General features: G+C 37.2%; 5 protein-coding genes, 3 non-coding genes and 1 pseudogene across 9 annotated transcripts; 4 read left to right on the top strand and 5 right to left on the bottom strand.

Moving 5' to 3' along the window:
- Positions 1 to 24,802: 24,802 nt before the first annotated feature.
- LOC148574806 (small nucleolar RNA R71) lies at positions 24,803 to 24,910 on the bottom strand. The gene has a single exon (XR_015906486.1). It is a non-coding gene; the product is annotated as a small nucleolar RNA R71 (small nucleolar RNA).
- Positions 24,911 to 43,208: 18,298 nt separating this feature from the next.
- SVR3 (elongation factor family protein) lies at positions 43,209 to 51,507 on the top strand. Of its 2 annotated transcripts, XM_088503467.1 has the most exons (15): positions 43,209 to 43,779; positions 44,951 to 45,063; positions 45,383 to 45,586; positions 45,849 to 46,025; positions 46,266 to 46,418; positions 46,764 to 46,853; positions 47,182 to 47,316; positions 47,402 to 47,518; positions 47,701 to 47,852; positions 47,921 to 48,005; positions 48,585 to 48,679; positions 49,541 to 49,706; positions 49,902 to 50,097; positions 50,955 to 51,084; positions 51,177 to 51,507. In XM_088503467.1, the coding sequence occupies exons 1-15, from the start codon at positions 43,545 to 43,547 to the stop codon at positions 51,178 to 51,180; spliced, it is 2,052 nt and encodes a 683-aa protein (XP_088359593.1). In that variant the 5' UTR covers positions 43,209 to 43,544; the 3' UTR covers positions 51,181 to 51,507. The 2 variants fall into 2 exon arrangements, with proteins under 2 accessions (XP_088359593.1, XP_016183574.1); XM_016328088.3 differs by having other exon boundaries at positions 43,253 to 43,779; positions 50,955 to 51,321.
- A 724-nt stretch (positions 51,508 to 52,231) lies between these two features.
- Positions 52,232 to 55,437, bottom strand: LOC110269244 (uncharacterized). The gene is made up of 5 exons (XM_088504729.1): positions 55,317 to 55,437; positions 55,011 to 55,239; positions 54,127 to 54,515; positions 53,105 to 53,171; positions 52,232 to 52,243 (listed from the first exon to the last, which is right to left on the bottom strand). Exons 1-5 carry the CDS (start codon positions 55,412 to 55,414, stop codon positions 52,232 to 52,234), a joined length of 795 nt encoding a protein of 264 aa, XP_088360855.1. The 5' UTR covers positions 55,415 to 55,437.
- A 22,431-nt stretch (positions 55,438 to 77,868) lies between these two features.
- LOC148574805 (small nucleolar RNA R71) lies at positions 77,869 to 77,976 on the bottom strand. Its single transcript, XR_015905971.1, has one exon. It is a non-coding gene; the product is annotated as a small nucleolar RNA R71 (small nucleolar RNA).
- Positions 77,977 to 84,921: 6,945 nt separating this feature from the next.
- Positions 84,922 to 85,027, bottom strand: LOC148574804 (small nucleolar RNA R71). Its single transcript, XR_015906667.1, has one exon. It is a non-coding gene; the product is annotated as a small nucleolar RNA R71 (small nucleolar RNA).
- A 10,479-nt stretch (positions 85,028 to 95,506) lies between these two features.
- Positions 95,507 to 99,895, top strand: LOC107625453 (putative glycosyltransferase STELLO1). Its single transcript, XM_016328087.3, has 3 exons — positions 95,507 to 97,626; positions 98,493 to 98,619; positions 99,105 to 99,895. Exons 1-3 carry the CDS (start codon positions 95,927 to 95,929, stop codon positions 99,573 to 99,575), a joined length of 2,298 nt encoding a protein of 765 aa, XP_016183573.1. The 5' UTR covers positions 95,507 to 95,926; the 3' UTR covers positions 99,576 to 99,895.
- A 760-nt stretch (positions 99,896 to 100,655) lies between these two features.
- LOC148574803 (uncharacterized) lies at positions 100,656 to 101,546 on the top strand. Its single transcript, XM_088504727.1, has one exon. The coding sequence runs from the start codon at positions 100,662 to 100,664 to the stop codon at positions 101,544 to 101,546; it is 885 nt and encodes a 294-aa protein (XP_088360853.1). The 5' UTR covers positions 100,656 to 100,661.
- Positions 101,547 to 107,773: 6,227 nt separating this feature from the next.
- LOC148574802 (uncharacterized) lies at positions 107,774 to 110,362 on the top strand (annotated as a pseudogene).
- Positions 110,363 to 127,664: 17,302 nt separating this feature from the next.
- Positions 127,665 to 134,294, bottom strand: GUN5 (magnesium-chelatase subunit chlH, chloroplast, putative / Mg-protoporphyrin IX chelatase, putative (CHLH)). Its single transcript, XM_016328085.2, has 6 exons — positions 133,534 to 134,294; positions 132,237 to 133,188; positions 131,978 to 132,060; positions 129,534 to 131,336; positions 128,975 to 129,451; positions 127,665 to 128,344 (listed from the first exon to the last, which is right to left on the bottom strand). The coding sequence occupies exons 1-6, from the start codon at positions 134,002 to 134,004 to the stop codon at positions 127,967 to 127,969; spliced, it is 4,164 nt and encodes a 1,387-aa protein (XP_016183571.1). The 5' UTR covers positions 134,005 to 134,294; the 3' UTR covers positions 127,665 to 127,966.
- Between the last annotated feature and the right edge of the window lie 451 nt (positions 134,295 to 134,745).

Genomic DNA, 134,745 nt, shown 5'->3' with positions numbered 1-134,745 from the left:
CAAAAGGGTGAATTAACCTTGAGGGTCAATGAAGAACAGGTGGTCCTAAATGTTTTTGAAGCCCTCAAGCACCCCAATGATTCTGAGGAGTGTATGAAAATAGATGTTATTGAACCACTTGTTCAAGAAGTACTGGAAACTGAGATACTTGATGATGTCCTGGATCCTATTTCTAAGTGTGAATTAGTTGAAGCTGACAATTCACCACCCCAAAAGGAGCTGATGAACACGCCAATCAAGGAGGAGGAAGCCCCCAAGCTTGAGCTCAAACCCTTACCCCATTCTCTGAAATATGTGTTCTTGGGTGGAAATGATTCATATCCAGTAATTATTAGTTCTTCCCTGAAGCCTGAAGAGGAAGAGGCACTTGTTTCAGTGCTCAAGAGCCATAAAACAGCTCTTGGGTGGACCATTAGTGACTTGAAAGGGATTAGTCCAACCAAGTGTATGCACAAAATCCTCCTTGAAGATGATGCCAAACCAGTTGTGCAACCATAAAGAAGACTCAATCCAACTATGAAAGAGGTGGTCCAAAAAGATGTAATGAAGTTATGGGAAGCAGGTTTTATTTACCCTATTTCTGACAGTCCTTGGGTAAGTCCTGTGCAGGTAGTTCCCAAGAAAGGAGGGATGACAGTGATCAAGAATGAAAAGAATGAGCTTATTCCTACAATAACAATCACAGGATAGAGAATGTGCATAGATTACAGGAGGCTCAACACTGCTTTAAGGAAGGATCATTTTCCCCTCCCTTTCATTGATCAGATGCTTGAGAGGTTAGCTGGTCATGCTTTTTATTGTTTTCTAGATGGATATTCTGGATATAATCAAATTGCAGTGGACCCTCAAGATCAAGAGAAGACAGCATTCACATGCCCCTTTGGAGTATTTGCCTACAGGAGAATGCCATTTGGACTATGCAATGCTCCAACAACTTTTCAGAGGTGTATGCTTTTAATTTTTTCTGATATGGTTGAAAAGTTTATTGAGATATTTATGGATGACTTTTCTGTTTTTGGTAATTCTTTTGAATCCTACCTTAAACATTTATCTCTTGTCTTGAAACGGTGTCAAGAATCAAACCTTGTTTTAAATTGGAAAAAATGCCATTTTATGGTTACAGAAGGCATTGTTCTTGGACACCAGATTTCAAGTAAGGGAATTGAGGTTGACAGAGCAAAGGTGGAGGTAATTAAAAAATTACCACCACCAACTAATGTTAAGGCAATTAGGAGTTTCTTGGGTCATGCAGGATTTTATAGAAGATTTATAAAAGATTTTTCTAAAATTGCTAAACCATTGAGCAACCTTTTGGTTCTTGATGTTCCTTTTGTCTTTGATTCTGATTGTCTGCATGCTTTTGAAACTCTGAAGGCAAACCTTACCTCTGCTCCCATTATAGCTCCCCCTGATTGGGATTTACCATTTGAATTAATGTGTGATGCTAGTGATTTTGCTATAGGAGCTGTTTTAGGACAGAGGCATGGTAAGCTTGTACATGTCATTTACTATGCCAGTCGTGTGTTAAATGATGCTCAAAAGAATTACACAACTACAGAAAAGGAATTATTAGCTGTTGCATATGCTATTGATAAGTTTAGGTCCTATTTACTCGGTTCTAAGGTTATTGTTTATACTAACCATGCTGCTTTGAAATACCTTCTAACCAAACAGGATGCTAAACCAAGATTAATCAGATAGGTGTTGCTCCTTCAGGAGTTTGATATTGAGATAAAAGATAGGAAAGGGTTAGAAAATCAAGTAGCTGACCATCTCTCCAGAATTGAGCCTGAAGCAGGAGTACAACCACCCACAGCTGTGACTGAGACATTTCCAGATGAGCAATTGTTCCTCATTCAGCAGTCTCCATGGTTTGCAGATATTGCAAATTATAAGGCCATGAATTTTATTCCAAGGGAGTACAGTAGGCAACAAGTAAAGAAGCTATTAACTGATGCAAAGTACTACATTTGGGAGGAACCATACCTTTTTAAAAGGTGTTCAGATGGTATAATCAGGAGATGTGTTCCAGATGAAGAAACACAGCAGATTCTTTGGCACTATCATAGTTCTGAATATGGAGGCCACTTTGGTGGTGAAAGGACAGCTACAAAGGTCCTTCAGAGCGGGTTCTACTGGCCTACTCTCTTCAGAGATTCAAGAGAATTTGTGAAGCACTGTGACAGATGTACAAAAGCCACAAATCTCCCTGCCAATCACGAAATGCCACAGCAGGGGATTCTTGAGGTTGAGTTGTTTGATATGTGGGGTATTGATTTCATGGGACCTTTTCCACCCTCACATTCAAACAACTATATTCTAGTGGCGGTTGATTATGTGTCCAAGTGGGTGGAAGCTGTAGCTCTACCCACCAATGATGCCAAGGTGGTAATGAGCTTTCTTCAGAGATATATCTTTAGCCGGTTTGGTGTCCCAAGGACACTCATTAGTGATGGTGGAAGCCACTTCTGTAACAGACAGCTGGACTCTCTTCTGCATAGATATGAAGTCCGTCATAAAGTGGCAACCCCCTATCACCCTCAGACAAGTGGACAGGTTGAAGTTTCCAACAGAGAACTCAAAAGGATTCTAGAGAAGACCGTCAGTGTTTCAAGAAAGGACTGGTCTAGGAAGCTTGATGATGCTCTCTGGGCATACCGGACAGCATACAAGACTCCCATTGGCATGTCCCCATATTAGTTGGTCTATGGCAAAGCCTGTCACTTGCCAGTTGAGCTGGAGCACAAGGCTTTCTGGGCAATCAGGTACCTGAATCTTAATTCAGAAGCTGCAGGAATAAAGCGGATGCTTCAGTTGAACGAGCTTGATGAATTAGATATTCAGCTTACGAGAATGCCAAGCTCTATAAGGAGAGAACCAAGCTACTGCATGACAAGAAGATTGCCATCAGAATATTTGAGCTAGGACAGAGAGTGCTTCTATATAATTCAAGGCTCAAATTCTTTCCCGGGAAGCTGAAATCCCGGTGGTCAGGACCATTTGTGGTTACCAGAGCTTCACCATATGGTCATGTGGAGATACAGGAAGAGAATTCTGACAGAAAACTCACAGTGAATGGCCAGAGGTTGAAGCACTATCTTGGGGATGAGATTGATCGCCAGAGGTCCACTCATCTGCTGAACTAGCAGAACTGACCGTCAAGCCAGTGACATTAAAGAAGCGCTTGTCGGGAGGCAACTCGATAATTTCGTATCCTTAAGTTATTTTTCGTAGTAGTAGTTTCCTTACTTAGTTGATTTTTATTGAGTTCTTACTAATTTTCTGATCATGCAGCTATTTTAGAACAAAAACCAGACACTCAAATAAAAAAAGAGAGCGCACACGACGCGCCCGCGTCAGATGGGTGTGTGTGAAAAAAATAAATTTGACAGAGAGTTGTGAGGGAGTGGCGCTGGAATAGTGCCTTTGGCACAAATTGTTCCATGCGACCGCGTCGATGACGCGCCCGCATCATGTGGAAAAACGACCTCCCACGCGTCCGCGTCATCCACGCGGACGCGTGACCCAAAAAATTGACGTAAAAGGTGTCGGGACAGAGAGTTATGCTGCCTTGGGGCTGGAAGTATGCTAAAAGCACAAAATTGCTCACGCGAACGCGTGACCGACGCGTCCGCGTCATTTGCATAAATGGCCATCCACGCGAGCGCGTGCACGACGCGAACGCGTCGTATGAAAATTTGGCTCCCAAGCCAAGCGAACAGAAAGTCACGCGGGCACGCGGCTGGCTTCGCGCGAATCGCACAAAATCCAGGGCACGTGGATGCGTGCCTGACGCTAACGCGTCATTATGAAGAATGCGCGACCTACGCGAACGCGTCGGTTGCGCCACCCAGTTTTCTTTCTCTCTCTCTCCCAATCCCTTTTCTCGCTTATTCTTTTATCCTCTTCTTTTTCTTTCTTCATAATAATTTATCTCTTTCTATTTTCAGTTCTTCTTTGCTTGAGGACAAGCAAACTTTTAAGTTTGGTGTTGACGCTTCGCTTAGAAGTTTTCTGTTTATTCCTATGGCACCAAAAGGGAGGTAAATCATCTTCACTGAGGAGCACAACCTGAAGAATAAACGACTGCTAGGATAACTAAGGTGGTTCATTCCTTTCATTTTTTATTCCTCCCCTCTTTGTCTATGTTATGTTCTGGTTTTCTGCTATTTTTCTTTGTTTGTTGCATGATCCTTTATTAGTTAGAATCCTAGGACTAGTTTAGTTCTCCCTATTGCTTTAATTCTGAAAAGATGTCTCATGTATTACTCACTAAGCTTAAATTCAAATAAAAAATACAGGAGTGATATATTGCATGAGAAAGTGGGTTTATATTGAAGAATAGTCTTATTTACTTAAATGTGGTGGTATTTTCTGTGATTCTGAATGCATGACATGAATAGTGCATATTTTTTATAGTGAAGTTTATGAATGTTAAAATTGTTGGTTCTTGAAAGAATGATGAAAAAAGAGAAATGTTATTGATAATCTGAAAAAATCATAAAATTGATTCTTGAAGCAAGAAAAAGCAGTGAAAACTACGAAGCTTGCGAAAAAAATTCAAAAAGAGAAAAAGAAAAAGCAAGCAGAAAAAGCCAATAACCCTTTAAATTAAAAGGCAAAGGATAAAAAGGATCCAAGGCTTTGAGCATTAATGGATAGGAAGGCCCAAAGGAATAAAATCCTGGCCTAAGCAGCTAAATCAAGCTATCCCTAACCATGTGCTTGTGGCGTGAAGGTGTCAAGTAAAGAGCTTGAGACTGAGCGGTTAAAGTCGATCCAAAGCAAAAAGAGTGTGCTTAAGAACTCTGGGCACCTCTAACTGGGGACTCTAGCAAAGCTGAGTCACAATCTGAAAAGGTTCACCCAGTTATGTGTCTGTGGCATTTATGTATCCGGTGGTAATACTGGAAAACAAAATGCTTAGGGTCACGGCTAAGACTCATAAAGTAGCTATGTTCAAGAATCAACATACTGAACTAGGAGAATCAATAACACTATCTGAATTCTGAGTTCTTATGGATGCCAATCATTCTGAACTTCAAAGGATAAAGTGAGATGCCAAAACTGTTCAGGATTGCAGTTGTAAACCCCACTATAAGAAGAGACATGGGCTTAATCGAACTCTCATTCTCATGCAAATTCACATCCTAAGCTTATATTAGTTTTGGTTTCTTGAGGACAAGCAACAGTTTAAGTTTGGTGTTGTGATGCGTGAGCATCTTTTCTATCTTTTCCTAGTGAATTTGTATCTAATTTGTTGAGTTTAATTAAGAATTAATTATATTTTAGCCACTATGGATGCTATTTTGAGTTTTGTGCAATTTTATTTATTTTAGGTAGCATTCGGATGGATTTGATGAAGTTTCTGCAGAGAAAGAGAAGAACCCAAGGAGATGACCAGCGAATACCGACGCGGACGCATGGCTCACGCGACCGCGCGGAATGAAGGAGATCGCAATGATGCGATCGCGTGCCTGACGCGAACGCGTGGACGACGCGGACGCGTCACATGCACCACGTGCAGAAAATGTAGAAAAATGCGGAGGGCGATTTCTGGGCTGTTTTGACCCAGTTCTTAGCCCAGAAATCACAGATTAGAAGCTGCAGAATGGACAAATCAAGTGGTCCCACCCATTAGCTGAAGACTTGTTAATTAATTCGAATTCAAATTCAAATCTTATTTTAGGAAAAGATATTATTTTAATTTTACTTTTAGCAATTTGATTTTTAAAATTATTAGGATTAAAAGGGATCCCAATAAGGTGGTTCCAGAACAACATTCCACAACATTATTCCATAAAAATTTATATTCCGTATTCCATTAGCAACTAATCCTCCACTGTTAAGGTTAGGAGCTCTGTCTATTGTATGGATTGATAATATTATTTTTCTATTTTAATTCATGTTTTGATTTATATTCAATAATTGTTTTCGTTCTTTATTTTATGACTTTGGGTGGAACGGAAGTATGACCCATGTTCTATTTGAGTTCTTATGAAACTTGGAAAATCTCTTTACTTGAACAATAGCTTGAAAACATATTATCCTAAATTTCTAATTGTTTGTATTTAACGGGATACGTGACATATAATCCCTTTATTTTTGGATAATTAGGATTCTTGTGGCATATAAACTAGAATTTGATCATCACCCTCTAATTGGAATTAATTGACCAAGGAATTGGTAGTTGATGAATTTTAGAGGAGACTAGGAAGGTCTAAGGAATTAGGGTCTAGTCACAAATAGTTTGCCATGAATTAAATCTTGCATGATTAAAATAGTTAATAAGAAAAGTCAATCCAGAAAATAGATAACTCTGAAACCTTAACTGTCTTCTCCATATATTATTCCCAACTTAATTACTTGTCCTTCTTTAATATTTTTGCTATTATTTAATGTCTTTGAACTCCCAACACTATTTTCTGTCTGTCTAACTAATCCTATCAAACGCTATTGTTGCTTAATCCATCAATCCTTGTGGGATCGACCCTTACTCACGTAAGGTATTACTTGGTACGACCCGGTGCACTTGCCGGTTAGTAAGTGTGGTTGTAAATTACCGCACCAAATAGTCACGTGGGGGGCACATGCCCCCACTTAAACCCCTTCCTCTTCTTATTCTCTCGAGCTTTCCCTGATCCCTCACTCTCTCTTTTATTTTCATTTCCTTCATACAAATCAACACCAAACCCTCTCTTTTCCTTTATCTCCTCTTCCACTCCATCTTCTTCATTACAAAATCTTCATCCAACCACAACACACTAGATTTCATTTTACTCTTTTATTTTATCTCTATTTTAATATATCATCTATATCCAAAGCAAATTTTTATTTTTCACAACTCCAAATCAAGAAGTTCATACTAATGAGTAAAGGAAGCATTCAACTTTTGAGTTTCTACTATTATTGAGGCTTCAAGGTAACTCTTTCACTCAATAATTAGCTATATCTCAAATTTTTAGCATCCCTATACTTGTGTGTCTAGCAAAATCCGAAATTAGGATTATTAGGATTAGGAAATTTGGGGCTTTTGTCAAAGTGAGTAAGAATGTGTTAATTGACTACCTTAGTAGCTCACAAATATCATTATTGTCATATTTCTAGAGTTGTAGAGTGACTGGACATCATGTGATAGGTCAGTGGTGCGCTCAGAGTTGCTTACGGTTCCTTAAGAATCAAGCTGTGAGTGGATATTATGTCTATAATTATTTTTAAATATATTATTATCAATATTTATATTGAATAATTATTTTTGGAGTTTGAAAAGATTTTATTATTGTGATTTTTGAATTTTTGAAATAAATGTTGATTTGTGAAACTTATAATTTTATAAAAATACACACGAGACGATATTTATATATTTTGTAAAGCATACATGTTTTCTTATTTGACTCTATTGAATTTTAATTAAATTTTAGTATGCATTCTTATATATGTTTGATTTACTATGGAAATTTAATAATATGTTATAATTATTAGAGATTTGTTATAAATGATTTGGTTTGGATTGGTTTGGGAGACTCTAACTAGAAAATCATAGTTAATGGCGGTTATGACGTTAACTTAGATGCATCTAACTCAGACCTCAGCTAGCAGGGGCATTGCTAGCCCAATGTGTAGGCCACACGTTGGATCTGTTATATCGTACGGGCACACTAGAGGAAAGGACTACCCTTAGAGGTGGAGCCGCCCTAGGTGTGTAGTATTTGATTTGATTTGACTTCTGGAATGAGAACTCCCATTTCAGTTCATCTGCTTAACTACTCATTTATTTGTTTGCATAATTAATTAATATGAATTTCTCATCTCTGAAAAGAAATATAATTTTCAAGGTAAACTTTGTATTGTCTCGTGTGGGTTATAGATATAATGTTTGCTCACTAAGTTGCAAAACTCACCCTATTATATTCTCATATTTTTCAGATACATGAGACATTTCAGGTTCCATTCCACCTGTCCCTCAGTAGATCTTAGTCATTTTGGTGAGCGCTTCTTCTTTCCAAGGGCTAAGTAATTATGTAATGAAACATTTGCTCAAAATTTAGATTATGTCAATGCTCCATATGTCACATGCAGGATCTTCGTGTGGGTTATGATATTTTGAATCTTGAATTGTTTAGATAGTAATTATAATTTGGTTATGTAAGACTTATGGATTTGACTATATACTCTAGTTATAAACTTGATATATTGATGAGCGGATAATTTATACGCTTTTTGGCATTGTTTTTAGTATGTTTTTAGTAGGATCTAGTTACTTTTAAGGATGTTTTCATTAGTTTTTATGTTAAATTCACATTTCTGGACTTTACTATGAGTTTTTGTGTTTTTTCTGTGATTTCAGGTATTTTCTGGCTGAAATTGAGGGACTTGAGCAAAAATCAGATTCAGAGGTTGAAGAAGGACTGCTGATGCTGTTGGATTCTGACCTCCCTGCACTCAAAGTGGATTTTCTGGAGCTATAGAACTCGAAATGGCGCGCTTCCAATTGCGTTAAAAAGTAGACTTCCAGGGCTTTCCAGCAATATATAATAGTTCATACTTTGGCCAATAATAGATGATGTAAACTGGTGTTCAACGCCAACTTTCTGCCCAAATCTGGCGTCCAGCGCCAGAAAAGGAGCCAAAACCAAAGTTGAACGCCCAAACTGGCACAAAAGCTGGCGTTCAACTCTAAAAAGGACCTCTACACGTGCAACACTCAAGCTCAGCCCAAGCACACACCTAGTGGGCCCCGGAAGTGGATTTATGCATCAATTACTTACTTCTGTAAACCCTAGTAGCTAGATTATTATAAATAGGACCTTTTACTATTGTATTAGGCATCTTTGATCAGTTGTATGCTATCTTAGATCACGTTTAAGGGCTGGCCTCTCGGCCATGCCTGGACTTTCACTTATATATTTTTAACGGTAGAGTTTCTACACTCCATAGATTAAGGTGTGGAGCTCTGCTGTTCCTCAAAGATTAATGCAAAGTACTATTGTTTTTTATTCAATTCATCTTGTTTCGCTTCTAAGATATTCATTCGTACTTCAATCTGAATGTGATGAACGTGACAATCATCATCATTCCCTATGAACGCGTGCCTGACAACCACTTCTGTTCTACCTTCGACTGAATGAGTATCTCTTAGATCTCTTAATCAGAATCTTCGTGGCGTAAGCTAAAATGATGGCGGCATTCAAGAGAATCCGGAAAGTCTAAACCTTGTCTGTGGTATTCCGAGTAGGATTCAATGAATGAATGACTGTGACGAGCTCCAAACTCGCGATTGCTGGGCGTTAGTGACAGACGCAAAATGATAGTAAATCCTATTCCAGCATGATCGAGAACCGACAAATGAATAGCCGTGCCGTGACAGGGTGCGTTGACCATTTTCACTGAGAGGATAAGATGAAGCCATTGACAAGGGTGATGCCTCCAGACGATTAGCCGTGCCGTGACAGGGCATTTGGATCATTTTCCCGAGAGAAGACCGAAAGTAGCCATTGACAATGGTGATGTATCACATAAAGCCAGCCATGGAAAGGAGTAAGACTGATTGGATGAAGATAGCAGGAAAGCAGAGGTTCAGAGGAACGAAAGCATCTCTATTCGCTTATCTGAAATTCTCACCAATGAATTACATAAGTATTTCTATCCCTATTCTATTATTTATTTTCGAAAACCCATTACTGTTTTATATCCGCCTGACTGAGATTTACAAGGTGACCATAGCTTGCTTCATACCGACAATCTCCGTGGGATTCGACCCTTACTCACGTAAGGTATTACTTGGACGACCCAGTGCACTTGCTGGTTAGTTATGCGAAGTTGTGAAGATATGTTTAGACCATGGTCCTGTGCATCCGTTTTTGGTGCCATTGCCAGGGAATCAATTTCGAACAACAATTCACAACCTGAGTAGCAATTTCGCATACCAAGTTTTTGGCGCCGTTGCCGGGGATTGTTCGAGTTTGGACAACTGACGGTTCATCCTGTTGCTCAGATTAGGTAATTTTCTTTTTTGTTTTGTTTTCAAAAAGTTTTTTCAAAAAAATCTTTCAAAAATTTTCTCACCTATTTTCGAAAAAAATTTTAGATTCAAAATTTTTAAGAATGAATTCTAGTGTTTCATGAAGCATGTGAAGCCTGGCTGGCTGTAAAGCCATGTCTAAATTCTTTTGGACTGAGGCTTCCAACCATCAGCTGTTATATGACTGTAGGGTATGTCAGGCATGTTGGTAGCACAAATTGCGAATCACACTTTTCACAACTCGTACCACTAACCAGCAAGTGCACTGGGTCGTCCAAGTAATACCTTACGTGAGTAAGGGTCGAATCCCACAGAGATTGTTGGTTTGAAGCAATCTATGGTTATCTTGTAAATCTTAGTCAGGAAGTCAACTATGTTTATCAATTGAATTGTGAGTAACCAGTAGAGCATAAATTAAAAGTTACTTGTTGTGCAGTAATGGAGAATATGTTGGAGTTTTGGAGATGCTTTGTCTTCTGAATCTCTGCTTTCCTCTGTCTTCTGATTCACGCACGCACGTCCTCCTATGGCAAGCTGTGTGTTGGTGGATCACCGTTGTCAATGGCTACCTTCCATCCTTCCAGTGAAAACTACGCTCACGCGCTCTGTCACAGCACGGCTAATCACCGGTTGGTTCTCGATCCGGTTGGAATAGGATTTACTATCCTTTTGCGTCTGTCACTAACGCCCAGCCTTCAGGAGTTTGAAGCTCGTCACAGTCATTCAATCCTTGAATCCTACTCGGAATACCACAGACAAGGTTTAGACTTTCCGGATTCTCATGAATGCCGCCATCAGTTCTAGCTTATACCACGGAGATTCTGATTAAGGAACCTAAGAGATACTCATTCAATCGGATATAGAACGGAGGTGGTTGTCAGGCACACGTTCGTGGTTTGAGGAAGGTGATGAATGTCACAGATCATCACCTTCATCACAGCTAAGCGCGAATGAACATCTTAGATAGGAACAAGCGTGTTTGAATGGAAAACAGAAATACTTGCATTAATTCATCGAGACACAGCAGAGCTCCTCACCCCCAACAATGGGGTTTAGAGACTCATGCCGTCAGAGAATACAAAGTTTTGATCTGAAATGTCATGAGATACAAAATAAGTCTCTAAAAGTTGTTTAAATACTAAACTAGTAGCCTAGGGTTACAAAATATGAGTGGACTATGATGGATGATGCAGATATCCACTTCTGGGGCCCACTTGGTGTGCCGGGGCCCACTTGGTGTGTGCTGGGGCTGAGATTTCGTGCAGAGGCCATTTGTGGAGTTGAACGCCAGTTTTTATGCCAGTTTGGGCGTTCAACTCCAGTTTTTGATCCTTTTCTGGCGCTGAACGCCAGAATTGGGCAGAGAACTGGCGTTGAACGCCAGTTTACGTCATCTATCCTTGTGCAAAGTATGGACTATTATATATTTCTGGAAAGCCCTGGATGTCTACTTTCCAACGCAATTGGAAGCACGCCATTTCGAGTTCTGTAGCTCTAGAAAATCCACTTTGAGTGCAGGGAGGTCAGAATCCAACAGCATCAGCAGTCCTTTTTCAGCCTGAATCAGATTTTTACTCAGCTCCTTCAATTTCAGCCAGAAAAATACCTGAAATTACAGAAAAACACACAACTCATAGTAAAGTCCAGAAATATGAATTTTTCCTAAAAACTACTAGAAATAGACTAAAAACTAACTAAAACATACTCTAAACTATATGAAATTATCCTCAAAAAGCGTATAAAATATCCGCTCATCACAACACCAAACTTAAACTGTTGCTTGTCCTCAAGCAACTAGACAAATAAAATAGAAGACTAATAGGTTGAGAAGCAATAATATCTCAGAGTTTTTGTTTGAAGCTCAGATTCTAATTAGATGAGCGGGACTAGTAGCTTTTTGCTTCTGAACAGTTTTGGCATCTCACTTTATCCATTGAAGCTCAGAGTGATTGGCATCTATAGGAACTCAGAATTCAGATAGTGTTATTGATTCTCTTAGTTCAGTGTGATGATTCTTGAACACAGCTTCTTGATGAGTCTTGGCCGTGGCCCTAAGCACTTTGTTTTCCAGTATTACCACCGGATACATAAATGCCACAGACACATAATTGGGTGAACCTTTTCAGATTGTGACTCAGCTTTGCTAAAGTCCCCAATTAGAGGTGTCCAGAGTTCTTAAGCACACTCTTCTTTTTGCTCTGGACCTTGACTTTAACCGCTCAGTCTCAAGTTTTCACTTGACACCTTCACGCCACAAGCACATGGTTAGGGACAGCTTGGTTTAGCCGCTTAGACCAGGATTTTATTCCTTTAGGCCCTCCTATCCACTGATGCTCAAAGCCTTGGGATCCCTTTTATTTGCCCTTGCCTTTTGGTTTTAAGGGTTACTGGCTTTTTCTGCTTGCTTTTTTTTTTTTTTCTGCAAGCTTTGTTCTTTGCTGCTTTTTCTTGCTTCAAGAATCATTTTTATGATTTTTCAGATTATCAATAACATGTCTCATGTTCATTATTCTTTCGAGAGCCAACATATTTAACAGTCTTAAACAACAAATTCAAAAGACATATGCACTGTTCAAGCATTCATTCAGAAGACAGAAAGCATTGCCACCACATTTAACCAATTAGAATTTGTTTTATTTAAACTCGAGATTTTATTGCTTCTTATTCAAAAGATCTACTATTTTATTCATGTTTAATGATGATGAGAAAAATAAACTATAGCTTAATTGGAGATAAAATCAAAATAGATACTAATTACTACTATATGACTTCTAAGGTACTTTTCTAAGGACACTGTCACGGAGTTAAGGCAGAAATTGGAAATTAACAACCTTTATTCTGGGGGTATGGGGGTTCCTCTGATCCTTGGGAGACTTGGTATCACAGAAGATTTTTGGCGCTTCAGTTCCCTTAAGTCACGTCCCTGCTCCTCTTGTTCTTTGAGCATATGGGTCAGCATTTGACTGTGTTCCTTCTGTTGTTTTATTATTTGCTCCATAGCTTCCTGTATCTTGTTGACAGACGTCTCAAGATGTTCCCAATATTCTGCTTGAGGAATCTCTGGGAGGAATTCCTGTGCTCTTTTCTTTATAGGATCCTCCTGTGCTTGTTGTCTCTCCATTGATGCTTTGGTGATTGACTTTTCAATTAGGATATATTCAGTTATTCCCATCTTGACTCCAGCGTCCTTGCAGAGCAGAGAAATCACGCTTGGATAAGCCAACCTGGCCTCTCTTGAATTTTTGTTAGCAATCTTATAGAGCTCTGTTGAAATCAGCTGATGAACCTCCACTTCCTTTCCCATCATGATGCAATGAATCATCACTGCTCTTTTAACTGTGACTTCAGAACGGTTGCTGGTGGGCAACAGAGAACGCCCAATGAAGTCCAGCCATCCTCTGGCAACTGGTTTGAGATCCTCCCTTTTGAGTTGATTTGGGACGCCCTTTGTGTTGGTGGTCCACCTGGCTCCAGGAATACAGATGTCCTCTCCAATTTTATCCAGGCCAATGTCTGCTCTCATCATCCTCCTGTTGAAAGAGTCTGGATCATCCTTTAGCTGAGGTAGCTTTAGTATCTCTCTGATCTTGTCAGGGGTGGTATGAACAATTTTTTCCCTGACCATGGTCCGAAATTCGTAGCAGGCTGTTCCAGATAGTCTTTGCTTGTCAGTCTGCCACATATTAGCATAGAACTTCTGGACCATGTTCCTTCCTACTTTCGTTTCAGGATTAGCTAGGACTTCCCAGTTCCTGATTCGAATTTGCTCCTGGATCTCCGGATATTCATCTTCTTTCAGATCGAATCTAACTTCCGGGATCACTGATCTCAGACCCATTACTTTAAGATAATGGTCTGAATGTTCTTTAGATAAGAACTTCCCTTGATTCCAAAGTGGTTTTGGAACGCTCTCTTTCTTGTCTCTAGGAGTGTATTGTTTCCCTTTGGGAGCCATGATCTTAGTGATTTCGGAAAAACACACCAAACTTAGAGGTTTGCTTGTCCTCAAGCAAAAGAAAAGAAAGGAGAGGGATAGAAGGAGATTGAGTAGCACTTGTTGATGAAGGAGGGGGAGGCCGAACCCAATTTAAAGGGGGGGGGGAGGGGTGGATTTTCGAAAAATTGGAGGAGATAAGATAAAAAGATTGAGTTGAAAAAGATAAGATAGAAGATATAGTTTAATTTTGAAAAGATAGGATAGATTTTTGAAAAAGATAATTCTGGATTTTGAAAAAAGATAATATGAAAAAGATATTGAAAAAGATATGGATTAGTTGAAAAGATTTTTGAGTGAAAAAGATAGATTTTGAAAAAGATAGATTTTTCAGAAAAGATTTTGAAAAGAGTTGGATTGAATTTGGAAAGATGGATTTTTAGAAATCAAGGTTTTTAGAAATCAGGGTTCTTGATATGTTTATGTAAAAATCATGCATTGAAGCATAAAATTTGAAATTAAAATGGAAATACATGTGGGATTGCTTGGATTTGGCTCCTTCCTGTCCTCCTGGCGTTTGAACGCCCAAACACTGCCTGTTTTGGGCGTTCAGCGCCCAAATGCTGGTCTCCTGGGCGTTCAGCGCCCAGTTGCTGCCATTCCTGGCGTTCAACACCCAGTGGGTGGCCCTTTCTGGCATTGAACGCCCAATTGCTGCCATTACTGGCGTTCAGCGCCCAGTGGGTGGCCATTTTGGGCGCTGAACGCCCAAAATGCCCCTTTACTGGCGTTTTCTTGCCATTGAGCTCTTTTTCTCTGTTTTGTGTGCTGATTCCTTCTGTAACCCTGTAAACTTATACAAATGATTTTGTACCTTAGTGTCAGTGAACTTTATATAAACAAATAAAAATAAAAATAGGGCAAAAATGCTTAGAGGATTGATGCCCCATGGCTGGGTTGCCTCCCAGCAAGCGCTTCTTTATTGTCTTTAGCTGGACCTTGCTGAGCTTTTAATCTAGCTGCAACCTTGAGCATTCCTGCTCAGTGTTGCCTTCAAGATAATGCTTGAGTCTCTGTCCATTGACAATGAACTTCTTATCAGAATCAATATCTTGAAGCTCCACATAACCATATGGTGACACACTTGTAATCACGTATGGTCCCCTCCACCGGGATTTCAGTTTCCCGGGGAATAGCCTGAGTCTAGAGTTAAACAACAGGACCTTCTGTCCTTGTTCAAAGATTCTAGGTGACAGCTTTCTGTCATGCCATTTTTTTTATTTTTCTTTATAAAGTTTGGCATTTTCGAAAGCTGTGAATCTGAATTCCTCTAGCTCATTTAGCTGGAGCAATCGTTTTTCTCCTGCTAATTTGGCATCTAAATTTAGGAATCTGGTTGCCCAATAAGCTTTATGTTCCAGTTCCACGGGCAGGTGACATGCCTTACCATACACAAGTTGGTATGGGGAGGTCCCTATAGGGGTCTTGAATGCTGTTCTGTAAGCCCACAGAGCATCATCCAAGCTCCTTGCCCAATCCTTTCTACGGGTATTTACTGTCCGTTCCAGGATTCTCTTTAATTCTCTGTTAGAGACTTCAGCTTGCCCGTTGGTTTGTGGATGATATGGAGTGGCCACTTTGTGGCGAATTCCATACCGAACCATGGCAGAGTAAAGCTGTTTATTGCAGAAGTGAGTGCCCCCATCACTGATTAACACTCTAGGGACACCAAACCTGCTAAAGATATGTTTCTGGAGGAACTTCAGCACTGTTTTAGTATCATTGGTGGGTGTGGCAATAGCCTCAACCCATTTTGATACATAGTCAACTGCCACCAGAATATAAGTGTTTGAGTATGATGGTGGGAAAGGTCCCATGAAGTCAATTCCCCATACATCAAACAACTCTATTTCCAAGATTCCTTATTGAGGCATGGCGTAACCATGAGGCAGATTACCAGCTCTTTGGCAACTGTCACAATTACGTACAAACTCTCGGGAATCTTTATAGAGTGTGGGCCAATAGAAGCCACATTGGAGGACCTTGGTGGCTGTTCGCTCACCTCCGAAATGGCCTCCATATTGAGATCCGTGGCAATGCCATAGGATTCTCTGTGCTTCCTCTCTGGGGACACACCTACGGATAATTCCGTCTGCACATCTCTTAAAGAGATAGGGTTCATCCCACAAGTAGTACTTTGCATCAGTAACTAATTTCTTCTTTTGTATTCTATTGTACTCCTTGGGTATGAACCTTGCAGCTTTATAGTTTGCAATATCGGCAAACCATGGTGCTTCCTGAATGGCAAATAGATGCTCATCAGGGAACGTCTCAGAGATCTCAAGAAAGGGGAGGGACGTCCCTTTCACTGGCTCTATCCGGGACAGATGATCAGCCACTTGGTTCTCTGTCCCTTTTCTGTCTCTTATTTCTATATCAAACTCTTGCAGAAGCAATACCCATCTGATGAGCCTGGGTTTTGAATCCTGCTTTGTGAGTAGATATTTAAGAGCAGCATGGTCAGTATACACAATCACTTTTGATCCTACTAAGTAGGATCTGAACTTGTCAATGGCGTAAACCACTGCAAGTAATTCCTTTTCTGTGGTTGTGTAATTTTTCTGGGCATCATTTAAAACGCGACTGGCATAATAAATGACATGCAGAAGCTTGTCATGCCTCTGTCCCAATACTGCACCAATGGCATGATCACTGGCATCACACATTAACTCAAATGGCAATGTCCAGTCTGGTGCAGAAATGACTGGTGCTGTGACCAGCTTAGCTTTCAGCGTTTCAAACGCCTGCAGGCATGCTGCGTCAAACACAAATGGCGTGTCAGCAGCTAGCAGATTGCTTAGAGGTTTTGCGATTTTTGAAAAATCCTTTATAAACCTCCTATAGAATCCTGCATGCCCCAGAAAGCTTCTGATTGCCTTAACATTGGCAGGTGGTGGTAATTTTTCAATTACCTCTATTTTTGCTTGATCCACCTCTATTCCCTTGTTTGAGATTTTATGCCCAAGAACAATTCCTTCAGTCACCATGAAGTGACACTTTTCCCAGTTTAAAACTAGGTTGGTTTCTTGGCATTTTTTCAGAACAAGTTTCAGGTGATCAAGACAGGAGCTGAATGAGTCTCCATATACTGAGAAGTCATCCATGAAGACTTCCAGAAATTTTTCCACCATGTCAGAGAAAATAGAGAGCATGCATCTCTGGAAGGTTGCAGGTGCATTGCATAGCCCAAAGGGCATCCTTCTATAAGCAAACACTCCGGATGGACATGTGAATGCTGTTTTCTCTTGATCCTGGGGATCTACTGTAATCTGGTTATAGCCTGAGTAGCCATCCAAAAAGCAGTAGTAATCATGACCTGCTAGTCTCTCTAGCATCTGGTCTATGAATGGTAAAGGAAAATGATCCTTTCTGGTGGCTGTATTGAGTCTTCTGTAGTCAATACACATGCGCCACCCTGTAACTGTTCTTGTAGGAACCAGTTCATTTTTTCATTATGAATTACTGTCATGCCTCCCTTTTTTGGGACGACTTGAACAGGGCTCACCCAGGGGCTATCAGAAATGGGATAAATAATCCCAGCCTCTAGTAATTTGGTGACCTCTTTCTGCACCACTTCCTTCATGGCTGGATTTAGCCGCCTCTGTGGTTGAACCACTGGTTTGGCATTATCTTTCAATAGGATTTTGTGCAAGCATCTAGCTGGGCTTATGCCCTTAAGGTCACCTATGGACCACCCAAGAGCTGTCTTGTGTGTCCTTAGCACTTGAATAAGTGCTTCCTCTTCCTGTGAATTTAAAGCAGAGCTTATGATCACTGGAAAAGTGTCACCTTCTCCTAGAAATGCATATTTCAAGGATGGTGGCAGTGGCTTGAGCTCTGGTTTAGGAGGTTTTTCTTCTTTCAGAAGAAAGTTCAGAGGCTCTTTCATGTCCCCTGAATCCTCCAAATCAGGCTGAACATCTTTAAAGATGTTTTCCAACTCTGATTCGAGACTCTCAGCCATGTTGATCTCTTCTACCAAAGAGTCAATAAGGTCAACTTTCATGCAGTCTGTTGATGTGTCTGGATGCTGCATGGCTTTGACAGCGTTCAACTTGAACTCGTCATCGTTGACTCTCAGGGTTATTTCCCCCTGCTGGACGTCAATGAGGGATCGTCCAGTTGCTAGGAAAGGTCTTCCTAGAATGAGAGTAGCACTCTTGTGCTCCTCCATTTCCAGCACAACAAAGTCAGTGGGAAAGGCGAATGGCCCAACTCTGACAATCATGTCCTCAATCACGCCTGATGGGTATTTAGTGGAACCATCAGCAAGTTGGAGACATATCCGGGTTGGTTTAACTTCTTCAGTTAAGCCAAGCTTCCTGATAGTGGATGCAGGTATTAGGTTGATGCTTGCCCCAAGATCGCATAAAGCTGTCTTGGTGCAATCACCTTCTAATATGCATGGTATCAGAAAACTCCCAGGGTCTTTAAGCTTTTCAGGAAAGCTTTTCAGAATGACTGCACTGCATTCTTCAGTGAGGAGAACTCTTTCTGTTTCTCTCCACTCCTTTTTATGACTCAAGATCTCTTTCATGAACTTGGCATAAGAAGGTATTTGCTCAAGTGCCTCTGCAAATGGAATCTTTATTTCAAGAGTCCTCAGATAATCTGCAAAGCGAGCAAATTGCTTATCCTGCTCCTCTTTCCGGAGTTTTTGAGGATAAGGTATCTTGGCTTTATATTCCTCAACCTTAGTGGTTAAAGAAGCCTTTTTAGAGGGGTTGTTATCAGCACTTGTGTGTGTCTGATCCCTCACTGGCAATTGAATACCAGAGTCAGAAGCTGGAGTGACGTTAGACGCCAACTCACTGTCTGTTCCTGGCGCCTGAACGCCAGAAATGTGCCCCTGTTGGGCGTTCAACGCTGGATTCTGCCCCATTTGTGGCGTTGAACGCCAATCCTGCCTTGTTTCTGGCGCTGAACGCCAGTTTTGGGCATGGTCTGGGCGTTCAGCGCCAGCCTTCCACCCATTTTCTGGCGTTTTAGTGCCAGAATTATTTTTTCCTGGGCTCTTACTGTCCTCATGGGAATCTTTGGTGGGGTGCTCATTTCTTGAATTTTTGATGCCTTGAGGTGGGGTATTTAATGTTTTCCCACTTCTTAATTGAACTGCTTGGCATTCTTCTGCTATTTGCTTTGATAGCTGCTGCTTTGTTTGCTTAAACTGTTCTTCCATATGTATATTAGCTATCCTTGTCTCCTGTAACCTGTCTTTGAATTCAGCTAGCTGTTTTGTTAGAAAATCTAATTGCTGATTGAATTCAGCAGCTTGTTTTACAGTACTGAATTCAGCAGTTACTGTTTTAACCTCTTCATTCATGGAAGGGTTGCTGCTTAGATACAGATGCTGATTCCTGGCAACTGTATCAATGAGCTCTTGAGCTTCTTCAATTGTCTTTCTCATATGGATAGATCCACCAGCTGAGTAATCTAAAGACATCTGAGCTCCTTCTGCAAGCCCATAGTAGAAGATGTCTAACTGAACCCACTCTGAAAACATTTCAGAGGGGCATTTTTGTAGCATCTCTCTGTATCTCTCCCAGGCATCATAAAGAGATTCATTATCTCCTTGTTTAAAGCCTTGGATGTCCAGCCTTAGCTGTGTCATCCTTTTTGGAGGGAAATATTGATTCAGGAATTTTTCTGTCAACTGTTTCCATGTTCTTATGCTGGCCTTAGGTTGGTTATTTAACCACCTCTTAGCTTGATCTTTTACAGCAAATGGAAACAGTAATAGTCTGTAGACATCCTGATCTATTTCCTTATCATGTACTGTGTCAGCAATTTGTAAAAATTGTGCCAGAAACTCTGTAGGTTCTTCCTGTGGAAGACCGGAATACTGGCAACTTTGCTGCACCATGATAATGAGCTGAGGATTCAACTCAAAGCTACAAACTCCAATGGAGGCTATGCAGATGCTACTCCCATATGAAGCAGTAGAGGGGTTAGAATATGACCCCAAAGTCCTCCTGGACTGTCCATCTCCACTTATGTCCATGATGGATATGTGGATATAACTTGGACTGATTTATCTTTTTATTTATTTTATTTTATAAGAAGTAAATACTTAAATAAAATAAAATAACTAAAAAGAATTTGAATTTTGAAAATTTTTTTTTTTCGTAAAAAAAATAAAAATTAATTAGTTAAAAAAAAAAAGAAGAAATTTTTGAAAAAGAAGGAAGCTATTTTCGAAAATTAGGGAGAGAGAGAGTTAGTTAGGTAGTTTTGAAAAAGTTAAGAAACAAACAAAAAGTTAGTTAGTTAGTTGAAACAAATTTTGAAAAGATAAGAAGTTAGGAAGTTAGAAAAGATATTTTAAAAAGATATTTTTGAATTTAGTGAGGAGAGAGAAAAACAATAAGATAGTACTAGATTTAAAATTTTTAGATCTAATGCTCCTTGTTTTTCGAAAATTTTGGAGGGAAAACACCAAGGAACACCAAACTTAAAAATTTTAAGATCAAGACACAAGGAAAACTCAAGAACACTTTGAAGACTCACAAGAACACAAGAACATGAAGGAAGAACACCAAACTTAAAATTTTTTTGAAAACCAAACAAAATTTTCGAAAATCAAAGGGAAATCAACAAGAAAACACCAAACTTAAAGTTTGGCACAAGATTTAATAGAAAAAAATATTTTTGAAAAAGAATGTTTTGAAAAGAGTATAAAAGATTCTAACCCAATCAAATTAATGTTCTAGCCAAATGAGTTATGGGACCTTATTTTAAGAAAGATTATTTTTGAAAACACCAAACTTAAAGTTTGGCACAGGATTTAATAGAAAAATTATTTTTGAAAAAGGTTTTTAAAAAATATGATAGCCAATTATCATGAACATAAACACCACGCTCTAACTAACTGAGTTATAAATTTAAAGTGTTTTAACAAGGGATAAATAATAAAAGACTCTAAACCAAAAAGAAATATTTTTTTCCTAATCTAAGCAACAAAATAATCCGTCAGTTGTCCAAACTCGAACAATCCCCGGCAACGGCGCCAAAAACTTGGTAGCACAAATTGCGAATCACACTTTTCACAACTCGTACCACTAACCAGCAAGTGCACTGGGTCGTCCAAGTAATACCTTACGTGAGTAAGGGTCGAATCCCACGGAGATTGTTGGTTTGAAGCAATCTATGGTTATCTTGTAAATCTTAGTCAGGAAGTCAACTATGTTTATCAATTGAATTGTGAGTAACCAGTAGAGCATAAATTAAAAGTTACTTGTTGTGCAGTAATGGAGAATATGTTGGAGTTTTGGAGATGCTTTGTCTTCTGAATCTCTGCTTTCCTCTGTCTTCTGATTCACGCACGCACGTCCTCCTATGGCAAGCTGTGTGTTGGTGGATCACCGTTGTCAATGGCTACCTTCCATCCTTCCAGTGAAAACTACGCTCACGCGCTCTGTCACAGCACGGCTAATCACCGGTTGGTTCTCGATCCGGTTGGAATAGGATTTACTATCCTTTTGCGTCTGTCACTAACGCCCAGCCTTCAGGAGTTTGAAGCTCGTCACAGTCATTCAATCCTTGAATCCTACTCGGAATACCACAGACAAGGTTTAGACTTTCCGGATTCTCATGAATGCCGCCATCAGTTCTAGCTTATACCACGGAGATTCTGATTAAGGAACCTAAGAGATACTCATTCAATCGGATATAGAACGGAGGTGGTTGTCAGGCACACGTTCGTGGTTTGAGGAAGGTGATGAATGTCACAGATCATCACCTTCATCACAGTTAAGCGCGAATGAACATCTTAGATAGGAACAAGCGTGTTTGAATGGAAAACAGAAATACTTGCATTAATTCATCGAGACACAGCAGAGCTCCTCACCCCCAACAATGGGGTTTAGAGACTCATGCCGTCAGAGAATACAAAGTTTTGATCTGAAATGTCATGAGATACAAAATAAGTCTCTAAAAGTTGTTTAAATACTAAACTAGTAGCCTAGGGTTACAAAATATGAGTGGACTATGATGGATGATGCAGATATCCACTTCTGGGGCCCACTTGGTGTGCCGGGGCCCACTTGGTGTGTGCTGGGGCTGAGATTTCGTGCAGAGGCCATTTGTGGAGTTGAACGCCAGTTTTTATGCCAGTTTGGGCGTTCAACTCCAGTTTTTGATCCTTTTCTGGCGCTGAACGCCAGAATTGGGCAGAGAACTGGCGTTGAACGCCAGTTTACGTCGTCTATCCTTGTGCAAAGTATGGACTATTATATATTGCTGGAAAGCCCTGGATGTCTAATTTCCAACGCAATTGGAAGCACGCCATTTCGAGTTCTGTAGCTCCAGAAAATCCACTTTGAGTGCAGGGAGGTCAGAATCCAACAGCATCAGCAGTCCTTTTTCAGCCTGAATCAGATTTTTACTCAGCTCCTTCAATTTCAGCCAGAAAAATACCTGAAATTACAGAAAAACACACAACTCATAGTAAAGTCCAGAAATATGAATTTTTCCTAAAAACTACTAGAAATAGACTAAAAACTAACTAAAACATACTCTAAACTATATGAAATTATCCTCAAAAAGCGTATAAAATATCCGCTCATCACATGTCATGTCTGAATTACATGCTGAAACTTGGCTGGCCATTGGCCATGTCTAGTGTTTTGGACCGGAGCTTTCATTGAAAGCTTGGCTGGCTAGTGAGCCATGTCTAATTCCTGGACTGAAGCTTTAGACTAACATGGCAAGATTCCTGGAATTCATATTAAAAATTTTGGAATCCTTATTTTTCTTTCTTTATAAATAATTTTCGAAAAATATAAAATAAAAATCCAAAAAAATTAGAAAATCATAAAAATCAAAAAAATATTTTGTGTTTCTTGTTTGAGTCTTGAGTCATGTTATAAGTTTGGTGTCAATTGCATGTGCATCTTACATTTTTCGAAAATTCTCATGCATTCATAATGTTCTTCATGATCTTCAGCATCTTGCATTTTTCGAAAATTCTCATGCATTCATAGTGTTCTTCATGATCTTCAAGTTGTTCTTGGTAAGTCTTCTTGTTTGATCTTTGCATTTGCATGTTTTGTGTCTTTTCTTGTTTTTCATATGCATTCTTGAATTCTTAGTGTCTAAGCATTAAAGAATTATAAGTTTGGTGTCTTGCATGTTTTCCTTGCATTAAAAATTTTTCAAAAAATATGTTCTTGGTGTTCATCTTGACATTCATAGTGTTCTTGGTGTTCATCTTGACATTCATAGCATTCATGCCTGCATTCATTGTTCTGATCTAAAAACTTCATGCATTGCATCTTTTTAGTGTTTTTCTCTCTCATCATAAAAATTCAAAAATAAAAAAAATATCTTTCCCTCTTTCTCTCTCATAAATTCGAAAATTAGATTTGACTTTTTTCAAAAAATTTTAAAATCTAGTTGTTTTTATGAGTCAAATCAAATTTTCAATTTAAAAATCTCATCTTTTTCAAAATCTTTTTCAAAAATCAAATCTTTTTCAAATTTCTTAGTTATTTTCAAAAATTCCAAAAATATTTTTCAAAAATCTTTTTCTTAATTTTACATCAAATTTTCGAAAATAACATCACCAATTAATGTTTTGATTCAAAAATTTCAAGTTTGTTACTTACTTGTGAAGAAAGATTCAAACTTTAAGTTCTAGAATCATATCTTGTGATTTCTTGTGAATCAAGTCATTAATTGTGATTTTAAAAATCAAATCTTTTTCAAAACTAATTTTTATTATTTCTTTTCAAAAATATCTTCTCATCTTATCTTTTTCAAAAATTTGATTTCAAAATATCTTTTCTAACCTCCTAACTTCTTATCTTTTCAAAATATCTTTTCAAAATTTGTTTCAACTAACTAACTAACTTTTTGTTTGTTTCTCATCTTTTTCAAAACTACCTAACTAACTCTCTCTCTCTCTAATTTTCGAAAATATCTCCCCCTTTTTCAAAATTTCTTTAAACTAATCATTTTATTATTTTTTATTTGAATTTTCGAAAACTACTAACCTTTTTCAAAAACTATTTTCAAAAATCACTAACTCTTTTTCAAAAAAAAAAAATTCGAAAATCCTTCTCCCCCTCTCGCATCTTATTCTATTTATTTATTCATCTACTAACATCTCTCCCTCACCCACCAAAAATCCGAACCCTCTCTCTCTCTTTCTGAGTTCAGATTTTTCTCTTCTTCTTTTCTTCTACTAACAATAAGGAACCTCTTTACTGTGACATAGAGGATTCCTCTTCTTTTCTTTTTCTCTCCTCTTTCTTATGAGCAGGGACAGAGAAAAAGGCATTCTTGTTGAAGCTGATCCAGAACCTGAAAGGACTCTGAAGAGGAAATTAAGAGAAGCTAAATTACAACAATCCAGAGACAACTTGATTGAAAATTTCAAACAAGTAAAGGAGATGGCAGCCAAACCCAACAACAATGCAAGGAGAATGCTTGGTGACTTTACTGCACCAAATTCCAATTTACATGGAAGAAGCATCTCCATTCCTGCCATTGGAGCAAACAACTTTGAACTGAAACCTCAATTAGTTTCTCTGATGCAGCAAAACTGCAAGTTTCATGGACTTCCATCTGAAGATCCTTTTCAGTTCTTAACTGAATTCTTGCAGATCTGTGATACTGTTAAGACTAATGGAGTAGATCCTGAAGTCTACAGGCTCATACTTTTCCCTTTTGCTGTTAGAGACAGAGCTAGAATCTGGTTGGACTCTCAACCCAGAGATAGCCTGAACTCTTGGGATAAGCTGGTCACGACTTTCTTAGCCAAGTTCTTTCCTCCTCAAAAGCTGAGCAAGCTTAAAGTGGATGTTCAAACCTTCAAACAAAAAGATGGTGAATCCCTCTATGAAGCTTGGGAAAGATACAAACAGCTAACCAAAAAGTGTCCTTCTGACATGCTTTCAGAATGGACCATCCTGGATATATTTTATGATGGTTTATCTGAGCTATCAAAAATGTCATTGGATACTTCTGCAAGTGGATCCATTCACCTAAAGAAAATGCCTGCAGAAGCTCAAGAACTCATTGACATGGTTGCTAATAACCAGTTCATGTACACTTCTGAGAGGAATCCTGTGAATAATGGGACACCTATGAAGAAGGGAGTTCTTGAAGTTGATACTCTGAATGCCATATTGGTTCAGAATAAAATATTGACTCAGCAAGTCAATATGATCTCTCAGAGTCTGAATGGAATGCAAGCTGCATCCAACAGTATTCAAGAGGCTTCTTATGAAGAAGAAGCTTATGATCCTGAGAACCCTGCAATAGCAGAGGTGAATTACTTAGGTGAACCTTATGGAAACACCTATAACTCATCATGGAGAAATCATCCAAATTTCTCATGGAAGGATCAAAAGCCTCAACAAGGCTTTAATAATGGTGGAAGAAACAAGTTTAACAATAATAAACCTTTTCCATCATCCACTCAGCAACAGACAGAGAACTCTGAACAAAATACTTCTAATTTAGCAAACTTAGTCTCTGATCTATCTAAGGCCACTGTGAGTTTCATGAATGAAACAAGGTCTTCCATTAGAAATTTGGAAGCACAAGTGGGCCAACTGAGTAAAAGGATCACTGAAATCCCTCCCAGTACTCTCCCAAGCAATACAGAAGAGAATCCAAAAGGAGAGTGCAAGGCCATTGACATAAGCAAAATGGCTGAACCCAATGAGGGAGAGGAGGACGTGAATCCCAAGGAGGAAGACCTCTTGGGACGTCCAGTGACCAATAAGGAGCTTCCCTCTGAGGAACCAAAGGACTCTGAGGCTCATCTAGAGACCATAGAGATTCCATTGAACCTCCTTATGCCCTTCATGAGCTATGATGAGTATTCCTCTTCTGAAGAGAATGAGGATGTTACTAAAGAGCAAACTGCCAAGTTTCTTGGTGCAATCATGAAGCTGAATGCCAAATTATTTGGCATTGATACTTGGGAAGTTGAACCTCCCTTGTTCATCAATGAACTAAGTGATCTAGATCAACTGACATTGCCTCAGAAGAGACAGGATCCTGGAAAGTTCATAATACCTTGTACTATAGGCACCATGATCTTTAAGGCTCTGTGTGACCTTGGTTCAGGGATAAACCTCATGCCCCTCTCTGTAATAGAGAAACTGGGAATCTATGGGGTGCAAGCTGCTAAAATCTCATTAGAGATGGAAGACAATTCAAGAAAATAGGCATATGGACAAGTAGAGGACGTATTAGTAAAGGTTGAAGGCCTTTACATCCCTACTGATTTCATAGTCCTAGATACTGGAAAGGAAGAGGATGAATCCATCATCCTAGGAAGACCTTTCTTGGCCACAGCAAGAGCTGTGATTGATGTTGACAGAGGTGAAATAGTCCTTCAATGGAATGAGGACTCCCTTGTGTTTAAAACTCAAGGATCTCCCTCTGCAACCATGGAGAGGAAGCATGAAAAGCTTCTCTCAAAGCAGAGTCAACCCAAGCCCCCACAGTCAAACTCTAAGTTTGGTGTTGGGAGGCCACAACCAAACTCTAAGTTTGGTGTTGAACTCCCATATCTAAACTCTAAGTTTGGTGTTGGAGAGTCTCAACAATGCTCTGAACATCTGTGAGGCTCCATGAGAGCCCACTGTCAAGCTATTGACATTAAAGAAGCGCTTGTTGGGAGGCAACCCAATTTTTATTTATCTAACTATATTTTTCTTAGTTATATGTCTTTATAGGTTCATGATCATGAGGAGTCACAAAATAAATATAAAAATTAAAAACGGAATCAAAAACAACAGAAGAAAAATCACACCCTGGAGGAGCATCTGCCTGGCGTTCAACGCCAGAACAGAGCATGGTTCTGGCGCTGAACGCTTAAAATGGGCAGCATTCTGGCGCTGAACGCCCAGAACAAGCATGGTTCTGGCGTTCAACGCCAGAAATGGCTAGTAAATGGGCGTTGAACGCCCAAAATGGGCACCAACCTGGCACTGAACGCCCAGAGTTGTGTGCAAGGGAATTTTACATGCCTAATTGGTGCAGGGATGCAAATCCTTGACACCCCAGGATCTGTGGACCCCACAGGATCCCCACCTACCTCCACTCTTCCCCATAAACCTACCTCATAAACTCTACCTACCTTCAAAATTCAAAACCAATTTCCCACCCAAACCCACCCATATGGCCGAAACCTTTCCCCCCTCCCTTCCCTATATAAAGCCCTCCATTCTTCATCAAATTCACACAACACACCCCTCTACACCCTTCTTGGCCGAAACACTTCCCACTCTCCCTCTCCTTCATTTCTTCTTCTTCTTCATCTATCCTTTCTTTTATTGCTCGAGGGCGAGCAAAATTCTAAGTTTGGTGTGGTAAAAGCATAAGCTTTTTGTTTTTCTATTACCATTGATGGCACCTAAGACCGGAGAATCCTCTAGAAAGGGGAAAGGGAAGACAAAAGCTTCCACACCGAGTCATGGGAGATGGAAAGGTTCATCTCCAAAGACCATCAAGACCACTTCTATGATGTTGTGGCCAAGAAGAAGATGATCCCTGAGGTCCCTTTCAAACTCAAAAGAAATGAGTATCCGGAGATCCGACATGAAATTCAAAAAAGAGGTTGGGAAGTTCTAACAAATCCCATCCAATAAGTAGGCATCCTAATAGTTCAAGAGTTCTATGCTAATGCATGGATCACTAAGAACCATGATCAAAGTAAGAAACCGGATCCAAAGAACTATGTTACAATGGTTCGGGGGAAATACTTAGATTTTAGTCCGGAGAATGTGAGATTGGCGTTTAACTTGCCCATGATGCAAGGAGATGAACGCCCCTACACTAGAAGGGTCAACTTTAATCAAAGGTTGGACCAAGTCCTTATGGACATATGTGTAGAAGGAGCTCAATGGAAGATTGACTCCAAAGGCAAGCCGGTTCAACTAAGAAGATTGGACCTCAAGCCTGTAGCTAGAGGATGGTTGGAGTTCATTCAATGCTCAATTATTCCCACTAGCAACCGGTTTGAAGTTACTATAGACCGGGCCATCATGATCCATAGCATCATGATTGGAGAAGAGGTGGAAGTTCATGAGATTATACCTCAAGAACTCTACAAGGTGGCTGACAAGTCCTCCACTATGGCAAGGTTAGCCTTTCCTCACCTCATTTTCCACCTATGCAATTCAGCTGGGATTGACATAGAGGAAGATATCCTAATTAAAGAGGACAAGCCCATCACTAAGAAAAAGATGGAGCAAGCAAGAGAGCCCATTCATGGAGCTCAAGAAGCGTATGAAGCTCATCACCATGAGATCCCGGAGATGCCTCAAATGCACTTTCCTCCACAAAACTATTGGGAGCAAATCAACACCTCCCTAGGAGAATTGAGTTCCAATATGGGACAACTAAGGGTGGAACATCAAGAGCACTCTATCATGCTTCATGAAATAAGAGAAGATCAAAAAGCAATAAGGGAGGAGCAACAAAGACAAGGAAGAGACATAGAAGAGCTCAAGGACATCATTGGTTCCTCAAGAAGGAAACGCCACCATCACTAAGGTGGATTCATTCCTTGTTCTTATTTCTTCTGTTTTTCGTTTTCTATGTTATGTGCTTATCTATGTTTGTGTCTTCATTACATGATCATTAGTAGTAGTAACTATGTCTTAAAGTTATGAGTGTCCTATGAATCCATCACCTCTCTTAAATGAAAAATGTTTTAATTCAAAAGAACAAGAAGTACATGAGTTTCGAATTTATCCTTGAACTTAGTTTAATTATATTGATGTGGTGACAATGCTTTTTGTTTTCTAAATGAATGCTTGAACAGTGCATATGTCTTTTGAAGTTGTTGTTTAAGAATGTTAAATATGTTGGCTCTTGAAAGAATGATGACTAGGAGACATGTTATTTGATAATCTGAAAAATCATAAAAATGATTCTTGAAGCAAGAAAAAGCAGCAAAGAACAAAGCTTGCAGAAAAAAAAAAGAGAAAAAGAAAAAGCAAGCAGAAAAAACCAATAACCCTTAAAACCAAAAGGCAAGGGTAATAAAAAAGGATCCCAAGGCTTTGAGCATCAGTGGATAGGAGGGCCTAAAGGAATAAAATCCTGGCCTAAGCGGCTAAACCAAGCTGTCCCTAACCATGTGCTTGTGGCGTGAAGGTGTCAAGTGAAAACTTGAGACTGAGCGGTTAAAGTCAAGGTCCAAAGCAAAAAAAAGAGTGTGCTTAAGAACCCTGGACACCTCTAATTGGGGACTTTAGCAAAGCTGAGTCACAATCTGAAAAGGTTCACCCAATTAAGTGTCTGTGGCATTTATGTATCCGGTGGTAATACTGGAAAACAAAGTGCTTAGGGCCACGGCCAAGACTCATAAAGAAGCTGTGTTCAAGAATCATCATACTGAACTAGGAGAATCAATAACACTATCTGAACTCTGAGTTCCTATAGATACCAATCATTCTGAACCTCAATGGATAGAGTGAGATGCCAAAACTATTCAAGAGACAAAAAGCTATAAGTCCCGCTCATTTGATTGGAGCTATGTTTCATTGATAGTTTGGAATTTATAGTATATTCTCTTCTTTCTATCCTATTTGATTTTCAGTTGCTTGGGGACAAGCAACAATTTAAGTTTGGTGTTGTGATGAGCGGATAATTTAAACGCTTTTTGGCATTGTTTTTAGTATGTTTTTAGTAGGATCTAGTTACTTTTAGGGATGTTTTCATTAGTTTTTATGTTAAATTCATATTTCTGGACTTTACTATGAGTTTGTGTGTTTTTTCTGTGATTTCAGGTATTTTCTGGCTGAAATTGAGGGACTTGAGCAAAAATCAGATTCAGAGGTTGAAGAAGGACTGCTGATGCTGTTGGATTCTGACCTCCCTGCACTCAAAGTGGATTTTCTGGAGCTACAGAACTCGAAATGGTGCGCTTCCAATTGCGTTGGAAAGTAGACTTTCAGGGGTTTCCAGAAATATATAATAGTCCATACTTTGGCCAAGAATAGATGACATAAACTGGCGTTCAACGCCAGCTTTCTGCCCAAATCTGGCGTCCAGCGCCAGAAAAGGAGCCAAAACCAGAGTTGAACGCCCAAACTGGCACAAAAGCTGGCGTTCAACTCCAGAAAGGACCTCTACATGTGCAACACTCAAGCTCAGCCCAAGCACACACCTAGTGGGTCCCGGAAGTGGATTTATGCATCAATTACTTACTTCTGTAAACCCTAGTAGCTAGATTATTATAAATAGGACCTTTTACTATTGTATTAGGCATCTTTGATCAGTTGTATGCTATCTTAGATCACGTTTGAGGGCTGGCCTCTCGGCCATGCCTGGACTTTCACTTATGTATTTTTAACGGTAGAGTTTCTACACTCCATAGATTAAGGTGTGGAGCTCTGCTGTTCCTCAAAGATTAATGCAAAGTACTATTGTTTTCTATTCAATTCATCTTGTTTCGCTTCTAAGATATTCATTCGTACTTCAATCTGAATGTGATGAACGTGACAATCATCATCATTCCCTATGAACGCGTGCCTGACAACCACTTCCGTTCTACCTTCGACTGAATGAGTATCTCTTAGATCTCTTAATCAGAATCTTCATGGCGTAAGCTAGAATGATGGCGGCATTCAAGAAAATCCGGAAAGTCTAAACCTTGTCTGTGGTATTCCGAGTAGGATTCAATGAATGAATGCCTGTGACGAGCTCCAAACTCGCGATTGTTGGGCGTTAGTGACAGACGCAAAAGGATAGTAAATCCTATTCCAGCATGATCGAGAACCGACAGATGAATAGCCGTGCCGTGACAGGGTGCGTTGACCATTTTCACTGAGAGGATAAGATGAAGCCATTGACAAGGGTGATGCCTCCAGACGATTAGCCGTGCCGTGACAGGGCATTTGGATCATTTTCCCGAGAGAAGACCGAAAGTAGCCATTGACAATGGTGATGTATCACATAAAGCCAGCCATGGAAAGGAGTAAGATTGATTGGATGAAGATAGCAGGAAAGCAGAGGTTCAAAGGAACGAAAGCATCTCTATTCGCTTATCTGAAATTCTCACCAATGAATTACATAAGTATTTCTATCCCTATTCTATTATTTATTTTTGAAAACCCATTACTGTTTTATATCCGCCTGACTGAGATTTACAAGGTGACCATAGCTTGCTTCATACCGACAATCTCCGTGGGATTCGACCCTTACTCACGTAAGGTATTACTTGGACGACCCAGTGCACTTGCTGGTTAGTTATGCGAAGTTGTGAAGATATGTTTAGACCATGGTCCTGTGCATCCGTTTTTGGTGCCATTGCCAGGGAATCAATTTCGAACAACAATTCACAACCTGAGTAGCAATTTCGCATACCATATATATATATATATATATATATATATATATCGTATTTTGGATATATTTGGTTGTGGATATTATTGGAATATGTTGTTGTTGTTGTCTTTGGAAATGGATGTTTATTATTGATACAGTTAGTTAATATTTATGTTAGTAAGGTCCTAGAAATAGAGGAGATTCTGTCCATTTTTCTGAAAATTTGGTCGTTTGGCTTGCTGAGGGACTTATCCCTTGAGCGCCAGTCATGGCTTGGTTCGAGCCATGACATTTGAACTATTGCATATTTTTTTTCGATGTTGGGTACATAGATTTTCTCCAAATGTTTTTCTCTAAAGTTTGAAGTGGCATTTAGTATCTGTTATTTTGTTTAGTTAATGCATTTAATTTTGTACAAGGTTGGGATGAACTAAAGGGTTGGCATGAATTTTTTTATTATTCTCTATTATTGCATCACGAAGCTGAACTATTCATGGCTGAATAGAACTTTGATAAATTGTTTTAACTAAAATTATTCTGATAATAAGGTTTTTCACCTAGCTTATTTTTTCTATAATTATTCTTAATGCAGATGGATAATTATATGGTAGTCTCTGTATTTAATTATAAGGGTTTTTTAAGAGGAACATAGAGAAGATACTAAGTTATGTTAATGGAAAGGTGCACAGGTTGATATCATGGATTTAGATTTTATTAACTTCTTTGATTTAGAAACTTTTTTAAGGAGTTGGGATATAGAGATTATAAAGGGAAGTACGGGCTTGACATGACTACCTCTGATATGGGAACTAGGCTGCATCTTTTCAAAGGCAATGCTGAGATAAATCAAATGGGGGATAACAATAGGAGAAATAAAGATACTGGCGAATTCTACTTATACTTGATCGTCCAATTAGTGTTTTTAAGGTTGTTGATGATGGGGTGAGGGTTGATGTTGTTTTGAGTGATTCATCATCCTCATCCTCGAATGATGGATATGAGAGTGTAGAAAATGAGGCTTACAAGTCTCTTCTTCCTAGATTTGCAGATTTTGACAATAGTGAGAATAATAAAGCAGAGAGAAAGAAACTTAAAAAGAGAAAGGTTTTACCTAAGAAAAAGACTGTTCAGGGCCCAAAAAGAGTTGACAGAACTGGACCAATTGGTAAGAATAGCGTTAGACGTAGTAGTACAAATAATAAGGTTAAGACACCTAAGGCTATGACTACAAAGAGAAGGAATTCTAAGAAGTACTTTGGAGTAAGAAGAAAACATGTTCTTGGAATGGGCTGGATAAGGACAAAAATAATGGAGATGTAGGTGGCAGTAAAAAAATTAAAAATGGGATCGATTTGAATGATGATGAGAATCCTAATATTGATCAAATTGGTGAAAAAATACTTTTCTTATGAGAAGACTTATGAATATGAAAGTGAGGCATTTAACAGTCCAATGTCATCTGAAGATGAAGATAGGAATTTAATAAATTTTATATCTGATGTATTTATTGAAGAGAATGAGTATGGGGAAGTTGAATTTAAAGTTGGTCAGACATTCATTACCATGAAGGCTTTCAAAAGCGCCTTGAAGGACTGCTTTATATATGAAGGTAATGATATGATGTACTTAAAGAATAAAAAATAGAGAGTAATAACAACATGGTTAATCTTACCTTCATGGAATAGTCATGATGGACGTTTTCAAATAAAAACACCCTATGGTAAGCATAACTATGGGAAGAATTTTGGTAATAACCTTATTGATAGATCATGAGTTACCTTAAAGTCAGTTAAAAAGTTGATCACTCAGCCAGATTTAAAACTTAAGTAAGCCATAGAGTACATGTTTAAGGACCATAATGTCCAATTGAGTGGAAAAATGATTAATAAGGCCTTAAAAGTAGCAACAGAGGAAGTAATTGGTAATGAGCAAGTATATTATGAAAAATTTTGTGATTATTGTAACATCCTAATATTCAAATCTTTATACTCGAATCATAAGTCAATGATAATAAGGTGGTACGACTCTTAAGGTGGATTTATATTACATATATATAGTTGAAAGGAAGTATTAAACGAGAAGCTTGAAAATGAGCAAAATAAAATTGCGAATCAAAAACACTCACGTATCGATGAAAAGAAAGATAAAGCGTGTTTGAAAGTGGTATAAAGTAAAGCATTAAGAAAAGGAAGAACAGAATACAGATATGATATATATATATATATATATATATATATATATATATATATATATATATATATATATATATATATATATATATAAGCATAAGTAAATAGCCACTAGTCATGACCTACGAAGTTTAGGCCGGCTAGGGTTACCGTAATAAAATCAGTTTGACAATAGCATTTTTCTACCTCTCCCAAATATACATCATGACCTCTATAGGCAAGTTCCAAAAGAAATAAATACATACATATAAGTTTTTCAAAATAAATACGGAGAGATTCTAAACAAAAGTAAATCAGAGTCACAAAAATCTTCGCCATCTCTTAGATGAATCACAGCTCACTATTGAATACCTGGACCTGCATTTGAAAAACAAGAGATATATACGGAATGAGAACCTCCGACCCATGGGTTCCTACTTCCTAGTACGATAAAAGTGCCAAATAGATACTGCATAAGGCAACACGAACTCACTAAGCAATCTTAAACTCCATATCCATCTTAAATTATCTCTAATCCATAAATTGGCAACTATCATAAGCAGATTCTAATTCAAACTCAACATTCCTCATACTTTTATCACTCTCCAATAAAATAGAAACTAGCCCTCAACGTCAATCGACATCAGCATGAGGGGCCTCTCAGATAAGCAAACACAATCAATGCAGACAAGGAAATACACAAGTAGGTTCAAATAGAGCAAGTAGCATTTATTTATGTAACATATTCAATTAGGCAAACTAATACAATTAGTAAATTTCAAACAAATCAAATATATGCAAATGATGTATGCCTGCCCTATGGCCGATGACTCTCATCTGTCGCTTATCAAGCCAACCCGACATGTCCGGTAGCAAATCCTGAACAGTCCCTAAGCGCGCATCCCCAAGAGTCTATGCATATATATAATCATTTATCATTCAATCAATCCATCTCATTAAGGGAATTCAGAGAGTTTAAGTACCCGGTCACAACTTGCGTCGAAGGGTCAATAGAATCTTAGATCTCAACTTGGAACAAGTGGAGCCGACCCACTGCATCTACCCAGGAAAATCTGAAACTCAGATAATTTCTCAAATCTCATATCATTTTCGACCGGGAGCAAGTGGGAGCGAGCCACTGTATCTATCCCAGGAGACATAAACTAAACCTGGAGCAAGTGGATCAATGCCACTGCATCTACCCTGACAGGTATATCACAATCAGAATCATGTTCAACATCAATTTCATTATCATTTCATTATCAATCTCATTAACAATATCGTCTACAATCTCTTTTTAATTCATATTTAATCTTGCTTAATCTCATTCATCATCATCATCATCATTCATCATCATAATCAATTATCACATTCATTCTCTTCATACATCACTTCACACTTTGTTCCTCTCTTTCAATTTCATCAACTCATCTCTTTAGTTCTCATTTCTAACTCTTCTATCCTTAATTACACTGGCTCTAGACTCTTATTTTGGTTTTTAAAGGTTTAAAAGGCTCGAAGAATGGTTGAGAGCTTAAAAATTTACTTTTCAAGAAAACAGGTCAAGGATGAATTTCTCGCAGATCTGAACTCTATTTAAGAGTCTACCGCTAGCTAGCCAATGGGTTACTGCATGTATAAGGCGTGATTCGAGCCTCCGATACTTGCTTATGCAGACGAGTGAACTGATCATTCGACCAAATTAAATTTGTTGAATGTGCTATAATTTTGTATGACCTTATGTTAATTTATTTTGTTATGGTTGATTATCTGAATGGTTGGATTATAGACTTAAATTTAATAATTATGTATTGTCGATTTGCATTTTTTTAACAATTATAATTATAATTATTATATATGTATGAATACAGAAATTTTAAAAATAAAAAATTAAAAGGTACACTTGAAAATTCATATTCAGGGGGTGGTTGTTAATCAGAGCATGAAACCAGAAGTAATATTTAAGAAAGAATCCATTTATCTGCAAACAATTGTGAAGCTAAACATTCTCTAACAATCCCGAACAATGATCTCTCCTTTGTAACCAGCACACAGAAAATATAGCTGCAATGCTCTTCCAAGATAAAGGCTTTACCGCTTCAACCCTTTGAATCACCTGTAGCTGACCTCACCATGGGCAACTGAGGGAACGAACTCCCGAGTGCCTCAAAAAAAGGCCCTTTTATGTGTTGCATTTGCATGTTCCTCTTATTCAATTGAAGAAAGCCATATCCTTTTAATTACTAGCATAGTAACATAAATTCAATGACAAAATATTGAGGTAAGTCTCAAAGTAGTCCCTGAAGTTACCCTCGAGCCTCATAGTGATCCCTGAACTTAAAAATTTGTCGTAATCGTCCCTGAAGTTGCACTCCAGTAGTCAGAATCATCCTTCCGGCCAATTTCTTCCAGCTGGCGCAACTGGAAAGCTGACCTGGAGTCGTTGGTGACATGCTGGCAGCACAACGGCTAGCTGACGTGGCGTCGTAAACTGTTTTGACTCAATTTGGTCCCTAATTTTAGGTTAAAAACACTAACCCCCAATTGACTCTCTTCTCCATCGCACACTCTGTTCTCCTCTATTCTCCGTCGCACCAGGGGTGAGTCTTCAGTGTCTTCTCCATCTTCAAAAACCACATGTTATGGCTAGCGTGAGCAACGCAGTTGGGAGCTCCAACAACCCACGATCATTTAGAAGCATCATGAGGAGAACGAATAGAAACAAAGATGCGCGTATGCCAGAATGGTGTGCGTGCGGGTCGAGACCAGTGTTGCGATGGTCAGTGATGGATTCTAATCCAGGGAGACCGTTCGTGGGTTGCCCAAACTACAATGTAAGTGTTTGATGCTGTTGTTTGTTGTAAATCTGGATGTAAACTTGGTTGATTGACTTTCCTGGGTTTAGACTGCAGGTAGGAGGTGGTGTGGGTTGTTTCTGTAGGTGGACAAAATTCTGGAAGAAGATGCGGTAACATGTGATGGTAGAACAAGCTTTTCAAATGACAACGAAGAATGGAAGATGAAGATTGCTTGGAAGCTTGGAAGATTAGAGTCTGAAGTTAGAGTTCTCAAAATGGGGGGGGGGGGGATTTTCGTGTTTGCATGTATGCTGCTGCTGCTGCTGATTACAGTTGTGCTTGTCTTAAGGTTGGATAGGCAAAAGAGTTAATTGTATTTATCCAAAAAATAAGTGACATGGGATATGCATATGTTGTTCTGTTTATGTACTTGTACCTGTCCTTTTGGTTGAAAGAAATGCAGATTAAATTGTTTCATATGATTGGGCAAGAATGATTTGGAATTTGAATAAAGAAGAAGTTATATGTAAATAAATTTTCCTACACTACTAATGGAATCATCTAATGGAATTAATCTTAATTTCAGAGAACAACAAAAAAAAAATTGGCACAGCTCAAGTTCAATGAAGTCATAATCCATATTCATATATTCATAATGCAGAAAATATATTCAAAATAAGCATTACAAAGCCAGGGCAATATTCAACAAGTATATCAAAAGTTCTCAACATATTGAGAACACAAGTTTTAAACACTAAAATTTTCAACAGTTGGGTTCAAAATTCAGAAAGCACACTGCTTTATCAAAATAGTTAAACAAAATAATCTTCTCCTAAACATAATAATCCTAGTCTTCATTTTTTGTTTCTAGGTGTCTGAATCCAGGATTGGGAACAAACTTCTTGAAGTTAGCAAGCCTTGTAACGGTCCCTGTGATACACCTTGCATAGGATGAGATGGATGATTTGTTGTGGGTTGACTAGTTGCTGGTGGGGTAGTAGCAGGTGGGGTTGTTGCTGCTTGATTGCTGCTTCTTGGGGTTGCCTTTTCTTGTTTAGAGGACTTCCTTTTGGGAGGGAGTTTTGGTGGCCTCACAGGAGAAGGCAAAACCTATTAGTGAAGACATGTAGAATAGTTAGTAAAAGTGAATAAGAACATGCACATAATAAGCCTGAATTTCATTTAATTTTATGAACCTATTGAGAGTCATCGGTTTGTGACAATGGTGGTTGACTGAGTTCAAGCTGAATTTTGGTGGGGGGTTGTGGGACAAGGGTGGCTTCACCACCATTAGCAGCAGGGGGTTGGATAGCAGCAGCCTCAGCAGCAACAACAACATCCTCATTAGCAGCTCTCTTTGCACAGTTTCTCTTGGTGTGTCCTGATTCACCGCAATAACGACAGTGACCTTTTTGATAAATTCTTTTCATCTTGGTCCTCTGCTTTTTGCTCCCACTTGGCTTCTCATCTACATCCTTTCTTCTTTTTTTTGTAAGTGGACCTGGCTTCTTTCTAAACTTTGGTGCTTGTGGTCTGTTATGAGGTGACTTTTCCCATAGGGCTTGACCTGGAATTGGATTGATATGGAAGACATATATGTTATTATATGCTTCCATTGTCAACCACTGATGACAAAACTCATCTGGTCTTCTACCAACCCTTGCCAATGCAGCACAAGCATGCACACACGGCATCCCTAAATAACATTAACACAACACCAAAGATTACCAATAATAAGCCAACAGTAACACCAGATACAAAAAAAAGTAACAAAGCAACTCATTGTAAAAGTATATCACCACTCAATTGCCAAAAACCACATGTGCAGAGCCTCTTTCCCAGATCAACAACCATGTTAGTTGGCCACCCATGAACCTCGAATTTTTCATATTCAGAGTCACCAGACCACATCGGGACCCAACTCTTTGACTCCTTCCTTATCTTTTCTAACCTGCTGCGCTGTATAGGTGGTAGAATCCTAGTGTTCAAACTAAGCTTCACTTTGTTCCTAGCGATGGCCCTCATTGCATACATTCTGACTTCTTCTAAGAGTGTAATGATAGGCTTGGCTCTAGCTTCCTTGATTCTTGAGTTGAAGACTTCACAAGCATTGTTGCAGATATTGTCTATTTTAGGTGCATTGCTGAAGAAAGCCCGGCTCCAAGAGTCTCTAGGTCACTTGTTCAAATACTCCCAAGCATCCTTGTTAACCCTCTCAATCTTTTTGATAATCTCAAGGAATCCATCTTGGCTGGAGATCTTTTCACTGCTTATTGAAGTTCTTCTATAAATGTCACACATAGAATCTATGATGGACACCTGGAAAAACCTCCTTAACAGCATGGATGAGGCCCTGAATTTAAAAAAGAAAACAGTGGTGAAATACTTGTTATCGAGCATCAGATTGGTCCCTTAAGTTTTATAAGTGACATCAAAATGGTCCCTGTTCTTTACATACATATCAGTTCATTATATATATAGCAGTTCATCAAGCAGTAGTTCATTATATATACAGCAGTTCAGAATATATAAGCAGTTCATTCTATTCTCACAGCAGCCAATACAAATTATACAACAACAAATAGATTTCTAAAACATACCTTCAGCATATCTGATATGAAACAGAGCTTGTTTTGCTTATAATCTCCCAAGTCTTGATGAAGTAATTCCAAGAACCACCTCCAGTTTTCAGTATTTTCAGCAGGACAATTGCATATGCAATCACATATATGTGCTTTTTTGCATCTTGCCCAATGGCAGACGAGATCTGACCACCATGCTGGGTCTTCAGAAAAGCTCCATCCAAGTCTATGAAGGGTCTGCAGCCAGCCAGAAATCCCTTCTTACACGCATCCAAGCAAATGTACATCTTCTCAAATATTGGTTCATCATCTGGGTTGGGCTGAGGGATAACTCCAACTGTGACAGTGGAGCCTAGGTTACTCTTAAGCAGTGTGAGCTCATAATCCCTCACCATCCCATACTAGGCAGCAGCATCACCATACACAACAGCCCTGGCATCTCCTAAGGCCCTAGTTAGTGAACACTTGCTTAGATCCAAGTCACATTTTGTCTTAAAATACTGAGCAGCCTCACAGTGTCTTAGATTAGGATATTTCCGTAGCTTCTTCACCAATTTTTTTGCTAGCCACTTCCTATTAGCCAGTCTGTTTTTGGTATTTCTTGCACAAGTGTGGTCATCCATGAACATCTTGATCTGCCAATAATTGTTCTCAGTGATGTTAGCAGCATACACAAGCCAGCCATAGTTCTCATCCTTACACACTGCTCTCATCCTTACATTATCATTATTCTTAAACCAAATTCTCCGACCCTCTTGTATACAATATTCACGCACAGCCTCTTTGAACTCCATCTTTGTAGTGAATGTCATTCCAACCGCAAGTCTAAGCTCCCCAAACCTACCTCCATCTCTGAACACAGGGAAGACCTCATCTGAATCAACCTCCTCTAACTCATCCTCAGAGTTTGGAGGAGTCTTCATTTCTTCTGAGTGCCATGAGTCTCCATCGTCAGATTCCTCATAACCTTCATCTTGGATAGCATGATATGCTCCCATTGAGCCGAACTTAGGAATTGGTCAAAAAAAAAGTGCATCATCCTCAGAGTCTGAGTCAGCACACACGGGACCATCATCCTCAACCATTACAGTCCTCTTTTGTTTAGTAGGTTTCTTATCTATCCTGGTTTTGAATTTCACATTTGTCTTATTCTTTCCTGCTGATCTCTCCACAGCCACATCTTTCTCACTAGACACCTCATCACCACCAGGCCGATATGGTTCATCCTCCTCTCTATCATCATTGGCTTGACTATCTGAGGAATCCTCTGAGCTAGACAATGCCACACATTCTGTTTGGGGTTATTTCCCCTTACCATTACGTCTTGCAGTAGTTCCACCAGCAGCTTCTCTTGTCAGTGGCCTCCTTCCATATTTTTCTGGTGCTGCAGATTTTACATTCTTAGACCATCTCCTTGGTACACCAGACTTCTTGGTCTCTTTCAATTTCGACCATGGTTTAGGAATTTCAGTGGGTTGAGACATTTTTTTGGGTGGGTTTTTGGGCTTGGTTTTACTGGGTTGAGCCACTATTTTTGGGGGTGGATTGGACTTAGACATAGGAGTTGCAATGGGGTGGGGTGTATTTTTTTTGCTGGTTTACTAACAGAAATTGAAATAGGTGGGAGCTTTGTAGTGGAGACTGTTTTTGGGTGGGAATAGTGGTGTCATTTGGTGCAGAGGTTGGAGTAGATGTTGTTGTGGTAGGAATTGGTTCGGCACCATTATTGGTGGTGGGGTTTGGGGTAGGAATCAAGTCATGTATCATCATCAGCTCCTTGCCTTTAGATGAGACTGGCTATGCTTCCTCAATGTACAAAGGTTCCAAGACTCCATGTTCGTAGTACACATGAATAACCCCCTTGTTCTGCTGAGCAAGGTAACACATCTCCAAGAGCTCCTTGTCATCTGTTATAGCCCTTAGACCATTTGCAAAGGCCTATTAGGCACCAGCCACCATGTTTGAGACACCTTGTCATATCAAAGATTCTTGTGGTAGTCTCGGACAAAGAAAACATCGAGTTTGTCTGTACCAACTCCTGGCAACTCAGAAACCTCTCCACCATTATAAGTCATACCTCCATCAACATCTGTGATGAATGATCCTCCATGGTGAAATATGACGATAATCAAATCATCACCCATCTACAATTTCAAAAATATTTTTGTTATATCAGCCTCACTAACTTCAACCACATTACCAACTTACTAACTCCAAAACTAAAACTGTAACTGCAGCATACTCTTAGACATAAAAAATAAGTTTCCATATTAACAAAAACCCTTAGTCAGTATATAATCTTGTTGGCCTAACCACTAAGAAACCTACTTCTGATCAAATCCTAGCAAGTATCCCAAAACACAAGCATGCATTCCGACACAAAACACTCGAAGAAAACGTTTTTGCCCCTTGTAAATATTAAATTAACAACAAATTTCAAAAAAATAGAGCTTTACCACATATTTATATCTTTTTTTACGTACCTATTTCAGAGAAACCAGCCTTCACAACTCTCTGTCTGATGTAGATGATGAAGGCGATCCTCTGGAGCTTAGGTTCTCCACTGAAATACGCTCCGGTAACTGCAATCGTACTGACGCCAGTGATGAGGGTAGCGGAGAAAAAGAGACCTCTGCTTTATGTCGTGTTTGTGTTTTGAGAGTGGAAGACGATACGTTAGTGTAACGTTGAGTGAGGGAGGGAGTTTTTAGCATAAAACGACGTCGTTTTACCTCATTTTGGCGCCACCCCAAATATGGCGTCGTTTCTGTGCTGCCAGCGTGTCACCAACGACTCCAGGTCAGCTTTCCAGTTGCGCCAGCTGGAAGAAATTGGCCGGAAGGACGACTCTGACTACTGGAGTGCAACTTCAGGGACGATTATGACAAATTTTTAAGTTCAGGGATCACTATGAGGTTCGAGGGTAACTTCAAGGACCACTTTGAGGCTTACCTCCAAAATATTATCTCTTTTAATATTTTTAAATAAATACCTAATATATTAAGTTTAAATTTGATAAAACTATTAAAATGGTACTCGAAAGTTTATATTGCTAACAAAATTATACTTAAAAATATGAACGACATATAAGTCCTTAAAAAAATGTGACAAAAATAAAATAATAATAAATATATATTCTAAAAAATTTTTTAGGGTTTTGATTTTTATGATTTTTTATGAGCATTATTAGAAAATTAAGACTCTTTTATCTTTAAAATTTGGTCATTTTAGGTCAAGTCATTTTTTTAATTGTTTTCTTTTTTGAATGATCCAATTTTTTTTTAAAAAATTGAAATAGAAATCTTGAAATCGAATTTATAAAATATTTTTATGATAATTCATTTGTCACTTATAAAAATATGATTTTTTTTTAATTTTATCACATTTTAAAATCTTTTAAAGGTTGTGTTTATTTATGGTTTATATCCTTTAAGATTAGTCACCAAAAAAAAATATCCTTTAAGATTATTTTTGTGGACTATATAAATTTTTGAATTACTATTTTAAGGTTTACTTTTTTTATATATAAACTTGTTTTTTATTAATAGCCTTGTGTGCTAGGGCACACATATCAATAGCGCTTTAGCTAATCTTAATCTATATGTTTAATGTTTTAAGAAAAAGTATAGGAGTCAACTCTCATATAAGCTAAGTTAACTAACTCTCTCATAAATCTTATTTTAAAATTTAAAAATTTAAGTTTTGTACTCTTTCTATATCCACCTCGTACAATCCTAAACCATAAATCACTCACTATACACGTTCTCATCCTCTCTCTTTCATTTTTCCTTCCGTCCATCGCGTTGTTGACATCTGCCGCTGTTGACGTTTGCCTCCCGCCCCCTATCACGTTAGTGTCGCCTATCGTACTGCGCTCCGCCATCATGTCACACTCCTTTATTTGCCTCCTGTTTCCTATCACATCGTTGTCGCCCATCACACTGTGCCCCCACCCTCGCATTGCACTCCTCCATTGCACCGCAGCAGACACATCCTCCCTCTCGTCGCCATCCTGTATCACGTCGTGCCCTGTCCTCACGTTATTGTCTTTCATCGCGTCGTGTCCTCTACCACTGTTCTTCATTTTTTTCTTTAATAAGAAATGTATTGAAATTTATAATGTGTATGTTTCTTTTTATAAAAAAAACATTTAATTACAAAAAAAAATTTACAATCTCTTGAAAAAAAATTCTAACTCACAAATTCTAACAAATAAAAAAAATATCTAATATTTATAAAATAAAACATTCAATTACTAAAAAAATATTTACATTTTTTTTAATAATAACATACAATTTAAATAAGAATTAGCTGAAGTCTCTATTAATTATCTGATGGGGTTGGTACTTCAATTCATTAGGGAAGAAATTGATTAGTATTAGCCATTAGCTGATGTTGGGTAGGCATGTTGGATGATGTGGAGAAAGGTAGGCCTTGGCCCTTGGGAGGCATGCAATGAAGTTGAAATCCAATTGGCTATTTCCCACACTATCGGTATCCTCTCCTCCGCCACCAATATTCTCTTCTCTTTTCGGACCTGCTCATACTTCAAAACCAATTCACAGCCCCCCACACACACACACTCATCTCATCACTTCCCCACTCTTCTCTCTGTCGTTCCTTTCTCCGCGAGTGGACTTCAAGTCTTCAACGAAGAGAGTGAGCCAGTGAGGGAGTGTGGCTGCCATGGAGAAGATTTCACTAACAACAACTGCTCATAACTGTTTTTTCACTTCTACACTTCCAAAGACATCTTCTTTCTCTTCTTCTCTATTCGCCTCTAACCAGCTTCTTGGTCTTCCCTTATCTTCTTCTTCTTCTTCTGCGTCCACCAATCCTCGCCTCAGACTTGTTTCTAGAAACGCCGCTTCTTGCAGGACCGTCAAATGCTCTGTTTCTGAAGCCGCTGAACCCCTAACTGGTCACTCTTCCTTCTCTTATCTTTATTTATTTGTTTTCTTGCTTGCGTTTTGTGTACTTTCATTGTCGTTTATCAAAGAATTAGAAGTAATGAAGTATCCCCGGACCGTTTATCGTTTGAGTTGGAAACATTTTTCTTATTCAATTTTGATATACTTAAATTTTACAATGTTATCCAATTAAAATTAAAATTTAATTTTGATGCGCTATTAGTGAAAAATTATTAGTAAAAATAACTATTTTTTATATTGAATGTGCGTATGAATGATCATCGAAAAGTACAATTTGATTGGACGACTGAGTAAACTATTATCTAAATAACTCTTAAATTTATTGTTAGATGAGCATTACACAACATTTGGACACCGTAGTGACTGTCAAAGATAGTTAGTTCTCAAATGATAAAACATGTTGGATATAAAGGGTAAAACTTTTTTATAAGCTGAATCCATTTTGTTAAGAGAAATGGAGAGAGGAAAAAGCTGTAAGTTTGATATGGGTACATTATTGAAATTTGTTTAGGCATATCACATGATACCTGACTTTCTAGTTCCTTATCAATAGACACCTATGTTTTGAGTTTCATTTAAATGCACTTGTACGCACAAAGTTTTCCACCTACATGATCATTCAAGTAGTGGATGAGAAAGCCAACTTTAGCTGCTGGCATCGTAGTGTATGACTATATATTGACAATGCTCTTAAATGAAACCATAAGTTTAACTACCTGATAATATTATCGGGTTCCTATGCAAAAGTTGCATGCCAAAATCAAATTTAATGACAAGTATTTAAATTAAGGCTTATCTTTTTTTTTTTTTGACAAAAAAATTAAGGCTTATCTAGTTAGGTGACATTGGTTACATGGATCAAATAACAGCATAGTGTTGCTATCATGAATCATATCGGTGTTTTTGCAAAATATTGTCCGAATTAATGTTTTTGAACTGGTGATCCACTTCACCTATCTTTTATTTCTCTTCGGGGTGTATATTTTTATTGTTTTGTATATACAGTTTGTTGTATGTTTGCAATAACAACAGAGCTTCATCTTCTTCCCGGATTTTTTTTTGGGGAGAAAAAGGAGAAAGAGGGGGGGGGGGGTTGGTGATTTTTGGTAATTTATTTTTCAATAGATGGTATGTGTTTTCTGATTCCTTGTTTCCCTTCAGCTTCAGAGAAGAGGCAATTGAAGAGAAGAGGGGATGTAAGGAACATAGCAATTGTTGCTCATGTTGATCATGGAAAAACAACTCTAGTTGATGCCATGTTGAAACAGACAAAGGTACTATCAGGATATTCAACTGCATTGTTGTTCTTTCATTGTTTTGGAAGTTGCCTTTGTTTCTCTTTTGGTTCTTGTATTGAATGATATGAACCACTTCAACATATGAAATAAGTGCCTATAAACATAAAATCTATTGAATGGTTTAACTACTGTTTTTATTGAAAATTCAGTTTCAGTTGATCTTTCATCCTATCTCCTCCACCCCCCCCCCCCTCCGCCCTCTCTTTTTTCTCTTCTTTATCTAGAAAAGAGTGAGGAACTGAGGACAGATGATAGTTGTTAATGTAATGTGTGGTTTTTTTGGGCCTTTGTGCAGGTGTTTCGTGATAATCAATTTGTGCAGGAAAGGATAATGGACTCAAATGATTTGGAGCGTGAGAGAGGAATCACAATATTGAGTAAAAATACATCCGTCTCCTATCATGACACAAAGATTAATATAATAGATACTCCCGGTCACTCTGATTTTGGAGGTGAAGTAGAGCGTATCCTGAACATGGTGGAAGGAATCCTTCTAGTGGTACTATGCTTTTCCCACTTGTTTTTGCACATGTGACCATGAATATTGGTTTGAATTATCCTTCTTTCGACTTTTCTACTCCACTACTCAGACTGCAATATTCTTATTCTTCGGTGGATCTGTTGTTTACAAGAGAGATAATCTTGCTTTTTATCTACTAGAAAATGTGTTACCTTGTCTCGTAAAATTCCATGTTTTCTTCCCTGAAATGTCTTTTTTTTTGTAATATATAGGATTTACCAAGCTGCTCTTGTAATTGCAGGTAGATTCTGTTGAAGGACCAATGCCACAGACAAGATTTGTCTTAAAGAAAGCATTAGAGTTTGGTCATTCAGTTGTCGTGGTTGTTAATAAGATAGACAGGCCATCTGCTCGCCCAGATTTTGTTGTCAATTCAACTTTTGAACTCTTCATTGAATTAAATGCAACAGATGAGCAGGTACGCAAGTGAAATAACATAAAGTACTTGTAATTACTTGTATGGTTGTAAACTCTGTTGGAACTTGGATCACTAGCCAGAATTAAAATGTGGTTAGTTATTCATGATGATGTGTGGAGGGTAAGTTGTAAAATTTAATGCTGTCTGTGAGCAAATTCAAACATGCCATTTCTACTTTGAAAGTGTTATGAAATAAAATCTCTGTAATCATCTCATCTTTGTTTTCTTTTCTTCGTTCAGTGCGACTTTCAAGTAATATATGCAAGTGGTATAAAAGGACAAGCAGGGTTGTCTCCTGAGAATCTGGCAGAAGACCTTGGGCCATTGTTTGAGTCCATCATCAGATGCATCCCAGGACCAAGGATTGATAAAGATGGCGCTCTTCAAATGCTTGTGAGTTTTTTATATTCCTTGTAGACCTATATATATATATATATATATATAGTTCTTTTTTAATTTTTTTTTCTTTTATAATTAGCAATTTAGCATTTGATTTTCTACTAATTTACCACCTTAGGGTAAGTAGAAATAAACAAATTAGATGAAATCTTCCATTCCATTTTCGTCAGCTGTGGAAAGTTTACAGGGTCTGATTAGCAATCTCATAAACAGATCATAAAAATTTTCAATATAGTATATGAATCTTGTCCTAAAGATGATAGCGGCCAAATGTATGTGCATGTGATTTATATTCTAGTGTAATCTGTAGCCTTAACATATGCTTATACTTTCAACTAGGTCACAAATATTGAGTATGATGAACACAAAGGGCGTATAGCAATTGGGCGCTTGCAAGCTGGAGTTTTGGAAAAAGGCATGGATGTCAAGGTGAGAATTCTTTTTCCTGTATTTTTATTGTTCGATTTGTGTACTAGCGTTATCTTTGGTAATTATTATACTAAGTGATGAATATTTATGCATAAAATTAAGTTTAAATAATTTGGTAACAAGTAAATTTTTACTCAATCACTTTTTCTAGGTAACTTTCTTGTGTGTGAGTTATTTTTTATTTCTTGGGACGGGTGGAGAAAAGGTTATTCATGCCTTAATCTCAAGTTCTTTTGGACATCCAACGTAGGAAATAGGGGGATGTGGTCCGGCTAGCACTTATAGCTTCTTTTTATTTTATTTTATTTTATTTTTTATTTTTTTCCAGGTATGCACATCAGAAGATTCATGTAGATATGGAAGAGTTAGTGAGCTTTACGTGTATGATAAATTCAGTAGGGTCCCTGCAGAAAGTGTGGAGGCTGGTGATATATGTGCAGTATGCGGAATTGGTGATATTCAGGTAATGATTGTTGGATTTGAATCAAAATTGTGATTTTGTAATTTGTATTGCATTAATCTTACTAACCATTTCATTCTTTTCTCAGATTGGAGAGACAATTGCTTGTAAAGTATCTGGAAAGCCACTACCTTCCATAAAGGTGGAGGAACCAACTGTGAAAATGGCTTTCTCCATAAACACTTCCCCTTTTGTTGGCCGCGAGGTATGTCTATGATTGATAGTTTGTGACCATTAAGGAAGATAATTATTTGTCTTTTCTATCCTGATGTCTGATGCTATCTGTTAGGCACAATCATAGTTGTTAGGCATAGCTTTGTTGCTAACATTGTAAGTTCTATATCATAAGGTAACAGACTGGCTAAATTAATTCTTAACATTGTTCAGGGAAAGTATGTTACCAGTAGGAACTTAAGGGACAGGCTTTATCGTGAACTTGAGCGAAATCTCGCCATGAAAGTTGAAGATGGTGAAACAGCAGATACATTCATTGTCAGTGGGCGTGGAACTTTGCATATCACCATACTGATTGAAAATATGTATGTATGAGTATTCGTTTTCTCTTATAATTATGTGTCGATTTCTTCAAATAACATTATATCTGCAGGCGAAGAGAAGGATATGAATTCATGGTTGGCCCTCCTAAAGTTATCAACAAGAAAGTTAACGACAAATTGCTTGAACCATATGAGGTAACTTTCTATCTTTTGTTTCCATTCGAGTAAAAAAATTCAAAATCTTAAAAGCAAAAGGGAGATGATGGTAGTGCACATAACATGACTTTAAACAATCATGTTTGACAGATGGAATCAAGTTACTTCCTAGAAAACTACCATTATATTTGGAAAGAGAAGGGGGAGGGGGACTTGCTTTTTTGCACTAGTAGTTGCTTTGTTTTATTAGTTCAGGGATGAAACTAATATTACTATGCTGCATGCATTTCGAATGCATTGATCCTGAAAATTTTTTCCTTCAAAAAAATTAGCTTGTAATTAATTTATGTATAACTTGGAAAATGAACATTATTGATTAAACGTAAATTAAGCATATGCTATACAAGTAAGAAGTTTCTTCTCAATTTTCCCTATAGATGTTATAAATATTACATCAAATAGTGGGACAGTGTTCTGTTTCTGTTTCTTCTAAATATTGGAACTGATATTCATGGTTCTGTGCTGTTTGAAAGATAATAATTAGGAGGTACCTATTTTTTTGGGTGCTTCCTTCACTGATTTGTTATAAATGTTAAGTAACAAGTGTTGTGGTTGAAGATTGCAACTGTTGAGGTACCTGAAGAACATATGGGAGCTGTTGTTGAACTCCTTGGGAAGAGACGAGGGCAGATGTTTGATATGCAAGGAGTTGGGTATGTAGATTGCTTTCTTTGCTTTTATTTTGATGTGATATAGTTTACGTCCAAAAGTTTTATAATTATGCAACATATTTTTTCCTTGATAGAAGATTGGAAGTCATATCTTGTTATCTTGTGGATGAATTGTTTTTATTTAAGCAAAAGCCATACATAATATCTTCCATAGGATTATTATGACGGACAAAAGATATTTTGGTAAATAATAACGATATTGGCTTCTATTTTGTGTTCAGCCAATGATAGTTTCATGAGAGTTTCTGTTTCCGATTTGCGTGGGAACTAGGATGCTATTGTTATTCTTTTGTGCTGGTTCTCTGCAGTTCTTTTTTATTTACTTTTCTTATGGGGGTACATCTTAACCTCCTGTCTTTGTATTCTCTTATTTTCTTATTTACTTTTGTTTTCTATCAAAATAATAATATTTGTTGAAAGATTCACATGCATCTGGAGAAGTGTAGTCTTCTATTGTATCTTCAAAGACTCCATTGACTAATAATTAACTTTTCACTTTTCAAACATGGAATTTCCTAGTTATTATTATCTATTTTTTAATATCTTATGATGCCAGTTTTATGTTTTGAGGCTCCGAATATGATACATTGAATTTCTCTTGATGTTATGTGGTATCTTGACCAACCATGTCCTAAATTCTGAAAAAATCTTGGCCCCATGTTACTGGTCTACATTATGGTATCTGTGTATGCTGGATTCTCATGGATTTTGTAGCCCATCTGCTTTATTTTTGTCAAAAATTAATCCATTCTTGTTATATATATATCATGAATGCTCTCTTAGACGATTTTTATCCTTGATAATGATATTTCACTTCATTTGGTGATTTTGTTTCTCTGCTAGATCGGAGGGAACTACATTACTCAAATACAAGATCCCAACTCGTGGCCTCCTTGGATTACGGAATGCAATTTTAACTGCTTCCCGAGGGACAGCTATTCTCAATACTATCTTTGATAGCTATGGACCCTGGGCTGGTGACATGAGTACCCGGGATCAAGGCTCACTGGTAATGCGTGCATTGCTGTTTCCACTATAAACCTATAAGCATGATGCTTGTATTAATGCAGATGCAGCATTAGCATTAGCATTTAAACACTTGATTTTTTTTAATCATATTTTCTGTTCCTATTTTGGTAGCATTAATACTCTAGAATGCTCAATGTTTGCTTCTTCATTAATGATACAATGATTTGAATTACAGGTTGCTTTTGAGGATGGAACAAGTTCTTCTTATGCAATCGCTAGTTCACAGGAAAGGGGACAGATGTTTATTGGTCCTGGAGTGGATGTTTATAAAGGTCAAATTGTTGGCATCCATCAGCGACCTGGGGACTTGTCATTGAATGTTTGCAAGAAAAAGGCTGCAACAAACATACGTTCCAACAAGGAACAAACAGGTGAGAAGCACCTTCAGTGCAATTACATAGTATCTTGTACGCAAATTTATTTTGTCCAATTCATATAAGGTTTTTTGTTGAATTTTTCTTATCCCTTAAAGCTGTCTTCTGGCAACTTTATTACTTCAAATGATTCATTCTTGTAGTTCTTTTTTTGCTTGCCTGCTATTTTATACCTCCATAAGCAAGACCACGAATTTTAATACGAATATGGGAACAACAAATTCTCAAACCAGTTATGTAAAGTGTTTTATTTAGCTATTAATTAATTAATTTTAGGGATGAGATTCTTTCATTTGTAGCTTTTTCAAATCATTGGCTGAAAATTAAAATCTTCCTGCAAATTATTAGTCTGTAAGTTAAGGCATTATAGCTTCTTAATACACAAGTGCAGTTATGGTATTTATACAAAAGCTGTTGAATAGGCTGCTGTGAGTATGATTAATTATGAATCATGGGTTAAAAACATTTTATAAGCCTGAATTATAGTTTTATCTTTTGTAAATCTGTTATTATTATTATTATTATTATTATTATTAGAAGGGAAAATTACATCGACTTTCCATAAGGTGAGGTGATATTACTCTCAACACTCCTGAGGTTTAGATGTTGTTACATTCAATTATCCGTTTATATTGGAAAACATAATACTGATCTACCTTGTTTCCCAAACATGACATTCACTTACCTTATAAAACATAACATGCATGACAAATGAAAAGGTGCCAGAAGGTAGTATCTTATATGCTCAACGAAAGTCAATATAATCCGTCTTAATTATTATTTGTACATGAAAACTGTGTAGGAGTAGCAATGGTCAACAACTTCAATATATCTTACCTTACTTCCTTATGCAGTGATTCTTGATACCCCCTTGGATTATAGTCTTGATGACTGCATCGAGTACATACAAGAAGATGAACTAGTAGAGGTTACTCCCCAAAGTATTCGAATGTGCAAGAATCCAAAGCTTCAGAAGAAAACAAGGTAGACTTCATCTCTTAGGCAGTAATTTGCAGAAGCTCTTTCAGTTTTCGCCACTTAGAACTGCGCAACTAATTGATGATGCTGCTGCTAAGGTAACAAGGAAGGCACACAGCCTTTCAATATAATGCCGCGCATGTTCTCCCGTCACGGCGGAATAATATAGGAACATGCTAGAAGCTGTATTCCTTATATAGCAATTGTTCAAAGTTTGATTTCAAGGGACAAAGTCGCACTGAATTTCAATTTTGTTTGCATGCAACATTTTATTTTGATTTTACGTTTTTTGAAACGCGACTACACAGCAGTAAGGAATATCATAATATACGGTGACTGCTTAGTGAATTTGCAATACTAAACAAATAGATGTATATTGCTGTCTCAGACTCCTTATTTATTTATTAAAATTTTGTTGAGTTTTGATGATCTCGCCAGACTTTATATAATGTTATGACCTCGCTGATACAATGGTCAATGGATGTACTTTCGGACTTTCGGTGCCAAAAAAATAGGTATATGTTCTAGTTATACAAGACTTGCAAATAATATTTCTTTAGTTGTGGGCATATCGCACACTCAATAGTTGTCAGGTATGCTACACGAATAAATTGCAGTCTCACGTAAATATTAGTCATTTGATCATTTTGCTTTTCTTTATGTGCGTTTTCCTGACATCCAATACCCCTTTCTTTTCTTGTCCTTTTAATAAATAGAAATTGTGTCACTAAAAGTTGGGTACTGTTATAAGCGAGTAAGATATTAAAGTTAACTGAAACCACAATTCTAACTCGGAACGTTCTTATACATGAAAAAACTATTTATTCCCGATACAATAATCTTCGGTTGAATTTTCTTATACATTTGTATATAACAATATATATACTAGGGCACACGTTTAAGTGTTGAACTAAGATGTACTCATAGCGTAGCTTTTGAGTTGTACTTTACATCTGGACACCTCTAATGCACCACTTACCATGACTATATATAAGTTGCCTACAACAAAATTTCCCTAACTTTATATGTAGGGATATATATACCTGAATTTAGCCGAATATATGAAATAACTATACACAATCTTTAGCCGGGAGTGAATGCATATATATCTAATCCGCTACCATTGCAAGTAGCTTAACTTTTTATGTTAACTTCACCCAGTTATCTGCAACAAAAATATTTGTTTTATTCCAGATAAAAACGAAAAATAAAAAGATTAAAGTCGTTTATTTCGAGAATTATCCATGACTTAATCTAATGAACATCTAGCATTTAAATCTTGGTGAAAGAAAGTAAATAGAAAATGCATAAGACGTAAGGTTTAGTAAAAGAAAAAAACATAGGAGGTAAGGCTTAGGTCACTTAAAAACAAACCAGTTTAATTAATCATGTGAACAAATGATATAGTAAGTAAGGATACACTACTAAAAATGCCTTTCAAAGATTAGGTAAAATTTAAAAAGTGACAAAATTAGGTTCGAAAGATTAAAATGATAAAATGTCAAAAAAAAAAAAAAAAGTGTTGCAAAAATAATAAAAAGATTATTTTCATTAGTAATAAATAACTTTTGTATTTGAGAAACAATTTTTGTGCATTAGATTCAAATATTTTAAAAATATTTGAATAATTATTTAAGACGTACATACAAAAATTCAAAGTGAAACTCGATTTTTAATTTTTTATACATCTTTTTTCATTTTTTTTTAAATTTAACCATTCAAAAAATTGCAAAATAAAAGAATTATTTGAATTAAAATTATTAAATTTTATTAACAAAGAATTCTAATTTTTCTAATTATATTTACAGAAAAAACTACTTCAAAATGTAATTTCTAAACGTTTTTAAAAATATATATCTAAAATTTAATTATTTCAACACGCTCTCAAATCCTTTGAGAACATTTTTTGTTGTTATGATCTTTTAAAAGTACATATTTATTAATATTTAAATTTCTGAGAACATTTTTGCGTGATTTATCATAGATATGAATTTATCACAAAATTAGTTATTATGGATTTGTTTACCGTGTAAACATAGGGATCATGGCGCCCTCCCGAGCCTGATCTCTTCACGGCTTCCAGCCTTAGCAACCTGCACATAATTCTATGCTATCTTAGACACAGTAACACAGCTTAAGATTACAAGATGCATAAAGGAAACTCAATTAAAGGTGACCAAATAACCCCGTATTTTTACCCTTAATACAGTAGTGATAGTTCATGCCAAATGCAACACATTATTTTCAAATGGTAAGCTATTGAGAGGGGTGTTTGTGTTTCCGTTGCAACAGTCACTACCACAAGTCAGCACAAAACGTGTGTTGATAAATTGCAACCTGTTTCATGGATGTGTTCTACTTAAGATCTGTGGTGTACTTTTGAAAACAAAATTCATAATTAAATATGCATAATTTTATCTGTTATGAAAAAATTATTCGGAAACCACAAATTATACATTATAAATGTGAAATAATTAACATATTTTCTTCATTTATTTTCATAACAACAAATGTGTAATTCTACCCTATAGAATGTTCTTTCACTTTAAAATAACCCAAATTTCCCTCTAGGAGAAAAGTAAACAATATAGTTGCCTCTTGCCTGACATCAGGTATGGTGGGGTGGGGAGGGGATTTGTTAAATAATCATAGAACACCTAAATTTAACATATAAAACAAATCACATTATCACTAAATATATGATGGGAGATTAATTGTACACATTCATCTAATAAAATAATAGGAACTGTTAATTCATGAAAGATAGTTACATGCAAATCGGCCATGTTGACAATTATCATTTACTATTAGTTAAGGAAATATATATATATAGAAAAAGTTTCAATATAGTAAATTTCAATAGTTGTTCATTATTAGCATCAAAATCAATTAGGTATTGATTATTAGTAGTGTAATTATATTATTGTAATATACTGGTACTTGCTGCTCTCCACCAGTTCTATGATGCATGAGAGAGAGAGAGAGAGAGAGAGAGAGAGAGAGAGAGAGAGAGAGAGAGAGAGAGAGAGAGAGAGAGAGAGAGATCACATTCGAAGAGCTTTGCTTGTGTCAGGGCTGTCACCGAGCATCTGACGGATCCTCAATTCCGAGCAACCGCCGACAGTGAGAAGCTTCAATATTGCTTCCCCTCGCCGGCGAAGGTGCGGCGAACCCCGGGCGTTCTTCTCGCGCTTCAGCTGCTGCTGCTGCGGCGGCGGCGGCTCCTCCTCGTGTCTAATCGCAGCGACCCTCACACTTTTGCTTCTGACTCTGTTAGCGTAGCGCAAGCTTCGTGCGCTCGAGCTGCTGGACAAACTCGACGAGGCGTCACCAGAGAGAGAACCGGAGGATACTTCCGAAGCCGTAATGGCTTTTGGTTTCCGGTGGCCGGAGCATGATGCTGTCCAAATGACCTTCGATCGGATCTTCCTCACAATCTTTTACAATTCAGGATTCAAGAATTCCTCAGTTCAGCCAAATTAGAAATTGTTGCTATATCAAAATCAAACACGTAAAGATAAATATCTGAAAATTCAAAGGTTTCTTCCTTGCTCCGTTCACATCGAACTTCACTGATTTTTAAAATGAACACTGAAGAAATCCAATCAAAGAGAACCGAGATCAAATTTTCCTCAAAGCCTTTCATGCATTCTTAAATTTCCTCATCGGTTTCGCATAAACTTGAACTGAACCAAAAGTTCATCAAACAAAGTAAAACGAAAGCAATTGACCTGCACTTCTTTCGCTTCTTGATTCACCAAAAACAAAACGAAACGGAATTCTAAAACAGGAATCAATCGAGGAAAACGAAAGCAATTGATCAGAACTGTTTGTTCTGCAACTTGATTCCAAAAGGAAAACGGATCCGAACAGAAAACGAAACAGAGCAAAATCTGAAAGAGAAAATTGACGAGAATAACACGTAAATCAACCTTAAACTTCATCTGATGGTAACGAGCGGTGGCTGAGAGGAAGGAAACGCAACGCGGTTTGATCGGCTTCTCCTCTTCCTCTTCTCCGGAGGAAACGCCATTGTCGTTTGTGACCGAAGAAGCCGAAGCTAAAATCCTATCGGAAGCACACGAAACCGAGCGATCTCTAAAGCTCTTGCTTCTGCTTCTGCTTCCTTCTGGAACCGAATATTTGGAATCAGAGCTTGACCTGCAGAGCAAAAAAACAGAGCGAAGATGAAAACGTCGACGGATGATGAAGATCAACAGTGAGCTTGTGACGGTTACTTTGGAGTGGAGAAGGAAAGAGTCGGAGAAGTGGTTTGAAGCAGAAGAAGAGCAGATGCAACCGATCGTTCATGGGAGCTGGGGAACGACGATGACATTGTTGGTTTCGGAAGCTTTTTCCGTCTTGTGCCCCCTCTCTCTGCGTTTGAAATTTCGCGGGTATATTTGAAAACTTTTTTTAACTCTCTCTGCGTGAGCCGTGTGTCTTCGTGGTAATTTTGTCTATCGTTTTTTTTTTTTTTTAAATTTTTTTAGTTAGTTTTTTATTTACTTTTTTTTTTAAAAGTTTGAGCTAGTGGCAGACTGCTGGAAAATGAGAGGCGTAAGTTTAATAATGCAAGGAATTTTTCACACCTAGATAAAAAGGAAAAGTATGGGGAGCCAATGGAATATTTATACAATGTGTACAATGGAAGATTAGAGAGTATTAGAGATATAATCATTAGTGTTACATTTTTCTATTAGTTGAAGCTTTTGGGATGAGTAGTATCATGCATGGTATTAGAGCGCTAGATCCGAAAGATCAAGAGTTCGAGTCTTGGTGAATCTCAAAATCACTTTAAGCTTTTGGGAAGATGTTTATTATCGCTAGTATTCGGATAGTTATTCTAGATAGTATAGAAGATGTTCATTTTGTAACTCAATAATCCATTGTACACATTGTACAAATAGTCCATTGTCTCCCTAGCGGGATCCTTTCTAAAATTATATTTAGATGTTAATTTTTAAAATTTTAATTTATTTAATTTAATTTTCAAAATTTATATTCATAATTTATACTAGTTTTTTTTTTTTTTAACGATGTAATGATATAACATGATGACATACATAATCAATACTATGTGTTAAAATATAATTTGACCATGTATAATAAAATACTAATAAAACAGCTAATAATACGTGATATATCGAGATGATAATATCACATGATAAAAGATATTAAAGCCCTTTCAACAACGAGGCATAGACAATCTTTTTAAAAATAATTAAGAAAAAAATTTAAAAATAATGGGAAGAGTTCTAACATTTTTTTTAATAAATGTTTTACCCGATGTGAATAACAAAGATTAAAATCTCAAAGTGATTTTTAAAATTGGATATCGTGCATTAAAATCGTCATTAACCAATTATGTCTTTGAAATTGACAAAAAGATATTACGTTAGTCTTTAACCAAGTTTCTGTTAACAACATACTGATATAGTTTGATGACATAGACCATAAATAAAGTGTCTCATCGTGCTTTGGATAAGTGCCATGGTATGCGATGAGAGTAGTTAGTGACACGTGACATGCTAGTGTGGACGATAATACGACATGTACAATATTATTTGTCTACGTGTCACAATACTTATTCACCCACGTGTTATTTTCATGTCGTCATTGTAGGTACACCAAATTAGTCTCTGACTTTAGACTAGCCATTAAATGACTCATTTTAATCTCTAAAATTTTGGTCATTAAAATTAAATATCGTACACCAAATTATTTTCTGCATCTATATTTTGTTCATTTTTTTATAAATTAAAAATTCTTAATATCTTTAAATGTACTAATTTTAATTCTATTTCTTTACATATTTAAATACAAGTACTTTTATAAATATTTTTAATATTTTAGTTTTAATCATATACTTTTTTCTACAATAACGTAATACTGATAAATTTTGCAATATATAACTATGTTATTCTAATAAAAAAATTATATAATTGATTAAAATATGTATTTTTTGTCTAAAAACATACACACACGCATGCACATAATTCTTTTTATTAAATAACCTAATTATATAGGAAAAAATTTTATCGTATTAAATTATTGTAAAAAATTTGTATAATTATAACTAAAATTTAAAAAAAAATTATAAAAATACTTGAATTAAAATAATATGTGAAAAATACAATTGAAATTAGTGCATTTAAAGAAATTGAGAATTTTAAATTTATAAAAAAAAAAGATGAGAAAATTGGTGAAGGGACTAATTTAGTGCATGACATTCAATTTCAGGAACTAAATTTGTTAATCTTAGGGACGTAATTCGTGTAATTTGAATCTCAAAGACGATTTTAGTGTACAACGCTAATCTCAGAAACCACTTTGGAACTTTACTCGAATAAAAAATACCATTCCCCTTTGAAAGAATAAAAGAACCAACAATATCCGTATATAAACTAGTAATGATAGCAACAAATTACACAGATACAGGTGGTAAACGGGCTAGTTCTCCCTGCTCTACCAAAAGCCCACCTCTAGATAGGCTAGCCTGCTCCGCCCTGCCTATTCCAATGATCCTGAAACTCATGCCTGCCCTGTCTGGCCTAACGATATGCTAGCGGGCTTGGCTCGTGATAAATCCATATTTAATGATAAATTTTGACTTGAATTGAATGAAATTTATCAATTTAACTTGCACTTATTCATGGAAATTGCATGCCTTTGTGAATCTTCTCTTAATTGAGCCTAATTATTAAAAACATGATTTTTATGCTTGAAATTGTCAAATTTAATTCACTTTTCTCCCATTCGATACCTTGATATGTTTGTTTGAGTGATTAGAGGTTTAGAAGGCAAGAATGGCCTGGAAGGATGAAGGAAAAGCATGTAAAAGTGGAGGATTCATGAAAAATTGAAGATTGTGAATTCTCCAAAGTCATGCATACGGATGGGTCGTGCGTCCGCATCATTCCAGATTTGCGCGTACGCACCTCTCGTGCATACACATCAGTGGCAACACGTGTCTCACTTAAAAGAGTACATGGCTCGCAATTTTGAGCCCAACTTGGACTCAATCTAGTCATGTATGAAGCTACACTATTGGAGCATGAAAGGGGAGTAACACACACACATTCTCTCATAATCACATTTTTGCATTTTTTGGTTTAGGTTTTGTTCATAGTTTTTCTAGAGGGAGAAACTCTAACTTCTTTCTAGGTTTTCCTAGGTTTTAATTAGTTTATGCCTTAGTTTTATATTCTAGCTTGTTTTAATTGTAAGTTGCTTTTAATTTTCTTGTCCTTTACATTATACTTTATTTAGATTTTTTTTTTTTTATAGTTGAAGTTATTTTGTTAGTTTATGAACTTGTGAATTCTTGATTTTTTATTAATAAATTTGATGTTTTGAGTTTTCTATATGGTTGTTTGAGTTGTTAGTATTAATTGTTTGCATTATTTAGTTATAGTTTTTATTAGTTTTTGCAATTTACCATGCTTTACTTTCATGCTTACTAAGTATTTGATAAAATACTTTATATAGTTGTGATTTATGACAAGGATAGGAACCTTAACTCTTAATCCCTAACCAAAACCTCTTTTAACATTTGAATTTCACTTCTGCACTAGTTAAATTCTTCAATCTTTTCTAACTTAATTTAATTATCTTTTGGTATAATTGTTAGTTTAATTATTGCTCTTTATTCATGCTTGCTTAGTTAGTTATTGATAAACCACTATTTTATGGTTTATCTTGTGCTCAATTGAGTGGCTTTTATCAAGTCTTTGCACACTTATTCATACTAATTACATGGTTTTATATTTTCCTTCCTAATCTTGTGCTATGATTGAAAACATGTTTCCTGGGCCTTTAAATTGCTAATTTTAATCCTCTCTTATTACCATTCGATGCTTTGATATGTATGTTAAGTGATTTCAGAATTTATAAGGTAGGAATGGCTTAGAGGATGGGAAGGAAGTATGCAAAAGTGGAAGGAATACAAGAAATTGAAGGAATTGCTAAAGCTGTCCAACCTGACCTCTTCGTACTAAATCGACTATAACTTGAGCTACAGAGGTCCAAATGAGGCGCTTCTAGTTGTGTTGGAAAGCTAACATCCGAGGCTTCGAAACGATATATAATTTGCCATAGTTTCCATGCTGTTAGGCGACGCGCACGCGTGACCTGGAGAAAATTCAATCCACACGTATGCGTGGACGACGCGTACGCGTGACTTTGCCGCGTGCTGGACGTATCAGAAATTGCTGGGGGCAATTTCTGGGCTATTTTTGACCCAGCTTTTGGCCCAAAAAATACAGATTAGAGACTACAAAGTGGGAGAATCAATTCATTCATCAACACAACATTCAATTATTATTCACAATTAGGTTTTAGATGTAGTTTCTAGAGAGAGGGGCTCTCTCCTCTCTCTTAGGTTTTAGGATTTAGGATTTCTCTTAGGTTAGGTTTACTTCTTCTCCATTCCAGGTTCAATGTTCCTTTAATTTATGTTTCTCTTCTACTTTTATTTATTCTATTACTTTAGTTTGTTTATTTTCCCAATTTGGTTTATGAACTCCATGTTAGAATTGATTTCTTTATTTAATGCAATTTGAGGTATTTCAGATTTATAATTGCTTTCTTCAATTTATGTTATTGATGCTTTCAATTTAATTTAGATTTCTCTCCTTTTGACTTTGGTTGAGTAATTGGTGACACTTGAGTTATCAAACTCCTTTGTTGATTGACAATTGGAATTTGTTGGTTGTTTTGGATACCTCTAAAGCTAGTCTTTCTATAGGAGTCGACTAGGACTTGAGAAATCAGATTGATTAGTCCACTTGACTTTCCTTTATTTAGTATGGGTTAACTAAGTGGGAGTAATAAACAATTCTCATCACAATTGATAAGGATAACTAGGATAGGATTTCCAGTTCTCATACCTTGCTAAGAGCTTTATTAGTTATTACTTTAATTCTTGCAATTTACTTTTCTTGTTCATTATTCAAAACCCCAAAAAGATAATCTTCCATAACCAATAATAACTTCACCTCCCTGCAATTCCTTGAGAGACGACCCGAGGTTCAAATACTTCGATTTACATTTTTATTGGGTTTGCTTTAGTGACAAATAAGTTTTTGTACGAAAGGATTCTCTGTTGGTTTAGAAACTATACTTACAACGAGAGTTTATTTTGTGAATTTCTTTACTAGCAAGGAATCTGTTCGTCAGTTATCTACTTGCTTCTTAACCCTAGTTTCTTGCAATTTAATAGTTATTTACGCCTTAAATTTCTAGTTTCTTTAATTTCAGCAATTGTGTTTGAAAATTTCTGATTTCATAACCAATGATGTGCATTCAATTGCAAGTCCAAGGAAGAATGACCCATGATTAATGCTTCCGGTTATTTGTTTTGATTTGTGACAATCTTATCAAACTTTGATTTGGGTTGTTTGCCGATTTGGAACTATACTCATAACAAATTCGAGCTTTTAATTTGGGAAAATTCTAAACCGACATCTAACCCACATCAAATATTTAGCGCCGTTGTCGGAGACTTTTGCAAATGTGTGTCATTTTGTTGGTTATTATTAATATGTAAATATTGTGAATAGCTTGTTTTTGCTTGTTTTATTGGTTTTTGCTAGTAGTTTTAGTTATTGTTCTTAGTTAGTATTTTTCTTTTAATAGGTTTCTAGTTGTTGATTAATTTCTTTAATTACTCTTTTGTTAGCTTTTAATAATTGCATGGTTCTTATATTTTTCAAGTTGAATGATGTAACACCATATCATCCTAAGCCTTATCTCTAGCCGCAAAGCAAAGGATAACAAAGTGACACGGCAGTTCTAAAGCTCAATATCATAGTATATAGTCAAGAATATAATACACTAGAAGTCCGATGAAGGAACAAAGCTCAAACACGCAGAAAACAGAGATACAAAAGTGCGAAGCATTCACCCGTGTGGTAACAGTACCCAATAGATAAGATATAAAGTTCCGGGATGCCAAAGACAATCCTAGAACTTCACATCGATTACAAGATATTCAAGCTTAAAGAAATATAATAAACCATAAGTTGGGTAATCTAACTTAAGAGATTTCTAAACTAACAGAACCATCATCGTAACACCCTACCACACAGAGCCTTATGCTTAAGTCATAAGACAGAGGTGGCAAGGTATTACGACCTCTAAAAGTAAAATTATATATATAATAATAGTGAAAAAGATTTTTAACTAGGAGTCTTTGAAGAAAAGGCTGAAGCAAAACTCGTTAAATTGAAAAGTTCAACACTCTCGAAAGCATAACGTAAGTGAAACATGTAGATAAGCTGACAAGGGTACATATACATAAGAGTGCCAAAATACAGATAACAAAGCTCAAGACTCGGTTCGTGAAGGTAACTGGCCCGAGCATATAAGTATACATACATACATACATACATACATACATACATACATACATACATACATACATACATACATACATACATACATACATACATACATACATACATACATACATATATATATATATATATATATATATATGAGAACCCAAAAGACAACCCGAAATGAGTTACAGAACTTGTTTCTCCAAAATAACCTCTAAGAGGAGTTAACATAGTATATATATAAATAGTGGAGATAATAAGTATCAATCTATCTAAATACATATTAACCAAAATAAAGCTCGAGAGATAAGGATCTTCGCTGAATCAGAAGCTTCTAGCATGCCTTAGTGAGGAGCCTCACGTCCTGTATTTGAAAACCACAAAATTCGCATGGGGTGAGAATCGGAGGTTCTCAGCATGGTAACAGTGCCCACATATCTAACATATAATGTCTTGAGAAAGCCGAAGGCAATTCTAGAACTTCCAACATATAATTAAAGCTTATAAACATAACTAAACTGTAAGAATGAAATAGGCAACTAACTAAGGATCTTCGATCTATCTAAAACTCCCCAATCCAACTCCTTCGAACCTCCCAACCACCATCAGAAACAGTTGTTACAAACACAATTATTACATACAAGAAAATCACAGGTAGAAAGCATTTACAGCAGATAAACAAGTAGCAAGTAGTTATGCAGTCAATTAGGGAATTCCAAACAAAACACACCAAACAATCATATAGATGCATATGATGCATGCCTGTCCTAGTGGCTGATGAGTCTCATCTGTCGGTTATAAAGCCAATCCAACAAGTCCTGGTAGCTAGCCATTGGACTGTCCTTCTATCGTGCATCCCCAACTCGAGTAATTCACAATCATAATCATAATCATATAACACCCACACTAGTGTTTATCCACGGGGGTGAGCTCATCTGGAATTTTCACAGTGTCTGGCCACACTTACGACATAGGGTCAGCAGAGTATCGAGTCTCAACCTGGAACACGTGGTGGCTAGCCACTGCTTTCACCCAGGAAAACTCGTATCTCAGATAGTTGGAAGTGCATCAAATCACATTATCAAACAACAATCATATACATATACATAGTCAGCCAAAAATCAATATTTATCACAGCCATCCGGCTCACATCATAATCCATAACCAGCCATAATTCATTAACAAATACAGCCCTTCGACTCATGGCATATACAGCACTTCCACCATCATCCTCAACAACTCATACAATCATCATTAATCATGTTTCATCATTAATTCTCCCTTTACTTCATCCACAAGTTACCACATTTTCTATCTTCTTCTCATTACTAGGCATACTATAAAGATTTAGGACTAAAAGGATGAAAATGGAGGCTTAGAGGTTTGAAATTTGGTTTTAAAAACACAAAACTCATATTTGCTAAAAATAGGGGCATGCGTATGCGTGGATCACGCGTACGCATTGCCCTTCCTGCGTACGCATGCGCACCAAACAGAAATGACTGGCCGCATATGAGAGAATTCAGGTACGCAAAAACCCCAGGTCACGCATACGCGTGAGCGTGCTTTTTGGCCCATTTCGCGTACACAGTTCCCTTTCCGCGCACGCAAATACGCCAAACAGAAGCGCATGTCCGCGTATGGAATGTATGCGTATGCATACAATGCAGTGGCTCCAAAAAGCTGCTAAGTCCAGAATTTTCAGCTTGTACACCAAACTTTGATCGAGCATAACTTTCTCGTTTTAAAACATTTTTCCTCAGTTCTTCGAAAGGCATAAACATCTCAGACCAAATTTTATTTCTAAACAAGTTTCACACAAATTGAAGGTCTAGAGATCAAGTTATGCTTCGCCAAAATTGGCCAAAATCACAATTTTCACAAAAACCAACAAACCTCAATTTTCAAAACATACTCTTTTCAAACCTCTTTTAATTCAACCAAAACTTTACCAATTCAGCCTTAACCACATTCCAACTTCCTTATTCAATCCACAACACAATAATTCTCTAGTTTCATCAATCTTAACTCAATAATCCAAGTTCAACAATTCACAACATACATTATCAACTACTTGTGACAGTTTCCATATCAAGTTAAACAAAATCTCACTTCATTAATAATCATGCATACCAATACCATGTCACTTACAATTTTACATGCCTTATCAATAATTAGCATCAACTACAACCATCCAAGACCATTAACCATATAATCAACACAATCTACATCATTCAATCATCTACATCAATAATTCAATCCCTATCCTAAGGTCACTAGCCTAAGTTTTTACAATACATTACATTTTAGATGCAGAAAATCGAAACCATACCTTGGCTGATTCTCCGTTCAGCCCAGAACACCTCCAATTCAACTTTTTCTCAACTTTCAAGACTCCAACACCTCTAAAAACAGATTTCTAGATTGCAATCTACTTCAAGCTCCCAAAATCTCCATCAAACCTCAATCCATTTACATACATATATTGCCTAATACACATAACATACACCCACACATACAAACTCAATAAATAATAACAACAATTCAAGTACTTCACTTAGGTTTGAGGATCTTACCATACCCAAGGATCAAAGGGGTGAGATTAAGCCTTTTTTCTCAAGCTAATTGGATCCTATAACATCAAAGAGCTCAAAATCTCAACACTTTTATCCAATAATTTCGAAATCAGGGGCTGGAGAAACTGAAATTAATTCGTGGCTTACCTCTTAAATAATCTTATGGCCTTTGTAGAGTTCGACACCCGTAGTTGCGTGGCCGCAAACGGTGCAGCGATCAGAGCTCGAAATGAGAAGATATGGTGATTTGAAGTCACACCAAGGGTTTGCTTCTTCTTCCTTCTTCCATGGCTGCTTCAACGTGTTCAGCAGGCAAAATGGGCAGAGAAAGATCTGAACTCACTTTAGTAAGTGAGTGGGTTGGACCCACGGGCCCAGTTTGGGTCCGGTTTGACCGGTTTGGCCCGTTCGGCCCAATCTTGTGCCAAATTCTTTAAAATTAGTGTCCAAATTCTTGTTTTAATTTTCTCTATCATATTAAACTATAAAATTTTATTTTCTAATTTTCTAGAGTAAATATTAATTTATGATTTAATTGTTTATTAATTAACCAATTTTTACAATCGTTGTCCCACAACCTTCGCCATCCTATCCTCCATGCGATCCCATCGCCACCGCCTACCGAACCTCCTCAATCCCCGCAGAAAACACAGATAATGCACGTAATTAAAACACAAGTAATATACATATACAGTAGGTAATTCAACAAGCAGTTAAACATGTTATACATTTAGGCAATGGATGCAATTAGGCAAAGCATGCAAACACATAAAAGATGCACATGATGAATGCCTGCCTTATTGGCCATGATATCACTTGTCGGTTCAACTTCCAACCCGACACATCCCCTTGGGATGTCACCTTTTGGTCACAAAAAATTGGTACCCCAGGGATATAGTGCTCGACCCACTATCTAGGGATATAGTGCCCGATCCACTCTTGTGACTCAAAAGGACAAAAGCGGGATACTCAATCTCAGACCTCACATCTCAACGTAAACGGGATTAACCACCGTCCTTACGCTGGCGTCGCAACCTCGACAAGCGGGATTAACTACCGTCCTTGCCAGGCGCATAGCGACTCATCAATCTCATCATATCAATAGTATATAATCAGTCTCAGTGATCACTGCTCATATAACACAAGTTCTTTAGTACTCATCTCATCAATTTCCAACAACCTCAATCATTCATTTGTTTCAATACATTATCATCTCAACACTTCGCCAATCCACTCAAGTCATTCCATCCAAAGGACTTCCCAAGCCTAAGTCTCTGTATTTAATTTCATAATAGAAAAATCTCATCCTAAGTTACTCAATCCATCCTCACTAGTCTCAGAACCTAATTACTAGCTAAGAGTCTTAATTAACAATTCTGGAGGTTTAAAAAGCTAGAGAATTGCTTAAAAATACAAAGATCATATTTTTTAGCAAAATAGAGGTCTTGCATATGCGAATCCATTCTTGCATACGCATGGGTGTCAAATCGCCGAGGTCATATACGCACCCATCTTCTGCGTACGCGAACACTTGAAATGGAAAGGGGTTGTCATGTCACGTGTTACAAGTCGCGTACGCATGCCAGTAAAAATGTCATTCTCGCGTATGCATGCCAGTATCACGTACGTGAGAGTGCTTGGTAGTGGCCAATCCTCGCATGGCGTGCACTGTCCGCGTACGCATGCCTCAAAAATATTTGGAAAAGTTGTTTGTTGCAGAATTTAGATTTTTGTTCCAAACTTCAAACGCGCATAACTTTTTTTGTTTTAAAATATTTTTCATTCGTTTTTCAAACTCTTAAACATCTCGGACCCAACTTTCATTTAAATTAAGTTTCATCAAAATTGAGAGTCTGAAACACATGTTATGGCTCGTTGAATTTGGTTAAAAACAAGGTTTTACCAAAACTAACAAAGTTTCTCTAGTTTTCCAAACTTCAATTCAAACCAATTTTAAATACAATCTAATCAGTACCAAAACCTAACATTCAATGTTAATACTCATAGACACAAGATCAATTACTGCCTAACCACTTCTCAACCATTTCATCTCAATAACTTCCTTAGATCCTTATACAACACCATTATCAACATAATCATCACAAAACACTATCAACCATTAACCCAATCCACCATAATCATTATTCCTCAATTCAACACCATTGAAACTCACAATCATCATCAATTGTCACCAATATCAATAAGCATAAATAATCATCATCAATTCAATCCTATCCTACAGTCCACTAGCCTAAGTTTCATGAAACATTACATATTAGCTAAAAGAAACCGAAACCATACCTTGACCGATTCTCGACACACACAAAATCACCGAAAGCAACCTCCCACACAAGCTTCCAAGTCCAAACAAGTCACCAAACTCAATTTAAATGCTCCAAATAGCTAAATCAACTCCAATAAACACCAACTTTCAATCTAATATCATATAATACATCACAATCAATACTGGGGTTCATAATCATACTAAATCACAAGGGTTAAGAGATAGCTTACCTTAACCACTGTAAATTAGGATAAAACCCAATAATTCTCCACTATTAGTTGGCACCTAAACATCAAAAATCATAAAACTCTCTCAATTACCATAGCCAAAATGCGAAAATATATAGGGCAGAGAATAGGAACATGGATTTCAAGTTGTTACCAACTTTATTTAGCTAGAAATGACGAGCTTGGTGAGATCTACGCGTGGCTGCAAACGGAACACCAATCGGAGCATCGTATCTCAAATTATGAGCGATTGAAGAAGAAGATGAATAATGACTTTATTTGGGTTTGTGTTTATATGATGAATGAGGCTGAATTGGCTTTATTTAAGTGTATTTATATGTTGGACTTGGGCCCAACTTGGGCCCCGTCCAACTGTTTAGCATTTTAGGTTCATTTGGTCCAACTTTGGACCAAAACCTTTAGAATTAGCACCCGGTTTTTAATTTTAAATATTTTTCTAAGTTTTTCACTTTTTCTACAATTTTATTACTCTTACATAGTACTAAATATATTTAAGCCGATACTATCGACGAATTTACTGGTATGTATTTTTATGCAATTTTTCACAGAAAATTATATTTTCCCGCTTGAAAAAATCTACTGAATTCAAATATCACCTTTAAATATTCTAATTAATACTTCTAAATTTTTAAACCTATTCTAGATAATTAAATTATTATTTTATTTTATTTTAATCGGCTATTAACTTCCGGTTCTTACAAATGACACGGTCACTTCCGAATCTGAGCTTTGCCACATTTGATCTTGAGATCGAAAGAACCTTAACTCATGTTAACAAGCTCGGCATCGGTTGGCATTTGGGAATAGTGAATCAGAGTCTCTTGACGAGTAACCCGATTCACTATCACATTCTAATTGTGATTCTCACTCTACATTCAACGAGAAAATATTGTACTCTTCTGTTGGTAGTTCTAACGCCTCTGTGAGTGACTTAGGTAATGACGATATGGCAGAGCCTAGGATGTTACTCTTAAAGAAGCGGGAGCCCTGGACATAATTTTTCAACCTCTACAAGTGCAATATTTATGAGCGGATAATTTATACGCTTTTTGGCATTGTTTTTACATAGTTTTTAGTATGATTTAGTTAGTTTTTAGTATATTTTTATTAGTTTTTAATTAAAATTCACATTTTTGAACTTTACTATGAGTTTGTGTGTTTTTCTATGATTTCAGGTAATTTCTGGCTGAAATTGAGGGACTTGAGCAAAAATCATATTCAGAGGTTGAAGAAGGACTACAGATGCTGTTGGATTCTGACCTCCCTGCACTCAAAGTGGATTTTCTGGAGCTACATAACTCCAAATGGCGCACTCTCAATTGCGTTGGAAAGTAGACATCCAGGGCTTTCCAGCAATATATAATAGTCCATACTTTGATTAAGGATAGATGACGTGAACCGGCATTGAACGCCAATTCCATGTTGCATTCTGGAGTCAAACGCTAGAAACAGGTTGCAAAGTGGAGTTAAACGCCAGAAACAGGTTACAAACTGGCGTTCAACTCCAAGAAAGACCTCTACACGTGTAAAGCTCAATACTCAGCCCAAGCACACACCAAGTGGGCCCTGGAAGTGGATTTCTGCATCATTTACTCATTTCTGTAAACCCTAGTAACTAGTTTAGTATAAATAGGACTTTTTACTATTATGTTTAGATCTTCGAATCTTTGATTAGTTTCATGCTATCTTAGACTTTTTTGAGGGCTGGCCATTCGGCCATGCTTGAACATTTATCACTTGTGTATTTTCAACGGTAGAGTTTCTACACACCATAGATTAAGGTGTGGAGCTCTGCTGTTCCTCAAAGATTAATGCAAAGTACCACTGTTTTTCTATTCAATTCAACTTATTCTGCTTCTAAGATATTCATTCGCAATTCAATATGATGGATGTGATGATCGTGACAATCATCATCATTCTCAACTTATGAACGCGTGCCTGACAACCACTTCCGTTCTACCTTAGATTGAATGGATATCTGTTGCGGTATTTTATTACCACACTTACTAACCGACAAGTGCACCGGGTCGTACCAAGTAATACCTTACGTGAGTAAGGGTCGATCCTACGAGGATTGATGGATTAAGCAACAATAGCGTTTGATAGGATTAGTTAGACAGACAGAAAATAGTGTTGAGATGCAATATAAAAAACATTAAACAATATCAAAATATTGAAGAAAGGCAAGTAATTAAGATGGGAATAATATATGGAGAAGATAGTTAAGGTTTCAGAGTTATCTATTTTTCCGGATTAACTTTTCTTACTAACTAATTTAATTATGCAGGATTTAATTTATGGCAAACTGTATGTGACTAGACCCTAATTCCTTAGACCTTCCTAGTCTCCCCTAAAATTCATTAATTGCCAATTTCTTGGTCAATTAATTCCAATTAGAGGGTGATAATCAATTTCTAGTTTATATGCCACAAAAACTCTAATTATCCAAGAGGTAAAAGGATTATATGTCACATATCCTATTAAATTCAGATAATTAAAATTTAGGAGAAATAGTTTTCAAGCTGTTGTTCAGGTAAAGAGCTTTTCCAAGTTTTACAAGAACTCAAATAGAAAGAGGGTCATACTTCCGTTCCACCCAAATTCATAAAATAAAGAGCAAAAACAATTCTTAAATTATAAATCCACACATAAATTAAAATAGTAAAAGCAATAAAATTATTCCATACAAATAGACAGAGCTCCTAACCTTAACAGTGGAGGTTTAGTTGCTCATAGAAAAGAAAGAAAATTAGGATTGTCAGTTATGTTCCCCTGATGGGATGAGGTGGAATCTCCCCAGGACCTCTACAAAGGAAGGAAAGTTTCTCCCTTTTTATAACTAATCCTAATAAATTTAAAATATAATATCTAAAACTAAAAATTAAAATAATATCTTTTCCTAGAATTAAAATTTGAATTTAAATTTGAATTAATTTAAATAATCAAATCTTCAATGGATGGATGGGGACCACTTGAATTGTCCATTATGCAGATCGCTCATGTGACGCGTCCGCGTCATCCACGCGTTCGCGTCATTTGTGCAGATTCCAGTCCACGCGATCGCGTCAGGCACGCGATCGCATCATTGCAATTTCCTCCATTCTGCGCAGTCGCGTGAGCCATGCGTTCGCGTCGGTATTCGCTGGTCATCTCCTTGGCTTCTTCTCTTTCTCTGTAGAAACTTCATCAAATTTCGCCAAATGCTACCTAAAATAAACAGTATTGTACAAAACTCAAAATAGCATCCATAGTGGCTAAAATATAATTAATTCTTAATTAAATTTAACAATTTAGATGCAAATTCACTAGGAAAATATAGGAAAGATGCTCACGCATCACAACACCAAACTTAAACTGTTGCTTGTCCTCAAGCAACCAAAACTAATATAAGCTTAGGATGTGAATTTGGATGAGAATGAGAGTTCGATTAAGCCCATGTCTCTTCTTATAGTGGGATTAAAACTGCAATCCTGAACAGTTTTGGCATCTCACTTTATCCTTTGAAGTTCAGAATGATTGGCATCCATAGGAACTCAGAATTCAAATAGTGTTATTGATTCTCCTAGTTCAGTATGTTGATTCTTGAACACAGCTACTTTATGAGTCTTGGCTGTGACCCTAAGCATTTTGTTTTCCAGTATTACCACCGGATACATAAATGCCACAGACACATAACTAGGTGAACCTTTTCAGATTGTGACTCAGCTTTGCTAGAGTCCGCAGTTAGAGGTGTCCAGAGTTCTTAAGCACACTCCTTTTGCTTTGGACCACGACTTTAACCGCTCAGTCTCAAGCTTTTCACTTGATACCTTCACGCCACAAGCACATGGTTAGGGACAGCTTGATTTAGCCGCTTAGGCCAGGATTTTATTCCTTAGGGCCCTCCTATCCATTAATGCTCAAAGTCTTGGATCCTTTTTTTTTATACCCTTTGCCTTTTAGTTTAAAGGGTTATTGGCTTTTTCTGCTTGCTTTTTCTTTTTCTTTTTCTTTTTCTTTTTTTTCTTTATTTTATTAAATTTTTTTTTCGCAAGCTTTGTGTTTTTCACTGCTTTTTCTTGCTTCAAGAATCAATTTTATGATTTTTCAGATTATCAATAACATTTTTCTTTTTCATCATTCTTTTAAGAGCCAACAATTTTAACATTCATAAACTTCACTATCAAAAAAAATATGTACTGTTCATGTCATGCATTCAGAATCACAGAAAATACCACCACATTTAAGTAAATAAGACTATTATTCAATATAGACCCACTTTCTCATGCAATATATCACACCTATATTTTTTTTTATTTAAGCTCAGTGAGTAATACATGAGATATCTTTTCAGAATTAAAGCAATAGGAAAAACTAAACTAGTCCTAGGATTCTAACTAATAAAGGATCATGCAATAAACAAAGCAAAATAACAGGAAACCGGAACATAACATAGAAAAAGAGGGGAGGAATAAAAAATGAAAGGAACTCAACCACCTTAATTATCCTAGCGGTCGCTTTATTCTTCAGGTTGTGCTCCTCAGTGAAGATGATTCGCCTCCCTTTTGGTGCCATAGGAATAAACAGAAAACTTCTAAGCGAAGTGTCAACACCAAACTTAAAGGTTTGCTTGTCCTCAAGCAAAGAAGAACTGAAAATGGAAGAGAAAAATATTAAGATAAAAGAAAAATAAAAGGATAAGAGAATTAGAGAGAATTAGGATTGGGAGAGAGAGAGAAAGAAAACTGGGCGGCACAAGCGACGCGTTCGCGTCAATGACACGATCGCGTACGTCGCGCATTCTTCATAATGACGCGATAGTGTCAGGCATGCGTTCGCGTGGATGGCCATATATGCAACTGACGCGAACGCGTCAGTCATGCGTCTGCGTGACCAAATTTGTGCTTTTAGCACACTTCTTGCCCCAAGCTGGCACAACTCTCTGCCCAAACGCTCTTTTACGTCGAATTTGCAGGTCACGCGATCACGTCGGTGACACGACCGCGTGAATGACGAAAATCACAAACGACGCGAACGCGTGGGCCACGCGTCCGCGTGGGCTTGTTTGTGCGAAAGACTTCATTATGGCGCCACTCCCGCACAACTGTCTGTAACTTTTTATTTTTCTTGCACCCCTAGATGACGCGTACGCGTCAGCGACGCTTTCGCGTCGGATGCTTTTTTTTTTTAGATTGAGGTGTTCGGTTCCTGTGATAAAATAGCTGCATGATCAGAAAATTAGTAAGAACTTAATAAAAATCAACTAAGTAAGAAAACTACTATTACGAAAAACAACTAAGAATGAAAAATATTGATCATACCACGGTGGGTTGTCTCCCACCAAGCACTTTTAGTTAAAGTCCTTAAGTTGGACATGTTGTGAGCTTCTTGTCATGGTGGCTTGTGCTTGTACTGATCCAGGAATCTCCACCAATGTTTGTAATTCCAATGGCTACCGGGATCCCAAACTAGGCGCACAACGCCTTTGAGCAAGTTGAAGCAAGCGACAAAGCCCCAAGAGTGTTGATTGTGGGAATGAATTCCAGGGTCCCAAACTTTGCTTTTACACCCGTCTTCTTGTGTATCACCATTGTTCTCAACGGGTGGCAAGCAATTTGAATTCTCACAGAGACATCCAAACAACCTTCTAGACCCATTCAAATTAGCTCTACACCAATTCTTGCACTTCAATTCGGAGCATGCAACCATATTGAGCCTTGCTTGACAACTCTTATCACTAACCATCTTCCTCTTACTCTTGATGCCACAAAGAGCTCTAAGTTGACCATCCATCTCCAGTAGTCCATATTCAAGTGGGAAAGTAAGGATTAAGGATAGGAATTTTACCCACTTGAATGTTGTATTGGATGGTGATGGCCTTGGAAGAGGTCTTGCAAGCTCTACTCCCTTGTGTTCTACTTTGAATTCTACCACCTCCTTGTAAGCTTCCTCAATTTCAACCTCTTCTTCTTGGTAGCTTTGTTTTAATTCAATCTCTTCTTCATTACTTACCAAGGGCATGGGAGGTTGTGTTTCTTCCTCCTTTGTGGGTGCATCTTCCTCCTTTGTTTTTGCATCTTCTTCTTCTTCCATGTGTGAGGATGGAAAGTTCTCTAGTGCACTGGAGTATAAACTCCTTTGATTGATTTCCTCACTTTCTTCCATAGGATCTTGCATTGTATCTCTTGGGAAGGAATTTGCTTGTTCCTCTTCCTGGTACTTGATAATCGACTGCATATGCTTCTCTATATTTTTGACACTTGTCTTTATATCATGTAAGCATTCTTTCATGAGAAGCTCAAGATCTGATGGTATTTGAGATAAATAAGAAAGAGGTGATGGTTCTTGATAAGTGTAAAAAGATGATGGTTCTTGGTATGGATAGAGAGGTGGTGGTTCTTGGTATGGATATGGAGATGGTGGTTCTTGATAGTTAGAACATGGAGCACTGAAGTTTCTTTGGTTTTGACCTTGCCAACCAAAATTTGGATAGTTCTCCCATTCATAATGATATGAATCACTACTCGGGTGTGAGTAGTAACCCATATGATCTCTCTCCATTATTTTTCCTTAACACAAAATACCAAAAAGGATTAAACGCACCATGTGGTAAATAGAAAAGCAAAGAAGACAGAACAAAATTCTAAAAATTAAAATAAAAAAAATAAAATAAAACTAACTAAAAAACACCAAACTTAATTTCAGAAATTAAAAAAAATTATTAATGTTATTTATTTATAAAATTATTTAGTTAATTATTTATTTATTTATTTATTTTTTTAAAATAGAAATAAAATAAAGCTAATGAAATATAGAAAGAAAAAAAATATAATAATAATGAAAAGAACAGAATGAAAATAAAAGAAATTAAAAATAAAAAAAAGTATATAAAAAAAAACACGGTCGAAGGCTCCTTTTAAAAAATTTTAAAAGTTAAACGAAAAAGAAAAAAGGAAAAAAATTTAAAACGGGGACAGGGGTGGGAAACGAAAAAAAAAAGTTTTAAAGATAATAAAACAATACTTAAATGAAATTTAAAATTAAAACGCCTAATCTAAACAATCAAACAACTAATAGTTGTTAATCACAGTCAATCCCTGGCAACGGCGCCAAAAACTTGATTGCGGTATTTTATTACCACACTTACTAATCGGCAAGTGCACCGAGTCGTACCAAGTAATACCTTACGTGAGTAAGGGTCGATCCCACGAGAATTGATGGATTAAGCAACAATAGCGTTTGATAGGATTAGTTAGACAGACAAAAAATAGTGTTGAGATGCAATATAAAAGACATTAAATAATATCAAAAATATTGAAGAAAGGCAAGTAATTAAGATGGGAATAATATATGGAGAAGATAGTTAAGGTTTTAGAGTTATCTATTTTTCCGGATTAACTTTTCTTACTAACTAATTTAATTATGCAGGATTTAATTTATGGCAAACTGTATGTGACTAGACCCTAATTCCTTAGACCTTCCTAGTCTCCCCTAAAATTCATTAATTGCCAATTTCTTGGTCAATTAATTCCAATTAGAGGGTGATAATCAATTTCTAGTTTATATGCCACAAAAACTCTAATTATCCAAGAGGTAAAAGGATTATATGTCACGTATCCTATTAAATTCAGATAATTAAAATTTAGGAGAAATAGTTTTCAAGCTGTTGTTCAGGTAAAGAGCTTTTCCAAGTTTTACAAGAACTCAAATAGAAAGAGGGTCATACTTCCATTCCACCCAAATTCATAAAATAAAGAGCGAAAACAATTCTTAAATTATAAATCCACACATAAATTAAAATAGTAAAAGCAATAAAATTACTCCATACAAATAGACAGAGCTCCTAACCTTAACAGTGGAGGTTTAGTTGTTCATAGAAAAGAAAGAAAATTAGGATTGTCAGTTATGTTCCCCTGATGGGATGAGGTGGAATCTCCCCCAGGACCTCTACAAAGGAAGGAAAGTTTCTCCCTTTTTATAACTAATCCTAATAAATTTAAAATATAATATCTAAAACTAAAAATTAAAATAATATCTTTTCCTAGAATTAAAATTTGAATTTAAATTTGAATTAATTTAAATAATCAAATCTTCAATGGATGGATGGGGACCACTTGAATTGTCCATTATGCAGATCGCTCATGTGACGCGTCCGCGTCATCCACGCGTTCGCGTCATTTGTGCAGATTCCAGTCCACGCGATCGCGTCAGGCACGCAATCGCGTCATTGCGATTTCCTCCATTCCGCGCGGTCGCGTGAGCCATGCGTCCGCGCCGGTATTCGCTGATCATCTCCTTGGCTTCTTCTCTTTCTCTGCAGAAATTCCATCAAATTCCGCCAAATGCTACCTAAAATAAACAGTATTGTACAAAACTCAAAATAGCATCCATAGTGGCTAAAATATAATTAATTCTTAATTAAATTCAACAATTTATATGCAAATTCACTAGGAAAATATAGGAAAGATGCTCACACATCAATATATCTTGGATATCTAATACAGGGGACCGAGTCCGAGTTATTGGTGTCTTCGTGGTATAAGTTAGAACCCATGGACAGCCATTCTTGAGAATCCGGAAAGTCTAAACCTTGTTTGTGGTATTCCGAGTAGGATTCAGGGATTGAATGACTGTGACGAGCTTCAAACTCGCGAGTGCTGGGCGTAGTGACAGATGCAAAAGGATCAATGGATCCTATTCCAGTATTATCGAGAACCGACAGATGATTAGCCATGCAGTGACAGCGCATTGGACAATTTTCACTGAGAGGACAGGTGGCCATTGACAACGGTGATGCCTAACATACAGCTTGCCATGGAAAGGAGTAGGAATGATTGGATGAAGACAGCAGGAAAGCAGAGGTTCAGAGGAACGAAAGCATCTCTATACGCTTATCTGAAACTCTCACCAATGAATTACATAAGTATCTCTATCCTATTTTAATTATCTTTTAGTACACTATAATCTCTTAATACATTTGAATCCGCCTGACTGAGATTTACAAGGTGACCATAGCTTTCTTCAAGCCGACAATCTCTGTGGGATCGACCCTTACTCACGTAAGGTTTATTACTTGGACGACCCAGTGCACTTGCTGGTTAGTTGTACGAAGTTGTGAAACAGAATTAAGAATATGAACGTGCGTATTAAGTTTTTAGCACCATTACCAAGGAAGGAATGATCACGATTTCGCACACCAAGTTTTTGGCGCCGTTGCCGGGAATTGTTCGAGTTTGGACAACTGACGGTTCATCTTGTTGCTCAGATTAGGTAATTTTATTTTAATTTTAAGCTTTTTATTTCTTATTCTCGAAAAATACAAAAAAAATTTCTTTTTTTTTTTCGTTTTTCTCAATTAATTTTTGAAAATTACAAAAAATTTTTATAAAATCATAAAATCAAAAATATTTTTTGTGTTTCTTGCTTGAGTCTAGAGTCAACTTTTAAGTTTGGTGTCAGTTGCATCTTTTTAATTTTCCAAAAATTATTTTCAAAAATTTTATGCATTGCATTCTTCATGATCTTCAAGTCGTTCTTGGCCAGTCTTCTTGTTTGATCTTCATATTTTCTTGTTTTGTGTCTTTTCTTGTTTTTCATATGCATTCTTGAATTTTTAGTGTCTAAAAATTAAAAATCTTTAAGTTTAGTGTCTTGCATGTTTTCTTTTCTTCAAAATTTTCAAAAATAAGTTCTTGGTGTTCATCTTGACATTCAAAGTGTTCTTGGTGTTCATCTTGATATTCATAGTGTTCTTGCATGCATCATGTGTTTTGATTCATAATTTTCATGATTTGTTTCAATTTTGTGTTTTTCTCTTTCATCATTAAAAATTCAAAAATAAAAAAAATAAATTTCCCTTATTTCACTCATAAATTTCGAAAATTTGAGTTGACTTTTTCAAAACTTTTTAAAATTTAGTTGTTTCTTATGAGTCAAGTCAAATTTTCAATTTAAAAACCTTATCTTTTTCAAATCTTTTTCAAAAATCAAATCTTTTTCATTGTTCTTTTGTAATTTTTGAAAATTTCAAATTGATTTTCAAAAATCTTTTTCTTATTTTCATTTCATATTTTCGAAATTAATACCAACATTTAATATGATTGATTCAAAAATATTAAGTTGTTACTTACCTATTAAGAAAGGTTCAATCTTTAAATTTTAAAATCATATCTCTTTGTTTCTTGTTAGTCAAGTAATCAATTTTAGTTTTCAAAATTAAATCTTTTCAATTCCTTATCATATCTTTTTCAATTTCAATCATATCTTTTTCAAAATTAATTTCAAAATTCTTTCTAACTTCTCCCCTAACCTCTTATCTTTTTAAAATTGATTTTTAAATCTTTTTCAATCAATCTTATCTTTTTGTTTCAATCATATCTTTTTCAATTTCAGTCATATCTTTTTCAAAAACAAATTTCAAATCTCTTTTAATCAATCATATCTTTTTGTTTCAATCATATCTTTTTCAAAACTGCCCAACTAACTCTCTACCTTTAATTTTTGAAAATTCCTTCAATCTTTTTCAAAATTTCGTTTTATATTGTTTTAATTTTAATTTAATCTAATTTCAATTTTAATTTTCGAATTTTAAATTTATTTTTAAAATATTTTTATTTTTTTATTTTGTTAAAATTTTTGAATTCTTCTCTCATCTCTAATCTCCTTCTATTTATTTATTCATCCATTAACACTTCTATCCTCACCCCTGTGTTTGGATTCTCATATTTTCCTTCTTCTATTCTTACTTTCTTCTACTCATATAAAGGAATCTCTATACTGTGACATAGAGGATTCCATATTTTTTTTTCTGCTTTCTTCTTCTTTTTCATATGAGCAGGAACAAGGATAAGAACATTCTTGTTGAAGCTGATCCTGAACCTGAAAGGACTCTGAAGAGGAAGCTAAGGGAAGCTAAAGCACACCTCTCTAGAGAAAATCTGACAGAAATTTTTGAAAAAGAAGAAGATATGGCTGAAAATAATAACAATGCAAGGAGGATGCTTGGTGACTTCACTGCACCTAATTCCAATTTACATGGAAGAAGCATCTCAATCCCTGCCATTGGAGCAAACAATTTTGAGCTTAAACCTCAATTAGTTTTTCTGATGCAACAGAATTGCAAGTTTCATGGACTTCCATCTGAAGATCCTTTTCAGTTCTTGACTGAATTCTTGCAGATCTGTGATACTGTTAAGACCAATGGGGTTGATCCCGAGGTCTACAGGCTTATGCTTTTCCCGTTTACTGTAAAAGACAGAGCTAGAGTATGGTTGGACTCTCAACCTAAAGATAGCCTGAACTCTTGGGATAAGCTGGTCACGGCTTTCTTAGCAAAGTTCTTTCCTCCTCAAAAGCTTAGTAAGCTTAGAGTGGATGTTCAAACCTTCAGATAGAAAGAAGGTGAATCCCTCTTTGAAGCTTGGGAGAGATATAAGCAACTGACCAAAAAGTGTCCTTCTGATATGCTTTCAGAATGGACCATTCTAGATATATTCTATGATGGTCTATCTGAACTATCAAAGATGTCATTGGACCATTCTGCAGGTGGATCCATTCACCTAAAGAAAACGCCTGCAGAAGCTCAAGAACTCATTGACATGGTTGCTAATAACCAGTTCATGTACACTTCTGAGAGGAATCCTGTAAGTAATGGGACGCCTCAGAAGAAGGGAGTTCTTGAAATTGATACTCTGAATGCCATATTGGCTCAGAACAAAATATTAACTCAGCAAGTCAATATGATTTCTCAGAGTCTGAATGGAATGTAAGCTGCATCCAACAGTACTCAAGAGGCATCTTCTGAAGAAGAAGCTTATGATCCTGAGAACCCTGCAATAGCAGAGGTAAATTACATGGGTGAACCCTATGGAAACACCTATAATCCCTCATGGAGAAATCACCCAAATCTCTCATGGAAGGATCAACAAAAGTCTCAACAAGGCTTTAATAATGGTGGAAGAAACAGGTTTAGCAATAGCAAGCCTTTTCCATCATCCACTCAGCAAAAGACAGAGAGTTCTGAGCAGACCCCATCTAGCTTGGCAAACATAGTCTCTAATCTATCTAAGGCCACTCTAAGTTTCATGAATGAAACAAGGTCCTCCATTAGAAATTTGGAAGCACAAGCGGGCCAGCTGAGTAAAAGGATCACTGAAACCCTTCCTAATACTCTCCCAAGCAATACAGAAGAAAACCCAAAAGGAGAGTGCAAGGCCATTGAATTGATCATCATGGCCGAACCTACAAGGGAGGGAGAGGACGTGAACCCCAGTGAGGAAGACCCCCTGGGACGTCCAGAGATCAATAAGGAGTTTCCCTCTGAGGAACCAAAAGACTCTGAGGCTCATCTGGAGACCATAGAGATTCTATTAAAACTCCTTATGCCATTCATGAGCTCTGATGAATATTCTTCTTCTGAAGAGAATGAAGATGTTACTGAAGAGCAAGTTGTCAAGTACCTTGGTGCAATCATAAAGCTGAATGCCAAATTATTTGGTAATGAGAGTTGGGAAGATGAACCTCCCTTGCTCACCAATGAACTAAGTGATCTGGATCAATTGAGATTGCCTCAGAAGAAACAGGATCCTGAAAAGTTCTTAATACCTTGTACCATAGGCACCATGACCTTTGAGAAGGCTCTATGTGACCTTGGGTCAGGGATAAACCTCATGCCCCCTCTCTGTAATGGAGAAACTGAGAATCTTTGAGGTGCAAGCTGCCAGAATCTCATTAGAGATGGCAGACAACTCAAGAAAATAGGCTTATGGACAAGTAGAGGACGTGCTAGTAAAGGTTGAAGGCCTTTACATCCCTGCTGATTTCATAATCCTAGACACTGGGAAGGATGAGGATGAATCCATCATCCTTGGAAGACCCTTCCTAGCCACAGCAAGAGCTGTGATTGATGTGGACAGAGGAGAGTTGGTCCTTCAACTGAATGAGGACTACCTTGTGTTTAAAACTCAAGGATCTCCTTCTGTAACCATGGAAAGGAAGCATGAAAAGCTTCTCTCACTGCAGAGTCAACCAAAGCCCCCACAGTCAAACTCTAAGTTTGGTGTTGGGAGGCCACAACCAAACTCTAAGTTTGGTGTTGAACCCCCACAACCAAACTCTAAGTTTGGTGTTGGGAGGTCCCAACCTTGCTCTGATTATCTGTGAGGCTCCATGAGAGCTCACTGTCAAGCTATTGACAGCGCTTGTTGGGAGGCAACCCAATGTTATTTAATCATTTTTATTTTATTTTCTCTTTGTTATTTCATGTTTTATTAGGTTGATGATCATGTGGAGTCACAAAAACTACTAAAAAATCGAAAACAGAATGAAAAATAGCATTGAAAATAGCACACCCTGGAGGAAGGGCTTACTGGCGTTTAAACGCCAGTAAGGAGCATCTGGCTGGCGTTTAACGCCAGAACAGAGCATGAAACTGGTGTTAAACACCAGAAACAAGCAGCAGTCTGGCGTTTAAACGCCAGGATTGCACCCAGAGGAAAGCTGGCGTTAAACGCCAGAAACAAGCATCAGACTGGCGTTTAACGCCAGAAACATGCACCATACTGGCGTTCAACGCCAGAAACATGCTATAGATTGGCGTTGAACGCCCAAAACAAGCAAGGAAGTGGCATTTAATGCAAGAAACATGCTGCAGTCTGGCGTTAAACGCCAGGATTGCATATATAGGGCGTTATACACGTCTAAAAGGTGCAGGGATGAGAAATCCTCAAACACCTCAGGATCTGTGGACCCCACTGGATCCCCACCTACTTCTTCTCTCCTCTTCACACCTTTCCATAACTCTCTTCCCCAAATACCCCTCACCAATCAACTCAATCACTCTTTCCCATCACCTCTTCACCAATCACATCCATCCTTTCTTCCCCAAAAACCCCACCTACCTTTAAATTCAAAATAATTTCCCTCCCAAACCCAACCCTAAATGGCCGAACCCTAAACCCCTCCCCACTCCTATATAAAACCCTCATTCCCTCTTCATTTTCACACAACAAAACCCTCTCTTCTTCCCCTTGGCCGAAACCATCTCTCTCTCCCTCTCCTCTATTTTTCTTCTTCTTCTACTTCTTTCTTTCTTCTTTTTCTCGGGGACGAGTAACCATTTTAAGTTTGGTGTGGTAAAAGCATAGGTTTTTATTTTTCCATAACCATTCATGGCACCTAAGGCCAGAGAAACCTCTAGAAAGAGGAAAGGGAAGGCAATTGCTTCCACCTCTGAGTCATGGGAGATGGAGAGATTCATCTCTAAGGTCCATCAAGACCACTTCTATGAAGTTGTGGCCAAGAAGAAAGTGATTCCTGAGGTTCCTTTCAAACTCAAAAAGAATGAGTATCCGGAGATCCGTCTTGAAATCCAAAGAAGAGGTTGGGAAGTTCTCACCAACCCCATTCAACAAGTCGGGATCTTAATGGTTCAAGAGTTCTATGCAAACGCATGGATCACAAGGAACCATGATCAAAGTGTGAACCCAAATCCAAAGCATTGGCTTACTATGGTTCGGGGGAAATACTTAGATTTCAGTCCGGAAAATGTAAGGCTGGCGTTCAACTTGCCAATGATGGAAGAGAACGCACGTCCCTACACAAGAAGGGTCAACTTTGATCAAAGGTTGGACCAAGTCCTCATAGACATATGTGAGGAAGGAGCTCAATAGAAAATTGACACAAGAGGCAAGCCGGTTCAACTAAGAAGGCATGACCTCAAACCAGTGGCTAGGGGATGGCTAGAGTTCATTCAACGCTCAATCATTCCTACTAGTAACCGGTCTGAAGTTACTATAGACCGGGCCATCATGATCCATAGTATCATGATTGGAGAGGAGGTGGAAGTTCATGAGATTATACCTCAAGAACTTTACAAGGTAGCTGACAAGTCCTCCACTTGGGCAAGGTTAGCCTTTCCTCACCTCATATGCCACCTCTGTAATTCGGTTGGAATTGACATAGAGGGAGACATCCTCATTGAAAAGGATAAGCCCATCACTAAGAAAAGGATGGAGCAAACAAGAGAGCATAGACCTCAACATGAACATGAGAAAATTCCTCATCATGAAATTCCTGAGATGCCTCAGGGGATGCACTTTCCTCCACATAATTATTGGGAACAAATCAACACTTCCCTAGGAGAATTAAGTTCTAAGATGGGATAACTAAGGGTGGAGCACCAAGAGCACTCCATCATCCTCCATGAAATTAGAGAAGATCAAAGAGCTATGAGGGAGGAGCAACAAAGACAAGGAAGAGACATAGAGGAGCTCAAGAGCACCATTGGTTCTTCAAGAAGAGGAAGACGCCACCCTCACTAAGGTGAACTCATTCCTTAATCTCATTGTTTATTTATTTTCCTGTTTTTCGATTTTTGAGCTTTATGTTTTATTTATGTTTGTGTCTTTACTATATGATCACTAGTGTCTAAGTGTCTATGCCTTAAAGTTATGAATATGAATCCATCGCCTCTCTTAAATGAAAACTGTTTTAATTATAAAAGAACAAGAAGTACATGGTTTCGAATTCATCCTTGAAACTGGTTTAATTATTTTGATGTGGTGACAATACTTTTTGTTTTCTGAATGAATGCTTGAACAGTGCATATGTCTTTTGAAGTTGATGTTTAATGAATGTTAAATATGTTGGCTCTTGAAGAATAAGAAAAAAGGAGAAATGTTATTTGATAATCTGAAAAATTATAAAAATGATTCTTGAAGCAAGAAAAAGCAGTGAATACAGAAAGCTTGCGAAAAAAAATAGCAAAAAAAAAGAGAAAGAGAAAGAAAAAGCAAGCAGAAAAAGCCAAAAGCTCTTTAAACCAAAAGGCAAGAGCAAAAATTCAATATCCCTTAAAACCAAAAGGCAAGGGTAAATAAAAAGGATCCAAGGCTTTGAGCATCAGTGGATAGGAGGGCCTAAAGGAATAAAATCCTGGCCTAAGCGGCTAAACCAAGTTGTCCCTAACCATGTGCTTGTGGCGTGAAGGTGTCAAGTGAAAACTTGAGACTGAGCGGTTAAAGTCGAGGTCCAAAGCAAAAATAGAGTGTGCTTAAGAACCTTGGACACCTCTAATTGGGGACTTTAGCAAAGCTGAGTCACAATCTGAAAAGGTTCACCCAGTTATGTGTCTGTGACATTTATGTATCCGGTGGTAATACTGGAAAACAAAGTGCTTAGGGCCACGGCCAAGACTCATAAAGTAGCTGTGTTCAAGAATCAACATACTGAACTAGGAGAATCAATAACACTATCTGAACTCTGAGTTCCTATAGATGCCAATCATTCTGAACCTCAATGGATAAAGCGAGATGCCAAAACTATTTAAGAGGCAAAAAGCTACAAGTCCCGCTCATCTGATTGTAGCTAAGTTTCATTGATATTTGGGAATTTATAGTATATTCTCTTATTTTTATCCTATTTGATTTTCAGTTGCTTGGGAACAAGCAACAATTTAAGTTTGGTGTTGTGATGAGCGGATAATTTATACGCTTTTTGGCATTATTTTTACATAGTTTTTAGTATATTTTTATTAGTTTTTAATTAAAATTCACATTTCTGGACTTTACTATGAGTTTGTGTATTTTTCTATGATTTCAGATAATTTCTGGCTGAAATTGAGGGACTTGAGCAAAAATCAGATTCAGAGGTTGAAGAAAGACTGCAGATGCTGTTGGATTCTGACCTCCCTGCACTAAAAAGAAATTTTCGAGAGCTACAGAACTCCAAATGGCGCGCTTTCAATTGCGTTGGAAAGTGGACATCCAGGGCTTTCCAGAAATATATAATAGTTCATACTTTGATTAAGGATAAATGATGTAAACTGGCATTGAACGCTAGTTCCATGCTGCATTCTAGAGTCAAACGCCAGAAACAGGTTGCAAAGTGGAGTTAAACGACAGAAACAGGTTACAAACTGGCGTTCAACTCCAAGAAAGACCTCTACACGTGTAAAGCTTAATACTCAGCCCAAGCACACACCAAGTGGGCCCCAAAAGTGGATTTCTGCATTATTTACTCATTTCTGTAAACCCTAGTAACTAGTTTAGTATAAATAGGACTTTTTACTATTATGTTTAGATTTTCGAATCTTTGATTAGTTTTATGCTATCTTAGACTTTTGTGAGGGCTGGCCATTCGGCCATGCCTGAATATTTATCACTTGTGTATTTTCAACGGTAGAGTTTCTACACACCATAGATTAAGGTGTGGAGCTCTGCTATTCCTCAAAGATTAATGCAAAGTACTACTGTTTTTCTATTCAATTCAACTTATTCCGCTTCTAAGATATTCATTCGCACTTCAATATGATGGATGTGATGATCGTGACAGTCATCATCATTCTCAGCTTATGAACGCGTGCCTGACAACCACTTCCGTTCTACTTTAGATTGAATGGATATCTCTTGGATATCTAATACAGGAGACCGAGTCCGAGTTATTGGTGTCTTTGTGGTATAAGTTAGAACCCATGGACGGCCATTCTTGAGAATCCGAAAAGTCTAAACCTTGTCTGTGGTATTCCGAGTAGGATTCAGGGATTGAATGACTGTGACGAGCTTCAAACTCGCGAGTGCTGGGCGTAGTGACAGACGCAAAAGGATCAATGGATCCTATTCCAGTATGATCGAGAACTGACAGATGATTAGCCATGCAGTGACAGCGCATTGGACAATTTTCACTGAGAGGACAGGTGGCCATTGACAACGGTGATGCCTAACATACAGCTTGCCATGGAAAGGAGTAGGAATGATTGGATGAAGACAGCAGGAAAGCAGAGGTTCAGAGGAACGAAAGCATCTCTATACGCTTATCTGAAACTCTCACCAATGAATTACATAAGTATCTCTATCCTATTTTAATTATCTTTTAGTACACTATAATCTCTTAATACATTTGAATCCGCCTAACTGAGATTTACAAGGTGACCATAGCTTGCTTCAAGCCGACAATCTCTGTGGGATCGACCCTTACTCACGTAAGGTTTATTACTTGGACGACCCAATGCACTTGCTGATTAGTTGTACGAAGTTGTGAAACAGAATTAAGAACATGAACGTGCGTATTAATTTTTTAGCGCCGTTACCAAGGAAGGAATGATCATGATTTCGCACACCAAATATCCTGATTTGGACGAGAACTTTAAGTTGAAGACCAGGTTGATTAACTTACTTCCTAAGTATCATGGTCTACCGGGTGAAGATGTGCTTAAACACTGAAAGGATTTTCAAGTGGTTTGCTCAGCTGCGAGAAGGCATGGGTTAGATAAAATTGCTATTATGGTATTCACTTTTCCTTCCTCTTTAGAGGGAAAAACAAAGGAGTGATTTTATACTCAGCCGGATGAAGTTATTACCAATTGGAATTGGTCGAAAGGAGTTTTTAGAGGAGTTCTTCCACCCCAAAGACCGAACAATTAAGGAAGGAGATTTCTAGTATCTTGCAAAGGGATGGGGAGATATTTTATGAGTATTGGGAACGTTTTAAGAAGTTGCTTGACTCTTGTCCTCACTATCAGATGGATGATTTGGTGCTTATTAGTAACTTTTGTAAAGGTCTATTTCCGTAAGACGAGATTCTCCTTGATGCCTCTAGTGCAGGATCACTCACCAAACATAAAATTGCGGATAAAGCTTGGGAAGTCTTATCAAATTTAGCGAAGTCAACACACTTGAGGACAAAGAATCCTCAACCAAGAGCTATTGGGGAGGTTTCTCTTTCTGGTGATGCCATTTTGACTAAGATACTTGGGAAAATGATCGTCTGGCTTAGACAAATCCATTAAAACAAACAAATATCTCCAATGCGTCTAGCTCTAACACAAACACCCCGAATTGAGGAACCGTCTCGATCATGTGGTAGTTGTGCTTGTAATACCCATTATACCGATGAATGCCCACAACTTCAAGAAGATAACACTTTGGCGGTGGCAAATCCCTTTCCAAATAGGATGACCTCAGCCTACCCTCTCGTAACACCCAAAGTTCTTATCAATATGGAGGCAATCAACACCAAGGGTAGAGAGACAATTCAAACCAAAGGTGGCAACAACCTCATCAAAAACAATCATTTAAAACCAAGCCTACCACAATCAACCACCTTAAAACCAACAATTTCATCAATCCCCACCATATCAACAACAAAACCCACTTTACCAACAGCACTCTCAGCCATATCACACACAACCCCAACAAAGATACTAACCACCACACACTAGGAAATCAACTTAAGGAAACCAAACCTCTTCTTCCAACCAACCCAATGTGGATAAAACTCTTTGTTCTTTTATCTAAGAACAATGGAAATTTCAAAAGATGAAAGATACCTACATGGCTACCATAGCTGAGGCATTGTCTTGTTTGACCTTTCCACACTCCAACAATAACTCAAATACATCCCAACTATCAAGCTCTAGTGGGATACCTTCTCAACCACTTTCCAACCCCAAGGGTGGCATTAATGCCATTATCCTAAGGTCCGACACAACACTTGATGAGAGTTCCCCCAAGCCTACATTTGTTAAGGAGGATGTTCATGAAAAAGAAGTTGTTGAGGTGGTAGACTTAGAGGAGGATGAAAAGGAAGATGTTGAAAAGAAAGAGGAGGAACTAGTGAAGCCTAAGGAACTTAAAACGAAGACCATCCTAGAAGAACCAAATCCAATCCCTTTTCCACTGGTGGTCAAGAAGAATGTGGAATTGGAGCTCAATATGGTACAAATCTTCAAGAAAGTTACGGTAATCATTCCTCTTTTTGATGTCATCCAACACGTTCCTAAATATGCTAAGTTTCTCAAAGATTTATATACACACAAAGAGCGAATTAGTGAATTGGAAACCATTACTTTGGGTAACTCCATTTCCTCTTTAATGGGTGCTATTTCAAAAAAGTATGGTGATCCAGGGCCATGTTTAGTTTCTTGTGTGATTAGAGGTGTCCGATTGGAAGATTGTATGTGTGACCTAAGTGTTGTGTAAGTATTATGCCCTCTCAGTTTGACAAGTTGAACCTCTCACCATTGAAAATATTAGCCGCTAAGTTTGTTTTGGCAGATAAAAGCATCATTTCGATGGTTGGCATTGTGAAGGATGTGCTATTGAGCATTAATGACTTAGTTTTCCCAGTCGATATCTATATCTTAGAGATGCCTCCCAATGATCAAGGAAGACCCTCTTCTATTTTGCTTGGGAGGCCTTTTCTGAAATCTCAAGGTTCAAGCTTGATGTCTTTTCCAGTACTTATTCATTTGAAGTTGATGACAGAATGGTGAAATTCAATCTAGATGAAGCTATGAGGTATCCACCAGAGAAACATTCAATCCTTCGGTGTGACATTATAGTTGAAGTTGTGGCGGAAGTCCAAGATGAACTCTATAAACACTTGAGCCTTGATAAAAGTCTAAGTGTAGAGGAAGTTGATGAGCATGATGAGAGTACCCTACCACCATCTCATTACCAAGAAGAAAGACAACTGATGCAGATTTTGAATACCACAAACTAATCGGCAAATGCACCAGGTCGTACCAAGTAATAACTCAGGTGAGTGAGTATCGTTCCCACGAGGATTAATGGACTGAGCAACAATAGTTGAGTGATTAGGCTAGTCAGACAAGCTAAATTGAGTGGTTTCGAGTTCAAATAGTATAAAATAGTAAATCAGAAAATGTGAGAAAGCAAACAGTGATTGGTTGCTGAAAATAATATGAGAAACAGTTAAGACTTTGGAGATGTTTAAATTTCTGGATTAACAATTCTTATCAACTACTTTAATCATTCAAAGATTCAATTCATAGTAAATTTTAGGTGATTAAACCCTAATTTTTTATTAATTTAACCTCTTCTAACCCAATCAACCATGAATTTCTTGGTCACTTAATTTAAATTAGAAGGTTAAGTCCAATTCTAGTTTATGAGCTACACAAACCCTAAGCTCCCAAAGATAAAACAATTATATGTCACGTATCGCATTAAATTCAGATAATTAGAGAGTTGTGAGGAATTGATTTCAAGCTTTAATTATAGTGATATAACTTTTCCAAGATTCAATAAGAATTCAAATAGAAAAAGATTTATCTTCCAATATACTCTAATTCCTAGGAAGAAGAACGAAACCAATCCTTGAATGTAAATTAGTGCATTGATTAAGAGTAGAATGACAATAGTATTAATCCATTAAAATAAACAGAGCTCCTAACCTTAACAATGGAGGTTTAGTTGCTCATGACCCAAAGAAAAATCTTGAGTTCTAAAAGTGTAAATTGCGAAATGAGGAAGAAGAAGAAGAGAACAGAAGAGCCCGAAGGGCTTAATCTCTTATCCTTTTATATCTAATCCTAATTAATCTAAAATTAAAATTCTAAAAACCCTAAAAATTATCTTTTCTTACTTTAAAAATTAAATTAAAAAAAAAAACCAAAAAATGTCTTCCGTGGAATTGCTTAACATGGGCCTAGCGCTAAACACCGAGCAGTGGCATTTAGCGCCACCAAACAGAATGCATCTCCAATGTTTCTAGACACTTGGCGCTAAATGCCAGGTAATGGTGTTTAGCATCACCTTCGCAGAATCATGGCACGAATTACGAGGCACCTGGTACTAAATGTCGGGTCATGGCATTTAGCGCTAGCTTCACAAAATGCTTGCATAAAGTATGAGGCTTGTGGCGCTAAACTCCAGGTAGTGGCGTTTAGCACTAGCTTGACAGCAACAATTTTCTTCTTTTTCTTCTGCATGAACTCTATCAAACTTGCTCAAATTTTACCTGAAATCAATAAAATAACAGTACAACTCAAAGTAGTATTCATGATGGTCTAAAACACCAAAATCACATAAAAACTCAACAAATCCATATTTAAATTACTAATAAAAGATAGAAAAGATGCTCACGCATCAATAAGCACACTAAGAAGCAAGGGAAGAGTTGAAACCCTTTCTTCCTCGAGAAAGTATAAAAAGGCAATTGGTTGGAGCTTGGCTGACATAGTGGGGATAAGCCCACAAACATGTATGCACCGTATCTTTTTGGAAGATGGTTCTAAACCGGTTCGCCAATCCCAACAAAGGTGAAACTGAACAATTCTTGATGTGGTGAAGAAAGAGGTTACTAGGCTCTTGGAAGCGGACATCATCTATCCCATTTCCGATAATGAACGGATGAGTCCGGTTCAAGTGGTTTCCAAGAAGTCTAGAGTTATAATGTTAAAGAAAGACAATGAAAAACTAGTAGCAACAAGGGTCCATAATGCATGGAGATTTTGTATTAATTACCAGAGGCTCAATCTAGCCACAAGAAAGAATAATTATCTTTTTCCCTTTATTGATCAGATGTTGGATCGCTTATTCAGTAAATCTCATTACTATTTTTTAGATGGTTATAATGGTTACTTTTAGATTCATATTGCTCTGGAAGATTAGGAAAAAACCATATTCACATGTCCTTTTGGAACTTATGCTTATAAGAGAATGCCTTTTGCCTTGTGTAATGCACCAGTTACGTTTCAAAGGTCCATGATGAGTGTTTTCTCCGATCTCATGGAGAATTGCCTAGAGATTTTCATGGATGATTTTAGTGTCTATGTTAATTCTTTTGATATATGGTTGGATAACTTGGCTAAGGTCTTAGAGCGATGTGCTCGTACTACCTTGTACTAAATTTTGAGAAATGTCACTTTATAGTAAAATAAGGTATATTACTTGGTCACATCATCTCTAGAAATGGAATTTTCGTTGACCTAGCCACGATTGAGGTGATTTCTTCTTTGCATTACCCCTCCTTGGTGAGGGAGATCCGTTCCTTTCTTGGACATGCAGAATTCTACAGGAGATTCATCAAAGACTTCAGCAAGATAGCCTTACCTCTCTTTCGGCTACTTCAAAAGGATGTGGATTTTGTCTTTGATAATGTTTGCAAGGAAGCCTTTGATAAGATTAAGGGAGCATTGACTACGGCTCCAATAGTGCGAGGCCCGAATTGGAACCTTCTGTTTGAGATCATGTGTGATGCTTCTAATTATGTCGTGGGTGCGTGCTGCGCTTGCACAGAGCGACGGCAAGACTCCCTATGTTATAGCCTATGCTTCTAAGATTTTGGATTCTACCCAATCCAATTACACCACCATCGAAAAGGAACTCCTAGCTATTATTTTAGCATTAGACAAATTTAGACCCTACATACTAGGATCCAAAGTGGTGGTGTATTCGGAGCACACAGCTCTAAAGTACCTCCTAACAAAAAAGGAATCTAAACCTAGGATGATTCGGTGGATATTGCTCTAAAGTATCATTGATTCATTTTCTTTAGATGTCTTGGAAGCAATTTCTCCTAACACTCCTTGGTTTGCACCCATAGAAAATTATTTGGTAGCTTGCACTTTCCCTCAAAGCTTTTTAAAACATCAAAAGGAAAAGCTGAAGAGTGATTCCAAATATTATATTTAGGATGACCCTCACTTGTGGAAGTGTGGAGTAGACCAAGTAATTAGAAAATGCGTGCCAAAATTCAAATTTCAATCCATCCTCTAATCTTGCCACTCGTCTGAGAGTAGAAGACATTGTGGCCCTCAAAGAACTACTCGAAAATTTTGGATTGCGAGTTCTGGTGGCCAACATTGTTTAAAGATGCAAATCAATATTGTCAAAACTGCCATCAATGCCAGAAGTTCAAAAATGCATTCCAAGGGGATGAAATGCCCCAACAACCAATGTTATTTGCGAAATTTTTGACGTGTGGGGCATTGACTTCATGGGACCATTTTCAAACTCAAATGGATTTCTATACATTTTATTAGCTATTGATTATGTCTCTAACTGGGTAGAAGCAATTTTAACCCAAACTGATGACGCTAACACCATTGTTTTCTTTGTGAGGAACAACCTCATTTGTCGCTATGGGTCGCCACGAGCAATCGTGAGAGACCAAGGAACTCATTTTTGTAATAGGAAGCTGGAGGCGTTGATGAGAAAGTATGGTGTGATCTATAAAATTGCTATTGTCTATCATCCTCAGACGAATGGTCGAGCTGAGGTTTCAAACCATTAAATTAAGCGAATTCTAGAGAAGGTGGTAAACCCTCAAAGGAAAGACTGGAGTGTAAGGCTAGGGGATGCATTGTGGGCCTATCGAATGACTTACAAAATACTGATAGGGATGATCCCATTTTGGTTAGTCTATGAAAAAGCTTACCATCTCCCTATTGAGATTGAACACAAAGCTTATTGGACAGTGATGGAGTGCAATCGGAACCAAAGGAAGGCGGGCACTGAAACGAAGCTGCAGTTAGAGGAGCTAGAGTTCCTGAGGCTTAAAGCATATGAAAATGCCAGAATTTATAAGGAGAGAGCCAAGGTGGTACATGATTGAAATATCCAGTGGAAGGAATTTAAAGTTGGTGATTAGGTGCTACTTTATAACTCAAGGCTAAGGCTAACGCCAAGAAAACTGAGGTCGAGGTGGGATGGCCTGTATAAAGTGGACAAGGTTGAGCCTTACGGTGTGTTTCAGTTGAGTCATCCATCAAGCCAGTTGCCCAACAATCCTAGGACAAAAAAGAGTTTGAGATTCTCCTCTTGGAAGATCCTTCCTAGGAAAAGAATTGAGGGTTATGCAAGTCCAACTTAAGGACTTTAAAGAAAAGTGCTAGGTGAGAGACACCCCACCATGGTAATATTTTTCAATTTCCTCTTTTGTACATAATTGATTGATATTTTAATTCTCCTCTTTAAATAGAATTGTTGAACTTTTTTTATAGAATTTTCTGGGTTATATGTTTGGTATTGTTATGATGATTGTTATGTGCTTAGGATGTTCAATTTGGTGCAAAATGGCAAAAATTCAGTTCCAGATTTCGTGCGTACGCATCTATCGTGCATACACATTTTCCTTAAAAATCTGTTTGTCATGCGTATGTGCACCTTATGCTTACGCATTGATAAACCACTATTTTATGATTTATCTTGTGCTCAATTGAATGGTTTTTATCAAGTCTTTGCTCACTTATTCATATAATTTGCATGGTTTTACAATTCCTTCCTTATTTTGTGATATATGTGAAAACATGTTTTCTAGGCCTTAAAACTGTTAATTTTAATTATCCCTTAGTACCATTCGATGCCGTGATCTGTGTGTTAAGTATTTTCAGGCTTTATAGGGCAGGAATGGCTTAGAGGATAGAAAGGAAACATGCAAAAGTGGAAGAAATGCGCGAAAATAAAGTTTTGAAGAAAATGGCAGTGACGCGCGCGCATGGATGACGCGGACGCGTGCCTAACGCAGAACACAAGCGATGCGTAAGCGTGACTGACGCGTACGCGTGACAAGGAAAATTTCCAAATGACGCGCACGCGTGACCTACGCGTATGCGTGACAGACGCCACGTGTAGAAAGTTGCAGAATTCGCCCCCAGCAAATTCTGGGCTCTTTTTCGGCCGAAATCCAAGCCCGAGAATACAGAATAGAGGCTAGAGAATGGAGGAATCAAGATCATTCATTCATTCATCATTCATTCAATATACACAATTTTAGATTTTAGATGTAGTTTCTAGAGAGAGATGCTCTCTCCTCTTTCTAGGTTTTAGGATTTAGGATTTCTTTTAGTTTTAGGTTTATTTCTTCTCAATTTCAGGTTCAATGTTCCTTTAATTTAGTTTCTCTTCTACTTTTATTTATTCTAGTATTCTACTTTATCTATTTTCCTTTATTGATTACTTTATGTTGCAATTTGGTTTATGAATTCTCATGTTTAATTTGATTTTCTATTTAATACAATTTGAGGTATTTCAGATTTATGATTGCTTTCTTCTATTTATGTTATTGATGCTTTCAATTTAATTTAGATTTCTTCTCCTTTGGCTTTGGTTGAGTAATTGGTGACACTTGAGTTATCAAACTCCATTGTTGATTGATAATTGGAATTTGCTGGTTGATTTGGATCCCTCTAAAGCTAGTCTTTCCATAGGAGTTGACTAGGACTTGAGGAATCCCATTAATTGGTCCACTTGACTTTTCTTTATTTAGTAAGGGTTAACTAAGTGGGAGCAATAAATAATTCTCATCACAATTGATAAGGATAACTAGGATGTGATTTCCAGTTCTCATACCTTGCAAGGGTTTTCATGATTATTAATTTAATTTCTTGCAATTTTATTTTCTTGTTCCTTATTCAAAAACCCAAAAAGATACTTTTCCATAACCAATAATAAATCATACTTCTCTGCAATTCCTTGAGAGACGACCCGAGGTTTAAATACTTCGGTTATTATTTTTATTGGGTTTGCTTTAGTGACAACCAAAACTTTTGTACGAAAGGATTCTCTGTTGGTTTAGAAACTATACTTACAATGTGATTACTTTTGCAAAATTCTTTACTGACAGAAAAACCTGGTTCATTCACGCATCTTCCATGAGTTTTTTGCCATGTCATGAGTACGCATTTGTAATGCGTACGCATTACCCAAAGTTTTAAAAATCTAGTGCCAAGTCCTAGGCGCACGTACCACTTGCGCGTACGCTCCTCTTCCCCTTTACGAAAAAAATTTTAATTGCTCTCATGCGTACGCACACCAATTGTGCGTACGCATCACCCCAATTCCAAAATTTCAAATTGGAAACCCAGGGGCAAGTCCTGCGCGTACGCATGCCTGGTGCGTACACATTACCCCTAGCACATGTCATGTTATGGTGCGTACGTATCATCCTAATTTTTAAATTTCAATTTCACAAGCCAGTGGGAGGTTCCGCACGTACGCACTTGTGATGTGTACGTATCACCTTGTGGAAACCCACACTCATGCATTCGCACGCAACATGCATATGCACCATTTGCAATTTTTTTAATGTTACTTGTGCGAACCCTAATTCGCACCCTCATTCATGTCTTATTTCTTTTCTTTTTCTTCTCTGCACCACCCCTTCACCTCCTTCCTCTATCACCATCATCACCAAGCTTCACCACCGCACCTCTACCTTCGACGAACCACTATCATCGCCGGTTTCGTATTCTTCTTCCTCATCTTCTTTTCTTCTTCGCTTTCCCTTTTCTTCCCCCCAATCCGCGACACTTTCCCTCTCTCAGAATTTGAAGTTGCACCTCTATTCCATCCTTGTTTCGGCGAGCTTCCTAGTGTCAGGCGACCTTCTGTTGCCATCTCTGGTCGTGGCAACAACATATAGTGCCACAGCAACTCCTTCCTCCCTTCTTCATTTCCATCTTTGACTAGTACTTCAAGTTTCTGCTCTGTTTTCTCTTATTATTTTGTTTAGCTTTAATTCCATAGTTTGTTCTAGATTAGTTTAGTTGGATATTTTATTTCTGTTAGTAGATTTTAGGTTGTTGGAAAAAGGTAGTTTAGTTTGTAGATTCTAGGTTAGTTGCAAGTATTAAGAATTGAAAATTTCTTGGTTGGATGATGCTTTGGTTGCTGGTTTTAGCTTGGTTACTACTGTTTGTTATTGTGTTTTGATATATTAAGTGTGAAAATTGTTGAATGGATAAGCATTGCTGCTGAAGTTTGTTTGTTTATGCTGAATTTGTAGATTACGTGCTAGGTGTTTGATTAAATGCCTCTATGATGCTTTGAGTTTGAACTAAGTTCAATATCGATTCATTAATTCCTTCATACTCCATATAATGACTCAATACTCTTATTTATATTCCTAACAATCTCTAACAGGTTAACCAACTAATTAAGCATCCTAACATTAGTTGGATCGTAACATATTTACTAATTAATTTGTTTATTTTTTGAGTCTCCTTTCTACTCCCATAAGAGAGTAGAGGTCATAGAAAAAGATAGAGGAGTGAAAGGTGTGGCAATTTGAATGCAAGATGAGGATCGAGAATAAAATTGAAAGAGGGTAAGATGTAAACAAATAAAAGAGACAAAGACAGAGATAGCGAAGAAGATGAGGATAACAACGATAGCAGCAAAGGTAGCAATGACAACTACAGTGGTGTGACAAACGTAATAATGGTAGGTGTAAATGAGGTTCAGAAAAAGGATTAGAGATGATGACCAGGATAATGATAAAAAATAGTATAGTAGGAATAAAAATTAATAATTTGAATAGAAGAAATGTTACGTACAAAATTAATAGAAAAAGGACAAATAAGTCCCTGATTTTTTGTCCCACGGACATTATAGTCCCTCACCATTTGAAAATACTTTTAAATCTCTCATCTCCTTAAAAGCTGGACAGATTAGTCCCTCCTTAAAAGTTGGGTTTGACGGAGACATTTGTACAGAGGAACTAATCTGTCCAACTTTTAAGAGAGTGAGAGACTTAAAAGCATTTTTAAATAGTCAGGAACAAAAATGTTCGTAGAATAAAAAGTCAAGGACTTATTTGTCTTTTTCTCAAGTTAATATAAATTAAAAGTGGTAGACAATTTTATAATTTTATAATTTTAAATTGAGTTTAAAAATTATTTATTTTATTTTTATGTAAAATTTATTTTCACCAAAAAATTAAATTCTAAAAGGAATACTTTACCTTTAATTTTAGTATATTTGTAATTCGTAAAACAATTACTATTCCAAAGAACGGTATTTTGATCATAAATTGGGACAAAAGCTTTTTTTTTTTTTTTCTACGGAAGAAAACCTAAAATGTAAAAATGACTTGCTAACCATTCGTGAAGCAGATCGAAAGAAACCCATCAAAAGTAGGGTGCCATCCCAACTTACCAAGATTAACCGCCTTTGCAAGTCATCTCTACTTTTGAAGAGTGGGGAGAATGAAATTTGGGTTTGGCTCATAAAACATTTGCTAAAAGTAGTTTTCAACTTTATTTATAATGTTAACAAATACTTTTATCCAAACTGAAAAAGAAAAATTGCTGCTTGCAGAAACAACAAGTAATCAAAGCTACAAAAACAATAATTGCAGTTATTACAGCTTCCATCTGTCATTTGTCACCTTTTATAATCCAACAATAATTGCAGTTATTACAATAATGTGATGGGTAATGTGAAATACTACCTAATAAGTCCATTTTCCAACACCAAACCAAACCTTATATTATACACCAAATAATATAATAATAATAATAATAATAACAGTCATTATAAAAAAAAATGCGAGAGAGGAGAAGAAGAAGATTCCACCACACCAAACTACTACTATTTACAGTTGCATTCAAGCCTAAGGAACCGACACACTCAACCATATACCTGTCGGCAACAACACCAGTAGCTTACATCATCACACTTCAGAGAGTTCAGAAAAAGGAAAAAGGAATTGTAAACTAGTTTCTTTTGATTTGGTTTTCAGAGATACTCGTTCATGTTGGAAGAGGAAGAAGACAGTGTTTGCGTTTCAACAACTAAACTAAGTGAGTGTTGAAACTGATTCACCTTCAAGTCAAGCTCTTAACAGAATCAGTAAAACTTAAAAACGCATTGATTTGAGTTTCAACGCTCTCAAATGTTAGTCCAAGAGCGTTCAGCTCCCAAATCCACAAACTCTAAACCCAATTCAAGAACCAATGGATCTCTTCCAACGAATCGATTTGCGGAGACGAAGAACCTTGACTTCTCGGCGTGGGTTTCCGAGAATCTCTACAAGATCGTCGCCGTCGTGGCCCTGGCCGCCACCGTCGCCGCTCTCTTCTTCCTCCGCAATGTCGGCGACACCGCCGCGCTCCTTTGCTTCGAGAAGCAAGCACATGACCTCGAGAAGATCGCGTTCCCACGCGTTGATTGGAACAACATAGCTCCCATTCGGGATACGGCATCGAAGTTCGCGAATTTTCGGACGGAACGGTGGATCGTGGTGTCCGTTTCCGGTTACCCCTCCGATTCGCTCCGTGGTCTTGTGAAGATCAAAGGCTGGCAGGTTCTTGCGATAGGGAACTCGAGAACGCCCTCGGATTGGAGCTTGAAAGGTGCGATCTATTTATCACTGGAAATGCAGGCTAATTTGGGGTTTAGGGTTGTTGAATTCCTTCCTTATGATTCATATGTTAGGAAAACTGTTGGGTATTTGTTTGCGATTCAGCACGGTGCTAAGAAGATCTTTGATGCTGATGATAGAGGGGATGTGATTGATGGAGATTTGGGTAAGCATTTTGATGTGGAGTTGATTGGGGAGGGTGCTAGGCAAGAGGTTTTATTACAGTATAGTCATGATAATCCGAATCGAACCGTTGTGAATCCATATGTACATTTCGGGCAGCGTTCAGTTTGGCCTAGAGGTTTACCTTTGGAGAATGTAGGTGAAATTGGGCATGAGGAGTTTTACACTGAAGTGTTTGGTGGAAAGCAGTTTATACAGCAGGGGATTTCAAATGGGCTCCCAGATGTAGATTCAGTGTTTTATTTTACGCGCAAGTCAGGATTAGAGGCTTTTGATATTAGATTCGATAAGCACGCCCCCAAGGTGGCGCTGCCGCAGGGTATGATGGTTCCTGTTAATTCTTTTAACACGATGTATCATTCGCCTGCGTTTTGGGCTTTGATGCTTCCAGTGTCTGTTAGCACAATGGCCTCCGATGTGTTGAGAGGTTACTGGGGACAGAGGCTTCTTTGGGAAGTCGGTGGTTATGTTGCGGTTTATCCCCCTACTGTACATAGATATGACAAGATCGAGGCCTATCCTTTTTCAGAAGAGAAAGATCTACATGTTAATGTTGGTCGTTTGATCAATTATTTGGTTTTGTGGAAATCCAATAAGCATAGATTGTTTGAGAAGATTTTGGATTTAAGCTATGCAATGGCTGAGGAGGGCTTTTGGACCGAGAAGGATGTGAAACTTACAGCTGCTTGGCTGCAGGACTTGTTAGCTGTTGGCTACCAGCAGCCAAGGTTGATGTCGCTGGAATTGGGACGTCCAAGAGCGAATATTGGTCATGGTGATCGCAGGGAATTCATCCCACAGAAATTGCCATCTGTTCACCTTGGTGTTGAAGAGACGGGAACTGTGAATTATGAGATTGCAAATTTGATCCGATGGAGGAAAACTTTTGGGAATGTTGTGCTTATTTTATATTGCAGTGGGCCTGTGGAACGTACAGCCCTTGAATGGAGATTGCTTTATGGGAGAGTGTTCAGAACTGTAGTTATTTTGTCTGAAAAGAAGGACATGGACCTTGTTGTACAGGAAGGCAAATTGGACAAAGCATACAGGTAAGTCAAGTCATATATATATATATATCTCAGCAAGTGATAGCTATTTTATGACTATGTTACTTCGGCATTATTTAGCTAAATATATTTGGCAACTGAATACTTGTGGATCTTCACAAATTACATAAGATGTTTTATTTTTATAATTACAAAAGTAAGGATCTAAGTGGTCATAAATTGGTGTCAACGGGCAGCAAATGATTTCTAGTTCATTTAAGAGTAACATAAAACCATATGAAGTGTGGTTGTCTGATGGCTGCCTCCCGAAGTAACTTGCACATAAATTGCTTATATGTTGAGCTGTTTTAAAATATAAATTGCGCTTGTTCAGCAGAAAAGATACATTTGCCATTGCATTAGGCATTTTAATATCTGTATAGTAGATATTCTGTAGGATTACTGGATTAGTAACTACCAATGGGAATTTGAAAGAGTAATATAGAAACATTTCTAATTTTTCCTGTGAAGCATTTATCCATAAAAGATTGATTTTGGAGTCTACGTTGGATCTCAAACTGTAATTGTGCATGGACACTGATTAGGAGTAGGTCAGAAGAAGGTGGCGGTGGGATTGGGGGGAATATATTTTGAACTATCACTTTTGTATGTTTTAACAGACATTTGTGGATCGATTGTGTCTGAATATGGTATGGTCCCACTAGCGTATGGAAATGCTAGCCTTTTTTCTCTTTCAATTTTTCCTTTTCTTTTTCTTTTTCTTTTTTTTCAAAGTCCCTGGCACATTATTGTTGAAAAAGCATTTATTTGTTAACAGGAAATGCACTGACCTGTGTCATAGAACTAGAGATAGATTTAGATTGCTAGTCTTTTTCTACTTGATATAATTTTTAATCTCCTGTTTCCAGGTACCTGCCAAAAATATTTGATCAATTTAGCAGTGCGGAAGGATTCTTGTTCCTACAGGATAATACCATTCTTAATTATTGGAACTTAGTACAAGCAGACAAAACTAAGCTATGGATCACTAATAAGGTATTCCTGTTACACTGTTTCCTTTCCTTCCATCTAAAGTACATAACTCTTGTTTACAACTTCATGTAGAATTATCAGTAAAGGATTATTTGTGTCTTTCAGAAATGCTGATATTAATGTACTGTCACTGTAAAGCTTTTCTGTATGATCAATTAACTATATGTTTTCATGATAAGGGTTTAAATTCTCAAGTTGTGTTATCATAGTCAATTTCATGATATCTCAACATGTGATGGATAATATGACAAGGGTTTGTCATGAATAATATATCAAAATCAAATCCTTATTGTTTGCTTATGCTATTTTTCAGTTTACACCAGTACCTATTGAGTTTTGAATGCAATAAAATCCTTCTACTATTGAAATAGGCACTTATTTTCAAAACACTTCCAAAAATCATTATGAACCCCTTCCTGAAATGTATAGCTAAGTTTTGATAGAACGTTAGAACTCCTTCTCACTCTGACAATTTCTTTGGGATCCAGTTATCCGAGTCTTGGACACCTGTATTAACCAAAGGCGGCAATTCAGATTGGTTATCGCAACAAGCAAGCATGGTACAGCAGGTTGTTAGCATGATGCCAGCACACTTTCAAGTGAATTACAAGGAATTTAGTCCCAACGAAAAGAACCTCTTACTTTGCAATTCTGAGGTATTTTATGTTCCTCAGCGCCTTGTCAGTGATTTCATTGAGCTTGTTAGCCTAATTGGCGATCTGGATATCCATCAGAAGGTTGCAATTCCTATGTTCTTTGTGTCCATGGATTCCCCACAGAATTTCGACCCTGTTCTTGACACAACAATCTACAAGCAAAAATTCCCCACTAATTCTTCCGCTCTTTATTCGGCTAAAGTCCCTGCTGTGCATCCATGGACTGTGTCAAGTGAGCAAGATTTCATAAAGCTTATTAGAATCATGGCAGAAGGTGATCCACTCCTAATGGAGTTAGTTTGAGAGTACACAAGAAACATGCAACACTCACTTAGCTCTTACACAATCTTTTCAATCAAAAACACTGTTACAGAGTCTTTTTGTTTCTCTTTTTCTTCCTCTAAAAATTTTTTGGTAGGGATGTTCCCCCACCCCCCCCCCCCCTTTTCTCTCTCTCTCTCTCTCTCTCCTCTCTTTTCTCTTCTCTTTTACCCCCTCATTGTAGATTTGCTCCACAGAGAAGATGTATTCATCATTTTCCCCTTCTTTTATGTGAAAATATGAATTGATATGTATTTGTTTTCATTATTGTAATCCATTCTCTCCATTGAGAGCTTCTCTTTGCCTCCGAATCCCTTTTAAACAGTTAACAATTTAACATTGGTTCATTTTGGTATGACTATGGAGGGAATCCAAATCCCTTATATTGTATGAATCTGACAGAATGGCATAACCTGTAAGTTGTGTGTCTATATATGGCAATGGGTTATAATCCGTTGACGCCAAGTGTATGTCAAATTTGCAATATTGAATAATTTTTCATAGATTTTGAATTTCGTAAATTCAATGGTTGAATTAGGATTTTTCAACTTGTATAATTTTTTATAAAATTCGAAAGTGATTTGTTATTTCCATCATAAACTTTATTTTCACGTATAATATAGTTTTAGGTTCGATATTATAAACATCAAATTTTGGACAAATCACTTAGATAAATCGATGCCAACTTAATATTACGCAAATCACCCAAATAAAAAATCATTACGTGTACGTCCCTAGAGGACATTTCTATGTAAATAGATGCAGCCAAATTTGATTTAGCATAGTTTTATATAAATCGAAACAGACAAATTCGATTTAGTAGACATTCATGTAAATCGAATTAGCTCCCATCGATTTATGCATGTATGGTTACATTTCCATGTAAATCGAAGTCCCCTAATTCGATTTACCTGCTTCAAGATCAACATGAATAAATCGAATTAGGGGAGGTAGATTTACTATAGTTTCAGCAAAATATATAAATGGATGCTGGAAAATTCAATTTAGTAGGGTGCGAATATATATAAATAGCTGTGGAATGTGAATTCTTCCATAGTGAGCCACATAATGGCTAGTGATGAGAGTTTCTTAGTTTTGGTGCACTATAGAGGGTCGATTAAGAAAAAAATGCGTTATGGAATTAAGTTTATTAATAAGGATCCGCTTAGTATTTTCATGAAACTTTCGATGAGTTTCACCGAGTTTCAGGATACTATAATCAGAAAATTGGGGCTGCAAGGAGTGAAACGGGTGGAGAAGTTATTCTACAGAATTCTGATATCTATTTTGCGAGATGATGTGAAGTATGATTTGTTTATCATAGGCAGCGACGAAGATCTGGAAGTTTTGTTCCATTGTCGTAGGCAATTTCCGGAGGTGAGGACTCCTGAGCTGTTGGCCAAACTTGTGGATGTGCATGTGGTCTCTAGTTCAGGAGGTTCTAACCGAAATCCTTTGCCTTCAGCCACGGCAGCATGCTCTAGTTTGAGACCTATTGGTGCCTCTTCATCTTTGTCCATGATTGAGCCTGAGGCAGTTTTGGTGGCCTCCCCATCCTTCACTGCTGAATTAAACCTCACTCGTTACAAAGAAAGGGTTGACACTGGGCCCGTAGTTGATGTTGTGATTGTGATGGCCGACATTGATGATGTGTTACCAAAATCCCGACAAGGTGGAGCATCGGATGGTGTGGAAGATGTATTTCAGGATGAGGATGATGATGATGTGGAGCCTGCCAAGATTGCCGATGATAACGACGATGAGGATGTGAGGAATACTCCAGTTGGGGGTGCTGGAGCAGCTAGTTCAGAAACTCCTCAATACCCCCCACCCCCCACCCCCCGGGGCGCACTTTTCAAATTTGGACTTGGATGCCATGAGACAGCAGGGGGAACCTACCGTGCCTATCGGATTTGGCGCCAGAGACACACAGGATACAAGAGGACTAGCTGAGTTCCAAGTTGGTTAACAGTTTCAGGATAAAGAGGAGGTCGTGTTGAGTGTGAAAAATTATAGTATCTGACGTGGGGTTGAGTTTAAAGTGTTAGAATCCGATTACCACAAGTACCATGGAAAGTGCAAGTATTTTGACAACGGGTGTACATAGTTTATTCGTATCAGTCTCCGGCACCGCAGAGGTATTTGAGAGGTAAAACGGTACAATAGACCGCATATTTGTCTGGCCACTTCGATATCCAGTGATCATAGGAGGCTAGATTACCATGTGATCTCGGCTTTCATACTGCCTATGATTAGAGTCGATGCTGCAGTGTCGATCAAGGTACTTCAGAATGCGACAGAGGCCCATTTTGATTTCAGACCGACTTACAGGAGGGTTTCGATGGCTAAGTAGAAGGCTGTGGCTCAAACTTACGGAGACTAGAAAGAGTCATATAATGAGTTGCGACGATGGGTGCTAGGTGTACAGATGACAATACCGGAAGTGTTGTAGTACTGAGGACGAGTCCTGTGCGACTGGGTGGCAAGTGGATGAGGAGCAAGCATAATTCCATCGACGTTTTTGGACCTTCTCACCGTGTATCGAGGCATTCCAACATTGCAAGCTTCTGGTTAGTGTCAACAGGATCCACTTGTACGGCAAATACAGTGGTACACTGCTAGTTGCAATTGCTCAAGACGGCAATTCCAATATCATTCCTGTTGCATTCGCACTTGGTAATCGAAATTTTGCTTGTAAATGTGTCTACCTGTGCTCAGGCCACACATAAATAACATATAACACGAGTACCAAGTCTAAGTATCACACAACACGAGCCCCAAACTTAAATAACATACAACACGAGTACCAAACTTAAATAACAAACAACAAACTTAAAATAACTCAATAATAACACAGCAAACTACTAAATCAAAAGAGATGCGATCCTGTGCCACAACGGCGGGGGTGTCTGATCCTCCGTGATCTCTGCGCTAGAGGGACATCATCGTCGCCATCTCTGTTGTCGTCATGCTCCATCTCGCCGTTTTTTTCGCCCTCATGCTCCATCTCGAGAGGTATGCGCTCGTGTGTCGTCGATGGCCCGTCCTGTGTAGTTGTACCTGTAGCAAATGCCGAGGCAGGGATCCCACCCAACGCAAAAGTCTCATCGTCGAATCCAGATGGTGGCTCATTAAGGTCCACACCTAGAGGTGTATGGGGGCCACCTACCTGAGATCTGCATCGTGCCACACCATCATCCTGCATGATGACCCTAATCTCCTCAAGAAAGTGTGACCCTCCGTACTCCGCGTCGAGACCCTCGCTGCCCAGAAAGTTGAATAGCATCTCACCTGAGCTAATCCACGTCTGAGTCTCATGTACATCCCCGTCACTGCTAGGACACCCAACAAAGTAATCACCAAATCCTCGCCCAGCATCTTCGCCCCCTCCACCATCACAAAATGATCCACCACCAAAGGTATCGCACCCAACACCGCCATAACCACCACCTCCATCACCACCACCACCCCAACCACCAACGCCTCCTCCACCTCCACCAACATTAGCAACTCCACTCGTGCCACCCACAAAACCATTATGTCCACCTCAACTAGAACTAACTCTAGTATCATGCCCACAACCGCATCCTCCATCACCTCCGTCATCGCCATTGTCATCCGGACCACCACCACCACTACCATCATCCTCTCCGGCTCGCCCTTCACGTCGAGGTCTGCCTCGATGGCCACCGCCACCCCTGGCCCCTCTACGACCTCTACCCCTCCCCTCCATCACACCGATAGCACCATCAAGCTACCTCCACTCACGCTTACTAGCTCATGTTCCCACACGAGCTCTTTGCTTGGCACAACAGTTATCCAAAACATCATGCATCTGATCCATCTGTGGAGCCTGACCTGGACCTCTCTGCAATGCCTCCGGCAAGATTGGGTCTACTCTGGGGTCTCCGAATAATAGCTCAGGTGACAAGAATTTCCTCCCATACTAATATCACCAATCTAGGTACTCATGAGAGGGTCTTGGATCAGGAACAACATTAAACCATAAGACATGGTCTGCCCTGTGATCCCAATGAATGTGCCAGCCATGTAACATACTAGGAAATCACCAATCGCTGCCTCGGCCATCCTTCGACATTAGAAAATCGATGTTCAATATGGACAATGGCCGATGTTGTACTCCTCCAAACTGAGGTAGAACCCGATCCACCTGATGCCACTCTATGACAGCAAAGTATATCAATGCCGTCGCAGACCTCCATAATGTTTTGTGATGTGGCTCTAGTATCTCGGGATGCACTACCTGCAAGACGTCTGGCAAGCTGTACGGCATCCAAACGAACTAAAAAGGCAATTTGGTCCAACATAACGCTTAATCTCTAGTAACCTCACAAAATAAGTCAAGAACTAAACACTAAACTGTTTAGTACTCGCATCGTGAGGACAAAGTAAATCTATCCATAGTCTGCAGTGCACGGCTCGAAGTCCCTTCTCGCTCGGCGTCGGTTGATAACCTGACTACTTGCCACCCAATAAACGTTATTAACAACTGACAAAAATATAAATATAGAAAATAACTAGTAGTCAATTGCATACATCGAGGCCAACGGCCAGTGAAAGGCATCAAACTCGTCGGGCCTAAAACCCAAGAACCTCCAAAAGATCCATGACTGAAGGAGCTGTTGAGGACCTGCCAATTTAACCACATTCTTGTTGGCTACACGGCATAGGCACCTGTGTAACCACGACAGAGTGGCAGATCACCAGCTATAACTGCCCATATCCTCTAACCTCGCTATGTAGGCAGCCACCTGAAATGCATACGAGTACCGGACTTGTCACCGAAGAGCTGCGTCGATAGTAGCATCATAATGTACGCTCTAGTATACCTCCGGACGGTCTCCTCGTCTACCCCCTTGGGAAGGTCACTGAACATCCGCTGCATCCAAGTGCAGTTCACAGTGAACTTGTCGATGCAGTTCGGTGGCGACATCACAGCCAACAACTCCTCAAACCAAGCCCATGCCGGACGGCCTCCTTCGATGTACCACTCGAAGTCTATCAAACATCCACTAACGTACTGACCGTCGATCGGGAGCCCTAGCTGGTAGGCTACATCCTGTAACGTAACCATGCACACACCGAATGGCAGATGAAAGGTATAAGTCTCCAGACACTATGTCTCCATAAATGCACTGATTAATGGCTCATCCAACATAAACCAGTGATCATTGAGTCTTGCGAGATAGGCCAGGCCAGCCATCTGAACGTACGACATGATCCTATCGTCTAACGGCACACCATGCTGCCTCTTCATGTTCAAGATGCAATGGTGGGATTGCATGACATTGAAAAAATACTCTTACAATCATAAAACTTTACCAAAAATATATCATCTAAAACGGATAATTTTTATTATAGATTTACTTTAACCAGATATCTATTAAACTCTCAGAATCCCTTATCTAACATGCATTTTTTATTTGTATACTCTAACACACTACCATCTTTATATCAATACTCTAACCCCTGTTCGAGATTTATAGATTCTATCAATTATAATATTCAAGTTCTAAACAGTTTAATATCAGTAAGTAGCTTCTAGCACATTGCTACCCCTAAATCAAATCTCTAACTACAACTTTAAGTTTACACATTCTAATCATGTTAATAAACAAGATATAACCGATTTAAACAAAACTAACACATAGTTTATTTCTTACAGAAAATAAAATAAAATTTAAATTTTATTTTACTAACCTCGTCATAAATGCTACTAGCGATATGTGCGACTCCATCCAAGCGGTAGATTCGATTCGGGTCGTCTTTCATTTTGATAGGCTGCGTCGCTTTCTCTAGATTTGGTGGGGTATAGGATGGTGAAATATAATTCGAATGAAGTGAATTCGAATTATATATATAGATAGCCACCGTGCATGTAAATCGAAACAGGACAAGTAGATTTACATTGAGCATTCGTTCTTATATAAATCGAATTAGGGGGTAGTTTTACTATTGGGTAAATCAAAACCACCCAATTCGAATGACTATGGGCACAAAACCATGGGGTAATTCGAACTACTCTCGTTCGAATTACTATGAATAGGTAAAACCGGCTGCGTTGCTTACTAAATCTATGGGGCCTGTATCGATTTACTTAAAGCATGCTTAAATTGAGATGATGTAATTCTATTTATGTCTATCTCAACTTTTTCTAATAAATCTATGCAGCCTGATTCGAATTACTACTAGAAATTGTAATTCAAATTATGCTTATTTGATTTACATAGTAACACTCTTTGGGAGATCCATGTACCATTATTTGGTTTGGGTGATATATGTAATTTTTTCATGCATTTGGTTTATCTTAGTCATTTGTCCTCAAATTTTGGACCTGCTTATGTCCAAAATTTTTAGAATTTGTTATATTAAACAAGGGTTAAGTACTTTTTTTCACGAATCAATTTGGGTTGGTTGAGTGGTCAGTTCATTTGTTTGTTTAAACAAGCGTCAGGCATTCGAATTTTGCTTTGTGTATGCAGCAACTTATTGGCCAGCGGAGTCAGTAAAATATCCTTAAATGAAGTTCAGATCTGTGGCGAATTAGTTCTTAATCTGCTGAGTTGGAGGATATCATAGGCAACAAAAAATAATATTTTTTCTCGTCCTTAAGGTTTTAGGCCAAAATTAAAATTGTCTCTAAGATTTTTTTTTTATCAAATTCATACTTAAAGTTAGAAATAGTTTCAAAATCACCCTTCTTTATCCCAATTTTATTTTTTGTACAAAACTATCCTCGACAAAAATAAAATTAAAAAACTCCTCCCTATCCTAAATTAGTACATGCCAGTAATTCCAAATTTCTAATCTTCTTTATCACTTCTATATTCCCATCATGTCTACCCCAATATGTAGATGGCCAAAAAATTTATACATGTATAAATTTAAACTGTTAAAATGTGATTGGAGTTTGTCTGTAAAAATGGGACCCGCATTGATGAGCAAATCATTATTATTAGGCCCACCATTAAATTGTTGGGAAAAGGAATATTAACAACAACAAAAAGTTTTAAAGTTTGTGTCTTATTTAAATTAGTTACATGATTCGAATTAATATTTAAGGAGTTTTTTTTTTTGTGTTGAGCCAGTTATTACATTTTTGGATTGTACTTAGGGACAAACCTTCTATATTAGTTTAACTTTTTGTTGCCGTGATAAAATTTTTTATGTATTAATTTGTTAGGAGTTTTGTTTTGTTTTTTATTTTTTATCAATTTGTGGGTGTTGTTGATTTCACTTACTATATAGTTGTTGTTGTCACCAAACTCTTTGATGGTTCGTCGAACTAGTTGCGATAATACTAAAGACTCTCACCGATTCTGATGCTGTTGTAGAGGATTCCTTTGCCACTGAATTGATTGTGATTCTCGAATTTTGCAAAGGTTTCTCCCTTTTCAACGTTTCATTCTCTATTAATTCACAAGTTAAATTTCCTCTTCTTAATATTATTGTCATTGTTATTGTTGTCTAGATCCAAAGAATAATTAGTGTTGTGATGGATTTAAATTGACGGATGAAGAATTGGGATTGGTGTTAGAGAGAGAGAATTTGTTTAAAGGATTATTAATTTTGTTAAGGATGATTTTAGAAAAAAAAAATTATAAGAATAATTTTGATTTTCATATAAGATCTTGGACCAAAAAAAGTATTTAATTCTATTAAACAATTTAATAGTTGGATCGATAAAATTTAAAATCTTTAAAAATATATTCGCAGGTGTAATATGGTATATACAGTGTAAACAATATATATGCAGATAAAAAATACTATTTGTATATAAAAAAAATCAATTATTATGTATTTGTTTATAAATACATGTATTATTTCATATATTTTTTATGTGTAATTTATTTTTTGGGTGTACAAAATAAAATAAGAAAGAAGAAAACAGAAATAGAAAACAATAAAAAATAACATTAATTACTAAGAACCACAATCACTCGTCAGAACCGAAATTATAGAATTATTTGGATTTTGGGCAGAGTCACTCCACCAAATCTGAATCTAGTTGTGCATCTTCTTTAGGGCACCCTTCTTTAGCCATCAAGTTTGCTACTTTATTAGCCTTTCTTTTAGATGAGGACAAAATAGATAACTCAAGCTTTTCGCTACTTTAATTCAAAAAAATCCTTTTGTAATATTCTTGTTTTCATGATTATATGGCAATTTCCAATCGTTAGTTAATAAGAATACCTATGCAAAGTCAGTTTCATAAACGATATTCTTAAACTGGTCTTCACAAGACACGATCAACCCCTCCAAATAGCAAATAGTTTAGCTCTCAAAATATTGATCAAAACTTTATTAGAACATCTTCGTAGTCAATTATCATTACGGTCTCTAATCAAACATCCAAATCTAGCTCATCCAACATTTTCAAGAACAATTCCATCACAATTTAATTTGACAAACCTAGCTGCAGGGTCGTCGACACTGATAAAAGAGTTGGGCATGAAGCAAGACATGACAAAAAGATAGCTGAAGAGCAATCTTTTGATAGAATCCAAGAATGATAAGCAACTTCCATGGCAGAATAGTTTTTACCGTTAATAACTGAATCATTCCTGTCTAACAAAATGCTCTAAAGGCCTGCAGAAAAATTTAATTGACGTATGAAGGTATTTACAAATTTAATTTATTAATATTAATATTTGCAGAAGGGGGTGATCATGGTGGTAGCTCCGATCAAACTAGGGGGGATTTGTTAAAAATGAAATCGGTGGACACTGGGATTGAAGTCCACGGGAATGGTGGGGTGAAGGAAGTGGAAGCCTCAGTGATACCGGATAATCTGGCTTGGCTTCAGAAGAGTCTCATAGGGAGTACATCAACGGTTATTGACTATCGATTATTGAAGGAAATAGCAAGTACGGAGTGGCCTAACGTAATTAACGTGTGTGACATGGGGCGTACAAAGCCATGTTGACCTTTGATAGTGCTAGTGGTTTGGAAGAGGCACTGGGATCTGGCTTGGGCAGTTTACTGCAGTTCTTTGGTAATGTTAGCCGATGGGAGGAGCATGTGCGCTGCGATAAGAGAAGAGTGTGGCTTGAGTGCGTTGGACTGCCGCTACAGGTTTGGTCAGAAGATACGTTCTATAAGATTGGAAGCCTATGGGGTGATGTGGTGTGCCGTGATGAGGATACAATTTCCTGTTTGTCATTTGGCGCTGGACGTGTTCTGATCGATACATGCAGGTTTGACGTCATTCATGAACAGATTCGTGTGTTGGTAGGAACAAAGGGTTTTGATATCTTCGTTACGGAGAAGGGGGTAATGTATCTCGAGTAGCAGGGCCTGTGATGAACGATGGTTTGGCCGAAAAATGTAGTTCCTCAGTAGGAGCTGGTCATTCAACTGAGAACAGACTAGGACACGGTGAGGGTTACCGGGGTCACATACAGCGGCTGGAGTGGGGTACAGAGGCAGAATTGTTGGCCTTGGTGAACAGAGAGGACGATCAACAAAGGGGTAGAATCGTAATTCACTCAGAGGATTTGAATGAGTGGAGTAACGGATCTTTGGGTTCTAAAACGGTAAGAGCAGTAAGTAAGGAAATCAATTCCAAAGAGAAAATTGCTGATGTTACGGGATCCCTGGCTAGCAGCGAGGAGGTTAATTCGGAACAGACTTTGTCATGGGATTATGGAAGACATTATGTGCGGAAGGGAGTTGGTTTGAGTAAGGCTGGAAGGGGATTGGAACTCACTGGGCCCACTCACCACAAAAATAGCACTGAGGCCCATTTTTCCCGTTCAAAGGCCAAGGGTATGCGTGTGGGCCAACACCGAAAAGACCAATTTGCTGCTCTTCATGCTGGACCGGGTAGGAACCGGGTCGGAGGCAATTTGGGGGGGGGGGGGCTAGATTACACAGAACGAATGAAGGGCTACGTGGGAGGGGAACTGACTTGTGGGTCTGACAGACAGGTCAAAGCCGGCGCTGCCTTTGTCACCGATGGGAGAGAGCCAGAGGGAGTGAGGAAGCTTGTGGCGTCGACTGGTGTGAGAGGAAAGGGGAGCCAGGATGCAGTCGGCGAGGATGGGGACCAGGCGCCGCTGTTGACGACAATTAACGGCGAGAAAGGGAGGGGGAGCCAGCGCACGGATGTGGAAGGCAGCCAAGTATATTTGACGAAGCTCGAGGTGGGCAAGGGTGTGGAACGTGTAGCGGAGGCGCAGACTGTAAATGGTGGAGAGCCTGGATTCGCTGAGATGAGGCTGATTCTCAATGGAGGTGTTGAAAGGGGGAGCACCGCTGGAGGGGTGGCTGAGGCGAGTGTATTGCGGGAACGAGGAGGGATGGGCTCGGACTAGGTGGGAGAGGAACCTGGCTCGGGTACTGGTGGTTATGGCGATGCAGAGGCACGACTCAATGGAGGACGCAGCGGTGAGGCTGGTTTAGGAGCAGATGAGATACACGAAATAGTGGCAGAGTCTGAGCTAGAGGAGGAAGACGTAGTTGAGGATCCAGCTGGCCTGGGGTTTGACAGTTGTGATGCTAGTAGTGAAGCAATCTCGGAAAAATCAGACAAAAGAGCGGAGGAAACGTATGAAAACAGGAAGGCATGGGAGCTTGCTATGGAGTCTGGAGCAGTGCAGTATGATGAGGAGGATGACATCATGGCGATACTGCAAGCACAAAATGAAGGGATTGCTCAGAAGAAGAAACAAGCGAAGCAGAAGGAGAAAGCAAGGAGAAGTCGCTCGAAAAATCGAAAAAAGGTGTGTATAAATGTGTTAAAATGAATTTTAACTCTTGGAATATTAGGGGGGTGGCGGGAGTAGGAAAAATAAGTATGGTGAAGAATTTTAGGAGGAAATTTAATCTGAGTATGCTAGGCTTGATAGAGACAAAGAAAGCAGCATTGACTAAGTTTGAAGTAGCCCAACTTTGGGGAAATGATGCAGTTCAATGGGAGTTTGTAGGAGCGGAAGGGGCGTCAGGTGGTATGCTATTGATGTGGAATGAAGCAGTGTTTAAGCTGTATAACTGTTATAAAGGGGATAGATGCTTATGTGTGGATGGTATGCTCTTGAGTAATAATTTCCATTGTGCTTTCTGCCTAGTATATGGTGCACATGCAATGGAGAAGCTGGTGGTTTGGGAAGAGTTAAGCTTTTTAGCGGAGGTATGTCAAGTACCAGTTTGTTATTTGGGGGACTTCAATGAGATTACTCAGGTGGAAGAGAGGAAAGGGGTTGTTTCTTTGACGACGTCTGCAGTAGATTTTAAATCATGGATTCAGGATATGGAGTTAGTCGACCTTGCACTGACTGACCGAACGTTCACTTGGTTCAGGGGCCAGTCCTGCAGTCGCATTGACAGGGTTCTGGTCAGTCTGGAGTGGTTAGAAAAATTTCCGGATACAAGACTGCGAGGAGGGCCTAGAGGATTATCGGACCATTGTCCGCTGATTGTGGATGTGACACGGATGAGAGGGGGGCCAAGACCTTTTCATAGCCTGGATTCTTGGTTTTCTCACGAAGGATTCCGGAGATTAGTAAAGGAGGAGTGGAGGAACTTGGGGGATGCTCCTTTCATGGATAAGTTGAAGGGGTTGACGATCCCACTCGGCAAGTGGCACAAGGAGAATTTTGGGAATATGGATATGAGGATTAAACAGTTTGAAGAAGAGATCAAGATAGTCGATGACTTGGTGAGCAACGGAGGGTATGACGAGACTATGGAAGCTAGAAGAAAGGCTCTTGTAAGCTCATGCAAGAAGTGGTATATTAGGAAGGAACTTCGTTGGAAGCAGATGTCCCGGTCCAGACATGCTAAGGAGATGGACAAAAATACTCGTTACTTTCACAACTTAGCCTCAGCTCGGAGGAGGAACAATCGAATTGATGCTCTAATGATCAATGGAAGGCTAGTACGGAATCAAGCCAGGATCAAGGTTGCTATACGAGAGTTCTATAAAGACTTATACCATCAGGAGACATCGCCTATTATAGGGTTTCGGGACGGGCTGGTAGAGCAGATAAGTGAGGAAGAGGCAACAGAGCTAGAGTTGATGCCATCTGTGGAAGAAATAAAGGAAGCAGTTTGGGACTGTGAGGCAACTAAGGCACCAGGAAGCGATGGGTATAATATGAACTTCATTAAGAAGTGTTGGGATGAGGTCGGTAGGGAGTTCACTGAGGCAGTGATGGGGTTTTTCTAATCTGCGGTGTTACCAAAGGATTCGAATGTCACTTGGGTGGCGCTAGCACCGAAGTTTGTTGGTTCCAAAGAAATTAAAGATCTTCGGCCGATTAGTATGGTGGGTTGTGTATACAAGGTTATTTCTAAGGTGTTGGTTCGGAGGATGCGAAAAGTTATGCCGGGTTTAGTTGGGGAGACTCAGAGTGCTTTTGTGAAGGGCAGGAAAATACATGATGGGGCTCTGATTGCCTGTGAAACTGTGCAGTGGCTGAAGGTAAAGAAGAAGAGCTCAGCGATAATCAAATTAGACTTTCAAAAGGCTTATGATAGGGTCAAGTGGAGTTTTGTGGATATTGTTTTGCACAAGATGGGATTTGGCTGTAGGTGGAGGGCTTGGATAAAGGAATGTGTCTGCTCTGCATCTATGTCGATTATAATAAATGGCTCCCCTACTAAGCCTTTCAAAAAAGAAAGGGGTCTAAGACAAGGAGACCCTTTGTCTCCCTTTCTATTTGTGCTAGTTGTGGATGTTCTCCATAGAATGATTCGGGAAGCTGTGAGGAATGAGCGTATTAGTCTGCTTTTGGTTGGGCGAGACAACATTGAGTTATCACACTTACAGTTTGCAGACGATACGATCCTGTTCTGTCCTACTGAGGAGGAAACTATCCGGAACTATCAACGATTGTTGCGTTGCTTTGAGCTGATGTTTGGGCTGAGCATTAACTTTGAAAAGTCTAGTTTTATTTCGGTTAATTGTGAGCGGCATTGGACCCGAAAGATGTGTCATCTATTGGGTTGCAAGGAGGCTTCTTTACCAGTCAGATACTTGGGCATCTCTCTGGGAGCAAACCCGAGGCTTGTTCGGACATGGAAACCGGTGATTGATAAGGTGGAAGAAAAGCTGAGTCTGTGGAAAGTAAAATCCCTCAATAAAGCGGGTAAGCTAGTCCTCATTAAATTGGTTCTTAATAGCCTGCCTATTTACTATCTCAGTTTGTACAAGATACCCAAGACAGTGGCGGAGAAGTTGATCTCACTACAAAGACGTTTCTTATGGAGTAAAGAGGATGGGGGGTATGGGATGCCGCTAGTAAAATGAGATATAGTAATGGCTCCAAAAAAGGCAGGAGGATTGGGAGTTGGTGATACAGTGGTTCGGAATACAGCCTTACTCTTTAAGTGGTGGTGGAGATTTTCGAAGGAGGACTGTCCTTTATGGAAGAAAGTTGTTTGCTCCTGCAATAACATGAATCCTTCTGTTATACTGAGTGGGCAACCAATACCTACAAGAGGGGGTCCTTGGAAGGAGATCTGTCAATTACAGATTAGAGAACCACAAGTGAGAGAAAGGGTGATCAGCGGCTTGTCCATGGAGGTAGGTAATGGCGGATTAATCCGGTTCTGGGAGGATAACTGGCTACCTAGTGGTCCATTGAAAGATGTGTTTCCAAGACTTTTCTCGGTCTCAAACCTCAAAGGATCCGTTATTGGGGAGTGTGGGTTATGGGATGGGTTAGAGTGGATTTGGAGTTTTCAATGGAGGAGAGTGCTATTCCAATGGGAGTTAGAGCTAGTAAACCAGCTTCAAGAGAGGCTACAAACATTAAAGTTAACAAATGAGAGAGAGGATAGTGTGGTATGGAAATTTGATAAATCTGGTATTTTTTCCACTAACTCCTTTGTGTAGGTGATACAAGCAGAGACTCTTTCGGAGGACATCACAACCTATAGTTTTACTAGTGCTATTTGGAGAGGTCTCGTACCTCCAAAGATCGAGCTATTTGCTTGGTTTGTGTTGGTTGTCAGGGTGAAAACCAAGGATAGATTGTGTAGATTAGGTGTTATTGCACATCAAGATAATTTGTGTGTGTTATGCTGTAAGTCTGAAGAGACTGCGTTTCATTTGTTTATTGAGTGTGAGCTCACTTGGCAGGTGTGGAGTGCTTGGCTATTCGCTCTTGGGAGGATTTGGACAATACTAGGTTCCTTAAAGGAGCACTTTTTAAGTTGGACGAATGGTTCAGTGCGGAAGGATGAGAGGAAGCGGTGGTTCGTTGAATTTTTTGCTGTTATATGGACAATCTGGCTGGAAAAAAATTGTAGAATTTTCAGAAATCAAGTATCTAGTGTGGAAGAAATTCTGAACAGGTCTTTCGAATTCTCTGACGAATGGCTTGGTGGTAAACCCTTTGGTTGTTGATGGCATTGCCGAAGATGGCTAGGGGTTATCATGTACGCTGAGTTGTCCGGTGTTGTTGCCTGGTTTCATGTGTTATTCTGGTTTGCTTTAATGCTCCACCTTGTGTGTTGAGCTCTTTCATTAAAAAAAAAACAGTTATTAACCGTTTAGTACCATTTAGTTGAAGGGACACAATCTTTTAAGGATTGTGTATGTTCAAAACATTGTGTCTATTGGCTAAAGGGACACAACTCTTTAAGAATTGTGTATATTCAAAATATTATATCTATTGGCAATAGAAAAGATACAACTATTTGTATACGTAACTAATAATAATTGCTACGTGCAATATGTATAAATAAGTCCTTGTCCACTATTTCGAATAAACAAATACTAAGTGTACATTTTAATCAACTACTAAGAGATTTTCTTTGTTCAAGAGAGTTGAGAATTTCTTACTATTGCTAATTAAGAAATTCTTAGGTTTCATTGTATCTTGGGAGAGTATTGTCATCAACCCTATAGCAACTAAGTGTGTGGACAAATATCTCTCTAAAGAAAGCGATCTAATCATTCCTTGAAACCACTACACAAATATAAGATTTTGTCATCTTACCATCTTCATATACCCAACAATTTTAGAGAGATATTACTTGAAGATGGCACAAGATCAAAACACTATGTTCAAGGTCATGAATCAAGAGTTTGTCAAGTTAGATCGCTTTTATGGGATGAACTTCAATAGTTGGAAGGACAAAATGATGTTTCTTCTTTCAGTTCTCAATCTTGTATATGTGATTAACTCAGACTACACCAATTGTCAATGCTGCTAGAAATTCCACACTGAAAGAGGAAGAAAAGATTGTTCAATTGAAGAAGAAATGTGATGCAGATACTATTACATGTCGAGATCATATGTTAATTCAATCACCATTGGAGATTTAGAAATCTTTCAAAGAAAAGTACAATATTAAATGACAAGGAACAGATAAGTTTATTATGATGAAATATTTTGAATTTATTATGAATGATACTATGCCTGTCATGGATCAAATTCATGAATTACAAATCCTTGTAAGTAGACTTCGTGATCTACAAGTGGTGATCCCTGAATCACTACAAGGTGAAGCATTATTGATATCATGTCATATCCATAATAGGATACCATCAAGACATAGAAAGGTTTCTCCTTATGAAATTTGGAAAGGAAGAAAACCTAATTTAAATTATTTTAAAGTGTGGGGGTGTTTAGCCTTTTATCGAGTTCCTGATCAAAAGAGAACCAAATTGGGGCCAAGAGTCATAAAAGGCACTTTTATAGGATATGCTCAAAATTCTAAAGCATATAGAATATTAGACTTAGTGTCTAATGTAGTTGTTGAATCAAGAGATGTAGAATTTATTGAAAATAAATTTATCAATGATTCAACTTCTAATTCAGAGTATCCCCAAAATGATACTAATATTTCACAAGAAATAAATTATCAAAACAATAAACGTCTAAGCGACAAAGAGTTGATTGAACCAAGGAAGAGCTTGAGAGTAAGAAAAGAAAAGGACTTGGGTCCAGATTTTATTTCTTCTCAGGCTATCACCTTTTTGGTAGAAGGAACTAAGAATTCTGTAACAAACAAGATTCCTATTGTTATGAACATAGAGGGTGATCCTCAAATATTCAAGGAGGTTATGGCTTCAAGGGATTCTGCTTTTTGGAAAGAAGTAATAAATGATGAAATGGACTGATGAACGGATTTTTGACGATTTAGAATTCACAAATGAATTCTCGTTGTAAGTATAGTTTCTAAACCAACAATTAATCCTTTCATACAAAAGATTGTTTGTCACAAGTACAAACCCCTAAATTTATAAACCGAAGTATTGGAACCTCGGGTCGTCTCTCAAAGGAATTGCAGGGTAGTGTCCTTGTTATTGGTTATGAGTTATGTATTTTGGGATTTTGGATAAGAAACAAGAAAAGTAAATGACAACGAAAATAAACTAACAATTAGAAAAGCTCTTGGCAAGGAATGAGAATTAGAAGTCCTATCCTAGTTATCCTCCTCAATTGTGACTACAATTGTCCATTGCTACCACGTAGTTAACCTCTAACCATGGAGAAAAGTCAAGTGGATGAATCAACTTGATTCCACAAGTCCTAGCCAACTCCCAAGGGAAAGACTAGCTTTAGTGGTATCCAAATCAATTAGAAACTTCTAATTATCAATCATCAAAGGAATTAGATAACTCAAGCGTCATTAATTACTCCACCTAGGCCAAGAGGAACAAAATCTACATTAAAACCCAACCAAGCATTTCATCAAATACTTGGAAGGCACAAAATGAAAAACATAGTAAATTAGCAACAAGAATAGAATCTAACGACAATTATTACAAGGAATTAATAACAACAATCAAAAGAAACACAATTATCATGAATTACCTCAAATTGAATTGAAAGAAAATAGAATGAACAAAAGTAGATCTACAACAAGCATAGAAACAAAGTAGAAGAAATTATAACAAACAATAGAAGAATGATGAATCTAACAACAAAGAATTGAAAGGTAGAAGTAGATGAAAGCATGAATTAAAACCTAAATCTAAGAACTAAACTTAATCCTAATCCTAATTCTAGAGAGAAGGGAGAGCTTCTCCCTCTAAAACTAACTAAAACTAGATCTAAAGTGTGTGAATGATGTGATGATGCTTTCCCCTTCATTCTTTGGTCTATTTAGCCTTTTTTCGCCAAAAACTCAGCTCCAAATGGGGCCAGAAACCCCCTAAAATTGCCAGGCATGAGTTCTTCTTTAAAAATTATGTGCGGCCTTCGGCGCGTACGCGTCCCTGGAGCATTTCGTAATCCGCGCGTAGGCGCAGAGTGCGCGCGCGCCCATGGGCTTTTCCAAATCTTTGACTTTTCATGATTTCTCCACTTTGTATGCTTTTCTTCCACTCATTTGATCCTTTCCTAGCCCTTTTCAACCTGAAATCACTGACAAACACATCAAGACATCTAGTGGAATCAAAAGAAAATTAGAAATCATCAAATTAAAGGTCTAAAAAGCATGTTTTCACATCTAAGTACAAGTAAGGAGACAATCACAAAATCATGCTATTTCATTGAATAAATGTGAGGAAAGGTTATCAAAATGCTCTAAATCCAACACAAGATAAACTCTAAAAAGGGGGTTTATCATGGACTCAATATTATCTAACAATACTTGGGTCTTGGTTGATTTGCCTCCAGGATCAAAGCCTAAAGGATGTAAGTGGGTATTTAGAAGAAAGTATAACACTGATGGTTCATTACAAACCTTTAAAGCAAGGTTAGTGCCCAAGGGATTTAGACAACACGAAGGTCTAGACTATTTTGATACCTATGCACATGTGGCAAGAATGACTTCTATTAGGACTCTTATAGCATTAGCATCCATACATAAGCCTCATATACATCAAATGGATGTTAAAACGGCTTTTCTAAATGGAGATCTTAATGAAGAAATTTATATGGAGCAACCGGAAGGCTATGTGCTACCAGGAAATGAAAAGAAAGTTTGCAAATTAATTAAGTCTTTGTATGGGCTAAAACAAGCGCCTAAACAATGGCATGTGAAGTTTGATTCAATGGTGTTATTAAATGGCTTCTCACATAATAGTGCGGATAAATGTTTTTACTCAAAATTTACTAAATATTATAGAGTAATCATTTGTTTATATGTTGATGATATGTTAATCATCGGAACAAATTTAGAAGGAATTCATGTAACAAAGAAGTATCTAACTTCAAAATTCCATATGAAGGATTTGAATGAAGTAAATACAATATTAGGTATAAAGGTGCATAAGAATAAAGTTGGCTTTATTTTAAGTCAATCTCATTATATCAAAAAGGTATTGGAAAAGTTTGATCATCTCACAATTAAAGAATCCAATACACCCTATGATTCTAATCTTAAATTAGAAGGAAACATGGGAAAACCTATAGCATAATTAGAATATACTAGTGCTATAAGAAATTTAATGTATGCAATGCATTGTACTAGACCTGATATAACATTGCTGTGTGCAAATTATCAAGGTTTACAGGAAAGTATAGCAATCAACATTGAAAAGCTATAACAAGAGTTCTTAGTTATCTCAAGAAAACTATAAACTTGGGATTACATTATAGTGATTATCCCACAGTTTTAGAAGGTTATTCCGACGCAAGTTGGATTACAAATCTTAGTGACAACAAATCCACTTCAGGATGGATTTTTACCATAGGTGGTGAAGCAATAAGTTGGGCCTCAAAGAAACAAACATATATTATACATTCTACTATGGAGGCTGAGTTTGTAGTTTTATCAGTCGCAGGTAAAGAAGCGAAATGGTTAAGAAATTTGTTGTATGATATAAAGTTGTGGCCACAGCAAACGACAACCATTTCAATATTCTGTGACAGTAAATCAACCATGTCTCGAGCATATAATAAGGTTTATAATGGAAAGTCCAGACATATAAGTTTGAGACATGAGTTTGTGAGGCAACTAATAGATGATGGTGTAATTTCTATCACTTATGTAAGATCTCAAGGAAATTTAGCAGACCCTTTGACTAAAGGTTTGTCAAGGGATAAAATCAAAGAGACTACTACTAAAATGGGATTAAAACATATTATTGCTAAATGATGGGAACCCAACCTTATTCTAGTAGACCACTAGTTTCAAGGTTTAATGAGTAATAACAAGTTATTTAGCAATTGGAGCACTATGGTATAGGATTTAGTGCTATTGACAATAAATTAGGAGGGTGAGTTAAAACTCTTATTGGAATGATAATATTATTTATCAAAAGATTCTACCTATATGAATATAAGAGTGGTGCTGCTCTAATCGAGAATTTTAGAAGTTTTATTCTCGTAAATATTCATGAAACTAGGATGAACACAAGGTCATATAAGTGCTTAAAATTATAAACTCTTGAACTTGGAGGGTATAAGTAATGTGTGTAATTTTTGGTACTAGCATATGGAGTATAGGTTTAATTGATTAGATACCTATTACTTCGTTAGAACTTTAAAATTTACACTAAAAGAATGTTTAATCTTAGTGACACATTCTTTAAGCATATACTTGTATGACATTTAAATTTTGTAAATAGTGGGAGATTGAAGGGTATTTACAAATTTGATTAAATAATATTATTAATATTATTGATATTATTATTAATATTATTATTAATATTAATAAACGGTTACTAACCGTTTAATACCATTTGGTTGAAGGGACACAACCTTTTAAGAATTGTGTATGTTCAAAACATTGTGTCTATTGGCTAAAAGGACATAACTCTTTAACAATTGTGTATGTTTAAAACATTGTATCTATTGGAAATAAAAAAGATACAACCATTTGTATACGTAACTAATCATAATTGCTACGTACAATATGTATAAATAAGTCATTGTCCACTATTTCGAATAGACAAATACTAAGTGTACATTTTAATCAACTATTAAGAGATTTTTTTTGTTCAAGAGAGTTGAGAATTTCTTACTATTGCTAATTAAGAAATTCTTAGGTTTCATTGTATCCTGGGAGAGTATTGTCATCCCCTATAGCAACTAAGTGTGGGGACAAATATCTCTCTAAAAAAAGCGATCTAATCGCATGCCTTGAAACCACTACACAAATATAAGATTTTATCATCTTACCATCTTCATATACCCAACAACGTATATTCTAAATTCTGGATTGAAACAGAGAAATGTCAGAATGTTGAAAGAAGGAATTATTCTTAACCCCCAATTGACTCTGTATAACTCTAGTTCAATTACAATACTAAAGACAGTGAATAATTGTTTCTTATTGCTGCTAACATCTCCGACTAGAATCAGTGGAGTGAGACCTTGTTGAAATCTAAAAGTAGATGTTTGCAAAGCCTGGTGATGAAGGCTCAACCAAACTAGAAGGCGAACTTTCTTCGAAACTCTCAGCTGTCACGAAGTATCTTGGCTTAACAACCAGTAGTATTCTGTTCTAACCGAATGAGTTTTGGACGACGAAGATTTTTACCACCAACCAATACTAGTTTCTGATGCAACAAATTAAAGATATGATACCTCATAATGTCATTTTTCAATTCAGCATCCATTGTTATCATCAATCTATTCAAATGATAGCCTAAATAATTAAACAGATCTCCTACTCACAAGTGAGTGTTAGATATATGAATAACATCAAGCTTTTTTTTTCATACAATTAAAAGATATCCAATTAAAAAACAAAAATGAATTTTAGGTGTTTTACTCAAATTTTGTTAATATTTAAAAAAATGTAGATATCTCAATGTCGCAATTATAACGTCAATAGAAATTAAAAAGAATAAAATTAGCACATAAACAAAAAAAATATAAGGTGACGAAGGCAAAGTAAATTGTAAAAATTAAAAGAAATAAAAAATTAAAGAAATGATGAAGAAGGAAAGATAAATGTAAAAGAGAAGAACAAGTAAAAGTAGAGAAATTTTATTAATAAAAAATAGAAAGAAGCAAATTATAAGTGTTTGAGTTCAGAAAAATTACTTAAGATTCCTAATTTTTACTCTGTGATGTCCAAGGACTGAGAGAGTTTTAAGTTTTTAAGTGTTTTCTTAAAACTCTATTTATAGGCTAACCTAATGCCTAATTGAGAGTTATTTTTATAATATCTTTGCCAATTTTTTCCTAAACTTGAATTAACTGTTCCCGCTCTAATTTTCTTGACAACCATTCTGCACTCTATTTTCACGCTCCATGTTGATAGCTTCTCCTGCACATAGCATGTCTTATAATTAAGGCTGCACACGGATCAGATCTGATCGGATACGATATCCGCATTTTTTAGGCCGGATCGGATCGGATATCAGGTATATCCGCATAATTCAAAAAAAACTATTTTAAGATTCTATTTGGCTGTTTTTACAAAAAAATGTCCACAAAATTTATTTTTTATCTTTTTAAGCCTATTTATTCCTAAAATATTATCAATAACAGTTCTCTTGAATAACAAAAATAAAATAATAATACAAGATTTAGGTTTAATTATTCTAAATTGAAGTACAACATAAAAAATTAAAAATAAAATATCATAAAATTCCTAAAATAACACACTAAAATTCATATCACATTAGGGTTTACTTTTTAAACTATGCTATTTATATGTGATGTGCGGATATGCGGATTTGCGAATCAGATCCGCGGATATCACTGCCGAATCCGCAATCCGATCTTACCATAGTGCGGATCGGATCGGATCCGATCCAATGTCTTTGCGGATCGGATCCGATCCGATGTCTTTGCGGATCGGATAATATCCGCAAAATTCGGATCGGATGCGGATAATTACCGTGGATATGCGGATATTATCCGATTTATGTGCAGCCCTACTTATAATTTAGGTCTAATTCAAATTTTGAATAAAAACGGCTCCTTTTGATAATATCAATTAAAACCTTCTCCTAATATATTAAAACGGACTTCATAAATTAATAATAATATCTTATATTTATTTACTTAAAACAACTTTTTTTAAATAATATTATTTTTTGCATAACATAATGTTCCTAAAATTTTTCAATTGAAGATATATCATAATTGAAAGTGAAAAAATATTGTTATTTATAATACTAAAAACACTACATATACATTACTATCACTACTTTTTTATTATTTTATTATTTTTATTTATTTATTTATTTATTTTTTATTGACTAAACAAAAAGAACCAGAACCCCAACATGGATTACAGTATAAAAGGTAGAGAAAAGGATAAATCAATCCCTAATTTTTTGGTCTGTGAATATTTAAATCCCTGAGGATTTAAAAATACATTTAAGTCACTGACCTCTTAAAATCTGGACATATGGATCAGTGAGTTTAATTTGTCAAATTTTAAAAATTCTTTCATGTGTGCATCCGTATAACCAGATCAGTACAACGGGATCATGTTTGATTTTTCTGTTGAGTCTGACAGACCCAAGTGAACATAAGGGATCAATATGTCCAAGTTTTGAAAAAGTCAGGACTTAAATGTATTTTTAAATTCTCGACAACTTAAATGTCTGTGGATCAAAAAATTAATGACCTATTTATCCTTTTCTCTAAAGGGTATATTGGAAAGACAAAAACCTGTAAGAAAAAGAAAATGACACTTTACTAATTGAAAAAATTGACACTGAAAAATTTCTTCTTCTTCAACCTAGCGTCCTTCTAACAGCCATTTACAATGGTAACTTTCTTGCACTCAAAGACCTTACTACTAGCTCTCTAAGAACTTCAGGTAATCTTCAATCCTTAGCTCCATCTTCGTTCTTTTCTTCTTTTTTTTAATTCTAGAAGAACACTACCCATACCAGGGTAGTACGAAAAATATCTTTTTAAGTTAGAGTATCAGAATATTATTTTGCAAACCATAAAGTATTTTAGGAGACTAATGGTTTCAATTTCTAGGTTCAAACCAGGATTTGATTTCTGAACTACTATTCTTATTGTCTTCGGGAATTTCTTCAACTTGGTATCAGCTCAATCGATCTGATAACCATCTCAAGGTTTGTTTGAAACCCTTGATTAAGACCTTCTTCTCTATTGTTCTCTTTAGTTGTTATTAGTTTTGAGGAATTGGGATTGATTTAAATTTAGCTGGCTTAAGGTCTTTTCATTTTTCTTTCATGAACCCAATTTACTGCTTACACAATATCACAAGTTCACAACATTTGGGTATTTTTTCTTTTCTTTGTCATTAGTATGAAAAATTTTTTATGTAAATTTTTGTCATTACTATCCAATTCACATAGATTTGTTAATGATATTATGCAATATGAAAATGTTTTTGTTTTTTTATATATACTGATAAATAAGAACATTTGGCATCATATTTCAATTATTACAAATGAAGATATTGGAACAAAATTTTTACATTGGATCTTGTCTCTTTGATTGAATGCTCATTCAAATTATTGTCCATATCCTTTTAAGCTTTGAACTATTGAACAACATATTAGTTGATTGAAAAAAAGATGATAAGAATCTTTATAATACTCATAAATTATGTCCCTAGTAACCAAAACTTATACGCACTTGTATTGATAAAAAATACTAAAGTTCTGTTTGTACATTCACACTTGTTATTCTATACTCTCATCATGTACTCCTCATCATATACTCTTACATTAGCAAAAATAAGAGAAAAAAATAAAACTAATAATTCTTCCGATGGCAGAACCAACATAAAGACTATTGTAATACCCTACCACACAGAGTTTTACGTTTAAGCCGTAAAACAGAAGTGGTAGAATTATGCTTCAATGTAATTTTGAAGGCACCAGCTACGCAATGGCAAAAGAATAATTTAGTTAGATTAGACAGAAAAATGTAATCTTCTACATGTTAGGATTATAATAAAAATAAATTGACTTTGAAGGAACACGTACATTTTTTGTAACATATACAATACCTTCATCTTGTGCAGGATTCAAATTCCATAACTAGAACTCATAATATCTAGGCTTAAAAGATCTAGTCCTCACCCATTTATTTATTTTTTTTCCTTCTTGAAAAAGCATTAGGTTGATTATGCACATTCTTCACATCCTGAACCCATTTGTTGCTTGAAATTTTGGCAGTAAGTACTCTTGTCTTTTGAAAAAAAATCATCAAATTTTTTGTCAATCATTACCACAATCTTCATCTTTTGGTTAACGAATTGTATCCCAGAATTATTGATACACTTGTTCAAAGAAACCTAACAGTCTACCTTTTATTTTTCTTCAGCAATCTTTTGCTTTAGCTCATTAGTTTCATTCTCTTCTTCAGTAATTTTCTTTTTCAACTTAGCCTTTTCCTTCTCTTCAACTCTGTACTTTTCAAATTCTTTTGTAGCTTCCTTGTCAAAAACAGCACTGCACTTTGGACACATAGCAATGGTGCTGTCAAATTCTTTAATTCTGAGCAAAAAATTTAACAGATCATCACCAAGACGAGGATAAATTGGCTTTTTGTCTCGCTAAAAATTCTCAGGTCTTTATTTTCACCTTCAGCACTAGCCACTATGGTGTCAATTTCTGCCATGTTGACTAACAAGTTGAATGGTTCAACATAATTTGAATCAATAACGAATGTTCAGTGTCCACCTTCATAGTAGTTTTATCCTCAAACTTCAATCTTTCATCCTCAATTATATTAAATTCCTGAAATGGATGTAATTATTAGTGGTGGGCAAAAACACTTGATAAAATTTACAAAATTTTTTATTTTTATTTCATCAGTTGAAGCATCTTTTTTCCTTATGATAAAATAAGTTGTTTATCCTAAACCTCAAATATTTTGTCTGCCTTAGAAATATCAAAAGAATAAATCTTATTTTCAGCTTTGAAATATGAAGAAACTTTTTTTTTCTTTAACAGACTTTAAAGATTTGCACACATAAGGAGGACCCCACATAATTCAACAATATAAACCTCTTTCTCATCTGAATTACTACTATCGAAAAAACAATCAACATATGCAATTTTTTTAGAATTTTTTTTGAAATTCTCTTTTTCTTTCTTAATTTTTTCTATTTGTCTTACTCTCTCAGTTAGCTGGGCAAGATCTAAAGTATGTTGATTAACAAATTTTTTTCTAACTCCAAATTCTAGTCCATTAGTAGCTATTATGGCAACTTCGATTTCTGAAATCGAAGTAGAACACTTATTTCTCATGTTTCTAAACCATGCCAAATAAGTGTCAATGAATTCTTCCTCTACAAGTCTGATAGAGAATAGATCTGTAAGGCTAACTTTCAATTCACCTCGGAAGAATTGATCATGAAAATTTCTTTCTAACTATGCCTAAGAATGAATGAAATTTAGTCTCAAGTTGGAGAACCAAGTGAATGCATTTTTTGTTAAAGAAGAAAAAAATATCTCATCTTGAGATATTCATTAGAAATTGTTTCCCCAATTTCAACAATATATCGAGCAATATGCTATACTGTAGACTCATTTTCTTCTCCATAAAATTTTGTAAGGGATTTCAAAATTTTTTAACCTCTTGAAAGCTCTGCTTGTTGGACACATTTAGAAAATGGTGACACGAAATATGGCATATTCAAACAACTAATATTAAATCTCAAATGGTTTAAAACTTGCTCAACGTTCCTAGCTAGATTATAATGTCCCCTAAATTGTTTTGCCTAAATCTTTCCAACATATCATCAGCATTTGACAATGTTTAGGCATATGAACCTTATAATTAGAAATTGCTCTACCATTTTGGTTGACATTATCAAATTCTAAACCATGGTTGTCATTTTCTTTTAAAAATTTACTACAGTAACAATCTTATTAACTTGCCTATTTAACTATTCAATTCTAGTGTTTGTGTTTTCTAAAAGAGGATTTAAAACGGTCACCATTTGATGAGGTAACATGTTTAACAGGTATTGCTCTTGAGATGTCAGAAAATACATGTTTGGAGTTTTCTACTCTAGTAGCAGTAGGTATAGTAGAATTAGATGCGCTATTATTTCCTATATTAATAGCATGTAGCAGATTTTGTTGTTATATATGTGAATTTGCCACCCCAGAAATAGGTACATTGACATGACATACAAATTCTGGTAAAGAGGATTTTAAAAAGTTGAGTAGAGAGGCACAAGTAATCTTTGGGTCACCATGGGGGACATACCTCGGTGGCAAGCCATAAGGCGGCCACCCCACGGTATTTATGTGAGTTGCATTTAATTTTGGATAGGCATGGCCAACACCATCATGCCTCACTAACGGCAAGGTAGGCTCTGCGTTTGAAATCACATGAGAATTTCTAGACTCATTTCCTCTAGTCTCGTCACTGGAAGTAGAAGATGTTGCATATGTATTTGACATGCCAACTGACACTGATTTCTTAATCTTTAAAAACACGATCTTACTACTACGTAACCACGTGCAAATTCAAAACTCCTAATTTTTTTCTTTTGACAAACTACAATCTATTGACAATGTCCTATCAGGCGTGCCAATTTGTTTTACTCAAATTTTGTTAATGTTTAAAAGAAAATATGGGTATCTTAATGTTGCAATTATAACATCAATAGAAATTAAAAGGTATGAAATTAGCAAATAAACAAAGAAATATAAGATGTCGAAAGAAAAGTAAATTGCAAAAATTAAAAGAAATAGAAAATTAAAGAACGAATGAAGAAGGAAAGATAAGCATAAAAGAGAAGAACATGTAAAAGTAGAAAAATTTTATTAATAAAAACTAGAAAGAAGCAAATTACAAGTGTTTGAGTTCAGAGGAATTATTTAAGATTTCTAATTTTTACTCTGTGATGTCAAGGGACTGAGAGCATTTTAAGTTTCTAAATGTTTTCCAAAAGAACTGAACTCCCTACAATATTTGCTTAAAACTCTGTTTATAGACTAATCTAATGTCTAATTGACAGTTATTTCTATAATATCTTTGTCAATTTTTTTCTAAACTTGAATTAACTATTGTTCTGCTCTAATTTCTTTGACGACCGTTTTGCATTGTACTTTGACGCCTCATGTTGATAACTGCTCCGGCACATAGCATATCTTATAATTCAGGCCTAAATCAAATTTTGAATAAAACCTGCTCCTTTTGAAAACATTAATTAAAACCTTTCCCTAATATATTAAAACTGACTTCATAAATCGATAACAATATTTTATATTTATTTATTTAAAACAACGTTTTTTCTAATAATAATATTTTTTGCCTAGCAGTAGAAGATCCCCGTTCCAAACAAAATCATCTCTTAAAGGTTTTGACTACTTTAAGAACTGATTTTCAAGTAGGAGAAGTTGCCATTACAACCTTAACTTCAAAATAATTTGCTCTCTGAGGTATTTGCTTAACATAATATGTACCCATAATGTATCCTTATGATGAAGAAATTTCCAAACTAATTTTCAACAAGAGCAACATTCACATTCCGAGAATCTCTTAGGCTAATCCTCTATATCTCTTAGGAGTGGTGAGAACTTTTCAAGAAGTTGGACGCAAACCGCAAGACTTATTACTCTACACAAAATGCCTTATAACTTTGTCAATCTCATGCCATACCATTTAGGAAAAAAAAATGTTATCTGCATCTTATATACTGATACAGAAGCAATGGGTATAATTAAACATTGATATAGGTACTCTAACTTTATTAAGAATCTTGTTAACAAATAGCTTATTAAGGGTATTCTTTCTGTAAGTTCTTAATTCATTGAAAGTGTCAAAATGTTTTATTTTAAACATTTTAAACTAATATCTTAGGATACTATTTAGCTCATTCCAAATTGAAATTGTATAACCCTACAAATACAAATACAAATAAAATTCTCCACAAATCAATTTTTATTACTATTTTACGAATTTTTTAATAGATAATTTATATTGTCCCAAAATAAAAACGTTAGGATTGAAGTGTCCATTTTCTTTTGATAAGAAATCGCATTTTCCTTAATGAAAATAGACAGGGCCGAATTAAAGCTTTACTCTTCCAAAATAAATAAAAGTCATGCACAGATATGAACCTGACATTGTTTTAAAGAAAAAATAAATATAATTGAAGTCTGCATCAATTGAGTCTGTGTATGTATGTCTTCCCCCACGTTAAAGTGGGTGTCATTACGGAATCTCTCCCTGAAAATGCATGCAATTTACTCAAACGAAAATAATATAAAATAAAAGAAGAAAAAATCACTAGTTCTAAAATGGAAGCTGTACTTATTATTCACTTGGCATTTGGCAACTGCACAAAAGGATGTAGTGGTCCCGGGGAATGAACAAAAATTACAAGGAAAAAGAGAATAAAAAGACAACAAAAATCACAATAAATGGATGGCATTGGCAACGCAACAACTATGGGTACTGCATGGCAAGGAGTCTCAAGAGACAAAGATTGTACATTGGTACACAGTTAAAATCAGCAGTTAAAAATCTCTCTTCATTATTTTGGTATATGGTGTATTCATATCAAGTCTCATCCATAGAAGCATTGCACTTTCAGCGATCAATGCCTTCAATCTTGTCTTCAACTTCAGAGTACAACTGCCTCAGCTTCTCAATGTTATCTTCTGAAGTCTCCCAATAGCCGCGCCCATTGGCTTCCAAGAATGTCTGCACCAGCTTCCTGAAGGAGTTGGGATTGGTGTTCATGAGCTTCTTCAGCATTTCCTCGTCTTGAATGAATGTTGTGTTGGCTTCTTCGTATACCCAGTTGTCAACTTGGCCTGAAGTTGCACTCCACCCGACCGTGTTGGTCAGCCTCTTCTCGATCTCACGGACACCTTCATACCCGGTTGACAGCATGCCTTCGTACCATTTGGGGTTCAGCAGCTTGGTTCTTGCGTCAAGTCGAACCGTCTCAGCAAGGGTCCGCACCTGGAAAGGAATTTCTCATCAGATCAGTGTGTGTTTTGTGAATAATTCTTAAGTGGTCAAAACGAAGCATTGAAATAAGTGATTCATGTGAAGAATATGATGCACAAACACTCCAGTTTTACTCACATATGCATTGGATACTGCTTTAGACATTTTTTTTTTCAAAACAGAAAGTACAGGCACCAATTTTTAGTTAGTCAACATTAGCCAAATTTAATAATTTAAGATTCAGAATCTAAAATTTAATATAAACAAAATAGTTTTAAAAAGGTAGGCTTATGTTAGCTAAAAAAAAGGTGGTTACCTAGCATTTCTTTTTAAAAATGTTATGTGGGCACAAAAAATTAGCCACCATGTATTTGTGTATAAATACATATATTGTTTCGATGTGTATTTTGTATTTCAACATATATTTTAACTAAAATATAAGATTCATTCTATTCATTATTCAATCAATAACTTGGCAAAAATTGTCATATCTAGATGATGCTTAGTAGGATATTATTTATAGATACTTGATTAAGGTATATAGAAATTTAATACTTGTGCATATTGTTGTATTAGTATTTCTATCTAAAATTGTTGTGTTTACGTTTCACACCATAATCAAGAGAGCATAGCAACATTTACCTGCGCATTGGCTGTGGTGGTGTCAGCAATGTAAGCACTTGGCTTCTTCCCATCTTTCCTTAGATTTTGAACCAAGTTAGTTGGGTCCGAGTCAAAGTAATGGCTGACATCAGTGAGGGAGATTTCTGATGAGTCAAGGTTTTGGAATGTGGCGTCTGCTGTGCTCAGAGCCATCTCGAACACTTTTCTCTTTTCCATCATGCCTGCACCGGGAGCATCACAGTCGAATGCGAAAGACTTTCGGCTAAGGTACATGTCCTGAAGCTGCTTCTCATCATTCCATGAGGAGTTCTCCACAGCCAGGTTAATGTTTGAAGAGTATGACCCTGAGGCGTTGGAGAAGATCCTTGTTGCAGCTTCCCGAACATCAATCCCGAGGGATTGAGCTTGCTCCAATGCATGCTTCCTTACAAAGTTCTGCTCGGCTGGTTCGTCTAACTCGGCGACCATCTTCACTGCTCTATCCAGAAGATTCATCTGAGAAAGATGCAAAGGAATATCCTAATCAGTTTTGGAATACAAAGGGGACTAAATTTATCCAGAGTAAGATGGTTAATACCTGATTGATGAAAAGGTCTCTGAACACTCCCGAGCAATTAACGACGACATCAATCCTAGGCCTTCCAAGCTCTTCAAGACTGACAGGTTCCACACGGTTGACCCTTCCGAAAGTATCGGCCACTGGTCTCACACCAATCATCCACAAGACCTGAGCCAGGGATTCACCATATGTTTTGATATTGTCTGTTCCCCATAATACAAGTGCAATAGTTTCAGGATACTTCCCTCCATTATCAACCTTCTGCCTCTCAATCAATCTGTCTACTACTATTTTAGCACTCTGCATTGCTGCAGTAGTAGGAATAGCTTGTGGGTCGAGCGCATGAATGTTCTTTCCAGTTGGCAGAACTTTAGGATTTCTAATTGGATCACCACCGGGTCCTGGCTCGACGTATTTACCCTCCAAAGCTTGTTTCAAACTTCCCAATTCATTGTCAGCCACAACCAACTTCAGACACTCCCCCAAAAACTCGAACAATGTTCTGAGTTTTTCCCTATCAGCACGGTAGAATTTGGTGTTTGACAAGTACTGAATCCATGGCTCATTTATGCCGAACCCAAGGATTGAGGTAAGTTTATTTGATACATCAACAACTTGACCCTTCTTATTAGTTGTTTTCTCCACAAAGGAAGTAATTGCTCCACGGGACGCTTCGGTTATTTGCCGAAGGAGCTCCACGTCCTTCAGTATTCCTTTGTCGCTCCCTCTATAAACTTCCTCTATGTTTCTTCCCACAGTCTCAGCTAGTATAGATGGGAGTGAAGAAATGCCATCTTCAGGACGGTCAAGAGCAGCAATATTCACCAGAGTAGCAACTGCTTCCAAGGCTGATGGGGGCTCACCAATGACATGCAGCCCACATGGCAAAAGGCGAGACTCGATCTCCATGATCTTAGAATACACCTTTCCAACTACAAGGTCTCTCTCTTTAGCTGGGAGCTCTTCGCCCTCGTCCGGCAGGGCGACATCCTTGTCAAGATTGCATTGTTTGGCTGTGCTGATAATTGAACTGACAATTTGTGGCCCACGGCCAGTGTCCTTGAGAGACTGGTACGACGAAATGAGTTCACTTAGTTGCTTCAGACCTTTGTAGAGTCCTGCATTTTCTGCCGGAGGAGTGAGATAGCTAATGGTGTTGGCATAACTCCTACGTTTTGCTATGGTGGCTTCAGAAGGATTGTTTGCAGCATAGTAATAGACATTGGGAATATTGCCAATGAGACTGTCTGGGTAACATACATCACTCATCCCAACCTGCTTTCCAGGCATGAATTCAAGTGAACCATGTGTCCCGAAGTGAAGGACAGCATCGGCTTTGAATATTTTCTCGACGAAAGAGTAATAGGCTGCAAATCCATGATGTGGGCTAGCAGATTTAGAGAAAAGCAACCGCATAGGATCGCCTTCATAACCAAAGGTGGGCTGAACACCTATGAAAACATTACCATATTGTTTACCATATACCAACAGGTTCTCTCCATCCGCATTCAGATTCCCCGGTGGTTTTCCCCAGTTTTCTTCTAGTGCTGTGGCGTAGGGAGTAAGTTTTTGGTATTCCCGGACACTCATTTTGTAAGCAATGTTCAGATTAGGGCTGCTGAATTGAGCTTCTTTGTCATGTATTACTTCTTCGATCAAGGCTTCTGGAGTCTCCGGAAGTCCCTCAACATTGTAACCATCATACTCAAGATCTTTGAGAACAGAGAATATGGAGGCAAAGACATTCAGGTAGGCAGCAGTTCCTACATTTCCTTTGTCTGGTGGGAAACTAAAGACAGTAATTGCTAGTCTCTTCTCTTCCTGAACGAACACATAAATTTATCGATTTCAACATATTTAGTCTTACTGCTGTAAGAAAACAGAACAACTTGCTGCAAATTCAAAAAGCAGATGAACCTAAGAAATAAAGAACAATGACTAAGTTTTTTTTTTTTTTAACCATAGTTACAAAGTTAACCTAATATACAAATACTGAAATGGAAGTTCGTAGGTTAAAGAAATTCCTAAGTAGTAGTATGAAAATGGTAAAATACTAAGAAAGAAATAAACAAGAATATTATTCCTTGCTTTACTCCATATCATTTAGGTCTTGAGAGAAAGTGATTACTTCCCAAAATAAGTTGTTACTAAACATGCCTAAACCTCATTGTTGCTGCAAAAATTATTAGGTAATTATGGTATCAAACAAAAGAAATCACCATCAAATATTTTACTAGAAAGTAATCTTCAGTTGAGTGAATATTAATTATGGAAACTCTGGCAGATTATTTTCTAATTCATCGAAATGTTGACTATCTTTCCAAGCTGGACAAATTTACGAAGAGGAGATCAAAAAGTTGTTATCAATTATATCTTGGGTATAAATCTTTGAAGTCTCTATAAAGATTTTACTTGAACCAGATTATTATGTAACTCCTAAGACTCAGAAAAGGGCAAAGTACCTTTGATTTTCTTTTCAGTTCAGCCCACTTGATCGCCCTAGTGCAGAGCTGCTCCACTCTCTTGTGAAGAGCGTGAGATTTTCCTGAAAACACATCAATTAACGAATTAACAAACATATAGTTTTTGTGACTTTGTCTGATAAAATTGGTATGTTTAAGCATTTAAAAGAATGGTCATATATGCTACCAAAATACACCTAAAGATATCTGCACCATATGAATCATTACAATTCAGGCTGTAAAGAGAAAGTATTATTACCAGTTTTTGGATCTCGGCCAGCAAAAACTATTGGCTCCATACCACCGTCTAGTTCGGGTAAGGCAACTTGAAGAGCAACCTGAATTGGGTGCAAACCCAAAGTACTGTTCAGCCACTCTTCTGTTGTCTGGAACACCAATGGCAATGCAACAATATAAGGAACATCTAGCTTGCTCAATGCCTCAACTGCTCTCGGATGGTCTTGCCTGGCAGGGCCTCCAACAAGGGCGAAGCCGGTTAGGGACACAACCGAATTCACAAACGGTTTCTTACTAATTGGATCAATCAAGAACCTCTCCACTGGTCCCGAAAAGTCAAGTCCTCCAGCGAAAATCGGAATAACCTTGGCCCCTCTGGCCTCCAGCTCCATGATCACAGCCACGTAATGACCATCATCTCCAGTCACAATATGGCTCCTCTGCAAAATCAAACCAATTACCGGCGCATTCGGACTCCTAAGCTTCTCATCAGCATCCCTTCTTGTTCCATACCAATTCAAATACTCCTTAACATCATCATACATACAAGGTGCTAAAGGATGCCAAATTCCGGTGTCCAAGTACAAAACTGGCTCCGAATACTCCATCTTTGTCCCTTTCAAGGCCGGAACATAAGACCCCGAAATCATCTTCAAGAAATTCTGCAAGTTATCAGGCGAACCGCCAAGCCAAAACTGCAGGCTCAGGATATAGAGCCTAGCATCTTGAGCCTTATCACTTGGCAAGTACTTCAAAACCTTTGGCAGTGTCCTCACAAGCTTCAACATGCTGTCAGCGAAACCTGCAGAAGAGGTCTTCTTCTTCTTGAAGAGCTGAAAAAAGGGGCTCTTGGATTGTCCAAGCTGTGACATGCTGAACGAGCCTAATTTGTTGAGCCTCATCACCTCAGGCATTGATGGGAACACAAGAACTGCATCAAGCCTCTCCCTTTCTTTCTCCACAGCAGCCTTAACCTGCCGTCACACAAATATGAATACAAGTAGATTTAAAAGAAAATTAGTTAGAAATTCAAGTAGTTTAAGATAACAGTGGTGGAGGCGGATACACATTGGTGCGTAAGAATATAGTATTTGTCACTATGATACAGTATGATACATAAATACAACAACCACCATGTTATCTGTACATCAAGAATCGCAACCAAATCAGCAGTATAAAATGCAAAATATACATTGAAAATGAGATAAACTAACACATATATTTATGCACAAATACATAGCGGTCGATAAAATTAGTCACAAATTTAAGGAGTATAAGATAACGAACAGTATTTAATGCAGATATGCATAGGCCTTAACCTTAAGGGCAAGTTCCTCCACAAAGATCAATGAGCCAATGAAGACATTGGCGTCCTCCAAATCCTTGCAGAATGTCTTGTAAGTGGCTTCGTCGCGAAGCTCCTCGACCAAGTAACCAACAACCTCAAAGGAAGCATCTTTGTTGATGCTGTTGAGAGCTCTAACTGCAGCAGACAAAGATGACTGGTACTGAGCTTCAAGAACCACATATACAATCTTAACCGTTGGAAGGTTCTGGTTGTTGTTGTTCTTGTCTGGAACTATTCTACGAACTTCTGGTGTGGTTTGTGTGAAGAGGCCATTGCCAATTGCAGCACATTTCACTCTGAGGGAAGATCTTGATGAGTTTCCATGGCAGTTTGCCTTCTTTGGAAGGAAAGAATGAAGGAAGAGATGTCTCTGTGAAATAGCAGAGAGTTGGTCGGTTTTAGAACTCGGTAGTGTGAATGGTGAAGATACTAAAGAAGCCATTGTATGTTAATGAAACACTGTACAAAAGAAGAAGAAGAAGAAGAAGAAGAAATGCTGTCTCTTCTCGAATTAGAGAAGAGAAGAGAAGAGAAGAGAAGCAAAGCAAAGAGGGAATTGGTTGAATATAAAGAGTTGGGAATTGAGGATTATGAGCAGAGTTTCTTTGTTGTATGTTATGCTGCTAGTTGAGTTGAGAGTTGAGAGAGTGAAGGTTGCTGTTCGTCCTTTGAGAAGAGAAAATGGGTGGCTGTGAGTTCTTATTTGGTTTGTGTGGACTGTGGAGAGTAGGAGAGAGAAGAAAGGGAATCCCACAATTCAAACGATTTTTTAAGCTTAGTGGTGAGAGCTTCGACCACGTGGCGAATCAGCTAGTCATTCGACTCCAGCATAGGTTTTTTCTTTTTTTCTTTTTTTTTTTATGATATAAATTTGAGTAAACCATGTTTTTGCTCGTAATATTCAATATTTGTAAGAAATTTTAAAAGAAAAAATTTAGGAGTCCAATATTTTTATTAAAATTTGGTTAATATTTAATTAACAAAAAAAATAAATAATTTTATATTATTAATTATAATTTTATATTATTAAAATATTCATTATAATTAATTAATAATTATAAATTATAAAATTTATTAATTTCTTAGCCTTTTTTATTTTAAAATTATATATAATATATAATATTTGATTAATTTAATTTTAATTAATTTACGGTCATTATAAAATTAATTTATGCGTTTATTT

This window comes from Arachis ipaensis, chromosome B2, assembly GCF_059453495.1.
Source record: "Arachis ipaensis isolate K30076 ecotype BB chromosome B2, ASM5945349v1, whole genome shotgun sequence".
NCBI classification, from domain to species: domain Eukaryota; kingdom Viridiplantae; phylum Streptophyta; class Magnoliopsida; order Fabales; family Fabaceae; genus Arachis; species Arachis ipaensis.
The sequence above is the reverse complement of the archived record's forward strand: the minus strand, read 5'-3'. Positions and strand labels throughout refer to the sequence as shown.

Excerpts from the sequence above, each read along its gene's own strand:
- SVR3 (XM_088503467.1), top strand. The coding sequence starts at position 43,545 with ATGGAGAAGATTTCACTAACAACAACTGCTCATAACTGTTTTTTCACT. Across the intron at positions 45,587-45,848 it reads TGGAAGGAATCCTTCTAGTG|GTAGATTCTGTTGAAGGACC; the intron begins GTACTATGCTTT and ends TTGTAATTGCAG. Across the intron at positions 48,006-48,584 it reads AATTGCTTGAACCATATGAG|ATTGCAACTGTTGAGGTACC; the intron begins GTAACTTTCTAT and ends TTGTGGTTGAAG.
- LOC110269244 (XM_088504729.1), bottom strand. The coding sequence starts at position 55,414 with ATGTCATCGTCGTTCCCCAGCTCCCATGAACGATCGGTTGCATCTGCT. Across the intron at positions 55,240-55,316 it reads CTTTCCTTCTCCACTCCAAA|GTCAAGCTCTGATTCCAAAT; the intron begins GTAACCGTCACA and ends TTTGCTCTGCAG. Across the intron at positions 54,516-55,010 it reads ACCATCAGATGAAGTTTAAG|ATTGTGAGGAAGATCCGATC; the intron begins GTTGATTTACGT and ends GAATTGTAAAAG.
- LOC148574803 (XM_088504727.1), top strand. The coding sequence starts at position 100,662 with ATGGCTAGTGATGAGAGTTTCTTAGTTTTGGTGCACTATAGAGGGTCG.
- LOC107625453 (XM_016328087.3), top strand. The coding sequence starts at position 95,927 with ATGTTAGTCCAAGAGCGTTCAGCTCCCAAATCCACAAACTCTAAACCC. Across the intron at positions 97,627-98,492 it reads AAATTGGACAAAGCATACAG|GTACCTGCCAAAAATATTTG; the intron begins GTAAGTCAAGTC and ends TCCTGTTTCCAG. Across the intron at positions 98,620-99,104 it reads AGCTATGGATCACTAATAAG|TTATCCGAGTCTTGGACACC; the intron begins GTATTCCTGTTA and ends TTTGGGATCCAG.
- GUN5 (XM_016328085.2), bottom strand. The coding sequence starts at position 134,004 with ATGGCTTCTTTAGTATCTTCACCATTCACACTACCGAGTTCTAAAACC. Across the intron at positions 133,189-133,533 it reads TGGAGGAACTTGCCCTTAAG|GTTAAGGCTGCTGTGGAGAA; the intron begins GTTAAGGCCTAT and ends GTGTGACGGCAG. Across the intron at positions 128,345-128,974 it reads CCACCACAGCCAATGCGCAG|GTGCGGACCCTTGCTGAGAC; the intron begins GTAAATGTTGCT and ends ATTCCTTTCCAG.